General features: G+C 42.0%; 3 protein-coding genes across 7 annotated transcripts in view; 2 read left to right on the forward strand and 1 right to left on the reverse strand.

Moving 5' to 3' along the window:
- Window positions 1–22,939: 22,939 nt before the first annotated feature.
- gripap1 (GRIP1 associated protein 1) lies at window positions 22,940–69,098 on the reverse strand. Of its 4 annotated transcripts, XR_015126574.1 has the most exons (30): window positions 68,943–69,098; window positions 65,650–65,716; window positions 64,233–64,294; window positions 64,032–64,058; window positions 63,212–63,319; window positions 62,957–63,122; window positions 61,598–61,764; window positions 61,231–61,270; window positions 59,312–59,478; window positions 56,493–56,540; window positions 56,326–56,357; window positions 55,942–55,989; window positions 55,692–55,791; window positions 54,514–54,591; window positions 53,667–53,759; window positions 48,624–48,758; window positions 48,405–48,500; window positions 48,193–48,303; window positions 47,830–47,931; window positions 47,578–47,691; window positions 47,261–47,338; window positions 41,345–41,440; window positions 38,424–38,480; window positions 38,104–38,203; window positions 34,497–34,627; window positions 31,502–31,618; window positions 31,001–31,094; window positions 27,956–28,128; window positions 24,521–24,741; window positions 22,940–24,424 (listed from the first exon to the last, which is right to left on the reverse strand). XR_015126574.1 is itself a non-coding variant. In XM_086276560.1 (29 exons), the coding sequence occupies exons 1-29, from the start codon at window positions 68,988–68,990 to the stop codon at window positions 24,661–24,663; spliced, it is 2,640 nt and encodes an 879-aa protein (XP_086132686.1). In that variant the 5' UTR covers window positions 68,991–69,098; the 3' UTR covers window positions 22,940–24,660. The 4 variants fall into 4 exon arrangements, 3 of the variants coding, with proteins under 3 accessions (XP_086132686.1, XP_086132684.1, XP_086132685.1); XM_086276560.1 differs by having other exon boundaries at window positions 22,940–24,741; window positions 59,312–59,382; XM_086276558.1 differs by having other exon boundaries at window positions 22,940–24,741.
- Window positions 69,099–70,248: 1,150 nt separating this feature from the next.
- On the forward strand, window positions 70,249–107,356 carry ptpn18 (protein tyrosine phosphatase non-receptor type 18). 2 transcript variants are annotated; one of them, XM_086277888.1, is made up of 16 exons: window positions 70,249–70,673; window positions 83,204–83,312; window positions 83,765–83,841; window positions 84,099–84,194; window positions 85,556–85,594; window positions 85,943–86,011; window positions 86,182–86,241; window positions 86,937–87,079; window positions 87,450–87,516; window positions 87,938–88,015; window positions 89,903–89,992; window positions 92,896–92,933; window positions 99,845–99,970; window positions 100,549–100,733; window positions 101,467–101,556; window positions 106,857–107,356. In XM_086277888.1, the coding sequence occupies exons 1-16, from the start codon at window positions 70,602–70,604 to the stop codon at window positions 106,928–106,930; spliced, it is 1,413 nt and encodes a 470-aa protein (XP_086134014.1). In that variant the 5' UTR covers window positions 70,249–70,601; the 3' UTR covers window positions 106,931–107,356. The 2 variants fall into 2 exon arrangements, with proteins under 2 accessions (XP_086134014.1, XP_086134012.1); XM_086277886.1 differs by having other exon boundaries at window positions 70,250–70,673; window positions 86,179–86,241.
- A 19,797-nt stretch (window positions 107,357–127,153) lies between these two features.
- The window catches only part of plxna3 (plexin A3), a 140,956-nt gene continuing 123,930 nt past the window's right edge, over window positions 127,154–144,179 (forward strand). Inside the window, exon 1 of the mRNA XM_086276859.1 lies at window positions 127,154–127,409. The gene's annotated coding sequence lies outside the window, so the exon portion shown is untranslated. The remainder of the gene's footprint in view (window positions 127,410–144,179) is intronic.

Here is a 144,179-nt window from a genome sequence, read left to right on the forward strand (position 1 = left end):
TTGGTCTTTTATGTGGAATTCCAATAAAATTGATTCATGTTTGTGGCTGTAATGTGACAAAATGTGGAAAAGTTCAAGGGGGTCGAATACTTTTGCACTGTATGCCTTCTGTGCTTCTGTGGAACCTGTGACAGTCTTGACACTTGGCCAATATCTTGATATCGTCTACTGGCAGTGATGTAGACACCTATTCTAAAGTTTCTATGTAAATCAACGGTGAAGATTTCTCTGGTCAGCAGACAAATCAAATCTAGTTAAAAAAGCTTTTAAAAAAAGTTTGTTGACTTTGCCCAAGATGAAGTTAAAAAACATTTTTCTTAAACAAGTTATACTTCTACTGTATGTGCACAAAGTAACACAGATTGTCTGGTTCCACCCAGTTGAAAAAAATCGCTGCATTTTGAGTTACGGATACAGAAAGCCAAGACAAAGTCAAATATCTAGTGTTTAAAATCTCTACGGTTTAAATTTCTCCTGCACTGTGTTGTCTAACAGATCCTCCCATAGATTTCTGTTGATTGCTCTGATTTTATCCAAGGCCCAAAGAGGCTTACAGACTAGTTAGTGGCCCCCGAGCAACCACAGGTTGCTAGGGAAAACTATGCATACCCTGACTGGTTGGTGACTGGTTGCTGGAGGTTGCTAGCTGTTGCTGTGGAACTGGTTGCAAGGTTACCAGTCATAGGGGCCTAAAGACTAGTAGCCACTGGTCGCTAGAGAACGTGTGCATTTCCCAACGACTTGTTAAGTGGTTGCTGTAGGCTGCTGTTGATAGTCACAAAGAGAAGTTAGATGCAAATTTCACCTGGTGACAAAGCATTCACAAGCAATCCTTTCAGCAAATCTCTTTGCTAGTATGAGCCGCGGCTTTTGAAATGTATTGATTGAAACTTTTATCTTGAGGACAAACATCTCCAAGTATCACTTGGAAAGTAGTTGGTGAGTGTTTGCAGACAAGCAGGGTACCTAGGGGTCTTCCAGGCAGCAACAGAAGTCTGTTGGTGACCAAAACAAATGCAAAGAGGTTTCTGGTGTAGCTCTTTTGTGACTGATTTCACCTGAAACCCAAGAAACTTCAGCAATCACTGGCTGGGGAACACACCGGATCACAGTGACCTGGTGTGTTCAAAGAGGTCAAAGAGTCTTTTAACGCTCTGATAACATCTTAGAGACTTGGTGCAGAAACTATTTTTTATGTGCCAAGGGAGAGCAGCAAGGTCTTTTTTAGGATGATTCAGATCCCCTAAAATGATACAGAATCCCATTCCATTACAGACGAGGAGCAAGAGCCCAGTATAATGTTTGAGTGCAAGGTAGATGGAGAATGGACAACACCAGCAAGTACCCCGATAACATCGAGGCCTGATATCCATCTACTGTTTACTCTCTCTCTCTGCTAGTTTATGTCTCTCTCAGAGTCAAGGGGATGTCAGCAGAGGGCGGAGCAGTGACCCACAGTTTATAATTTAACACTCATGAAAGATAGATGAGCCACTCACACAGAACGAGCCAAATTCAGACACAAAGTCCTGCATTTAAAGGCTGAAAGACGGAAGAGCAGAGGGAGGGGGTAAAAAGATTTGGACAGAGAGAGAGAGAATATCTACAGCAAAGGAGAATAAGAGAAGAAATGCAGGCACAAATATAGTTGCACACTATGTGTGCAACTATATTTGTGGGTTTAAACAATAGAGAGAGAGAAAAGAAGACTGTTAGGAGGATGAACAGAGAAAGATGAGACAAAGTGACCTCAACAAGAAGAGGAAAAGATGGATAAATGATCTGGTTTGATAGAAAGATCAAAAGGGGGGACTAACGATTAAAGACATCAATTAAAAAGAGGTGAGAAAAATGAGCAGAAAACAACAGGAAAGCAAAGAGTAAAACAAGGAGAATGACAGAATGATAGAAGATACTCTTCTGAGGGTCACACTGCATGAGGAAGCAAATCTACTAAAATTAAGCTGTGCAAAGTCTCAGCAAACATACCGTGGGAGTGACATATGCATAGGCTGTGTATAAAATAGACAACAAGCAATTAAAGAAAGAGGTGTCAGCATGCAGGTTTCCAGAGGACAGTTTGGTTTATGGGGACCGGTGTCAATGAGAGAGCGGAGAGGTGGGTTGATCCAGGTAAGGAGTCCAGAGGAATGTTTCAGAGTATTGTGTATGAGTCGAGTACGATTTCTCATTTGTGAGAAGCACAGAAGGATTCTTAGATGGGGACCAATGGTTTGATTGAGTCCAGTGAACAGAGTCGTAGTTGGACGGGCAGGTGAGCTGATGTGGTGAGATCGCCGATAAAGAAGGACCAGCTCAGCAGGAACAGGTAGGTTATGCTGGAGGAAAGAGTCAGCGTCTCTGAAATCACCGTGTTGAGTGTTTTTTGTACAGTAGAGACCATCTTTGTATGAGATCAGCTAATGTTAGCAAGCTTGGTTAGCAAGCCATCTCTATAAACTACATTGGAACAGATATAAAGACATGCTAATCAGTACCAGTCATACTAATGCCATTACTGGAGTATATGATTTTGGGTGGGCTGCTTCTGCAGTCATCAGGTCCTGTTCTATGACTGGATAGATGAGCGATAAAGAACAAAATTAACATCCATATAGATATTATGAAGTACCAGAGTAATAAAATGCTAGAACTGAAGCACATGTTGGTCTACCCCACATAATGGAGATAGAATTAAAAAGGTGAGTTATTTAAGTTCACCCACTGCAGAGTAATTACAAGGGAGAAATATTCATGGGGTCAAAACTGTTTTGTTTTAGTTTTTGTATTAAGCTGTGAACATAATTAATTTCTGCTATGAGCTCGGCCGTTTTAAAATAGGAGTCTATGGGACTGACTTTCTTGCTCAAGTCAGCCTCAAGTGGCTACAAGAGGTACTGCAGATTTTAGAGTCAGAGCTTGCCTATGTGATGCTTACATATGCTCATGTAAGCATCACAGGCTTTTTAGACGTGTTTCTACTGCCACCATCTAACAGTCTCATGGCAGTGGGCAAAATGAATGTTAATTCATGTTTCTTGAAACAAAATTTCCCATGATAATAATACAATCAGACAGTATATTTTACTCCAAGGTGTGCTTGTCTACTGTGTGACCCCTTCCACAGCAGGCATTACAGAATAACTCTGTGTTAATAGTCTGACCCTGGGGATGATTACACTCATGCAGCCAAAATTCATGCACTTTCAACACACTGTGAGCATCTGTTGTCATTGTAGAGAATCCCAGTCTTGGTCGTTTGTGGTGGTGTTCCCTCAGGGCAGACATTTGCAGACATCCATCCCTGAAGGAATAATTCACAGTACAAAGCACCAAGTGTCATGGTCCTGCGGCCATGACTCAGTGACTTTGTGTTTGTGTTCTTTATTGTTATTATTCTCTTTATTATTCATGGCTGTTTTGGGATGGTTTGTGTTTTGGGATTTTAGATACTGGGTTCTGGGTTTGTGCTCCCTCTATTGGTCCCTGGTGTCAGTGTTCCCCTGTCTCGTCGGGTTAACCAGGTCCAGCTGTGTCTCCCACCTGCGTGTGATTTCCCTGCTGTTCTCCCTTCATGTTCAGGTTTGCTACTCCTTTGTGTAGTTTCTCCCAGTTTAGTTCGTCCTTAGTTCAGTTTTGCCATCTCCACTTTATGTTTGGTATTGTTAATAAATTACCCTCACGTCTGAATAAGTGCTGCATTTGAGTCCTCCTTCCACTCTTCACACAGCCGCTGCCACCAAGAATGTCAAAACATCTGACTTTGCTACTCTTTTTCTAAGACATGCTTCTTTTCTTAGTCTTTGGGGCGATCGTGGCTCAAGAGTTGGGAGTTCGCCTTGTAATCGGAAGGTTGCCGGTTCGAGCCCCGGCTTGGACAGTCTTGGTCGTTGTGTCCTTGGGCAAAACACTTCACCCGTTGCCTACTGGTGGTGGTCAGAGGGCCCGGTGGCGCCAGTGTCCGGCAGCCTCGCCTCTGTCAGTGCGCCCCAGGGTGGCTGTGGCTACAATGTAGCTGCCATCACCAGTGTGTGAATGAGTGGATAACTGGTTATGTAAAGCGCTTTGGGGTCCTTATGGATGAGTAAAGCGCTATAGAAATACAGACCATTTCCCTTTAAAGACAAAAAAGTCTTTATGGTGCACACACAACTATAAACACAAACTTTATTATAACCTTGACCTTACAACCAAGTCAGAATCCTCAACACGCAACAATCTAAAGACTAAATGTCTCAGTGTGGAGGTCGAAAGCTGCAGATGTTACACTGCACGACAGTGTTTTTGCACACGATCAGGCAACCAGAGGCCAACAGATGCAGATCCTGACACGCAAACTATATGCTTGAACACACACACACACACACACACACACACACACTGGAAGGTCAGTGAGTGGTCGATTTACATTTACAGAGAAAGCAAAGAAGCACTTCCTTCTCACGCAATCCTCTCTACCTCTCTCTGTCTCTGTCTCTCACACACACAGAGTCATTCACACACTGTCTCTAAATCTCATTCATATTCATTCATATTAACTCATTCATGCACTGAAACAAACTGGGAGACTTAATTCCCATCCTGTTTTGCATCATGGACTCTTTTCATTATGGATGGACTGGGAGGCAATCCCAGGGCTCCTGGCACAAACAATGTGTCAACCCCCCCACGTAACAACCAACCCCCCAAGACCTCCACTCTGAACGAGATAAGAAGACGACCACAAACCAAAGAAGTGTCGTTCATCTTTATATCCCTTTGTACCTCCAGCTGTGTGTCCTACAGATGTGCTGTGTCATTCAGTGTCTATTTGGAGTTCTGATTGTCATTATCTTGCTTCTGTCTTTGGACATTGTTTTTCCCTCTAGTTTATTTATCTGTCTTTCTTTCTTCTTTTGTAAAAATCAGGGTCTCACTGACCATTTTGAGTTAGGGTCAGGGTAACGAGGGTTAAAAGCAAAGCCTATTGTGATGCTTTTAATTGAAAATTAATTAATTAATTTGATTGTTTAAATTCTGATTTAATGAAGGAAATTCAGAAGATCAGTGTCTAAATGTTTTGGTTTATTAGCCGATAGTGATCTGAGGCCACAGAGCTGCATTTTAGGCACTGTGTCAGGACAAAATCAGATTCTCCTAAAAACTCAGATGAGAGTAAATAATTCACGGTGCAGGAAGACCCAGACATTTATTTTTAGCACTCTAGGCTACTGTACTCGTGCCTTGAAGGTCGTTTTGGAAAGCCGAGCAGACAGCTGCGACCCACGTCACTCTGCACTGTCTGGTCCACGGTGACAAAACTGTCATTTGTTTAGAAAGAAATTCAATATCAAATCAAATCTATAGTTAACACCCACACGCGCTCTGAGCCAGCCCTCACTCTGAGGCTGGTATCATCTTCTTGACATGCTTGTTCTATAATTAAACTGTCGTCCTCAACATCAGACTCCAGCTGCACGAGATACACAATACCATCCTTCCTGCCACAGTTTCACAAAAATACACACGTGGATGGATTACTCAACATGTTCACCGGGCCCGAGCCCTCCAAAACGCCAAGGGCTTGTTGGGCCCGAGCATCTGCGGTGAAATGTTCAGACTTCTTGCTGGAAACTCAATAAAAAAGATTTCAGAGCGGTGCAGAACAAACACCACACATGTCAGCGCAACACATGATATAAAACATTTAAAAAGACACAAAGTAACAAAAACATGTGCGACCTGTATTGTGTGTCTGAGAATCTCAGAGCTGTGGTGCAGCTGAGAAATTACAATAAATGTCTTCATGTGTGTTTATGTGTCCTGCAGGGATTCAAGCATACGTCAAAGAAAAAAAGGCAAGTTTCACTGCCTGATGCAAAAATATGCATTTAAAGGTTAAAACCGCCAAAGGCATGCAGAGAATACATCCTCTGCTAAAGACAAGACACCGGTACCTTATCGTACTCTAGGAAAGTGATCTGTATTCACACCAGTGTGTAGGATTTCTGTTTTGCTTTTGCTCAGCCCGACCCAGTTGAAATTCAGCTCTGCACTAATTGCACAAGCTTACATAAAGAGTACATGAACAGTTAAGTTGGAGCATTTATTAGTGTACTAATATTTAAGCTTTCCAACTGTGTTTTATAATAAACTGTTTGTCAGAAGCAACAAATTAACCGAGCTATGATTCGGTTAATGCTTAAAAGGAGCCCATCAGGCTGCTCTGGAAAAGTTGTTCTACATTTACGGACGTTAATATGTATATAAAAGATTGACATAGCCGCTGTGATGTCAACCGTGAGTCTGAATGTCAAGACTAGCGTCAAAGATGTCTCCATGGTGGTTTTTTGTTTGGAAGTGATCAAATATGGATGAAAGCAGCATCCATAAACTCCGCAAGTGCAACACACTGAGTAAACATCCTTTAAAAGACTCACACACAACAGAGGCAGTCAGGCGGTTGGTGTAGTCGGTGTAGTCCATGACCAGAGATGGGCAGTAACACATTAAAAGTAACGTGTTACTGTAATCTGATTACCTTTTCAAGTAACGAGTAAAGTAATGGATTGCTATTGTCCAAAAAGTAATCAGATTACTGTTACTTTCCCGTAAGCACGCTGCGTTTCTAAACCGTGTTCTTGTTTGTGAGAGTGTCACATGACATTAACGTAGGAGCGTGCAACGTGGAGCTGCAGTTATGTTCATTTAATTATTCAGCTGCAGCCTAACAAGCAGAGCTACTGAAAGGAAAGCAGGTGAAGACCTGAGATCATGAAAAACCGTGTGAAGCAGCCTTTATCACAGCCTGGCACCAGGAAGTAACAACGACAAGACACCAAATGATTTCATATTGTATCACAACACAAGATAACGCTTTTTAATGTACCATTAAATGCCATAAACAACATCCTAACCCTACATCAGATTAGCCATTTACTGTAATGAGGCTGTGATTGATCAGTAACAGTTAAAAGCTGATTTCAGTCACATTTGTTTGAAGTGGACTGAAATGAGAGGAGTAAAGAGAGAGCTGCATGGTGGTCTCAGCTGAGCCAAAATTAATGAGAGTTCAGAGAAGCTGGGAGAGAGTGCAGGCGGGTGGATAATGGGGTGTTTCACAGAATTGGACTGTAGAAGAAAAAGAACATGAAGAAGTAATTATTGGTGTTTAATGATCTACCCACTGATACAAGGAGGAGGAGCAGGTCAAGAGTGAGAGGATGGAGTAGATACATGAGAAATAAGGAAGTGACGGTTGGAGGAGGAGCGCAAGAAAGCTTCTAATGGTTTCTCTCTCTGGCTTATGTGTCACGGTCTGGGGGGCAGACCGTGGGGGATGTTGGAGAAAGGACCCAAACGCTGGACTTAATGAAATGAACAGTGGGTTTATTTACAGTGAGGTAAATGTACACCACACATTGAATCTCCAAAAGTGCTCCCTCGACTCCCGTGACGTGTCTTCTCCCAAGTGCTGGTATCCCGTGCTCTCTGCCCCTGTGCCTTCACACACCCCGTGTGTCTTGCAGTCCTGTGTTCCACTCTCCTGAGGAAAAAACACAGACACAGCCGTTATGGCACCAACTCCAGCAGGCATACACTGACCAGCACTACAAACACTAACATGGAGTCTAACTCAACGATCCTGCGCCGGAGGAAGCTCCATCGCTCTGTTAAGTAGCTCCCCCGACGATCCTGATCAGAAGCAGGTGTGTGGTAAGCTAGGCGTGACCAGCAGCTGGCAGGGCCACACCCATCAGGCCTGCAGGTGGCTGTCCTTCATCCTCCAGCCTCACACACATACACACACCAGCATTGAACACAAGAACACAGTGCAGCAAACATACATCCAATACACTAATAACAATAAAGGTCCACACTGTTCACGAACCCCGAGTCCCCGGAACCGGGTCCGTGACATTATGTAGCCGCACAAAGGCAGCTTTACACACAGCAGGCAGGAAACCAAAGACGGAGAAGAAGATGAAAAGAGAAATTTGCATTCAAAACATAAACTAGCTCAAATCAATATATCAAAAAAATACATTAATTTAAAATGCGTTTTGCTGCAGGCTGACAGCTCTGACCAATCACAAGCGCCGTTGCTGCCCCAGGCGATGACATTATCTTCGGGAAATCCAATTAGATAATGGGACATGACAAGATTTTACCAAGTCTGTGCTGCTTTAATGTTAATACAGAGAAACCAATCAAATCAGGTCAGTGAACTTTACCAGGAAAACTGTGGCGTTTTTATTTTTAGAGTCAAAAGAGCTCAAGTGCAGTTTGACAGAAGCGGCTGTCCTTGGTTTAAACTGCGAGTGTGTCCACCGTACTCAATGTGAGAAAAAAGACGGCAGTTTGCTGCCACGACACGATCTACACCATGTTTATGAAATATTGCAAAAAACTATATTTTAATGTCACATGAATAATATCACTCAGCTGGAAGCTTCAATTTCAGAAACTGTTGATTCCCACTAATGGAAACAAATGGTGCCGTTTTTGTGCCACATAAATCCATCTTCTCCCTCAGCTGTCGCACAAACAGCAGCTGCAATGAGACTGAGACGTATTTTTATCTTGCAGTGACGACTGCAGAGACGATCTGACTCTCAGTGTTAATGAGGTTCCATCTGTACATGAAACTTATTTTTCATAAGTTTGTCTATCGCCTGAATATGTGACAATGTATTTTTCCTTTAATTTGATGTGTATATTTAATAATCTGCCATCGTTAAAAAATAGACACTGTAAAAAGCAAAAGAAACCTTCTGAGAGCAGTCCACCTGACCCACTCACTGGGCTGTATTTCAAGGAGTGATGCAAACTTACTGTCAAATGCATGCACTCGTTTCATTACACCTTGCTTGTGCTGGGATCGGCCAGGTTTGCCTCTGAACTGCACAGATTAAAGATTTGAATGCTGGAAACGTCCCTCGCAGATCTTCGTCCATGTTAACATGACATCATCACACAGTCGCTGCAGATTTGTCAGCTGCACATCCATGATGCGACTGTGGTGTTCCACAATAACCCAAAGGTGCTTTATTGGACTGAGATCTGGTGACTGTGGAGGCTGTTTAAGCACAGGGATTCATTGTGATGTTCAGGAAACCAGTTTGAGATGTTCTTTTGTGACAGGATGTGGTATCCTGCTGGAAGCAGCACTGTGATCATAAAATAATGTCAGCAAGGACATCCTGGCAGGCTGCGATTTTTAAACAATGCTCACTGAGGCTCACTAAAGGGCCCAAAGTGTGCCATGAAACCTAAACCATTAACACAAGCTGGGATGGATGTTGTTTATGGCGAATTCTGGCCCTACCATCCAATGTTACAGCACAAACAGACTCATCAGACCAGGCAACGTTTTTCCAATCTTCTCCAAATCTGGTGAGCCTGTGTTAATTGTAGCCAGTTTCTCTAACAGGAGTGACACCCAGTGTGGTCTTCTGCTTCCAGGTTTGACGTGTTGTGTATCCAGAGATGTTGCCTTCCCATCAGCTCAGAGAAGTCTGGCCATTATCCTCTGACCTCTGACATCAACAAGGCATTGTCACCCACAAAACTTCCACTCACTGGATATTTTCTCTTCTTCAGACCGTTCTCTATAAACCTTAAAGATGATTGTGTGAGAAAATCCAGACAGTTCATCAGTTTTTAAATACTAACACCAGCCTGTCAGGCACAAACTAACATGCTGTGTTAAAAGGATGTTCTGATGCTGAGTCTGAGATTCAATAGATCATGTCTACACACCCAAATGCACTGAGCTGCCTGATTTCATATTTGTTTTACCAAACAAATAACTTGGTCTATCGAATCAAGTGTAGGTGGGGATCAAATTGGGGACCATTTATTTTCGTTTTAAGTTATTTTGCCATATTTTACAGCATTTCTAAGCGCTCATAGCCTCCAGAGTACAAGAGCTCCATAATAAGTCCTAGATTCCAAAATATACACTGTACTCATTGCAACGCTCTACAGTAAAATAACAAATGACAAAGTTTTACAGTTACATGTCAGTGGTCAATATTTCACCTCTGTAATATTCCTGGTATTTATAATTGATCTATTGTAATATATCGTATTATTTAATTAGTTTAGTCTGTTACTGTTACTGTTACGGTCTTGGAGCAGCTGTAACCCCCATCATGTCCTTAGGGATTATTAAAGTATTCTTTTTTTCTCTCTAGTCTAACTCTTAGGCATTAAAATATTGCAGATTCTAACAATACTCAGAAAATATTACTCAGACTCACCTAAACAAACAAGGTTTTGTCTTTAATTTGGAGTGGGTGTGCCAATAAATTTGATTGGGGAACTTAAAGCTCAGCTGTGAAAAATCAATATTTCTATTTCCTGTTGGGTTTAAAACCCCACTGACCAGCACCTATGTATTTCTAGTGTCTTCCACTCTGTGATCTGTGAACCAGATCAGAGTGACAGAAAGGCCCAAAACCTGCAGCTTCATGGAGTATTTTATGAAGTATTTATGATTCAGCCTGTCAAGACTGAACAGCAGCATTTTATTGAAAACATTTTAATTAGTGACCTCACTGATTTTTCACACTTTGCAACAACATCCAGTCAGCTGATTCAGGCACCGCCCACCACATATTTGAAACTCCTGCTGTGGGAGGTGTCTGTCAGTCTGCAGTTGAGTGTTTGTGGAAACTTTGAGGGACGAAGGAAACCCGATGCTCTGTGTGGTTCTGCCTGTCTGGTCCCCAGATCCTGGTCTTTGTGTCCAGCTGTAGTGTCACACACCACAGGAACAGGATCAGTTGTGACTCTTACCTGTCATTTCACCTGTCCATCCATCCTCCCTGCACAGTCTTACCTGTTCAGACCCGTTTGTCTCTCATATGTAACACGATGCTTTCTGTCTGCAGCCGTCCCTCTCAATCTGTCTGCTGCCCAACGGTGCAGCTAACAGAAAACCTCTTTAAAATACATGCAAGTTGTGTAACAATGTAACTACTGTATTTACATGGGGGGAAAGAAAAAATAAAAACAATCTAAAAGTAACCACGTATGTTATGAAACATGAACCCTGGACTGAAATCTGCAGCAGGCATGAGGGTGGACGTGTAACTATGAGGTGGGAAAAAAAGGTTATAAATCCATCAAGTGTTCATCAGGTTTGGTTCGCGCAAAACAGTAAAATCTATTTTTTCCATTTCATGAAACATATTAGTTTGTTTTCAGTGTTTGTAGTTGTGGAAGAATTTGGACTTCAACTTTCCATTAAATAAAATGGTTTCGTTTATCTGTTTGTGCATCCTTCCTGCACTCACAGCAGAACCATGACTGTCACGGGACTCATTGTTCTGCTGTGATCATAAATGCATAGAACAATTACATAATATGTGATGTGTTGGCACAAAAGAAGTGAAGCACAAACTTGTTCCATGTGGAATCTAAATAATTGCATCTGTGCATTCATGCTCATGTTTAGATACATGGAATTTAAAGAAATGCAGTATTGTCCAGTGATTCAGCCGAATGGAACAAAATATCCTACATCCCGTTTATCACATAGCTCAACACTAAGACTTCACAATAGAGTTAAATGACACAGAAAATGTCCCTAAAGCATTTTTAAAGGTTTCATATTGATTCTTAATAAAAAGCTTCACAAAAACTTTAAATCTGACTTCTGTGTTTTGTGCAGTTTTGTGTATGTGGGTTGGAAATCCTGTTAATGTAACATGTACACATCATCCATCGTAGACTTACGTCTCATTGACTTAGACATGAACATTAATTCCTACACATGTTTAATCATCTCTTAAACAGATGCAAAGAGAAACTGTATACTACAAATTACTTAAACTTGTGAAATTAACTATTAACTAATTAACTAACTAATAAACTAATTTTCAAAAACAATCTTTGGCCACATTTTTCCAGGGTTTTCCAGACCAGCCGAGAGATATAATCTCTCCAGCGTGTCCTGAGTCTGCGCAGGGGCCTCCTCTCTGTGGGACATGCCTGGAACACCTCACCCAGGAGGCGTGTCCTCCTTGTCAGATGCCTGAACCACCTCAGCTGGCTCCTTTCGATGTGGAGGAGCAGCGGCTCTACTCTGAGCCCCTCCCACTTCTCACCCTGTCTCTAAGGGAGAGGCCAGCCACCCTTTTCCGCTGCTTCTAGCCGCGATCTCGTTCTTTCGGTCACTACGCACAGCTCGTGACCATAGGTGGCAGAATAGTTAAGTCTGAATAACATTATTTAGGTTATTCAGTTTTCACAAACAGCTGTTGGACGCGATGTCCCAAAACTGTGCTCACCCTTCATTAATACATGAGTAGAAAGTACGTTCATGATGCGCACTGTTCGGTGCTCATAGTCAGCCTGTGTTCACCATCTGCTTGCTGCCATGCCACCACTTACTGTGAAGTGGATCATGGAGAAAACGATAAAGGAAAAAAGTAAAGAGAAAAAAATCACCTGGTCTGTCAGCCTAAGATGAGAAGCGTCTAAAATCCTGAAAGTCTGAGAGATGGATCCAGCAAAGCTGCCACAGTGAACGAGCTAAGCGGTTACACCTGAGGTATGATCACATGTGGGTGGGGTTGCTGGTGAAAGGGCTGAGAACAGGTTATAAAAATAGGGCTGGCACTTCAGGCTGCACCTGTTCGGTCAATATTTAATTCTATGAGCGTGAATACATAATGACCAAAACCAACGTTATCATTTTATTACAGTTGTTCACAAAGTACAAACTCACACGAGAAAATGTTGAGTCCCACAGCATCTGAATGAGAGATTACTGAATTAACCCATGAACCCATGAAAAAATGATATTTTTTACTATAATTTTATCATAAAAATGTCCGGCCCTGTGTCCTATGCTCATCTGCTCTGATGTCTTTTTTCACTTTTCTGCAGCAGATCAGTCTGCGAGGCGTTCAGGTGTTCAGGGTCAGGATTTCTCTCAGCCTGACGGCTTCATTATGTTCAGCGTGTGTCCATCAGCCTACCTGTCGTCCTTATCTACCTGTGGATCAGTCAGTGACGCGCTGAGTTGACACTCTGTCTGTGCGCTGCAAAGCTTTGTCTTCGACCCCAGATTCAGTTTGTGTTCGGCTGTCAGAGGTGGCGACGGGTCGTCCTGTCTGCCAGCTGGGACACTCGTAGTGTTTTGTTTTACTAAACACTCACTTGGCATCAGGGCTGGGCTGGTGTGGGGTGGAGGCAGGATAAACTTCTATGTGCAGTGGAGACAAAAAGAGATGCTAATAATATTGCCTGTAGTAGAAATGATCAGTAAGCAGGACAAACTAAAACAAGAACGTACAAATTGAAATAAATGTTCATTAATTCGCTGAGGAAACATTTAAAATAACTTTCCCAATGAACAGGAAGCATCCAGTGGGGGAAAGATCTCCAAAGCATGCTTCCACCTCCGTGCTTGACCGTAAGGATGTGCTCCTTGGGTCAAACTCAGGTGTGGGCATTTATGAGACTGCAGGTGTGGTGCACAGAGTCCACCTCTTCTGTGGAATCAAACCACACAGGTCGGTTTTAGCTTCAGCGAGCCTGTCACAGCCTGTGGTAGATATGATTCACTTCATTTTTTGCAGTTTCTCTGGGCATTGCCGGTCTGACCTTGGGGTGAATTTGCTGGGATGTCGACTCCTGGGAAGATTTAAACTGCCTTGTGAATAATCTAGAATCATGGTCGTATGTATGACCCTTTTCAAACTAACTTGCAGCAACAGTTTCTTTTCTAAACCTGCTGCTGAAGCCTTTCCTCCTTAGCATTGTGCTAAGGAAACGCCAGGACTTTTGCTTTTACAGGTGCTGATGACGATTTGATCGAGTGCATTTGACTGGCAGCACCTGGCTACTACTTTTTTCCACATGACTGTAAATAGTCTGGTTATATATATTTTTTTTTGTTGTTGTTGTTAAGTGCAAAAAAATGTTATGCTGGGGAAAAAAAGCAAACTAAGCAGCTTCACTGTAAAGTTGTCAGGAGTCGTCCTGCAGCAGCTCTGGGGAACCTGATCCTGCTGCACCAATGAAACCTCATTAAGTCCAATCAGGTCACATAGCAAAGACAAGAGGGGGCGGGGGGTGAGGCAGACAGACAGTAGGGTCATGTGACCTGGTAGTTAGGTCAGTCTGGTTTGATGTCTGAACTACACACACACAACACACACCTGCACCAACAACAAATACTGAGTGAGCACGCAGCAGGCTTCACTCGTTAATCTTTCAAATGAACCAGCTGATACATAATAATTATAGAAACAGAATAATTATTTAACCTGCAGCCAAGTCACTGGGAAAATACAGAGTATGACAGTCCCGAAGGCTCGGGGGTTAAAACAGTCAGAGGTTTAAAATACTGTAACTAAGCATGCAGAGAATAAATGAATGAAATCAGATTTCGATCTATAGCAGGACATACATCCTATGTGTGTGACCCAGAGATGAACCTCAGATTTTATTATTCATCACGTCTGATTCATACATGCAGCTGGGTTCATGATCCTGTGCTCAGATCTGATGTATGGAATTATTCACTGATGTTTAAGACTTCATGAATTATGTGCAGCTCGGGTCACTTTCGGGGTCGATGCAGCTCTCTGGGTTATCATTTATTTACATATCTGTCTCTGCACACTTATATTGTTCTTACTTTAAATGAGGATCATAATGAGGTGAAAATAGTAGCTTGATCATCATCCTTTCTGAATTTAAAAAATGAAGTTTTTTCACTACAGCCCTACAACAGATTGCCAACCTGTGCACAGTGTACCCCTCATTTTACATGTCCGCTGTGCGTGGGAAGAAAACTTCTTTTTACAGCGAAAAAAACCCCTAAACCTCCAAGCAAGCACCGAGTGCGCAACAACGTAATGGGAAACTCACAGAGAAACTCGCGGATTCTTCAACTGACCGCGGCACACCTGCACCAGGGTAAACCTCCGCCTACCCCACTCCTGCTTTACAGGTGAAAACAGAGCAACAGGACCGCTGAGTCTTTGACTTTATTTATTTTCTGCTGTGTTTTACTTGCATCTATTTGAAAGACTGAGTGTAAACACAAAAAATATTTTATGTGCTGGAATTTGCAGAAAATAGGTTTAAATGTTAAACAAATTTCTTCCAGTCAGAGAATGTTGCATATAATTACATTTTTGCTTGATGCATAAAGTTAAAAGATTAAAACTAATAAAACAAGTTTTAAAAAGAGACTTTTCCATTTGATTACATTTTGTATGATGGATTATGCAGAAAAAGTAGAATTGGGCTGAAAGATCTATCGCTTTATCACCTATACAGGTTGTAAATCGGGTTTTTAAAAAGTAACTAAGTAACTAAGTAATTAATTACTTTTAAAAATAAGTAATCAGTAAAGTAACGGGATTACTTTTTGGGGGAAGTAATCAGTAATTAGTTACTGATTACTTTTTTCAAGTAACTTGACCAACACTGGTGGTCATTGTCACAGCAATGCTTCTAAGCAACTGTGCCGAGTCAGTCTGGGTACTAATGGAAATGGGGCTTTTCTGTTACGTAACGATCTCCAGTGAGGATGAGAAGTGACCAGGGTGCACCATCTGTGTAGTCATTCAAAAATAGCTACTGTATTGACAAATGCAACTTGAGACACAGCAGCTGTGATATTACACAGGAGGCTAATTTTGGCTAGTAAAGATCAAACAGCTAACTCCTTAGAAAGACTTTCAGTAAAACCAAGCACACCTGCCTGTCACTCAATGAGGCCACACCCTTAATGAAGCATAGCTTTGATATTGTTAAGCAATGCATGTGTCGTTAAAACTGTAAAGTGAAACCAAAACTGCAGTTTTGAGCACGTCTGAGGTTGCTTCCTATTCAGCCCTCTGAAGGTGCCGCTTGGCAGAGACCAAAACCTGAGCTAAAAGTTACTACAAAGAATTTTCCAACACATTCAACTTTTCCCTTTGAAGGTAACCAAACACACTCACAAAGGTTCACCTCGGTTAAAAAGTCAAAATAAAGGAAATGTCAGAGAATCCCAAACGTATCTGAACTTCATGCTCAGGGGTAGAATGGATGAAATTTCATGGAAATCCACTTAGAGTTTATCCAGGTATTGGTTTGGAGGCTTAAAGGAGACCGGACAACAAATCAAAGAGAAACAAAGTGAATAGAAGATAAATTACATGAAGAAAGAAAGAAGTGAGGAAAGTGGAGAGCGGTGGTGTAATCAGACCTCAGGCTGTTTCCTCTCAATTACAGCCTCCCACACAGCTCACAGTGAGTCTATATAAAGACATGTACATCTCTGATACTGCATGTGTGTGTGTGTGTGTGTGTGTGTGTGTGTGTGTGTGTGTGTGTCTTGCCGCAGTGCCACATCTCTCTCCTCCCACTCTGAAGCTAAAAACAAACGCAGCGGCTTTCATTACACACGCTAAGAGTCCAATCAATACTCAGAGGCCTCTGAGGCCACAGTGCACTCTGAGTGTGTGTGTGTGTGTGTGTGTGTGTAGTTAAGTCCGTTTAACGCAGCAAGTCTGAAGCTGATGTGAGTTCAGGTTGTTGTTGTTTGTCCTGCACTGCTTATTAAAGATGGATGTGGCCATGGCAGTGAGGCCTCAGACGTGATGACTGAGGGGTGCACGCCGATGTCTTAGCAACTTGCCAATCACAAGGTAGCCCCGCCTTAAAGCTGTGTTTGTCATCCTTCCGGAGACTAATGTGGACGTTTATTCACAAAACAAACATCGTGTTGCTTTCAGCAGAATGTAAAGCTTGTTACAGAGACCATGAACTCATCAGAAAAGTCTTTAGTGAAATCAAACATCAAGCGAGCAGTAAGGTCGTTTTCCTGTTGAGTTCAATCGGATTTCTATACAACCACAGAAATCGCCCCCTGCTGGCCATAAGAAAGAATGAAGAAGAATCATGTGTTAAACAAGACGTCATAGTTTAGTCCCGCCCACTAACAGGTGCCATGATGAAGAAATAATACGCGTCATTCACTGTCGGTGGTCTTTATTTACGCCTGATCGGTGTATTTGTGTTGCGTCTGAGTTTTCCCGTCAGGGTGGTGTAGTGGAAGACCACAGTGCCTTCGGACTTCACAACTATGGACTCTCCCACTGTCCACTTTTTCAGTAACTTTCCGCTCCGATGCTTCTGCACACCTCTGAGGTGAATCACAGAACACACAGGTGTAAAGATGCAGCTGGAAGCTGAACATCTCTGAGAAGATGACTGAATCTGAAATCAGCAGATTAGCAGATTATGGTTCAGTTCATTCATGGTTTATTTGTTTGAATTTGCCAATGATGCCTTCAATGTCCTCCACTGTGATGCAGCTAGCGTCTACTGTGGAGGACTACTGCGTGTGTGTGCAGCTGATGCATTTACTTCTTTCCTCCTTATCTCTGATGATGACCTTAGTTTCATTTTCTTTTCCTTTCTCTCATATTTGACTTTATTGCTCTCCCTCGTGATGCCGATTTTCTGCTGATGCATTCATCAGCACGCAGTTCCTTCTTACGTCATGTTTGCAGTCTGTTGGTTGTGTCTGTGTTTCCTCTCATGATCATATGGTGATGTGTTCACAGACTTGTTGGTCTCTTGGCTGTGTGCTGTGGTGATGCGTTTACTGTTCATCCTCATGATGTCCACTGACTATTTATGGTGCATCATTTACCAACATCCTGTGATGCATTTAAGACCTCTCTGTTGTGGAGACGGATTCTGTATCGCGCACACACACACACACACACACACACACACACACACACACACACACACACACACACACACACACACACACACACAGTCTATATTTAGCAGTCTGCTGCAGGAGAGAACTCGTGAATTTTTTAAACTCTGTAAACCAACTTCCTCCTCCCTCTCCGTGTAACTGTCGCACCCTCATTCAGATATGAGGGGATCTCCACGGCAAGCCCCTGGTTTCCCGGGGCAAAAAGAGAGTCCAGTTACATAATCACCCCGACCTCACACACGTCTCTGCATCTGGATTTGTGAGGACGTTCCCCGACACCCTCAAACCAAAAGGAAACACGACAGCTTGTCTTTTCACCTGAGGAGCTTCAGCCTGTCCGCTTCCATCTCATCAAGTCTTCAGTCTGACTACTTATCAAACATCCACTAATAAGTTGATCCCACAGTCTGCAAATCTTTGTTCTGTGGCATTGTTATGAATGAAAGTCTGACTTTGGAAATGCCGGTGTGGACGACGTTTTACTCAGGAAACAGCAGTGATCTGAAAAAATAAAGGCAGTGCTCGAAAAACTGAAGTTCCCCAAATGGCCACTTGAGGCTGGCATCACTAGTTGAAATGTTCAACTTTAGAGCAGAATTAAAAGGTTTGCAGTCTGCTACAAGAATAGCTTTTGGTCTTCATAATTAATATTACTTTTCATAATAAAAGTGCAGTCATAACTCACCCGTGTGTCCGGAAAGAAAAAGGTCTTTGTGTCACAGCTGGGAGTAAAGACAAGCAGCCTGGATAAACGGGAAGCTTGAGTAAGGAGGCCGGTTTGTTGTGAAATCTCCACCAAATCCAGAATTAAAGTAAATCCATCTCCTGGTGACCCGTTGGGGAAAATGGTTTGAATTAAGTAAGCATCTAAGTAAGACGTCTGTGTGAGTAATAATTAAGTGCATTATTAGAGGCGTGGCCACTTTCCATTAGGTCTCATCTCTGCTATTCAGCTTTGTGTGTGGTCAGTTCGACAAATGTCTCTTCCACACTTGGTGAATGAAGTTCTAGTGTTTTAGTACTAAAATATTACCACTAATCAGCAGGTATCTGTATCTGAGTCTGTGAGACTTCCACCTTGCTAACCAAGATGAAACCCTCCATATTACACTCTTAAATATGGTCTCTTCTGTCTCCAACTCCAAACACTCAAATTGAGGCTTCAAACTTTATGATGTCACAGTGGCTACATCCAACTTTTGTGTAACGCATGAGCATGTCGAGGTTAAACGGTAGATTAACCCTGGCAGTGCACCTGGTTCATGTCTGTGAAGCAGTCTGCATGACTCCCACTCGCACTTTTACTCTGCATGGGGTCTTTTATTTTGAAATCTGAGCACATTCTTTATTCTGTTCCTCTGTCGGACTTCATGCCCTTGTCATCCGCTCTGTGCAGCCCTTCAATAAAAAATAAACCCAGCACTATATTATTTTTTCAGTGAGTAGCTGGGCACCGTTGGCGCTTGGTGCTGTGACGCATCTGATGAGATTGAGACCGTAACGTTGACGTGTATTTCTAAAGTGAACCTCAAAGAAAGAAAATAAGAAGAGTGAGTTTGCACTTTTTACCCACATACTCAAGTCCTCAAATCTCTACAATGGAGACGGAGAGTGTAAAGTTCATGTAACCCATAGCAACAAAACAGACAGTTTATAGGACCCTTTTAAGGTTCTTTGAGCATCTTTATGAACAGAAATGAGTGAATTTGAGATTTTAATGCAAACGATCACCAGAAGATAACCTTCCTCTCCTCATCTCTCTGCTACTGTTTCACCTCCTCATCTTATCTCCTCCCCTCATCACTGTCATCTTCATCTCATCTCTTCTTTCACTTCCTGCCCTTTCATCCTTTTTCTCTCCTCCACTCATCTCCTCCTGTCATTTCTATTTTTTATTCCATCCTCTCTTCTTTCATTTCCCAGTGTCTCCTGCCTTTTTTGCAGTTTGTCCTTCTTTTGAAAAACATTTAGTTACAGTGATAATTACTGCGAGGAAGAGTTTAGGAAACGTTACTAATAATGAGGCAGTGATTCACAAGATTAGGGAGCAAAGCATCAATAACACTGTTGGATCCAAATATAGGCCTAAATTTGACAACTGAACAAAATCTGAATATGATTAATATGTGAGAAAAGAAGGAAGCCAGAGTATCGGAGAGAACCCGTGAAAACTCAGAACCTTCTTGCTGTGAGGCAACAAAACCACAGCGTCACCGTGCTGCCTCTATAAAGTTAGAAATTCATGAAAATTTGAAGATTAAAGTCACAAAGTTAGTAGAAAACAAGTGTTTCTTATTGAAAAACTGCAGGTTCAGATCAGTGTCATCAAAAAACGAATAGTTAAAAAGTTTGAGAGTAAAGCTGGTGACGAATCAGAGAAATACAGCTCTCGGGCTGTCGGCCTCCCTCTGAGGTTTCCTTTTAATTAAAACTCATCACTTTCTCCCCTTCAATTAACCCACAGCCTGGCCAATCAGGCGCTATCTCGTTAAGGTGGACCCCGTCTGCAGTGAGCGGTCACCTCTTTAATCCGCCTCTCTCTGTGGGACAGGAAGCGCCCGAGAGCTAATTAGTGCTGAGCCAGGCGGCATCTCCCTGCAGAGAGCCGCGAAGCTCGACCTCCATCTCCAAACTTTACTGGGAACACAAAGAGTTGGATTCTGAAAAAAAGGAAACAGCGAGGATTGTGGGATGGCAGAGAGGGCGGAGTCTGCCCTCCTGTACGTTTGTCTGAAGAGTGAAACTTCAGAAGAAACCGAACTTCATTCAACTTTTAGAAGATTTTTAGGAGCTGATCCTCAAACACGTGGTGCCAGAACTCAGACTCCTTCCTAATCCAGGACTTAGACAGAGCCCTAAATCATTTCAAAATAATAATTCTTCAGTTATTTTGATCAGGACTGTCCAGCTAAAGAAAAAAAACTAACACTTCAACTTCATGCCGTGCCACTGATTAAAGTAGCAGAAATGTTTAAGAACTAAAACTCTGAAAAACACCTGTGTGTGATTTCCTACAGCGTCCTTCAAAGCCCGACTGCTCCCTTTCTCCTCTTCACTCCTCTGTTTCTTATTTTTCTGTCCATTTATCTTAATTTCAGGGCCTCCCAAACTGGTCAGACACTGCTGCTAAATTATGGGAGACTCCAAAATTAGGATTTTATTCAACATGATGATTCATATTATTCATAACAAGCGTCGGGCACTTTAAACTTTAAAAATATATGGATTTCATTGAATTTAAAAATTATTTCAAAAGGCAAACAGATAAAATATAAAGTCTGGGGTAACAGGGGAGACAGGGTTGTACTGGGGGTGATGATCATGGTAAACGAACCAGTCTTTCGTCACACACACACACACACACACACACACTCCGATGTATATCAGGGGCAAATTGAGATTCAGCATCTTGCACAAGGATACTTTGACACATGCACAGGAGGACGGGATCCGTCCACTCCCTTCTGATTGAAGTTTGGTAAACGACCTGGTCGACCACCTGAGCCGCCCGATGTCTGTGAGACAGATACCAATCCAGCACAGCGAGCTGCAGCCAACAACCAACCTTTGTCTCGCAGACGGGCAAAAACAACTGAGAAACAGACGGCTGCAGGCAACCAGATCATCCTCCACAGATTAACCTACAATATTTTACAATGTTTACTGTTTGCAACATCTCACTTTTAGGTGGTAACAGCTGGTGACCCCTCGATGACCCCACAGAGAGTTTTTGTGCTGTTGTACAGTCTTTAAACTTCAGTCTGGTAGGACTTCTCAACACTGGATGAATTTAATAATATTAGAAAGGTTTAGTCTGGACTGACACAAAGAGCTGAAACTAAAGAGAAATAAGCCTTTGGTTTCTTTTTGAGCTGCTTTATCAAATGCCACCACTGAGCCCTGTTAGAAATGGGGCGCGCCTGATAAGATCCGCTTTCATATTCATTGGCAGGCAAAGTCGTAACTGAAACTAAAATCTGATAAAATGTCCAGGCCTAATCAGCACCACCATTCGTCCTGCATATTTGACGGCATGAAGGAGAATTCTGCGTTCAGATCCCCAAAATCAAGCTTTGATTTAAAGGCAGTAAAATGTTGGAAAAATTGAGCCGAAAAAACCCGAACACGTGAACATCATGTTCAGACAGTATTTTTTTTTTTAAATCACATTTCGTCATAGTTACAATAATTAGCGTCATGATCATTATCAGCTTCATAAATAGATCAGTTGATTTTTCATACAGTTAGAAGTCATATCGCAGCGTTTATGTACAGATTTAAACATTGCAAACAAAAAGCTCCAGCCGAGTCCCTGTCCAGCACATAGACCAATCCCAGTGGATCAGGTTAGTGCCATCTTTGAAGCAAAAGTGGAAAAAAAAAAAAGATCTGATTGTGGTGCAGCTCAACTGCTAAGTGATCATTTTGGGGGAATTTTCAGTTGCTTAACGTTTGGTTTAAACACCCTTGAGCTTAAGATTTGAAAATCCTTAAAGCTGCACCAGAAACAGCTCGAGTTTTCCTCCCACATGTTGACATTTTAAACTCCTAACATCAGACGGTGCTGGATATGTGCTGCAGTGTACCCAAAAAAAACAAAAAAAAGCAGTGATATACAGGCAGTTATAACATAAAACACAAAATCTGTTACAAGCATAATGTCCAGGATATAATCACAGCCCAGTTAGATGGAGCTAGCCTGGGGCAGAGTATAATCCAGGGCATAGTCAGGGCCCAGGGCCAGAGTCCAGAAGAAACAAAGGCAAAGCAAAAGGGAAGTGTCTGTCACTTCCTGTCAGATTTCACGAAACAGAAATAAATGCAACGATACAGTCAAAGTCAGTGAACATTATAGAGCAGGAAATAGACCCACCCTGCAGAAAAGCAAAAAAAACCCTGAAAACTGTCTTTGTTGTGTGCCATTTGGTGACTCCGGTAAAGAGGGAAGTATTCACAAACTGATAATAGTGCAAGAAATGTTAGAGCTCTTTTCATCCAGGATATAGACACAGACCACACCAAGGCAGTCATTGAGCTTTTGTTGAACCATTGTGGATCCCAGGCTGCGTCACGCTAATTAAAGCTGTGCAGATTTTTCCTTGTCCAGCTATTACTGATTGCTGTTTGTCATCAATGATGTTTTTAAACCAGGTTTTATCCAGAGTAACCCGACTAAAACAAAGGGAAACATAATCACAAAATCTGGTGTTTTAATATTTTAGCATTTCAGTTTTTATTTCTCGGAGATGTTATTTTGAATAAAAGCCATCGAAACACAGAAACACGGTCACACTAGGTTCGACAAAAGAAACTGTGTCTGAAAATCCAGCTAATAGTCTAAGCCTGGATCCCTTTGCCATCCCTGATGAATTTTAATGACTGTTCTGGTGGCAGGCGCTGAAACACACGGGAGACCATTTTGCATCCTAAAGTGTATAAAAAGCAATAAATAAAGGCCGGGACGCAAAATAGCTGCACAGAGAACCTGTGACGCCTAAGACATTTCACACTGTGAACTCCTGGACGTAGCCACAGCCCAACACAGACAGATAAAGCAACTCTTAATTAATCTAAGGACACAATCAGTTAACGTGTGACACCAGCTGACAGATTAACAGGAAGTTTAACGTGAACATTTGTAGGTAGTCTTTAAGGTACAGGCATTTATTTTTTCTGGTGGTTATGTTAAATCTGTTAAAGCAAACAAGCTTTCCTATGGAATGAAGTTCTTTTAGAAAAACACTTAATAAGAAGTGTTTTTTTTTTTTTAGTGTCATCACAGTTTCACTATAACGTGTAAAACTTGAGTTTCACCAAAGAAAAGGTGATTAAAGCTGCAACAGCTGGTGGATTATCGCTCATTCTCTGGTTGAAACTGCTTAAAAAGTCCAAAGTAAGTATTTTATTTTGAAAGCTCAGTTGCTGACAAACAGCTAGCCTCGTACTACTTTCCTGGCCTAGTTTCTGTGGTGTCTTTGACGTCATTCACCTCAGAGTCTACGGTCTGCTCTGGAGGTCTGTTGGTGGTTAGATGGTCGTAGCCACTGATATAAAAGTCAGAAGTGAACACATCTGGACGAGAGTTTGAACGACATAGAGGACACCACAACAGAGACCTGACCACCATGCAGGCAGGAAAGACAAGGCAGTGGCGAACTGAACTTTCAGAATAAAATATGCAAATACTGCATCTTTTAATTTGGGGGGGGTGGGGGGGGGGGGGGGGGTACTCAGGTGTCATGATGACCTCATAAAAATCTTACATTTGGTTCCCTAAGAAGATCAAAAAGGTCAGCTGACAGCATAGACATAGCCCACATACTCAGTAATGTGCGATTCGTTAGCAGACGGGACATAATCAGATCACAACAGAGTTACTGCATACAGGAACCAATGTCAGTCATTTAGGATAAGCGTCCTTCAGGATATAGCCAGGCCCTGACAGACAGACAGAGTGTTAAGACATAAAGTAGAAACCAGTGAAAGCAAAGATTTACAGACAACAGAAAGCACGAGTCTGTTATAATGTGACCACTGCAGGTCGTAGCCAGGACTCAGAGCAAACTGAGCAGTGCGCTCTAATGACAGTACATTCAACATAGACGTACATGAGTTGAGGCCAGCTTTTAATATCCTCAGTGTTTCCATTCAGTGTCTTCTTCTACGCCTTTAAAAAGTACTGCTTCCTCCAGGCTGAAAAGCATGACATGGACATTATTTCAGCATTTAGTCACAACCCAGGCTGAAATGGTGAAAACATAACAGCTTCAGGCAGTAGTCAGAGCCTACAGCAGGTCTTAGCGCAGAGATGGGGTAAGGAAGAAAACCTGGTTCCAGGTGTTAGCCTGAGTCTGGCTGACACCTTCCAGCTGAGGTGAATGGTAGTGGTGAGATGGAAGTGACTGCATGGATTAATCCAGGTGATAGCCTCATCCTGACCCAGCAGCACTGCTACCGGGACTGCTCTCTTTACTGAGACGAACTAATTCCTGGGACAACAGCTCCAGGTCCTGCAGAAAACAGAAAGAAAATGTTTATATATCAACAGCTTTACAGCCCATCTCTGAAACAGCAGCACCCGTTTTTGGATAAAATCTTACTCTGAACATGAAGACCAGGAGATACGATGTAATCTTTTATCATTTAATTCATCTGCAGCTAAAAGAAAATAACAGCAGAGCCCAGACTATAGTCTGTATCACAAAAGTGAATTATTACAAACCTATAAGCTATAAATTTGTGAACTCAGTAATTGAAATGATTTCAAGCAAGTGCCTCAAGTAAAACATCATTTTGTAATTTACAACATCTGTTACTAACAGCTGCAGTACGCTCAGTGTGAAAAACACAAGTACTTAATAAGACACATTTCATGGAAAAAGGTTGTTCCATGATTAAAGCCACTGATCTGTGCTTGAAGGCTCTGAAAACTGAATTTTCTCTCAGCTGATTGATCAGATATGTAGCCATTTTATTTTGAATGGGATGTGGCTGCACTGGTCAGCAGAAAACGATTTTTCAAAATAAAATGTTGACAAATGGGACATTTAAAGTCAATTCTTTGAATTTCTCCCCCTAAACCAGTGGTTCCCAAACTTTTCTTTCGCTAGGCCCCTCTTTGTTTTACAAGAAAAATGCCCCTGTGGGATCCTGTTTGTCTGTGATTTGAACCGGGGGAACAAATTACGGCAGGATCAGCCTGATGTTATTTGTATCCCGCTGTAACTTTACTGTATAAAGAGCAAACATCTCTAAACTGTCAGGAGTAGGGATGGGTACCGGTGCCCGAAGAGGAGAGTCCTGGCCCCTAGCCCTGCCAGTATAGCAGAAATGATGAGGATGATGATGCAGCAGCAGCCGTTCTTCTCTGCGTGAGTAGCTTAATGTTCGTGTGTAATTTACGTTGAGTAGGCTAACCACGTTATTACATTAATGCATGTAAGGTGAACTAGCAAACATCATCATAGCTACATGCGGCTGTCTTCTTGTTTGATGGCAGATACTCCCTTCACCCTGGCCAAAAAGGCTAAAATGACCAAAGAAAAAGTGGAAAACAGCTAAACATGAGAGGTTTTTGGACAAAGTTTGTGTTTTTTCCATTGTTTAAGCACTGCTTCCAGCCAAGAGTGATACCATATATGCCCCATAGCTGCAGAAAAGGCTAACATTGTTATCTTTTTACAAAAAACAGCTGAACATGAGAGGTTTTTGGACCAATTTTGTGTTCTCCATTCTTTAAGCACCGGTTTGAGCACCGGCACCGTTTCAAAAGTACCGGTTTGGCACCGGTATCGGATAAAACCTAAACGATACCCATCCCTAGTCCGGAGCAGTTAGTCATTACAACAAGTGTTTGTGAACTAAAAGCCAAGAATGTGGGATCCTGTTTGTCCGTGATTTGAAGAGCCCAGCGCTGCTCCCGATGAAGGGAAAACCAATTCTGCAGGGAGACCTACTTTGGCACTTGTGCAGGTGAAACCAAAGGGAAGATGCTTCACCATATTTTCTAGTCTTTGTCTTGGAAGGAAGCTGGTTTGGAAACATATTCAGCGATGCTTCATCTCCTGCTTTGCGTTCGTGTGGAGCCCCGTCAAAAACCTGTCCATTACGCTAGCAGTGTCCAAGGGTTTTTGTTTTTTTTCCCCTTTTCATGCCACGCCCCCCTTGCAATGGCTCTGCGCCCCCCCTAGGGGGCGGGCCCCACACTTTGGGAAGCTCTGCCCTAAACCAACTCGCTCTCTAAAAACTGATCTTAGATGCAGCAGACTTGTGGGGGGTTGGGCTTCACCTGGCCGAATTTTTCGATTACTTTTTGAAGTCGTCCTTGGCTGTGCATCTTTCTCCTGTTTGTGCTCTCGTTTCTAATCCAACACACAACATCTGCTTCCTCCGTTTTTGTCGGAACTGTAAGCTGGCAAACAGCTGGCAGATAGATTACAGCCACCTTGTGGTGGTAGTGGTACACTACATGCACAAGACAGATCGGACAGATGTCCGTAAAAACGTAAATTTTTTTTATATTTTATGACAAACTTGTTTTTGCGTAAGGTTAAGCTTTGTAAGCTATTTTATTTTTATTCAAAAACCATGAACATCCCCATTTATGGCTGATTTAGACTTCTGAGCGAATCTTTGTACAACTTCACCTTCGCCGTGTGTGTGTGTGTGTGTGTGTGTGTGTGTGTGTGTGTGTGTGTGTTCCAGCCACGATAGAAAAAAATAATATGTCAGGACTTTTCCCCCCATTTTTTCTTGTAGTGTGTTTTTTGTTTCTTTTTCAAAGTCAAACGTGTTTGTCCCTGAAGTGTTTCCACATCTTTGGACTTTACCTCACGCCTGATGCTTTCAACGATCTCCCTCTAGGAAGATCTGACACTTGAAAGAGCGATGATTATTCCTTATGCTGAGACAATGATTGATATTCTCTCAGTGATTCATTCAAACCTGCGGTGAAATGCTATATGAGGAAAAAGCATAGGAGGAATCAATGTTACGGAACAGGCCAATCACAGCAGTTGCGTTGACGTGGCGTGCTGTTAGATTTTCATCAAAGCGCCCGTATGCACAGCACAGATTGCTACACTTGCTGTTACTGCGTGTGTGTAATTGTTTGTGTGAGATAAAAGCGAGTGGTAGACCATGGACATTCGCTGTTTTGGCGATGACCTCGCACTGGGGCAAAGTGGTTTGGATGAGAACCATCAACTCCAAGTCTGAGCTGATGGTTCTTAGCTGGAAAAGGGTGGAGTGACCACATAAAGAAACCCACAAGGCTGATGGTCTCCGTGTGTGTACATTACCTTAATGAAACTGTACATACATTGTTTACGTGTTTCATCTTCAGTCTTTTATTAAGTGTTTATTGATGTTTCTATCAGATTTCTTTCAGCTGTATTAATTAATCATTCTCAGTAATGAGATCAATGAAGATTTCCTGGACAAAGATGAATGCAGCAAACTGATGGATTAGCAGATTAAAAATTAATAATAAGACCTGTGGAAACACTTCAATCAGTCTCAGCCAATCTGAAAAAACATTGTTTAGCCACCTGTGAAACTTCCAGGCTGTTCTTTCTGCTGTTATTGGTCTAAACAGTCAAGTCGGTGAAGATGAAAATCATCCACCCTGTGTGTGTTTGAATCGGTAATTTAAAGGATATTTTATAGAACTAAACCCTCACCCCGTGGAAACTGTCCATGTAGCATGTTGGTGTGGACCGTTACCTTCTGCAGGTGCATGTTCTTGGTGAGCTGCTCCTCCAACATGTGCTGCAGCTTCTTGTTCATCTCCCTCAGATTCTCGTCTCCTGGTTTCACCAGCTCTCTTAGGACCGAACCCAGACCTCCCCGGTCTCCCTGAGAGCCTCCGTGACCTCCGACTGTGCTCCCCGACACATCTGAGCAGAAAAGCAAAGACGCGAGATTCAACAGAGATTCGTTTTAAAAGAAACATGCTGGTCAAACGGCCCGAAGAAAACACCAGAAGCAGTCACAACAGGGAAATAAGGAGATAAGAACAAGGAGATGAAGAGGAGGGTGAGGAGTGGAAACAGGAGGTTTGTTTGTTTTGGTGTTTTCCTTTATTTCTAACCAAACGTTGCACACAAAAACACAGAGGTGAAGCTCGCCACCAATCATGGAAACAGACATTAAAAACTGACTCTAACGGTAAGAAAACACAGCGTGGCTAACATTAGCAGTGCTAATAGTACCAGCAGGCTCACCTGCTTGGTTACACACCGCTTGAATAGTTACGTCTGTATTTACTCGAGCACAGCAGACACACAGCCATTTATGTTCTACATCAAAAATCTTCCCACGCTGCTAGTTTGCAACACAGATCATGGACATTATCTACGAGGTCTGTGGTGCAGGACACTCTGGGTAGTTACAGGTGGCTTTGAACATTTCGTTTTTGGTAGCCGAGTCAGCTAACCCCGTCATCAATCATCGGCAGCTCATCTATTCGATGTGTTTCCTATCATCACAATAAATCGTTTATACGGTTTACTGGGGTGACTCTGTCATCCCTCCAAAGCTGTTTCACCCAGATTCTGGCGATCACAATATCAGTGAGTCATCATCTCGCCAGGAGCTGCCGAGAAGCCCTCAAGCAAGGCACCGCCCACTCAACTGCTCCTCGTATCATGCTGGAAACTCTGCAGCTGGTTAAACGGACTGCAGCGCGCTCAGTCAGCTTTTCAAGACAAGTTTTAAACAAATGTAAATGAACACTGAATGTAAAGCATATAACTGTGTGTGCGAGTGCTTTTCTAACGAGTGCAGTTTGAAATATTCACACACACACAGACAGTCCAGCCTTTAGAGAAGCAGCTCCGCTCTCAGTTTTACTGCCCATTAGATTTACCATCATTACTGCGTTAATGGGAGTGGAATGGAGAGACAGAGGAGGGCTGAAGCAGTCAAACATGAAATTGAAAACAGCAGGAGAGAAAGGACAGCGTGAGGCAGCGGGACGAGGGGGGGAGGGATGGAGGAAAGGTAACTATTTATACAGCACATTTCCCACAGAGTCGTTCAAAGAGTTTTACACTGAGGGGAGCGAGAGGATTAACATGAGAAGCTGCTTTTTGTTTACTTCTGTTTAAAATCCAAACCTGCCACGTTTCAGTCCATCTGCAGTTCACACTCAGACTGCACGATTGTTCAGATTGTTCTATTTTACGGCTTTAATTTGATTTTTTTACCACAGAAATCAAAGCCACAAAAATAAGGCACACAATATCTATCATATCCTTCTGCAGCAGCGACCAACTTTCTAATTCATTCTAAAGAGCCACATTTATTACAACACAAGCTGAAATCAGTCGCTTGAAGTGGACCTCTGCACCTCTTACACCTGTGCGGTGAACACTGGTGCTCCTCAGGTGAGTCAAAATCTGGCAAATGGTCCAGGTGTGACCAAACAAAGTGTATGTGAGGCCAGGAATGATGACCTTGAACATAACTTCAGCCAGACGAGGAGGACGATACTTAATTGAAAAATAAGTCTGCTGATAGCTGAACAAGTTATTAAAAACACTTCACACACGGCAGCGTCACCTTTTGAAGACGGACGAGCGGATAAATATAGCAGCGGTGAAACATCAGAGACGTACAAATGTATTTACAGAGACGTGGGAAAGTGAAAATCACTCAGACCAACGAGTTTCTCCGTCCTGACATCCGTCCAGCACGAACTTCTCTCCGTCGTGTTGCAGTGGAAACGGCTCGGCACGAGCGGCACATGAAAGTGTTAAGCACGCCTGTTTTTTCCACCGCTTGTTCCTGTTTTCTCCAAACACAAAGAGTCCATGTAAACCTGAGCGCAGGTAAGTGAAGCGGCAGATTAAAGTGGTTCTAATTAAGTGTCACTGTCAGATAAACGACGTGCTGAGCTGGCTAACTTTCTGCTGACTGACGCACTTTAAGTACCTCAGAGTTTGGATTAGCACTTTGCACCAGCGACTCTTCTCTCAGTTTTACCACTGAGACGAGGATTATTTCAAAGACATATTAAATAACCGTTTTGTACCTCGGTCTGTTAAATGTTCCAAAACACTAAAAATGAAGATAATCAGCATTTTAAAGAAAATCTTTTTCTTTTTTTCTTTGAACTACATCACACTCCTACCTGGTGCTTACTTTACAGATCATAAAGCAGAAAAAGAGCCCGGAGTCGTTTAGCAATGGTGATGTCATAAAGTTTGTGAGGACAGCATTTCCAGCTCCGGTGTTTACAAAACTGTAGCAGCAAACAGAGTATCGATAGATATCATATCCATTTCCAGCTCCATGTTTTTAGTCTTAGGCTCAACTAAAGTAGCTTTTCGTGACTCACAGTTAAAGATGAGATGACCATGTTAACGCTCAGCTCTCAGTGACAATATACAGACCCAAAATCACCACACCTCACACCTGTGAGCATCGAGCACGGCTCCACAGAAGAAAAAAGCTGAACTGTAGCTAGCTAGGTCAGGAGCTAACTATTATTAATAATGCTGAGTCACAGAGTGGATGTCCACAGCAGTCCTGACATGACATTCATGGCTGTTTCCCATGAATTGGGACTCGACACCACATCTCCACTTTCTGACCACTCCTGCCTGCACACACGTTCATGACGCCAACTTTGACATGTCTTTGCCTTTTTTGCTAAAAGAAATGTTCCTGGTCTGTGGTTGAAACAAAAACTGAATCACAGATGCTCCATAACTAACTACAGTTAAGTTCCAGATGTTTCTGTGAGGAGATGAAACGATTTCTCACCTCTGCGGCTGTCCATCACGTACGTCTCTATGATGGCGCTCTTTCTGCAGATGTCTTCAGCCATCGATGAACAGCTCACCTCCAGATGTTTCACCTGAAACAGACAAAAAACACAATGTGTTTATGTAACAACAAACTAAGTCCTTTCTTTAGCATCATTAAACCTGAAACAACTTATTAATATTTAAGTGATTAATAAAGTTCTGCTGAATTATCCACTGGCCTCACAGTGCTACTATACAAACTACCTAAATATTAAACAGACATTAATAATGCATCTAAAAATACAAACCTGCATCTAAAAACAGGACAGACGTTTTACTGTTGACTCGAATAACAAAGAGAAGCATTAAAGCCTCTAAAAGGCACAAGTGAGGCGTTAAATCAGGACGTGGAGAATGTTCTGCTTTCTCTGTTAGTTTTCCACTCCTGTGTCATGTGCTTAGGACTTCAGGAACAGGACATATAGTTTGCTTTCTGGTTTAGCCAAAGACTCCTCACCTTCTCCTCCAGCATCCATTTCTCCTGCTGAACCTCAGCGAGCCGCTGGAACAGCTCTCCGACCTCATCATCGGATAATTCGGCGGGGCGCTGAGACTGAGGGCTGCCTCCTCCGGACTGACAGACACACACAGAGGCTTCAGTTAATGTGAAAGCTCTGCTGCCTTGCTTTATAGCACTTCAGAGCTCATTCAAACCCAGAAGCTCATTATGCAACCAAGAGGGAATTCGTCACATTATTGGACACGTCACAGGGAAGAGTCCTAAAGAATCGGATGAGGTTGAGGCTGCCTTATCGTTAACAGTTTATTTGTAAAGAAAAAGTACTGAAGCTGTGTCTGATGTACTGCACATGTGTGGAACGCCAGGACTGAAATAACAACACTTTTATAACCACTCTTTTAAGTTGGGTTAAACACACTGGCCAGAATCATCAGGAAAACAGACACAATAATGTTTGGTAATAGACTCGTCGCTGTAACTGCTTTTTCTGTGTTTAATCAAACTCAAAAGCTGATCATTCGCTGTATCTCAGAGGTTACAGTGTCTGATGTGCAGCTTCCTGCTGGTACAGTCAGGTGCTAATGGCAGGACAGTGAAGCCAAACTACAGACGTCTTAAAAAAAAAAACAACTTATGGTGCCACATGAGGAGACTCTCAAATGCAACTGTGAGAGTGTCGTATTTCCACCTGAGAAAAGGTTTCTAAGACAGAACTTCTCCTCTTCCATTATGGAGGCATGTGAGCTATTTGATAAGAGAGCTTATTAGCAGATTTACACGTTGGTCAATCAATAAAGTTGTTCCTCTTCTCTTAAGTGTTCCTGGAGTTCCTGCATTGTGAATCGTTTCATCCTCTCTATGCATCTTGGAAGCAGGTGAAGTTGTGCCAGAAGCTTTTGCTGCCTTTCACAGGCTTGCTAACATGAACATTACCTCAGTTGTGTGCGAGAGGATCAAACTGCTGCCACAGTCTGTTCTGCTTTTACACTTCGGTACAGCAGCTGCTATCACAGTTTGGGTTCAAGATAATAAGCAGACTTTGTAGTCTCGCGTGTTAAACTCTGCTGAGCCGAACTTTAAAGTCGGATGGAAACAAGCGAAAAAAGTCATCATCATCAGCCCACTGAGATCTATATGTCTGAATGCACACAAAAGCATTCAGTTTGTAGTTTCTCATTAAAATTTAAAGTGTGGACCAAAACGGGACCTTTGAAGCACGCTGAGGCTTTAATCATCACAGAGGTGTCTGATGGGAAACGTTGCAGCAGCAGGACATCATCAAACCCTCTTTTCTCTCATGTGATGCTGTTGCTAATAACAACCGCATCACCACAGTAAACTGAAGTGATGGAGGACTCTGCAGTGTCATGTTTTGACAGAAACACTCATCGACATACAGAGAGTCTGTCAGCTCTATTTACAGTGTTTCTATCAATAGAAACACACACACACACACACACACACACACACACACACACACACACACACACACACACACACACACACACACCACTGACAGAGATAAATATGGCACCAGGAACTTTAAAGATAAATCAGTTGTAAAACGTAATAAAAGAACAAAAGAGAGGATGACGGGATGTTACAGTTAAATCTGTCTTTCAATACAACCTGGAGGTCAGAGGTCGTGATTTGACCTGACACAGAGCTAAGAGGTCAGGAGCAGAAGCTTGTTTAGCTTTCACTGAATACACTAAAAACACTAATTAATCCACTTTTAACATGACAGTTTTTATCTGTCGAGGTTTCAAACTGTGACTTTTTCTTACATTTAGTTTTAACACAGCTTTAATAAATACCACTGTTTACATTTTAATGTGATGAAAGCGCACAGCCGGTCAGAGCTATTCTCCATTATTCTGCCAAATTAATTTTCTGCTTCACTTTCCTAAAGCCTGAAGTATTCAAACAAAAAGGCAAAAGTTATCAGAAGGTTCTGAGAGCAGCTCCATAAAAACCTGTTTAAAATCCTACTCTTGGGCATATTCACACAGCTTCCAGCATGGCTGAAATTTTACATCACATTAACTGAACTTTGAGTTGAACCTGGGTCTTTGCAGGAAATGGTCCAGAGGTGAACAAGAAGATGGCCTTGAATGTGAACATATTTTAATCACACATTTTAGTCAGTTTATTATTGTAGAAGGTTAAAAAAAAACCCTCAGATGTTAACCTTTTATAGCTGTTGCTATGAAAACAATGTGTCCTTCCAACAGCATTAGTTTGTAGCTGCAGACACAAAGTAGCACTTCAATTAAACCTTCATCTGAAATTGAGATTTCGTCAACTTGCCTGAGGTTTTGTGTAAGCACTCAATGTGTGCTCCAGTAGCTGAACAGCAGAGAAGTCGTATCCAGTAAAGCCTTTAATGATGCGTAAATCTGTCACAAAGTAACATCAGCAAACTGCAGCTGGAGCATTAAAAGGCCCATCAGAAAATTTTCCTTTCACTGTTTCCTCAATCAGTCGATCTGTGATCTCGCTCACGGCTGAATCCAGAGCTGGCCGGAATCTCCACATCCTGAAGACGATCCAGCTGCTGTTGCTGGTCATGTATGAAGTACTGATGGAACGTTTTCAGCATTTTCAGGCGTTCAGCCAGAACGCCATTCTGGCTTAAGCAGCTGCTGACTCCAGGCTGACAGGACATATTCTCAGATGTTCATGTTTGTGTTTGGATTTTGAGATTCATGATGTTGATCACATTTCAGCCATAAACCACCATCAGTACAATGAAAAATAAATAAATGATAACGTGAGATATTGAACCAGACGAGGTCCAAACACCAGTCAACAGAGAGAACAGATGAGTGCATGGCAGCCATTCAAAAGCACCATGATCAGGCAAACTGAAAAACACTGCCTGCTCTGTAAGTTGGAGCTGAGTGTGCTGGCTGGGATAATGTCCACACCAAAGCCTGAAGTGTCACAGACATCAAGCTCTGTGTTTAAGGTGGCGAGGAGCTCCACCCACCTTATTCTGATTGGTCGACTGAGACTCCTTCATCATGTCTTTGTAGGAGAAGGAGGACACGGAGGACGAGTCTCCGGTCTGCTGAGTTCGACTGGGACTGTTGATCTCTGACAGAACTAGCTCCTCCAAACCTGAAAGAACAACAATTTCACTCTAAGCATCAGGACATATTCACCTCTTTAAAGCTGCAGTCCACCCCAGACAAACTCTAAATCCCCCAGCTGTTTGACAAAGACTTTTACTTCAACTGCCTTTAATACGTAGCCTTTTACTTTGAGTCTGTTCAGTCCTGTGAGAAATTAAGAACACTCCATGTTTCAGTAGCTCGTAGAAACACTTTTAGCAGCATCTATATGACTTCATCAGTCTCTCACATCACTGGGGAAGAATTTTGGCCCACTCAACCTTGCTTCAGTTCATTGAGGTTTGTGGGCGTTCATGTTCGCACAACTGTCTTAAGGTCCTGACAGAGCATTATAATCCGGCTGAGGTCTGGACATGGACTGGAGCATTGCAACATCTTGATTCTTTTCTTCTTCAGTGTGCTTAAAGCAGGACACTGTTCAAAGCACAGCAGTAACATAAGGTCTATTTATGGCAATAAATGATCCCTTTAAGCAGTGGATTGGTGAATATACCTTTTAAGAGAGCATACGTTCTTTGAAAGCAGAAAGCCGTCTCTTTAGAATTGCAAACATCCCTTAAAGGCAGTAAGTTGTCTATTAAAACGTACACTGCCCCTTTAAGACTGTTGTTTGAAAGTGGCAAGTTGCCGTTTATGGCAGAAAACTGTCTTTAAAAACACCACAGTGTTCCTGTAAGATACTGGACCACCATGTTAAGCATGTGGACAGTCCATTTAAAGACCAAGACTATTCCTTTTAGTATATGAACATCATTTTAAAGCCTCCTGTTCATATAAGACCTATTTATGGCAATAAAGGCTGTTATTGCTTTCAGAAAGCAAACTGCTCTGTTAAGCTGCTGGACTGTCAAACAATCTTTTTAAAAAAATGTGGACATCCTTTTAAAGCAGCAAGCCGTTTCTGTAGGAATGCAAACAGCCCTTTAAGGCAGTAAGCTGCCCATTTAAATGTGGGCTGTTCCTGTAAGAGTGTGATTGTTGCTTTGAGGTAGTAAGCTGTCTGTTTACGGCAGTGAAACTGTGTTTTTAAAGCAGCAAGTTGTCCAAGTAAGACAGCAGTGAGAGAACTGTCCCTTTAAAGGACAAAGTCACTCCTTTAAGGATGTCCTTTTAAGGCAACTGGCCGACCCTTCAGGCTGTCCCTTTATTGTCCAAGGCAATGAACTGTCTCTATAAGACATCCCACTTTACCATTAAGACCGTGGACTGTCACTTTTAAAGCAGCACGCTGTCCTGTTAAAACGACAAACTGCCCCTTTAAGGCACTGGGACGTCCCTATAAGGCAGGTACTGGGAGAGATGGATAAGTAGCTACTTTAAAATGTCTGATTCTCAGGTTTGTGCAGAAGAGGCTTTTAAACATTCAGCACTGCTCATAGATTATACATGAAGCTCAGAACTACCCTGCACCGCTCCAACTGAGAGTGTGTGTGTGTTTGTGTGTGACAACAGAGAGTCTGCTAAATAAGCACCAGAGAATAAGAAAATATGCAATAAAAGAATAACATTTAAATAATATTAAGTGGAAAAAGTTAAAACTTTCAAAATTCCATTTGATGCAGGTGTGGGCAAGAAGTGTTTTGGTTGTGTGTGTATTTGCTTGTGTTTTGCCAGCAGACGCCAGTGTGTCCAGCTCAGCTCTGGGAACCAGAGCGCTCCATTAAATATTAAGCAGGAGGTTCCGGACTGAGCCAGAACCTCCTGACGCAGGGCTAGCATGCCGCTTATTATCGGACTGGTCACGTTACAATCACATCTTGGCCACACACACACACACACACACACACACACACACACACACACACACACACACCCAAAACTGCTGTCTCTCCTTCCTGGAGTATTTAAATGGGAGCACCATCCTGTTCGGGGATTTACGTCCTCTACCTCTAAGTTTCAGAGTCCCGTCAGGTTCAGCTTTATGGAGCTCTAAGTGTGCAGCAATCGATAACCTGCAGAAACATGCAGTGCTAATGTCTACAGATTACTCGAGAGAGGAACAGAGTTTCCCATCCAGAGCACATCACACCAGGTGTTTTACAGGACATGAAACTGGTTTTAAAATGCCCAGCTCTTCCAGGATAAGTGGGTCGCCTGCTTTAGACACCGACTGATTGCCATCCAGGGCTCCAGCCTCCAGCACAGATGCTGATGATCATGGATGAACTTGTGCTGCATGAGCACAAGGCTCTTGGCTCATTGGTTGGAGGCATGATTGTGACAAGTGTATCATCGAGCAAAAGCTTGGACCACTGTTACTGAAACGACACCTAATAACTGTGACATGACTTCAGGTATGGTGTCAACATGTTTCATGCTTCTCATATACCCTGTGTTTGTGAATGTTTCGTCAGCAGCAGACGTCAGCATAATCTTGTACATTGTATCCTGAGGCATCTCTGTGATGACTTTTAGTTTTTTTACTGGAACGTTTTTAACAATTACAGGCATAAATCAGGACAAACCTACGTAGACTCATTTTTAAAAAGCTATTATTAGAATTTATCAAATCGTCATCAAAAACCTTATTTACACCAAGGGGGCAGTTTTTTCCTTTCAAAACATCCTGAGCCTGGAGGCATACAATAATGTTGAAGTCTCCATGTAATGTACATGTGTTACTCCACAGAAGACTCACCTTTTAAAACTACGGGCTGCTTACTTAACATCTGTTCTGTGAAAAAGGGCGATTCTGAGCATAATGTGCACATGAAAGAGAATCGGTAACGATAGACAGCAGTGCTATGAACAAAAAAAAATGTACGCACATATCAAGCTCCATAGTTTCCTTTTAAAGTGTACTACAAGGCAGCACAGGAGCACAGTGGTTAGCACGGTCACCTCCCTGTCAGCGAGATGCTCCTGGACTCAAATCCACAGCCACCTTCGGTCTTTCTGTGTGGAGCTTGCACTCTCTCCCTTGCATGGTTGCAAGTGGACTGGCTCTTGTACAGCACATTTATACTAGGCACAAAGCTTTATACAACATGTCTCATTCACCCATTCACACACACATTCACATATCATTTTTCTATATCCAAGGCCTTTCTATTTAACTTCCACACTCCAACAAATGCATCAGGAGCAACTCAGCAACTACAGTATCTTTGGCACGCAGATCAGAGCAGCCATGGAGAGAACCACCAACCTTACGATTAACAGATGACCTGTTCTACTTCCTGAGCCACAGCCTCCCCGTCACACTGTTTAAGCCTCTAATTGGTTGCCCTGCTAACAGCAACTACCAGAGCAAATAGGTGGGGCTTCTTTCTGGTTTTGTAAATCCTGATGGGAAAATTGACCATTTCACCGAATGAGAGGAAACAGATTAAAGGTTTTCAGACTCTGAAGCTGATGTTGCGTCAGTGGGACTGAAGAATGAACAGACAATACCAGCATTTAACTAAACGTAGGGGCATGCAGACGTGAGGACAGCATCACAGTTCGGGGTGCGTACAGTACCTGTCCTGGTTTTGCTGTTGGTCAGAATCTCCTGGAGCCTCTCCTGCAGTTTGTCTGCTCGCTTCCTCTCCAGCTGCAGCTGCCGCTTCAAATCCTTCAGCTACACACACACACACACACACACACACACAGGTTTATTTTCTAATTATTATTTTCCATGCACCACTGCTCTCAAATTACTCTGCTAAATATTTTTCCTTTCTCATTGCTATTCAGATTCTCGTCTTGCAGTATCGGTTCATCAGTCTGCGTCTGTCACTCACACAGTCCATCCGTCTCTTTGTCTCTGGCAGCATCAGTCAGATAAACAGTAAACTTACCGCTGCGCTTCCCTTCTTCTCAAGAATCCTCTGACCGTCCACAGTGTCCTTTATCTCCTAAACAAAGAAAGCAGGTCAGAGACATCACTGTCAGTTACTCTGATCGTTCTAGTTCATTTCCAAAGTAAAAACGCCAGAAACATTTCCTGAACTGAGAATTTACTGCTTCTGTTTGTCAGACATTATATTTTCTGACTTTTTCAGGGCATTTTATACTATTAAAAAAAATGCACAATACCAAACATGAACACCTGGGTCCATACTGTAAACGTGCCAGATCTAGCTTAAAATGGACATTTTCATCTGCAGTCACGATTGATGAAATTATTAAACACGAAAAAAACCCCAAACCAGCAAAAACACAGACACCAGCCAGAACCATGTCAAAGTGAAAGCAAGCCTGTAGCTGATTTTAAATCTGCTCAGCAAATTATTTTGGTTCCTTAACATTTTGGCCCACAAATTCTGTGCTGTGATCTGCAGAGCATCGTGCAAACACCAAGCTAAACAGACGCTCGCACCTCCACACAGCATAAAGGGAGGGTGACGCTAAAGGCAGACACTAAAACACATAAGCTGGGTGAATAAACAAAGAGAAGAGTAAACAGATTTTGGTGCTTTTTAAACAGGTCCACAGTTCCTGGGTTCAAAGTGACACATTTGTAAAGGTTAAAAACCTCGGCCTCAAAGGGACCGTCTCCTTTTATCTCTAGCGTGGGCCGCTGCATCAACCATGTAAAGACCTTTCAGAGGACCTGCTCAAAGCTTTGCTGCAGTGCTGCAGACCACTTCAGCTCTGCTGGGAGAAATCCTAGTAAAGGTGATCGGCTTTTTCCATTAGGACTCCTAAACTGTGGAACCGTCTGCCCGTTGTGTCTCCTCATTATTGTTTCTTTTTATCATGTTCTTTGCTTTGTTCTTGTAGAAGTGTTTCACCCTTTATCATCCAAGTATCATACAGTGATAGACTTGTTTTAGAATTCTGAATTTTCTCTCTAGCTCAAAAAAGATGAGCAGCAGCGCTAACGTTAAGCGTACCTACTCAAGTCTCGGCAGAACGGATTTTCCTGCCCGTGTTCAGACAGCAGTGCGTTGTGAATGCTTTGTGATCCCTGAAAAGCTCACCTTGGAATTTTGTCTGTAGCACAAAGGTTACCGGAGTTACAATGATTTAAAGAGCATTCGAAAGGCTAGAAATAAATAAGTAAATGTATTTGTGTATTATTAATTTCTTATTGTAAAATTCTTTGTCATTTATTAAGAAGTGTATGTAAGAAGGGGGAGGGGCGGGGCAGAGACTCATGATTGACAGCTTCTGTGTAGGGGTGGGTGTTGATTATCGATTTATCGATTAAAATCGATTCTAGCTTGGATAACGTGATATCGATTCATTAAAATCTTGAATCGATTTTTAAATATACATTTATTTTGCCCTCAGGTTAAACCTCACAAAATTTAAACAACCATCAAACAGCTAAAACAGTAACTGAGAGCAGGAACACAGATTCTGCACAAAGACGTAAACACAAAGCTCGACCCGCTGACCGATCAGAATCAGCGAGATGTCGCCTTTCTCACCGACACGTCGGGGCTGAAAGCCGACAGCGCGCTGATTCTGATGTTTCGGTGGGTCGAGCTTTGTGTTCACGCCCTTTTTGCTCTAGATTCAAAAGCTGCAGGTTTTATCTCTCTCCAAACAATATTGACTGAACCGGCAGCAAAAGAAGATCCAAACTGCGCTTCACATAAACATCGTCATGAATTCACTCTGACTTTTGCTGTTTTGCTTCCACCAGGATAAAATCACACTTCATGCACAGCTCTCTGTCTCTCAGTACTTCAAGAAGTTTCCCGTCTAAAAGTCTGTTTTCTGCATTATTCACTTGCTTGTTACGCACAAGTTGTTTACAGCCTGTCGGCCCCTGGTTTGTTTTTTTTTCTTTTACTTACTTCCAAAAAGAAAACCTAATTTCTGCCGTTCAACAGGCTGCTGAACAAATGTAAACTTTTTACATTTATGCAAAATTGCAAAACTCTCAGCTGTGTCTGTAATCAAACCTCTGTAACTTTGCTCTGCTTCACTTCAGCAGCATCAGGTCACGTTCATATGTTGATTAATGGTTTTCCTCCGTTTTTGATCGACTGCAGAATATTTGTATAAAATCTCAGGCCAGGAAAATCTCCTTCATGTTTTTCTGTTTCATCCTCAGCTACTTTGACACAAAGGCCTCTGCTGTGATGCTCACACCTTTGATGAAGTCTCACAAGTCTCAGCTTTCTTTTTATAAATATAAAAATATGGAAATGTACTGATGCATGATCAGAATTATAATATTTCTGACTGTCTGAGGCAAAATTTCCCCGATTCAAATCTAATTGAATGGGCCGTTTAGAACCACCACTTCATCTAACCCCACTAACTGCATGTCTTTGGACTGCGAGAGGAAGCTGGAGAACCCAAAGGGACCAGTGCTAATCACCATCCCACCGTGCTACCTGCTTCTGACAAATTAAAAAACAAATTAATCAATTTAAATTTACGAGTATTAATTTCTGTTATGTTTGTTTCTCATAGCATTTTACTTGCATATGAAACAGCAGGTATTTGTGTCTGTTTATGTCCATCTTGTACATACAGTGTATGGTCTCAGCCCGCTGGTTCATACTGTAAACATCAACCTTTATTTACAAAAAAAACGAAAAATCACAAATGTAGTTCCATTTTTATAAAGCTCCTAAAAGCTGCTCTCTGTTCTATCATTATAAACAGTAGGAAAAGGACTATAAGGGACTATTTACAGCGGCGTATTAAACCACATTTGGTCTCGTAGACAGAACCGTGTGAGTGGGTCTGAATTAAAGTTTGCAGTCTTTGGACACTGGAGGAACGAGATATATCAGCTCTGATACAAAGCTATTACCTGTTTGAGTTTCCCGATGGTGTCCCCGTGCTCCTCCCTCTGCTTCTCCACCTCCACCAGCTGCTGCTTCAGTTTCTCCATCTCTGACTGCTTCTCCTGCAGGACACAAAGCGACACATCAGGATTTCGTTCAGCAGCTCAAACATCTGGAGGAGAAATGCGGCGAAAAACATTTAAACAAGCTACATTTGCACCTCCAGCGATGCCCCCATGCTCTTAATCCATCTGACACAGAGATTAATTTGAAAAAGGAAACTGCTTTTAATTCCCTTCTAATCTTCTGCCGCTAATTAATTAGACTAAAATCTACATTAAAAACATCTGCAGGCTGTAGCCGCTCACCTGACAGAGGGAGGGGGAAATGTCATTCTGGAGGAAAACAAGAGTCTGTTAATTCCCTGTAACGTCTTACACCTCTATCAACAGCTCACCACGTGGTGGGAGAGAAGCTCTGAGACTTTACTGAGATGTATGACATTATTTATTTAAAAAAAAAAATCACAAATAATAATAAAAACTCTAAACTGCAGGTTTTAAACTCATTTTGTAAGAAAACTTGTTTATTCTTTGCTTTCTTACAGGATGTTACTGTAAATAAAAATATGCCATTGATGACCTGCCAGCTGTTCCCTCTTCATTGCAGCACACAGATGTTTTAGACATAAGGGCACTGACACAGTTTTTCATACTCGATTTAATTGCATTAGTTATTTTGGAAGATTGGAAACAGTTTCTCAAATACAGAAATTTACAAGAAGTACAGCATGTGGACAAAAACCCTGAGCCACCTACACATTACACCTGCAGGAGCTGCTCGACCACAGAGACCCTTGGCATGAAGCTCCCGGTGCAAAGCTTTTGTGCTGATGTTAAAGCCAGAGGAGGCTTGGAGCTCTGCAGCTACTGAGTCAGCAGAGCGCTGGAGACTCTTCATCATTTTGGTTGATGGCTCCCCTTGGTAGCTTTCTGTGGTCGGCCACTTTTGAAATAACACCACTGACAGCTGATCGTGGAACATCTGGGACTGAAGAAACTTCACAAACTGTTTTGCAACAGTGGCATCCTGTTACGGTACCACTCCTAACTTCAGCAGGATCTTAAGAGTGACCCATTCTTTTACAAAAGAAAGCAGACTTCATGGCTAAGTGTTTGATTTTACACATCTGTAGCAATGGGAATTAAAACACCTGAATTCCAGGATTAAGCCTTGTGGAATAAGAGATAAGACTTGCATTTAAATACCTGCTTCTCCAGCCTCTATAATTTTGACTTAATTTCTTCCAAACTATCATTTTTTTTATTATAACTGTGTGCATCAGGTGAACATATTACAAGATATAATTTATAACATCGGAAAAAATGTATTTTCATGCAGATGATTAGATATGGTGAACAGCGTTTACAAACAGAATGCTTCGAGCAGTTTGAGTGATTTAAATTTGTAAAATCAGGCTGCAGGACTCGTGTGCTTTAAGGTTTATGAACAATCAGCTATTTTTTTCAGCATGTTCTGATGTAACTGGAGAGAACAGGGTGAACTGATTATTTTTAATTTGCCATTTAACGTTCGGTTTAACAAACCTTAGCATTGATGTTCAGGAACGAAGACAGGAAACGACATGTGACGGCTGAAACTCAAACCCCCGACACGTGGAGCACCTGCCCGGGACCTGACCTGCCCTCTAATTAGACTTCTTCCATCATTAATTAACTTTTCCTATTAAGTTTCCTCACTCTGGTTTCAGTACCAGGCTGTTATCCAGCAGATAAAACACACACGCACACGCAGACAAACTAATCAGTGCAGCAGGTCTCTGAGGAGAGACTTTCTCACAGACGTATACACGATCACCGTGGTCATCTAATCTGCTGAAAGGGCTCGTTACTGATAACCAATAATTACGCTCATCAGTAATGAGAATTATTATTGGTTATGAGACTCGAATGGTAACCACATATGGAGCTTGTCGCGAAATCAATCAATGTAGAGCAGTGAGACAAACCACGGAAGCCCCAGAGAAGTGCAATCAAACGATGAGTTTATTAACAGCCTGGAGAAAACATCAGCATATGTCTTCTGACCAAAATACATGTTGTGGACACTTATAAAGCAGTGGGGTACATGCCCCCCCATGGCGTCAATGATAGATTAAAATAGGTTCCAGACATTAGTCACAGTTAATGGTACATCTTTAATGCCTATAAACAGACATAGAACTTCTCTTTTCTATAACACCTTCCATACAAGGTAATAAACTTCAAGCCCTCAGGGTCTCTGGGGCTAATTATTGACTCTGATCGTCTGTTACCAAGTAGAATAAAATATATTAAGACACCAAATGAGTTAAGGCCTCAGGCTGGACACATTCCTAGATTATATGTGTTATATGTACTGTGAGCATGCATTGCAGTTATCCTTCTATGTTCTAGTTTCCCTCAGCATGTATCACCTGGAGAGTCACGCCAGTGAAGCTTAAGACCCTCAATGAACCGAACATCAACTCGAAATAAGCACAAATATGCAATGTGTATAAAATACTTCTAACCGTACTTGTAATAAAAGTTAACATAATGGAAGGATCCTCAAATGAACATCTTCAATAAACAACTGTAATGCAGTATCAATACTGTGAGAAATATTATTAGATGAAATAATGCTGTAAAGAATGTTATTAATGCAATTATAATGATGCAGATTATATGGCAGCATTTCTGTATCTCCACAAGCTGTAGCCACAATCAGACTGTGTTAATATTTGGGTCTTTACTCCTTTCAGTTAGTCTTTGTGGAGTTCTGTACACTAAGTGTGTTTATATCCACTGCAGGAATCAGAGCAGGTGGCAAGCGCTCTCCTTTCAGTCTTTGTTTTAGCTGCAAATTACATTTAGTGTTTATGTTTGGATTATTTGAACTTGTACGCAGCCTGGCGGCCCATCACATCACCTTACATCAATAACAACAAACATCTGCAACGTTTAAAAATCTCAGCATCTTTTGTCTGTTTAGTGGAGCCATTTCATTTACAAAACTCTTCTAGAAACAGTGTTGACAGAGCTAATCCAGTGCTTCTTAATACTGACAGTGTGTCACAGTGACCAATTACAGCAGCGCGGTCCAAAAAGCGCCCTCCATCCATCCTCGTTTCACAACAGAGATGTCTGTAAACACTGCAAACAAAATCAATCAGCTTCAAGACTGGAAACAAACACCACCGCGTCGAGCGGTATCCACTCGTCGCACGCTGTAAACAAAGCCTCGTCTTTGTGCTGTGAGTGCACGACGACGACGGGTCAGTGTGGAAACGAGAATCACGGCGCTGAACAACAAGCTGAACTCCGTCCTGCTGACAGATGGCGTGAAGCGTTCAGGGTGTCTGCAGCAGACTGTCAGCGTTCACATGAGCCGCCTCCACTCTGATCGGCTGTTAACACAGCTTAACCTCTCCAAGTTACCATGGAGACAACTACGCTTTAATTAGAAACGTTTTCAATTAGAGCGCACACACAAACGTACATGCCTACACGCACTGTGTGCCTGTCTACACACACGCACACAAGTGTTGATATTTATAGAGGCGCCTTCTGAAACGTCTTGTTCTGGACGCGGATGCTCCGTCTTCACCTGAGCTGCAGTTTAACATTCAGAAATGATTTCAAGCCTCCGTAGAAGCTTCAAAAGTGCAACTGTTAAGAGGTCACAATTACTGAAAAAATTGTCTATGCATTTGATTTTTCTAGGCTGAAATACTACAATTCTTATCAGCAGGCCGTTCTAAAGCTCCCTGAAAGATTTCAGTTGATCAGAAAGGCCACAGTCTGAGTACTGACAGGAACCAGAAAGAGAGATCATATTTCTCCTGCATTAGCTCATCTTTATTGGCTTCCTGTTAGATCCAGAATTTAATTTACAATACTTCTTCTCACATACAAAGGCATGAATGATCAAGCGCCACCATCTCACATCACATCGCTCTCAGACTGCAGCCTTGCCTGTGCTCTGTGGATGGAGGCAGAGCCTTCAGTTGTTCCTGTACATTTGGGAGACGAGATTCTCTCAACTTTTCAGAAACAGGCGTCAAACTTTCCTTTTTGATAAAACTTTTAGGTAGGGCTGGATCAGCTGACCCTCAACCATCCCTTAGTCCTGCTCATGGCCCAAGAAACACTTAGCACTTTTCTCCACATCCACTCTCCATGGATATTATATCCCACTACTGCAAGCCCTCATCTTGTGCCTTTTCTCTCCTGTAGTTTATATTTTGTTCTCAGCTTTCTATCCCTTTTGTTCCTGTTTTCCCCCTCACCGCTTGACTGATCATAGTACATGGCTGCCCAGCCCTGAGCCTGGTTCTGCTGGGGGTTGCTCATAGAGGTTGGTCTGACTGATGGGGTCTTCGCTCCTATATTGGAGTTCAGGCTTCTTAATCTAACTAAAGCACCTTGACATGACTGCTGTTGTGAATTGGAGCTTTACTATATAAATAAGACTGAACTAAAGTGAATTACTATTAAACCAGCTACAGATTCTGTATCATTTCATCTCATTCTGCACAGAAATGTAACCGATTCTCTGACAAATTAAATGTGTGCTGATTAGCACGAGTCATTAATTAAACTGCATATGTCTCACCAGATTATCAATGTTTCATGCAGTCATGGGGACCAAAAAAAAATCACAGAGGAAAGCATCACTTGTGGAAACACTACAGAGCACACTAACACATGAAAAATTATGATAAATCCTCTGTCCCAGTGCATGCTGGGAAGCAATCACACAAATCATTGCACGGTTCTCTGATGCACCACTGCTGTGTGTCTCAGAGAGCAGGTTTAGCTGAGCCCGGCTCTGCAGTTATATCTGCATTTCAAACCTCTGAAGCCCGTCAGATCTCCGTAACTGAACAGCAGGTTTGCGACATCGCTGTGAAGTGATTGAAGCGACTGTCTTACTACAGGCTGTGCACTAATGCAGGAGGCCAATCACTGCACGTATGCACACAGGAATCCAGTTTAAAACCGTTGCATACATGGTGTGTGTATTCTGGGTCCATGAGACCAACACGCTGGGATAAATAGCACAATATCTCCTAGAAGAAAATATCCATAATAACTACTAAGATGGGAAATTGTATTTTTATAGTTCACAGGTGTGCAGCAGGCAGTTTGGGTTTGATATCATCTCATCCACATTACTGCTCAGCAGTTTAGTCGAGGAGTTCAACTGATTAGATAAAATAAATGCAAATGGAGCAAAATGTTAAACACAGCTCACTGTATTCATTACTTTTCTTGTTACAAATCCTCCATTTGGAGTTTAGAGAGACATGATTATTCTACCAGACAGGCTACAGGAGGAAACGTAATGTTATGCAAAGGAACGGTTATGCAGTGGGTTATGATAAAACACAGTTTACTGATGATAAACAGAAAAACTGACACAGTGCCTGAAAATTGACCTAACGCCTGTCAAAGGTGTGACGGTTGGATATAAGGAGCTTTTCTTGTCCGTCATTTCAATCGAGTGACTTTTATACATGTTTGTAACTCCACCCCAAGATGATCTTCCTCAACTGTGCTGAACATAAAGAAGCGACATCTATAAAATGTTGAGTGAAGACAGTCTCGGCATCTTTTCAGCATCTTTTTCCTGAGGCGAAGTAGAGACGGAGGTGAAACTGTCAGAGCTGATTACTGCTGCTGAGTTTAAGTCACTTCTACAGGATCTGTTAATCAATGTTTCTGTGCTCGCTTTAATGTGTGTAATCTCATCAAGTGTGACAGTCATCGTCTGTTGTCTGTTTTTGTTCTTATAACACCGGCTTTCATTCTGTGCTCACAGAAAACACATTACTCTTCTCAGTGACACCTTTACCTGATTAAATAAAACAAAATGAAAGTGTGTGTGTGTGTGTGTACCTCCAGCTGAAGTTTGTGTTCTTTCCACAGCTGCTTGATTTCCTCCTGATGTTGCAGATTGTTCTTCTCTATATTCTCCTGCTCGCATCAGCAGACAGATAAAGTACAGTCAGTCACAGAGGAACACTTGGAATCAAAGGAACTCAGAATCTGCTCAGCCGAGAAGCTAAAAACTGTAAATGTTGGCATTTTCACTTTAAAATAATGATGCAAATGTGCAAACTCGACCTTTAAACTACGGAGGATTTGGAGGACGAATTGGCGGAAAAGTACCGCTGGTTTATAGGGTGACCAGCCAGCACTCAGCAGATACTGACCTCAGCCTCTTTGAGCCGTCTCTCGAACCATCCTTTGGCTCCCTCCATGGACTGGACCTGACTCAGCAGCTCCTCCACTCGGGGCTGTAAACCCTCCAGCTCCTTCGTCCGAGCCTGAAAACTCACAAAGCGTATCGTGAACTTGTGCGATAACGACTCTGCTGCTCGTGTTATACGAGACATCTGGAAGACACACATCAGGAGTTTTCTTTTGTCTCCTTAGCCACTTTCACCTCCTGCGTGCCTCTTTACCTTTTCATCTCTAAGCTGCTGTCGGATTTCTTCCTCAGAGCGATTCTTGTCTTCATGAAGTCCTCTGAGCTCCTTCTCGTATCGAGCCCTCACTGCAAGAACCTGAAAGAGAGGAGGAGACAGAAGAAGAAAATGAGTCAGGGAATACAGAGAAGAGACAAAAGCAAAAAGAATTCACTAAATCTGATGAAAATTTGTGGCTTTTCTTTATTTTTGCACATTTTAAAAACTAAAAACCACACAAACAAAAACAGATCAGCGATAATTCAAAGCAAAGAAACTATATAGAGAAACCAAACAAAGAAGACATGAAAACTGTGATGGATAAAAGCCATTAAAAGCAGCAGATCCATGGCCACTCGCCTCTTTCTCGTGCTGCAGTTTGAGGTCTGACAGCGCCTCCTTGTGGTCAGACTTTTCCTGGTTCAGCTGCATGGCCATCTCATCCAGCATGGCCTTCCTCTTCTCTGCTGTCTGCTCACACACAAACAGGTGTAAGTGTGTTTACTGGTTCAGCTGGTTTGTGTACAGACACCATGTGGCACTCTGTGTGTTGTTGTTGTTTATGTGTGTACCTTCTTAGCCTCGTCCAGCTCTCTCAGCAGTCTATCCTTCTCTTGTCCTTCTTCGGTTAACTGCTCCAACAACTTCCTGTTGGCAAAACTCGACTCCTGAAGGACGTAAAGTGAGAGAAGCAGAAAGCCACGTGTAAACAAACAGCTGGAGAGTCGTTTATATTGGCAGAACGAGCTGAGATAAAACCCAAAGGTTAAACAAACCACTGTTTAATCTACCTGCAGCTGGGAGTTGAGGTCATCCCTCTGAGCCAGCAGATTCTCCTGTTCAGTTCGTCTCTGCTGCAGTTCGCCCGTCAGCGCCTCCTGCTGCTCTCGCAACAGGTTCATTTCCTGCGTCTTCACCGTTTGGATCTACAAACACATTTCAAACACTTTATTTCTCTTTACAGTGTTCACTTTAATTCCTGAACGACTCTTTGCAGTACCTGTCCAACTTAAACACGTACATGTACAAGAATGTCCTGGACAGATAACAACTGCCAGAAAATATTAGATAGAAAAGAATGATGACGACAGATGATTAAGATGAAGCAGAGAACAGTAAATGACCACAGGTTAAATAAGATGTAAGTTGTAGCATTAAATCATTTGGCCTTTTAGGTATAACAATGGCATGAACCCCCACACACAGATCATTTATCTACATATAGATCCATGTCAGAGGTCCATCTCTATAGGTCACCCACATCAGCTGACCCTCTTTTATATCCCTTCAGGCTGTAGGATTACACCCTTTGGAGCCACCACGGTGATGGCTGTCTAAGCAGACTCTAGAGTTTGTGCCACTGCACACTTCTGATTGGTAGCAGCCTAGCTGCAATTTTCAGCTACTAATTCTGATTAAACTGGTGGTGATTTCCAAAAATCCGTTTGCTTACTGTAAGGTATTTCAAAACATTAATTTCAGTTTTTTAAACATAACATTGTCCAGTTCAGAGAGCGAACTAGCCGGCATTAGTAAGACCCAAAGCAGTGAATCTGATAAATACATTTTAATTTCCAGTTTCTTTGACAGCAGTCATGCTCTCATGTTCTAAAGCAGCACAGCTCCACACGGCCAGGTTTGGTGTGAACATCAGTGTGTGTGTGTGTGTGTGTGTGTGTGTGTGTGTGTGTGTGTGTGTGTGTGTGTGTGTGTGTGTGTGTGTGTGTGTGTGTAGGTCTCAGAGGAAACACAAAAAACATTTTACTACCATCACAAAGTTCCTGGGAGAAAAATGTTTTTGTGTTATTTTGATTTCTAGTCAGAATATTCACGTGTACAGCACAGTGACTTTAAGTGAGAAGAGTGTAAATGTATACTTTGGCTTTACAAACCACACAAAGATTTGTGTAAGTCAGCACATGGATTGTTTCGTCTGAGAACAGAGGATGAAGCATTTGGAGCGTCTCCTGAGTCCAGGTTTCTAAGTTTAAGAACGTATTTAATCCTACAGTGCGTTTTGTATCGGACTTAATGATTTCACCGGCTTAACTGTTCTTTGCAATTTTCCGTTCTAAATCAATCTTCCAGTTTGAGGCTAACGTGGAACATCAGAGCACTTTAACTGTTGCTGGCTCATGAAACCATGCTCGTCAGTGTTCAGGACTGTCGTCAGCGACAGTGTTTGTTCACTGACGGTACGGACATCATAAATCCCGCCCCTTCTTATTTTTTTTAGTTAAAGTGGTGACACTGAGGAGTGCAGCGATTTTTTAAAGCTCAACTATTTTCAACTTGTTACTCGTTTATGAACAACAAGTGCACCAACTCAGTCCTGCAGTTTCTTATGGACGTGACGAAAAGTGCCAACGTAAACACCAATGATGATCATGAGACCTTTTCTTTAGTTTATGACGACACAAACAAGAGTCACAGGACACAAATTATACTTAAGTAAAAATTTTGTATTTGTATGAATAATCCGGTGAGGTCTATGTCATGGACAATGGCAAAAGGCCTAATCTTTACCTCTGAGGCCCAACAGTATGCCATCAGAATATGCAACTTTTACTTTGAAAAAGTATTTCTCCAAGTCTTGGGATTTGGGTGGAAAAAGTCTGACTGAAAAATCAAACACTATTTAGAGTTTTTCTTTCTAAAAAGCATTTAAGACATCAAAAGGTGAAGATGTTGCCCTCCAAGTAACCTGAAAACCTAACATATAACACAGTTGGTTCCTGATTTATTCTCCAAAATAAAGTGTTTCAGAATGACGACAAAGAACAACACGAACAGATCTAATCAGGCCAAAGGTCGTACATTTCATCAAATATATATCTTGCTAGACACAAACAAAGAAAGCAACATGGACCATGGATGTGAACCCTAATGAGCTACAGCTGAGGTTACTGACCTCCTCCAGCATCAACATTTTCATTACATAAATCAGAATTAAAGCAGGAACCTGCTGGAAAGCAGGAAAAACTGATCATCGTGATTACTTTGAGGAGCTCCAACCAACTAATCTCAGTCACTGTAACCAGTCACTCTACTTAGGCTTCTGGTTCAGGACATCAACACATTCTACTCAGCATACACAGTCATGTTATTTTATTTTTAAGGGGATCAATCTTTAAAAAAAGCCTCTAGAAAAGATTCTAGGAATCAAAGTTCATTTCAGGACCTCAATCTAATGCTAAACTCTACATGAGGAGTCAGGAAATAATTACCTGTTCAAGAGCGCACAGATTAGTCCTCAGAGCACTGTTCTCCTGCAACACGTGTTCCACACTGACATTAAAGACAGCTGCTACAATAAACAAACAGGTTCTAGATACTCTCTCTAAAAAAGCTATTCTAGATTAACTCCACCTACCATCATTAGTTGGGCAGCCCTCACAGATCTATCATCTAGTTTCCTGCAAGCGCTTTGAATTTTACACTTGCACAAAAGATTTAATGTAAGCCTCTCTAAAGTGTTCTGTTGTTAGCACTCGGTGCAGCAGTATGTAGTTTAGTTTTCAAGAGTCACATTAGTCCAGAAAAACAAGCTACGGTTAGGGTCCTAGATGAGGGCTCTACTCTAGGGTCAAGCGTGCACAGATCAGTCCCCAGAGCACTGTTCTCCTACAAGGTGAGTTACAGTTTGATAGTGTGTGAGTAAAGTGTTCTGGATGATCCTGTTCAGGGTCAGATTTACAAAACCTCACGTGAAATGACATCAATTACAAAAAACAGTAAGTGGTTCAAACCAGCGTTTTGAGGTCAGAATTATATAAAACATTAAACTTCTTTCTGATTGGGCTGTCTGTCTTTAACCTGTAACCAGTAAATGAAGCTATTAAACAGCTGAAGCTGAATGCGCGGAGCATGACACGCTTTTCTTTGCATTAACACAGCCTGATCCAGTGTTCCATATTATACATATACACATATACACTGAACAAAAATATAAACGCAACACTTTTGTTTTTGCTCCCATTCCCCATGGGATGGACGTAGAGACCTAAAATTCATTCCAGATACACAATATAACCATCCCTCCCAAACAGTGGTCACAAATCAGTCCAAATGTGTGGTAGTGGGCACATCTGCTATATTGAGATAATCCATCCCACCTCACAGGTGTGCCACATCAGGATGCTGATCTGACATCATGAGTAGTGCACAGGTGTACCTCAGACTGCCCACAACAAAAGGCCACCCTGGAATGTGCAGTTTTGTCTCACAGCAAAATGCCACAGATGCCACAAGCAATGAGGGAGCGTGCAATTGGCATGCTGACAGCAGGAATGTCAACCAGATCTGTCGCCCGTGCATTGAATGTTCATTTCTCAACCATAAGCCGTCTCCACAGGCGTTTCAGAGAATATGGCAGCACATCCAACCGGCCTCACAACCGCAGACCTCGTGTAACCACACCAGCCCAGGACCTCCACATCCAACAGGTTCACCTCCAAGATCGTCTGAGACCAGCCACCCAGACAGCTGCTGGAACAATTGGTTTGCACAACCAAACAATTTCTGCACAAACTGTCAGAAACCGTCTCAGGGACGCTCAACTGCATGCCCGTCGTCCTCATCGGGGTCTTGACCTGACTCCAGCTCGTCGCCGTAACAGACTTGTGTGGGCAAATGCTCACATTCGATGGCGTCTGGCACGTTGGAGAGGTGTGCGCTTCACGGATGAATCATGGTTCACATTGTTCAGGGCAGATGGCAGCTGAGAATGTCCCAGTTCTTGCATGGCCAGCATACTCACCGGACATGTCACCCATTGAGCATGTTCGGGATGTGCTTGACCGGCGTATACGACAGCGTGTACCAGTTCCCACGAATATCCAACAACCTCGCACAGCCATTGAAGTGGAGCGGACCAACATTCCACAGGCCACAATTGACAATCTGATAGACTCCATGCGACGATGTGTTGCACTGCATGAGGCAAATGGTGGTCACACCAGATACTGACCGGTTCTGGGTCCCCAGACCCCCAATAGCGCAAAAAACTGCACATTCCAGGGTGGCCTTTTGTTGTGGGCAGTCTGAGGTACACCTGTGCACTACTCATGATGTCAGATCAGCATCCTGATGTGGCACACCTGTGAGGTGGGATGGATTATCTCAATATAGCAGATGTGCCCACTACCACACATTTGGACTGATTTGTGACCACTGTTTGGGAGGGATGGTTATATTGTGTATCTGGAATGAATTTTAGGTCTCTACGTCCATCCCATGGGGAATGGGAGCAGTAACAAAGGTGTTGCGTTTATATTTTTGTTCAGTGTATATATGGAACAAGTCGATTACAAGTAATTCTTGTAACAGCAGTTCATTCTAATAAGCAAAATTTCCTCTTTTTTGTAAGATGCTAATATTTTGTAGATTTTTCTTAACCTTTAAAAAGCTTCAGCTGCTTGGTTCGCACGGCTCTGATCTTTAACTACTTGCTTTGTGTTAGCATGGTCCAAGTCCAGGTGCTGCAGACAATCACAGTAATGTGAATTTATTTTTCCACTTGACACATTTTTGTCATTTCTTTCTAAAGCAACAACTGGGATCAGGTAACTGTTGTGTGATTAGCAGCAGCGTGATGGTCTTTCAGGTATTAATGACTTTTTCCTCATTGGTCAGTGTAACGTTCTTGTCAGTTTCTCTAGTACACAGAGATGATGTACTGTCAGGGTTATGGTACTGTTCATCAGTTTTATTACATGTTAAAAGTAGCTGGGTTAGTGCTCAGAGATGACGTCATGCTTATGAGGGGTTCTCCGGGTTTCATGGCCACTAAGTTAGTGCCGTTAACTCTCTCCATGCTGTGTAACGTTTATTACCTGTTCTAGAGCAGCTAGGTTTGTCCTCAGAGCATCGTTCTCCTGCAGGATGTTGTCCACCTGTTCCTGACTGACTGCACTCTGACTGGCTACCTGCAGTTGCACCAAACCACCAGCAGGGGGCGTCAGAGGGGAAAAGATAAGATGGGAAAGAAACCAGTAAAGAGCAAATAAAGAAAGCGAGAAAAACAAAGGCAATATAGGAGGTAAACAAAACAAAAAGAACACACACAAACGTAAGAGTGTACAGGTAAAGAAATTTTAAATGACAAAGATGACAGAAAGAACAGAGTCGAGGATTAGAGAAGGATAAAGCAGTTCAGAAACACACAGAAGTACCAGTTCCACTACCAGAGTGATATTCCAAAACATATTTGTACTTTATTAAGAAAAAATCATCTGTATTAAGGAGCTTTCTCCATCCCACCATCTCTCATTTCATTTCCTTCATTTTAAAAACCTGTTTTTGGTGAAAACGGATTCTTTTTAAACATTTATATCACTTTGGCAGAGAAGCAGCTTCACAGAGAAGTGAAAGAACCGAAAACAGTCAGCTTTAATCAAACTCCTACAACCTTCACACTGTTTCCTCCCTTGTCCCCTTTTCCCTCAACCTTATCCTCTTCAATTTAAAAAAAAGAAAAAGAAAACTATTCTAATATGTGTGTGCAGAATTTGGATGTGGACAAATATCTAAATAAGAGTGCCGTCACGTCTTTATATGTGTGTGTTTTACTGCACTCCTGCTGCGCCTGAGACATGGAAATATGTTCAGAAGTCTGCCTGTCTGTGGCAGGATTCACGATCTCTGACTCAGAGTGTGTGTGTGCGTGCACGCATGCATTACCTCGTCCTTCAGTGTGTGCAGAGCCACCTCATGTTCCTTCTCTTTGCTCTGTAGCTGCTCTCTCAGCTCTGACACCGTCTGAACAAGAAAACGCACAAACACAAATGATTAGTTTATAAAGTAAAAAGTCAAAGTTCATAACGAGGGTGAAATGATCGTTACAGAGGAGAAAACCGAACAGAAAGTGACTCTTTCACTATGTTCACAATGACATGTGAAGTGTGCAAACTTTGGAATTCAAAGTTTTTTTGTTTTTGGACTCGTACAGAAAATGTGACGTCACGTTTAAATGAAAAACAGCATGAATGTTTTATTAATGCATGTTTTAATTATTCAGTGTGTCCAATGGATTCAGTCTGATTCAGATTCTCCAATAACACCCAAAGGTGTTCAACAGACGTCAGCCACAGACATGAACTACTTTTCATGATACAAAGTCTGATTTTTAAGAGTTTCTGTCAATTAAAAAAAACAAAGTCCAAACAATGAAGACATGGTGTGTTCTTAAACAAGTCCAAACTTTCATCACTGTGTAATTATCTCAGCAGCTCACTGATTCTTTTCTTTGTTAGATAAGACCCAAAAGTATTGTTCTGCTTTCACTTCAGACATAACTGAAGAAAACTAAACAGCAGCAATATCTGTGGTGTCATTAACGCTGGGCTAGTTGGTATCTAGCTACAGAGCTATAGCTAGGACAATATAAACACATTAACACAGCCAAGATGGAGGATGAACATTAAAGTTTCCCCCTCAATAAAAGCTATTGTGGTGGTCCCAGATGGACAGAGACAAATGAAATCATAAGACAGGAAAAAAGCACTAAAAGAGGACCCAACTTCAGTCAAGAGAACATCTGTGATGATCCATCCACAACACCAGGTTAGTCAATAATATGCTGCTGCGTGGTTTGGATTACTCGTTATGAACAATCTGCACATAAAAAATTCATTTCAGATAGAAAGTGCTTTGTTTGTTTTCAGTGGTTAAACTTACACCACACAACATCGAGCAAGACTTCCTGTGTTTAGTTTTTTGTAAACTTTTATCGTACATAAATAATTCCAACATGGTTACTTTTCCTTGTAGGACATTACCCTGACTGGGGAAAGAATCATAGAGGAGCTGGGGGAATGTACATAGTAATGGACTGGTGCGATTTCTTAGCGAGATCGAACCTGATTGGCTGCCATGAGGTCCGTCTGTAGTTTCTGGACACGGATATTCATGGCCTTCAGCTCTTCTTCTTTTCTTTGGTTGATCTCATCGATCTTTGTCCTGCAGAGAATCAAAACCACAAAAGGTCAACATTTCCACAACAAGCAGCACATTTAAAGGGGAAAAAAAAGCAGACACCCTGAACCGTGGACATTAGAGCCGTCAATACACTAGTGGGAGTAAGAGCAGCGGGGTGCCGGCAGTCCTGACCTGCTGTCGTTGTACAGAGCCTCCTTTTCTGTCTGCAGACGCTGGAAACTGCAGGAGAACAAAAACATAAGCTTTCGTTTAGTTGCCCAGAACAGATTAACATGATGGTGAATCTGTTTCCAGACCGGGATATATATTCTTTAAATCTTCACCTCTACTCAAGTAGCTTTGATTCACAGTTTAAGACGATCCTTATTCATTTCTTACTTGGCTGGGGTTCTCTCTCTCTAGTACTGCAGGGTGTTCTACCTACAATATCCAGCTGCTGTGAAGGTTAAGTGAACTGAGCCACGCCTGAAGCAGTTTATACAGCACTGCTGCTACATTACTGGCCGATAACTGTGTCAAAAAGCTGTGAATGTGACTGCGGTTAGGTCATCTCACCTCTCCTGCTTCTTCTTTAGCTTGTCAGACAGCTGCAGGACAAAGAGACGGAAACAGCATTAAAAAGCTGCACCTTTAATAGCCAATATCAGTTCACTGGCATAGTTACTGCAAAATAAATCTCTATTACACAGTGGTTGTGTGTTGTCAGCCCTGAGAAGATTTACCTTTGTTATTTCTTCCTGCAGTTTGGTGATTTCAGCCTGTTTGGACGCCTGGAGGCAGACAGAAAGCAAACGTTCAGTCAACTGAGGAGAGAGACACTTACACTTACAGCATGCTCAGTGCTCACTTTATAGATCCCCCCCACTTTATTAAGTACACCGATGCAGGCTAATGTCCAAAGAGTCTAAAAAGTATTGCTCTGAATTACATTTCCTTAACTTTTATTAATCAAAGTGAACTTATTGCTCCTCTGAATGGATGTCTCGTCTGTTCCTAGACCAACGACGGTAACTGCAGTCAGAGTTTTGGTTCTTGGAAGTCCGAACACAAAGAAACTCAGTTTGCAGCATCACGATAAGTTTTTCCAAAAATCTTTGAGCCTTTTAGGATTACGTGCAGCTCTTTCAGATTCATTTGCTCCCATTAACAATTTTACCATCAAGGTGATATGAAAATAAGGCCCAGGTTTAAAACTTTAATAACTCTGGTTAAACAGATAATCCTGCAGCAAATATTCACAAATGACTTTCCAAAAGAAATACAGTTCACATATTAAAGTAATCTTAAATCGCATTTGGGTGATGAAAGTGGATTTTGACAGGTGTCATGTGACCAACAGATCCTTCTGTTATCAAAACCTTTAAGCTGAATATAAACCGTGAGAATCTGGAATCATGAAAGGTCTGTGGTGATATAATGTGTGAAAAATCAGGAGTGTGTCAGAGATTAAATCAGAGCATCTCATAACGCACTTCTACCACGATGCGCTACGACTGAACAACCAATAGGAAAGCAGCATGACGATGACATGCTGATGAACTCGACACCAACACTTTTGGAAAAAGGAAAAAAAAAAAAAAAAGAGCAAAACAAGTCAAACAGTTCAAACAAAGCTACATGTTTGGAAATCCAACAAAAAAGAAAATCTAGCTGAGCTGTGGCAGCAGAAACGTGTTTATATGATGTGGAAACAAAGGCTATGAGAAGTGCAGCCTTCTGTCCAAGCTCAGGGTTCACGTATCAATCACACAGTCATCATCCACCAAACAAAAATCATTTCTAGTGTGGGTGACCCTGACAGAGCTAGCAGCAGTTTTCAAAATCAAAAAGTAAAAACAGAAACCTAATTTAATGACACGTTAACAGCAGACTTGTGACTTTGGCTCAAATTGTCAGCTGTGCCTGCTGGCTCATTTGAAATGCACACTGTAGCTCTTCTGTTTAAATACTTTCAAGCATTCAAATTCAAAGCTGGACTCAAACAGGGGCAGCACACAGCGTTTTAGCTGTTTTGGTTTACAGCACGAACACTCTTGATCGTGGCTCAAGAGTTGGGCGTTCGTCTTGTAATCGGAAGGTTGCCGGTTCGAGCCCCGGCTCCAACAGTCTCGGTCGTTGTGTCCTTGGGCGAGACACTTCACCTGTTGCCTACTGGTGGTGGTCAGAGGGCCCGGTGGCGCCAGTGTCCGGCAGCCTCGCCTCTGTCAGTGCGCCCCAGGGTGGCTGTGGCTACACATCACCAATGTGTGGATGATTGTGTAAAGCGCTTTGGGTCCTTAGGACCAAGTAAAAGCGCTTTACAAATACAGACCATTTACCACTCGAGATGTTTTGTCCCCTCCTCCTTAGTACTCATTTGTCAAACCTGTAATGTTCAACCAATTTAAAGGTCAAGAAATCACAATCATCTTCAGGCATGTTTCCCATAAAAAGCCTCAGTGTTTCCATCAGCGGGTGAACGCTGAGGAAAGGACACAGTCGTCCGTTAGTCACGCTGACATTTCACCGCTGCTCTCCATCTGCCGTTTATGTTCCTGTCATGAATTAATTAGTTTCCTCTCTCACTCACGACATACAACTGTTTCATCTGCCAACATTTAGACTTTTTTTATTCTTTGGGCTTTTTGGATAAGTGGAAGTTAATTACACAACAGATCGAGCAACATTACACCACAAAGAAGTAGTATGAAAAAGAAGAAGTAGATGTTACTGTAATATTCTATAATGTTGTCTAATATTTAAACGTTATTCCTGTTCATATGCCGTTTACTGCAGAATGGAATCAATTTTAAAATTTGATCCGATGATCTGCTGTGATCGGCCTGGAAATACGATATGTTCCATACAATACGTCAATACGTTCATCTGTGAATATTCTCATTTGAGATTGCAGAACCAGAGAAAATACTGAACCAGTCCACACGTGGAGCTTATGGAGTCCAGCAGCAGACGTCCACAGACTGAGACGTCATATTTTTGTGTTGTTTCAAAGCCAAAAACTCAGGAGGAGAAATTTTAGGAGTTCACTCTCAGCTAAATCCATCAAAAACATGTTTGTTTGGCTCAGTGTGGGATGCTACCTAAAATTAGCTTGCTAAGGTATTATCGAACAATAATTATTGATTGTTACTTCAAAGTTATTTCTGGTAAACATGATCCAGTGTACTAATCGAGCCCGCAGTGTTGGAGCAGCCTCCTTGTGTAAGCATCCATGTACTTCTCAGAAGAAACACAAGTGAAGGTGAACTAACGCTGAGTTACACTTCTGCACATGTCCTACACAAACATTGGACAATAAAACAGGAAATTATGACCTGACTTTGGTTTGCTCATTTAGATTTTACAGAGTAAAACAGTTCATTTTAAGTAGTTTTAGTTGGAATTTTTTTTCTTGGGAATTTGAAAGCATTACTCTGGGGAAAGTTTTTTATCGCTTTAGACTTTTAGTGAAGTAAATATATAAAGGAAGTACTCGAGTAGAACTTACTCTGATATATGTGAGTGCAAATGTGTTTTTTGTGTTTGTTGTGTGCATGTGTACCTCCAGGGTGTGGATCTGCTCCTTCAGCAGCCTCTTCTCCTCCTGCTCGGTGTTCAGGGCCATCTCCAGCTCTGGTCCAAAGCAGTGAGTTATTGGACAGAGAGCAGCCGACCAGCCTAGCGCTGCCTGCTTAGCTACAATCTTCTCTACGCTCTTCTCTGACAGGCCTAAAGGGGGCGCCGCACACAGCAGGGGCAGTCCGTTAGGCCAGACACACACTACACCAGCTCCTCACTTTACACGCCGTCTGAGAGGTTGGGCTTTTCTTTTGTTTTGTTTTTAATCTCTGGAGGAGGCAGACAGAGTCGGAGCCCAGGATTTTCCGGGTGAGCTGCAAAGTCAAACATCAACTGCTGCATCTTGTGAGTTTGCGTTCACTGACAGCATGCTTATATGAACTCTGCAGGTTTTCACTTTCAGGTCCATTTGTTTGTAGAGAGGCGGTGTCATCCAACATTGATCAAAACAGAGAACAGCAGCGCAACATTTCTTCACTTCACTTATATGTTACCAGAAAAATAACCAGTGGTAACTTTGACTCACAGGCTGCTGCAAAATACAGCTATTTTTTACCATTTTCAGTATGATTGTCTCACACTAATTATGTATTGAAATTAATAATCACTTGTTCATATTACAAGAAATTCTCTGAGCGTCTCCATAAAGTGCAGAGACTGCAGGAGTGACTGCCAAAAACAAAGATTTTATTTATAACAGGTGGAAATGAGTTTGGCTCTGCAGCTCTAACAGGGAATACCTGCTCAAGCAGCCTCAGCTGTTATATCCACATTAAAGCCTAATTAATCTGCGGCTTCCTAACAGATTTCGTTGTTTTTCCCTGCTTCAGCTTGTAGTGTGTGTCTGCCCTGAGCCAGCTAGCTGCTCTGCACCTATAAAGCCAGCTGTGGGTTCACCTTACAGAAGCCAAAAATTCAAACTAAAAGACGGCTGTTAAAACACAGCGTGCGTTTGTAAGCTTGACAGATTAAAGCTTTTCTTCAGACCAGCGTGGCGATCAGGTTTTAGACTGTTTTCCTTTCAGCTGCTGGCTTCAGGTGTAAATCGGTTTATAAAGCTCGCTGCACGAAGATGACCTTATTGAAGTCTGAGCTGTCAGATCCATTCACACACAAAATAAAACCATTTTGATCATCTTCGTGCAGCATGTTGATACAGTTAGTTTGCATGTAATGTGGTAATGAGCACATAAATAAAAATAGCTCAAATGCTAAAGCCCACATGTTACACCTAAAATCTTGTGATATTCAGCATTATTCTTCTTGTCAACAAACCCCCTGTGCAGATAGAAAATAAATCTATCAACTCAGAGCTCACTGCTGCTTCAAAGACACATCAGTGAATCACACTGCTGTTCAGGCACCTTCATTACTACCAAGACAGGGAAAAAACACTCAAGTGTTTTTAGAGCCAGTGTGCTCAAAGCTGAGAGGCTCCAACAATTAGAACGTTCAGTAAAACAGATTAAGGTCCTGTTGCACAGGGGCTGCCAACTGCAAGAAAAACCCTGAATACCATCAGAAAATTCTCTCTGTAACTCAAAACTCCATTTGACATCAAAATCCAGTGTTTATGTTTCGAGGTTTATGTTAAGTGGAGGCAGAAAGCAAAGCTCAGTGTAACCCACTGTGGAGGATAAATCCTGTCTCTGCATGTGAAGCTCATACGGTTCATTGAGCTTCCTGTCTTCTATAAGTACGTCATGGTCATTTTTTCAGGGTAATAAAAGTACTTACAGTGAGACAGACACCATTTCAATACTTTAGTCTTTAATTATGTAATAAACAGCATATATTTTAAATGCTATTCTTCAGGAAGTTACTAATTACCACATGAAAGAACAGGAGTTATTCCTCTGAGTGGAAACACCGTGTGAGCAAAAGAGCGAACTGTAAACTCACCGTGTAGCTGTTTCTCCGTCTGCCGCAGCTCAGGCTCCGCCTGAAAAACAGACAAGGGAAAAAAAAAAACATACTTATTACAGTATAGTGTGCTATAACATGAGCACACGTGACGGGACAAAATATTAGAAGCACTCAGTAAACTCTAGTCCAGCAGCACTACATCAGGTGACTCGCACTAAAGTTGAAACAAGATTTCAACTTAAAAAGATTAAAGCACCTTCTTCATCATATCTAAACTGTAAACTTAATATTTGAGGATTTTGGATTTTTGGTCAAAGAATATATTTAATCTGAACGCATCATCTTCGATGGCTGAAAATATCACAAACATGCTGCATCGGCTGTGTCTTTGACTTCCAATCACCTGTTCCAGTCTCTCATTGGATCCTCCTGGCAATGACTCCTCCCCTGTCCCTGTGACATCAGAGACTCCATTGGTACCTGCTGATCCGTCAGTCTCTGTGGTCGCACTCTGGGTGCCCTGAACGGACGCCTGTCTCTGCAGCTCCTTGTCGAAGCACTCCTGCAGGGCTGGAGGAGAATTGCAGCTCACATCATTCATTCATTCAGTCATTCATTTCATGAAGGACTAACAGGAATCACAAGGTTTCCACAGCTGTACTACAAGCCCAGCGGTCACTGCACCCAGGTTAGCTTCATAACTTTTTACATGAAAATGTATTAAAACCTTCAAAAAGGGAAATAAATAACCAGGCACAAGTTATAACTCTAAACCAACTTTACTTGTTCATCTGTCCACTTGTCACAAATTATTTGTCACTGTATGTGAACGAGGTCAACCGTGAATGCCTGATGTTGCAAACATGCTGTGATCAACCAGATCAGTAAATGATGTCTGTCTGGCCAATAGGAGCTTCTACCTAAACTTCAATCTAAAGAGCATCTAAAAATCACACCCACGTACCGACAACGTTCCCCAACACACACAAGTTAACTCTCACAGTGAGAACATTAAGAATTCATGAGTATGATGACAATGTTTTTGTCCATACCTTCAGTCATCAGTACACAATACACCCAGCTAATTACACACTGCTAACACATGTGCCGTTTCTCCATCCGTACAGATTTATACAAGCTCGTCTCATCAGTCTAGTTTCTAGCATCCTTCTCTGAGTCCTGTTTGGGGTTTTGTTTCATACAACACTTCTCCTTTCAAAATTACCTAATTTCCTCAAAAATTACTGGTCAGTTAAAACTGAGGGCAGCAGACGAAAATGACTAATGTTTGCATATGTCAGCAAATGTTTAATGATAAAGGCCTTCTGTGGACGAAGAGTTGAGTTTATATTGTAATGTGTCAGGAAGGTTTATGATTACATTTTTTTAAATGATGAATTCTAAACCTGTGAAAATTAATACTTATATGCCGAAAAACAACAGTAGCCTCTGTCTGTCTCCTGAACTGCACAGAATACGACGCTGTGGGGAGTTAAAGGAGCTCTATCCACCCCCAACACTGCTTACTGCGTGTCAAAGTCTTTAAATACACTGCTGCTGATGCAGGAAGAGAGAGAGAGAACACAGGTGGGCGAATATCAGCTCGACACCTGAAGATAAACTATCAGATCGTGATATTTTTCCTTTACTTGTCTTTGGCTCTACACACCTTCAGGACGATTTTTATGTGAAAAAAATATTAAAATATGAGCCTCTAAAACTGCAGAGATGATAGATCTACACCTTTTAAATGTCACCTCACCCTTCATTTTCTTCTGGAGGGTGGAGTTTTCTGCTTGGAGGCGGAGCAGTTCTCCATCCACGGGGCTGGATGCAGGGTTAGGTGGGGGGCTGGATGCAGAGGCTGCTCCTCCTTCCTTCTTCAGGCACTGATTCTCCTGCTCCAGCTGCTCGATCTGTGTACACAGCTGGAAAAATAAATGTTATAATGTTAAGATCACAATAATGATATGAAGCTTCTACAGTGCCTGAACTACACACAAACACTCAGACTCACCTTGGAGAGTTCAGCCATCAGTGTGCTGTTCTGTAGTCTGAAATCTTCCTCCTGACTGTGGAGTTTCCCCTGAAGCATCTCATTCTCACTCAGCAAAGCATCCACCTCCTACACACAGAGAAATAACACACAAAATAATACATTCAGAATAAAAAGCTGACTGCAGGTTACAGAAACTCCAACTGAGATCACTCACACAGACAGACTGACCAAACTTTCATGATGTAGTATTTTGACATATTGTTATATCTCTGTCATTTCTTTGCAACTAAACCATCCAAACAGTGGCGGGTGATTGGGTGTCTGTGCCAAACAATGCGACAGAAAGCTAGTGGAACATGTTGCAGTCAGAGTGAATTAACATTTTCGGTGAAAACACTACAGTGCCAAAAATAGAGAAGACGTCAGCACCAGGTGAGAATAAACACAAACTTTAAAACCACAGTTCAGTCGTACTTCAGGTTTTCTTCAGAACAGAGAAATGACACACGGCCAAAAACTAAACTCTTATTTTTCTGATGCACTTCCAGTTCACCTATTGCCTGAATGACCTTTAAACATTACAGCTTTCACCAGAGAAGCAGAGCTTAAACAGCTCCTGGGATGTGACGGTACAAGAAGACGCGATGTTTGCACTGCGGTTTGTCTCAGTTACAGAAATAACCTCCAATAAGCAGATTATTGGTGATTGTGTTAGCATAATAAGGAAGCCATAAAGCATTAACAATGACAAAATAAGGAACAATTAAAAGGACATAATTGAAAAATGTTTACTCTAGAAATTCACTGAGGTAACAATTATCATCAAACAACAGCTTACCTGAGCTTTCTTACTCTTAGTCAAGGCCTGAAAAGAAGAAAAGCGGAAAAACATTTAATGTAAATCAACAACATGAAGAGATGAGGAAAACTCTTCGCTCAGCTTTGTTAGAAAAGAAACCCCGAAATTCAGGTCAGCAGGTTATTTTTTTCCAATTACTCATCTACAAAAACAACTACATAGTAATAAAGTGTTCGTTACCTTCTGTGTTTTGACAAAATCTCTTTCCAAAACCACATTCTTCTGACGGACGGCATTCAGCTCTGAAATGCACCAGGACGACATTTAATTATAGAAAACACACGTTTCCTCTTCATTAAAGTTTTACTGCTAACATGGGCCAATCAAATATTTATCCGATGAATGATTTCATGTTCGTTAGCTGAAGTGGAGTCTGTACATCGACTGCATTTAAAGCCTGCTTGTATCGGTGAATGTCAGGGGGCTGGGGGCAGATTCCCTCCTGTAGGCTTGCGTTTTCGTAGACCGTCTCATGTTGTGTTATTTTATTCTAGTGAAGGACCCTGCTTGCTTTCATGCAGGCTATGCTGTGATATGTACACACTTATCTGTGTGCAATTTATTTTGTGTGAATATGTACATTTTAAAAAGTGGGACAGAAATAAAAATACCATCACTATGACTATTGGACCATTCCACTTAAAATGCTTCCCACCTGAGCCCCTCCGTGTATTTAACAAAGCCATGGAAATTTTACCTTCATACCATGACTATATTACAGAATGATTACGACCTAGAAGGAATTGTGGCTAGAGATGAGCCTGATATCAAAATGTAGGTAGAAAGAAGACCTTTCTGTTTATCTATTTATGCTGTCTTCTTTTTTTGTCCAGCCATGTAAATGTGTCTTTTAACTCTGAAATTTGTGGATATCCTTGTACTCATGGACCTATGAGGGCTTAAAAGTTTTTGACCCAGATCTGTGCACTCTTGAGGGCCTGTTACTCAAGGCACGGATTCATTTTACACAGGACGGCTCCAAGTTAACTACACCAAAATCCTCCTCTGGCCTTACAGTGTTTCCAACTACACATGTTTATTTTATGACTTTTTAAAATCCAGCTAATCCCAGCCCTTTCTACACAAACAAAGATTCATCTATCCGGTCCTGTTTTCCTGGAATAATATGCAGACGGACCTGAAACGGTCGTAAACAACCCCACAGTTAACGGTTTGCATCAGTCACTTGTAAACCCTGAGACAAAAGCTTCTCGGTCAGTGTGGTTTCTCTGAAACTTGCAACAAAATGAGTTTGAAGTCATTTTGACCTTGACCTTTTATTTTGTATTTCATATAATCTCAATGTTGTGTTCTCTCTCATGCACTGTGTGACATTTGCACTTGTCCTCTAATGTCTCTTATAATGTCTGCTGCCCCGTTGGCAAGGTCGCTCTCGAAAAAGAAATTTAATAAAACTTTCACCTGGACAAAAACTGCTCAGGTGGAGCAGGAAAACTGGTTTTATGCTGTGGGTCTTCTAATCAGTGTTTTTAAAAAATCTGTTGCTTTAAAGAGCCTCTCGTGTGCTTGTGGTCATTTCAAGTGTTGATGAGATGAAACAGCAGGAACAAGAAGGACAAAGAGTGAAAGGTTTTACCTGCCGTGTTCTTCCTGAGATCATCAGACAGCTGGTAGTTCTGCGTCCGCAGCTCCAACAGCTGGGCCTGCACAAGGATACACACACACACACACACACACACACACACACACACACACCAGTATTAATTTATGACCGGCTTTACTTAGAAACTGCATGAATCATGTTGTGTTTTTGATTGGCCAGTAGGTCAACTGAAGATGAGCTTATTCATCTTTTTAAAAACAAATCTAACATGTAAATAAACTGATTACTGTAACAAGCAGCAGCATGGTGACCAGAGATCAATGAATGTCAGCAAGAGGCACAGGTGGTCCCACCCCTCCCCAAAGAGTTAAATACCTGGGACCCCCTATCAGGTTTCAGAGCTGAAGATGCCCCTGAGATCAGAGATAAAATGTCTTCATGAACCAAGAAGTCCAGCTGCCTTCAACTGAAGCACTTAACACAAGTGGATTCATAGTCGGATCCATCCCAGATATCCAGTTTCAAGAGGGCGACATTAAACACCCTGATCTTGAAGCTTTGTAGCAGGACTTCGCAAACCAACGGGTGACATCATGGCAGCTACACCCACCCAAAATGCTGTTTATGCTCATTATAGAGCACTCTATTCACTTGCCTAAATACACTCACTGCTGACACCAAAAAACACAACAATGACAGTTATAAAAGTCCAAAACCAGCTGCTGACACCAGTGGCTACCTCCATCTTTTAGAAAGATCTTTCTTCCTAAATATTTCATAAACAGCATGACGTTCTGAGGGGACCCACCTTACTGCCCCAGAGGGGCCTTACAGCTGCATTTAAAGAAATTAAAAAATGCGTTTACTACAGTATAACAGCTGTATTAACGGCTTTTTTGTGGTAAATATATTTGAACTCTTCCCTACTGCTGTTTACCATGTGTGAAGACCAGTGTTGGGACTAACGCGTTATTAAGTAACGCGTTACAGTAACTACGTTATTATTGTGGTAACGAGCACGGTAACTAGTTATTATGCCAAAACTAGGAACGCGTTACTCGTTACTGGGATTTAGATAGGGTCGTTACTCGTTACTTCGTGTGGTGGCATCGCGGAGCTTCCACAGATTCAGTAACATTAGCAAGTGGTGGAGGCCAGCAGGTGGATGAAGGAAAAGGGAGGCAGAAGGAAAAGAGACCCGAGGCGGCCGCCGGTCCAAGTGTGAACTGAACTTCAGGTAAGAAGTTATGACCTGCAGTCTCTCTGGGTCAGATATAAACCAAGTTTAGGTGGAGTTTATTTTCGTTATTCTGACTTTTTCCGTACTGCGTGCTAGCTAGCATGACGGAGTTTCTATACAGCTGGGTGGTGCTATGAAGTTAATGATGTTGAACTTTATTTTGTTCATAAGTTATTAGAGTTGCCAACTGTCCCGTCTGGTATTCAGAGAAAATATTACGCGTTTCTTATTGAGGTGAAAGGGAACAGTTTGTCCCGGACTTCAGCTACAATGAAAAAGGCACAAAGCTGGAGTTACTCTGTGTTTACGCTGCACAGCTGCCTCTCATTCTCTCCCCCTCCCTCTCCCGTTTCTACTTCAATCATGAAACTGATCAATGATCAGCTGATCGGCTTTTCTCTCTTGTTTGTTTATCGCTCACTTTGCGCCAGAAACAGGAAACCAGCGGATGTCGCGCTAAACAACAGCAGCACGTTTAAGCTTGATCAGCTATCGTTAGAATTTATTTAATATTAATTTCTAGTATCAGCTGATGTTTGCTGGAGCCACAGCTGCAAAAAAGCTGCTGGTCATGATATGGTTTGGTTATCTGGTGAGAGGGAAACATGAAGATGAAACCAGGAGATGTCCTTACTGGATCATCAGAGCTGAACAGGTGATGGAGAAACAGGTTTACCTTTTAGGTGACATGAATGAGTTGAAGGGAAGTTATGAACTGTTTCTGAGAGACAAATAACACCAGGATCCTTTTCTATGTAGCTGACAGCTGGTAACTGTGCAGGGGCGGATCTAGCAAAGTGTTGCCAGGGGGGCCAGGTAGGGCATTAACAGGGAAAGGGGGGCACAAAGAAATACTTTTCTTTCTTATTCTCATTTAAAATGTCTAGCTTTTAAAAAATAATTATCTGAATCTTACAACAAACGATTGATAGATTGATGCATATATACCATCAAAACAGTGCACATTACTGTCACAACAGTGTTTGTTTTCATTCAAAGGCTTTATGATTTTTCCTATAATGGTGGGCCAGTCTCTAGTCAAAATGCCCAGGACGATTTTTTTGTCCCAGTCCAGCTCTGTATGCAGCTCATCTGCAGTCTGGTGTTACCTACATCTTCTTATTCAGAAGGCAGAATTTCCGAGTTCTGAGTACAATCGAAAGCACCACGACTGCAGTTTTTGTGTTGGATGTAAAAGGCGCACATGACGCTGTGACGTAGGCTAGAATCATGGCAGCAGTCAATGACGGTCCAGGCGTGGGATTTCTCTCGTGGAAATATGCACATTATCTTTTCCTTTCTATTTGTCGGTGGCACAGTGCACTTGTGGCAAGTAAGCAAGCTAGAAGACTGGCAAAGTTATGGAAGCAACACATTAACAAGAAAATTCTGAGTAAAACCAAAGTTACTTTCCCTAGTAACTAGTTACTTTGAAAGTAACGAGTAACTTGAAGTAACTGAGTTACTTTTGAGAGAAGTAACTAGTAATGTAACTAAGTTACTATTTTAAAGTAACTTACCCAACACTGGTGAAGACAGTCAAGATTCCTGTTCTTACACTTCGTGCAACAACAGAGAACAACAGTCCTATTAAAGTAGTCGGGGAGGTCAGTGGTTAGTATGTTAACAGGTGTTTGCGCTTCCCGGCCCTGTCTCCGATACAGAAGAGCCCACGGCAGCTTGCCTAGGACCCCGTGACTCTCAGCAGGGCGAGAGTCCCGTGAATGCTAACATGTTAGCCCGCTGTCAGATAGAAATAACGGTTAGCTACGCTGTGCTTTTCTTTACAGGGGGGGTGTAAGCTAGGCTAAGTGTTGAACTGAGCTCTCTCTCATTGTGTCTGCTTCCTCCCCTTCTTAAGTATATCGCCCGGAGGCATGTCAAAGCTCTGGCTGCCCGTTACCTTCCTGCCAACGTTAAATGAATAATGTCAGCCGAGCTAGCCGTTCTAACCGCTCCCACCTAGCAACGGCTCACGATTAGCAGACTGGGCAAACGCCCCTGGCAGTGATGCTGCACCGCACAGGTGTTTTTCACCACACTGACACCTACACACCAAAAGAACAATCGCCGTAGTTTTTCTCACCTGCATCCGATGGAACTCCTCCTCGGACAGAGCCTGCGACATAGCCATGTTTACCTTCCCTGCTGCTGCGAGCTAGCAGGCTAAGCTAGCGGAGGAGGAGACGCAGCAGCTGACACAGAGGAAGAGACAGGATGGAGGTTTCACTCTGACGCAGTTTCTGAGAACCGAGCAGCTGACAGAGTAGCCGCCATGACAGAGCGCTCACTCTGATGCTGTTTCCGAGAACCTAAGAGAAACCTCGATCACTCAAATCACATTTACTCAAGACCTGCGAATATTAAGAGGTCAGATTTAAATATATGGCGATATGTCCATATAAATGTCATGAAAGATAACGAAATACGAACTTTTGTTTAACATTCAAAGGCCAAATGAGTGATGCTTTTACAAAATAATTCCAGTAAATAAATTTAAAAACCTTTCGCTCCCAGCTTCTCACATGTGAGGACGTGCTGTCCTTTTCTTTCTGAGGTTCTTCATTATAGATTAACTCTGGGTTTCCTTAAGGCTGTTGTTTGAATACTGAGCAAAACAAGCACTGTTGAGGTGTCATTTTAGGTTCTGGACAGCTGTAATAGATGTGCAATGGTGAGCCAGGGTCATTTCATTACTGAATTAATAAATGAATAAAGAAAATATCACATCCAGAGTAATGGGAATTAGTTGTGTATGTGGCTTTTAATGTATCCATATTTAATTATGTTAATATGGACAAAAATTGTTGAGGAGTGTTTCCAGCACTCACTGAAGAAGGTAAAAGGGAGTCAAACCTGTTTCTTGCAAGGTGTCTGAGTGTATTTGATGGTTTTTGCCTCTAGTGTTTTTAGGGGCTGTAGCTCAGGAGGTAGCGCAGGCCATAAGGTTGGTGGTTTGAGCCCTGGCATGCCAAATATCCTTGTTAGATAGAAAGCACTTAAGGACAGGAAAAGAAAAATGCTTATATGAGTGTGTGTGAATGAGGTGTGTTCAGGTAGAACAGAAAAGAGCTAGATAAGATTTCCTCCAATTTATGTGAGAGTGGTTATTCAACTTTTGAACTACATAAGATCTCTATCTAGTAACCTTTCCACGCCTGGTCGGCAAAAAGCAGAATTAATCACGTGTCCATCACAGTTCAGTGTTTTTAAACACGTGCCTATATCTTTCAGCTTCAGACAAGGCAGTTGTTTTAAATTCCACGTCTGTCAACACTTCTATATCAAGATTATCTATCTCTGCACGCTGTCTGGTGAACACACAGGTGAAACAGGTTGCCTGATTGCATACATGGGTATGCAGCCTGTACCAGATTACTCACTAGCTGTGTGCTTCAGGAAGGAAATATATTTCTGTAACACACGCTTTAAAATTCAGTGAAGTAACCAGTCATAAAGTTTTTGTATTTCCTTCAAACTGTCCACATACTTCCTTGTTCTTCAGACAGGGAGAGAGAGAGAGCAAGAGAGAGAGAGGCTCAATTAGCTGGTGTTAAATTATTAACTGACAGACAGAGGCAGAACTGAGACACAGAGAGGGAAAGAGACAACTAAGAGGTAGAGAGAGAGAGAGAGAGAGAGGCTTATTTCAATTTCAGTTTTGGCTGATCAGCCTGCAGCCAGGAGAGGAGAGTCAGTGAGGCGCACGAGCTCGGCTCAGGTGTTGGATGTTACTTGACTCGACATGGAGCTGCTGCCCTCGCTGCTGTCCAGACTGAAGACAGTCGATTCCAGGACTGTGGATCAGGAGTACAGTGTGAGTGTTTGTTTTCATTCCTCAGTTTATGGAAAAGCCGGCTTGAGAGCTTTCACATCCTCAACAATCTAGTCCAACGTCTTATTTGTCAGAAAAGTATTTATAGAAATAAAAGTGCAGTAATAACGCACTGTGAAGTTCAGATAACGATTGAGAACAGCTTGAGTAACTCTGAGGTCGTGCTTGACGTTAGGTTTTCTCCTATACGCCACATTTATACGCAATGCACAAACTTCTGTATGTTGTGGACCTTTCGCTGCTTTTCATCTCTGTCAATGACTTCTTTTATGTGCTTTCCTGGAAAAACCTGCCCCTAGTTTCAACTCTGACCCATCTAATTAAATGAGCTGCAGCCAATAATCAGATAAACTCAGTCACGTGAGGCTGGTGTGTGTAAAACATGCAAAGCTAAATAGGTCGAGTCTAACATGCACACCATGTTAGGTTGTTTTCAGACTGGAGATATTCTTATTTTCATGAACCCCCATCAGCACTATACCCTGTTTTTAGTATTAAGCATTAACATTAAGACATTAAGAGGGTCCTGAATTCTCTCAGAGCTCCAGCTTTTCCTCCACCTATTCAAAAACCTGCTCTGTTAATCCTACCTGTCTTCATTCAACACAAAGATTCCTGCTTTCACTTCAGTTAAGTCTCAATGACCTCAAACCAGATTTTGACAGGTTGCACGGGTGTTCCTCAGGGGTCCAATCTCGGTCCATTTCTCTTCAAAGTTTATTTTTAGAATAAACACCTGCGGTCCAGACCAGTTCTTTACAAACCTCACACAGGTCCAATAGTCCTCTTCATTGTCAGAAAGGTTATGACTCGGTCCATCATACGTCAAACTCCTCTGTGTCACTTTCAATTACACGATACTCTTCGGCATGCCATTTAAAATGCAAAGGGTTAAGACTGTGAACATGCTTATCTGAACCCAAAATAAGGCCTTTTTCTAATCTGAACCGAGTCACACTGGTACCTTACCCGAACAGTGAGTGAAAACAAAAATAATGTCTCTTTTTAATTTTAGTATGTTATTAAGTGTATGTTCAGCCTCAGAGGTCAAACTCAGGCCAAGAAAATACTAAAAATAATTTCCACTGGATCACAAAAGCCACAGCAACTGTGAGCTATCGGAACATGACAAAGAGACGAGACTCACTTCTGTAGGCGTTTCCAGGTTGATGTTTTACCATGATCATACAAACAGACACACTTATGGTAATTTACCAGCAAAGCTGTAGATGGTCCAAATCATCATGTGCCAGATAGACACTGACAGAATATCCACTCGTGCTCCTGAAAAAGCTGCAGGAACTAGATTTATATGCAGGTAGCCAGTTTGCATAAAAATTCAATCATCAGCGTCTCCTGTGGAAGTCACTCCTGTTTCTGTGTCGTTACCCTTTCTCTCTCCCCGGTCACGTCCCCATGTCTGTCTGGTCTCCCAGAGTTGTGTCTCCATCATTGTCTGTTTTCCCTGTTTGTTCCATCAACTTTGTATAGCCTCTTTTCCATCACTACCTACTTGGATCAACTCGCCAGGGCGAGCTGGACTGACCAGTTTTCCATTGCAATCAAGTGCCACCTAATGCTCGTGGTCATTGTCACAGTAATGTGATGGTATGCAACACGAACGCTACAACAAAGGTGGATGTCAAGGTGTCGATATACGTGCTGGTGAGTCTTTGGCTTTTTGTCAGACTCGGGGATCAAGGCGTTGTTTTTTTGGGGGGGGGGGGGGGGGGGGGTGTAGTAAATTCCCTCGTTTGTGGCTTTCAGAAATTTTAACTTGTCCTCCATCTGTATCTTCTGGGTCCACTTTGTGCTCTGTTCATGAATGAACCCGACCCCACTGCACAGTGTCCTTTATCCTGTTGTCTTTCCAAAATGGCTGCTTGGATAAGAGACTCTTTAAAAACGTTGTGTAATGAAGCTTCAAAGTCACATACAATTTATGTCCAGAAACAAATCCAGTGTAATTATATATTTAAATATCAGGTAACTAATTTTCCATTTTACTGTTGAATCAAACAAGGAAGCCTGTTTTTGCTAAAACAAACTGTTGACATTGTCCAACTATCATCTTATTTCTCTGTGAAACTAAAATTACATCCTTATTTTATAACATAAAACAAGAAGGAAATGCATTTTATTTGAGAGGACTGGCTAATTTATTTTACAGCAGCAGGACGTACAATAACTCGGACTATAAATGCTTTAATGCTGTGGTCAGTCTGAAAGTCATGTATGTCGCGTGAGCGCTGACCTTAAACTGCTCAAACTGTTTTCCATTATTTAACATGTCAAACCCAACGTCCCTCTGTGGAGGAACAGCAGACGAGTGTCTGAAATATCAATGCTGAGAGATTTCCACCTTTGCTTTGTCTGCAGTGCAGCGCGGTACTCGCTAATTAAGATGAAATGTTCCTGACATCAAACTGATGCTGTCCTCTGCTCTCAGGCTCACTGGTCAGAGAAACATCCAAACAATCCTTTCAGGACGGTGTTGTCCTCTAAATGTGTTATTTATCTTCATACATTTAAGTACACATTACAACTCTTAGTCGAAACGATGAAGCATGGTGACATTGTGCAGCTGTTGCTGCTGAGCTGCAAGGAAACTGCAGCTTTCTGCAAATTTTCTTTAATTTTATTGATGTTAGGTTAATCTGTGTGCAGCATATTTCATAATCCAATATTTAAAATGGTCACCCTGCTATTGTTTTCCTGTCTCTTTATATCAGAGTACAGTTCACACCTTTTAGGGCCTTTTTTCTGCTACTTTTTAATCGGTGTGTGGCTGAGTCACATGGCCTGATCGGGCATTACATCCTATGTAATTGGATCGAGTGAATAGTGATGTGAACTCGCATGGCGCTGCTAAATTAATTATTTTGGGGCACAAAACGTATTTGTGTTCAGGCCTGTCACTTTGCCGCTGCTGCTCTGCTCACATATTTCTGAGAGAAGATGAATTTAAACTCACGGTGAGGTTAGAAATGAGCAGAAACAACCTGCGGAGTTACTAAAAGCAGAGTTTAGTGTCAACATTACACTGAAACCATTCACCACAAAACATACGCACACAAGCTGCTGTTTTTTCTTCAGGGGCCATGACGCTAACTCATGGACTACAATAAAAATCAATCACATTTTATTCAAACCAAACATGTGAAAATGAAAACTTAAATTAAGTTTAGGCGTTTTCTGTTGTTTCTGCCTTTGTAGCTCTATATTAGCGATGAAGTGCCAGTAATTAAATCTAAACACTGGTTCAAATTTATTTTGTCTTCCTTCTATTTTAGAACTTGGTTTCATTTTAGGTCAATATTCTTAAAATATCCAACATGAGCTGAGACTTACTTTGTGACATAAATTTAGCTTAACCCACAGGCCTAGGTTTCTGTTTTTGTAGCTTTTGTAGGTAAAGCTGTTATTTGTCTCAAATTTGTGTGGTTTTATTTTGGATAATGACATTTAATGATGCTATTTTTGTCTTTCGTGTAATTAAATGACAGCAGCAGAAAACATGGAGCTACAATTTACACACGTCTATACAGACTACAATCTTTTTATGAAAAAAAAAGTGTTCTTCATGTAATATAGCATTAAATGAGGTGAGCATGCTCTCAATGACAATTAAAATCATTTAAGATTAAATCTGCTTCCCTCTAGTAACCAAGACTGCTGTGTTTGAGTGACACGTTAAATGATCAAGGCTGAGTGATTCTTACAAAGCCATTTTCCAAGTATGTGAGCAAGGCTCAAAGGGTGAATATAAGAGCAGTTCCGCAGCTGAGTCTCCAAAGCAGCATCCTCCGTGCCTCGTTATAATCTTAACATGTTGGAAAAACTATTTTGATTCTAAGAAATGTTGATTCATTTCTTCTGATTTTTCTTTCACCTAAAAAAAAACAACTTTTCATAGAACAGTGTGTAATACTCACCCACAGAACACCAGAAATAATCTTTACCCCAAAGAGAAGGAAGTGGGATGCACCGAGTGCTCCAGCGAGCATGACGACACATTCAACTAGACAAATGTGTTGGTTCTTTAATCAGAACAGAGCAGTGCAAACATCATCATCAACACGTCTACTCCAGTCTGGGATCAGGCCTGTCTGTCTGCAGAGGGCTCCGCTGCCAGATGGAGGCGCTGTACAAAGTCTGTACAACCGCTCACTCTTGCTTGTGCTGCAAACAAAGAAGCTGAAGTGAAAACTGGTGTTTTAAAAACAATGAAAAGTGTCCACTGAAGCTACTGTCTGTGCTTTTTGCACGTTCTCGGTGAACTTCTGTTGCTCTACGCCCTATTCTGGACTACGTGTTAACCAATCAGCATTCGGCAGACGCATACATCATCTGTTTCTAGCAACACGCAGTCAAGATCTTGAAGGACTGCACAGGAGTGCAACTCTGGTGTGTGAAACCCCCTCTCGGAACCGAAACATGTATGCAGATGGATATATGCTGGCCTATAAATTCCACTTCAGACACAGAAGCTCCACCCACCTGTAGTTCACAACTTCTGTTGAGAGGGGCAACCAACCAGAAGAAGGCTGACTCACAGGAGTTCAAACTGCTCATTTGAGACATGTTTCCAGACTTGTGACATCTGGTTTCAAAACACTAAGAAAGGTACAGTCTCATCGTGGTTGCCATGGTGACACTGTCCATCTTTTATATACAGTCTATGTGCATAACCATGTGGCTTTAAAACATCATCACTTCAATATCTTTTTATTATTATGTCTCCTTGAGCTGTTCAGGAAACATCACGTTAATAAGACCTGGTTTTCCCAAACTTCCTGTGATTTGGAGCGACTCCCAAACACTATGATTGAAAACATCGCCAAGATTTCTCTGGAAAAAGGAGAGAACTTGTTGTTTATTTGAAGGGAGCTAATGAGATCGAAACGGAGAGGAAATGTCCTGAGTTTCAGTTTGGCTACGGCAGCAGCCTTTTTTGGTTTCAGCATCTAACTGAAAACAACCTGCTTCTAAAATAAAACCACCTTCACGTGACAAAAAGCCTCGAGCTCATTTGAAATGCTGAGTAGCCTACTATTTTTCACGCATTACAAGATTTTAATTTCCTGCTCTAAAAACCTGTCGGAGCATATGAAACCCTGAGGGACTTTCTAATTCGACAGAGACACACCCTTGTTTTAGCCGTGCACACAGAGGCTGCTTTGCATTTCTTGAGCTTTTTTCTGGCTGTCTGTTTTAAGGTGAGCTGCTAGGTTGGTTTTTTGTTCCTGTGTGGCAGCAGAAGTTGGTTAGTCAATAATCCTGCTTCCTCATTCTGTCCCTCAGGTTGGTTTATGATTAACCCACCACAGCAGCTTCCTTGTTGTTGTTCCTGAAATGACTCATCCAGTGAAAGTGCTGAGGGACACACCACTGTTCCTCACACTGGTCTCAGCTTTAGATTGCAGTAAGTGTGTGGTGTTTGCTTACTGGTGCAGGACATGTCGATGCAAGGTTTAATAAGGCAACAAGTGAGATTTGGAACGAGGGGAACAGGGACCTGTTTGTGGTGCCTTTGCACTTCTGTTTCACTGCAGTTCAACATAACTACATGATTATTATGGTTTAATTATTTATATAGCACATTTAATTACAACAGGAGCGTTGACCAAAGTGCTGTACAAGAATACAACATACCTAATAAAATAACAAATAACTCTGTATTAAAAGCCAGTAAATAAAAATGTTTTAAGATAAGATTTGAAGAGACCGACAGTAGGAGCCTGTCTGACATATAGGGGCAAATTATTCCACAGCTTAGGCGCTACGACTGCAAATGCTCGATCGCCTCTATGAACCAGCCTCGACCTTGGTACGGCTGAAATGACTGAAAGATTAATTGGCTCTGTTTTGAGTTTTGTTCAAAAAAGAATGACTTCATATAGGGAAAAATATATATCACATATGCAAAGTCGGGGCTGTATCAAGACACGAGGACTAAACCCCAATTCAACCAGACCCAGAACTGATCCGGAATTAAAACAGGACTACAAGAGTTCAAAATCAGGACTACTGAGGACTTAACCAAGACAGAACCAGAATCAGAACTAGATGATAGCAGCACTAAAAATCATCATAGCCCTGCACTACACTTATTTTTTAATTCTACCAAAGTCCACTATTTAGATTGAGAAAAGTTTATATAATTATTTATCCTTGTTGTGCAAACAAGCTGCATAACTTAATAAATGTAGAATTTGAAAAATAACAAACCTAAAAAGAAACACTAGGTACGAGATACATGAGGACCTATGATACTTTTGGTAAACAACAATTTGACTAACATGTGTGTCTCACCTGCTCTTGTTCATCTCTGTTCTGTCCTCATTCTCCATCTCCCTCTCTGTCCCTCTTTGTGCTGACAATCATCAAATATACAGATATTTACAAACTCTTCAGATCAAAACACTTTTTTAATTGTAACATCAAATCAGACTAAATGTTGTTTTTTTTAGATTGATAAATATATTATTTATCAATAACATATTTGTTAACTTTAAGAGTAAAGAGAGAAACTATCTGTATTTCTTAATTTTAAATGGCACCAAATTGTATTCAAAACTGAGCCACACTTATGGAGCTCCACAGTTCTGGGGCCCGTTCTTCGTACGTCGCTCACTACATCCAAGACCAAACCATCGCGCTAACCGTGAGCTCGCTAATCCGGTTCCCCGAACACACCTGTTGTTGACGATTAGTACAGCTGGACGCAGTAATGTGACATCACTGGGTGTCGTAAAAGGGGCTACGCATCGATAGTAGAAACATTGATCGGCAACCCGCTGATTGGTCGGCGAAAATGTCGAAGGGGCGCGCTCGGTATTTTCCGGCAGCAGAGCAAGAACTCTTGAGTGAGGGATTTCAGGAGTTTCAGAGTTTAATTAAAACGCAAGGGAACACTGCAAAGGCTGCAAAAGCAAGGAGAGAGGGGCTGGCAGAAAGTTGCTGACAAATCAAACTCGTAAGTAATTCAATAATAACAATAATAATGGAGTGGGTTTATATAGCGCTTTTCAAGGCACCCAAAGCGCTTTACGATACCACTATTCAGTCACTTTGTTATTTATTTATAGATTTATTATATTACACTATATTATCCAATATTATATTACATTATATTATATTGTTATATTATATCCCCTTTCACATTAGAGCCACAACAGGACCCACTAGAACATGGGAACAAGTAAAAGTGGAATATAAGAATATGCTACAGAATGGTAATATTTATCACTTATATTGCTTTTCGTCTCTTGGAAAGAGACCCTGGAATAATCTGTTTGTTTGTTCATAACAGCAACCAAGAAAAGGGCAGAGCAAAAAAAAAGACAGGTGGTGGTCCTGCACCCCCTCGTCAACAAGTTGGTTAAGTAAATAATACCCTCACGGGAATATCGATATCTCTCTATGAGCACACTGTCGCACTGAGCTAAAGGATCCTGTCTGTCCCGCAATATACGCTGAATTCTGAGGACTCTCCTTATCAATCTTGCACCTTCCTCAATGGGTGGCTCGCGTAAACGGACAGGACATGGCTGCGACAGGCTTCCCAAATCCACCTTCGCTTTTATAGCCGTGGTCTCTCATCTTGATTACACGAAGTGATTTACAATTACTACTCTGAAATATGAATTACATCTGTAATAATCACATACATGTAATAGAATGTTAATAGTACATTTCCCTTTTTTAGGAAATGACCTGTATGTATCTGTGTGACATCAATAAAAGGATCAAGTGCTGCATTATCTTTAGTTACATTGATGTTATTTATTTATGGTGAAACAGTGGTAAAATATCGCTGTTGCTTTCGTATAAATGAAGCGGACATACCTGCGTGGCCGCGATCTAATCCTGTTTACATAAAGTAAACCTGCTCCCGAGCAGGTTTACGCTTACGGCTCTGTTGCTATGACACCAAGTCCCGGATGAGCTTCGGGGAACCGAACGATCCAAGATCACGCGAAATCGTCAACAATCTAATCCAGCTAACTTACTTAGCGAGGTACGAAGAACAGGCCCCTGTTCCTGGTGTTTTGGTTGACATCTCCTGATGTTCCCATGTCACAGAAACAGGCTCTGTGTTTTGCCTTATATGCATCCACAGCTGTGCCACCAGTTTACTCACATGGACTCTACTAACCTATCAGAAGCTTCTTCAGCTCAGAATGGAATCGTCTGGAGTTTCTTATTAATTAACAATAAACTTAGTGTACATGTACTCTTAAATTTGATGAAAGTGATAAAAAAATAGACAGCTGTCTCTCTTTATTCTGACATTTAACTAATTCAAAATATATTTCAATATTTATTTAACCAAAACAAACAAGTTTACTCTAAATTGATGTTGTACAGTAAAAAAATGTTCTTGTGTTTTCCATAAAGTGTATGTAAATATCTGGTTTCAACTGTGAATATCCTGCTGTGTATTGAAGTTCCTCTTGTTTTGCATAGAAATATACTGAACAACATACAAAGCATAATATATAAAATACTACCAGAGTTTTTTCTTTGAAAGAAGCCCCTTATGTCCATTCTTGTATATCAGTACATAACTGAAACCGATTTATTTAGCCATGGAGGGAAACAACTGAAAATATGAAATAAACACATGTAAGCTAAGACTCTAAAAAAACAGCATTGTTGTTGTTCGGCTTTTCATTTCGCCATTTGTTGATTCACTTGAAGAGCAAGTAACGTAATATGGGTCAAGCGATCAGTTTGATATCAATCTTTCGTGATTCACCGTCATATTTACATTATTTGTACGGTACGAATGATTTGCTTTGGTACCTGGTCAAACTTAAGCTCTCTCCTTAGTATGGCTGGCTCCGTTTCTCCAACAGCGCACTCACAGGCAGCAGCTGCCCCGCCCCCTCGCTCAGTCGCTTAGTGCCTGAGCTCGGATCATACCAATATCAGGGGGGATTCACGCACAGTCGTAAATTCCCACAGTGTGCACTATGTGCTTCGAATATTGTGTGTACTTTTGTTGTCAGCCAGACATCTAACTATGAAAAAATTACACTCCAAAAGACCCCGGGCTTCTGACAAAACAACCCGGGCTTAAGCCCAGTAAGCCACCCCCACGCTCCGCCCCTGCATGCATGCATACATGCATACATACAATAAGTGCAACACAGACATGACAGCATCGTGCAGAAGACGCACACATCACAATAATAATAATAATAATAATAATGTAACTACAGGGGTCCAACAAACAATGGCCACGCATCAAATTTATTTTTCTCTCTCTCACTCTTGTCTTCAAACACCGTGAAAACTGAAGAAACACAAAGTTTACATTTATGTTTACAACATAAATGTCCTCTTATTACCAGTGTAGAACACGTATGCAACATTATGCAAACAATATACATGAAAGCATACCGTGTGCGCCTCTTGGACCACATGCAGAATGACATTAACGTTGAGGCTGTAGATGCATCTGTAGCCATGTATCCATGCTAGCTCCACCGTGCCATGGTTGTGCTCTCAACCAAACCTGGTCATGTGACCATTACAAACATTACAGCACTTTACATATTTAACAAACCCATATTTTGTAATCACATATTTTAGACATGTTTTTTAATCAGTGTTACACTTTTATCATCGTATCTTATAAATAAATGAACTAAATTAAGCATGAATCTATTACAGCAACATGAAATAAACAACTTTATTTTAACTGTCTCAGGGACAGTTACTACTACTACTACTACTAATAATAATAATAATAATCCACACTGCTCACAGACACCGGGTCCGTGACCTGTATATAAAAGGCTGAAGCAACTGTGACATCACTGTTTGATGTCCTTATTATTTAAAGATAGGAAGCCATAAACGATAAACATGCAGAAACACCTACAATAAAGCAATACATTATATAAACTGTGCAAAATGACATGTGAAAAATAATTTTCACAATACATAAGCTATCATTAGTCTTTCATATCGCTGTGGGGAACCTGAGACCTGTTTATGCACAGGTGTCTGAAGGTCCCACCACAGCCTTTCACTCATGTCGGGGTCTGGACGTAGAGATTTGCAGCTGACCTCAGGATCATTGTCCGAGCACAGCTAAGTAAGTAAGTAAGTAAGTAAGTAAGTAAAATTTTATTTATATAGCACATTTCTAGATAGAGATCACAAAGTGCTTTACAAGATATAACAGATTAAAAAGACAAAATACAAACAAAGTTAGCAAAAGGCAGTAACCCAAAGTTTTAGCAATTAGACAAACGTCCTCACTTTTATCAATGAAATTATCCGAAACAGAGTTCAAGGTCGATGACTGCAGGGTGCCGAGAAGCCTGTGGCTGCCAAACTAAACCAAATCACCCTGTGGTTAACAGCTGGTCCGAGGTGTTTGTGCCGATACGCTGTGTTTGGTTTTCTCCACTTGTGGCATTTTGCATGACAGCCAGAAAACTCCACTTTGGTCTCGTCTGTCCACAGGACATTCTACCAGAAGACTTGTGGTTTGTTGAGATGTTACTTTGCAAACCTAATCCATCACGTAGATTTCTGTAGCAAATGAGTAACTTACAACATAATCAGAAACCCCTTTTTCATCTTACGCCACAACCTTTCACATAATCTGATGTCATTGTGCGTCAGGTGGACGCAGCCCGCAAAGACGGAGGGGAAAGTTGCGGTCTAGGGTTGAAAGGTTTCTGGGTGAACTGTAAGTTTGGAACTAGATTTCCTGCAGAAGTCTAAATCAAGCTTAAACTTTACTGCCATGTTCTTTTTAGAGATAAGAGGCATTGTGCTAGCAACCCTCCTTTGTTCAGTCTTTTTCTGATTAGCGTCATCGTGTCATTAACACAGCTGAACGCTCCGGACCAGCAAACTGCCAAAGCGTCTGCTTTGCAGAGGTGCTGACATGCTGAACCTTGCTGCTACTGAGCCTCTTATTTTCCATTGAGGCAGTGAGGCTTGATTTCTCACAGGACAGTTAAAGATGTGGTCACTTGAGGTAAAACGCCTGCAGTCAGATTGGTCCATGTCTGCTTCAGAATTTAAATGGATTTAAATGAATGCTTGTTTGTCCCACCGGTGTAGGTTATACTAATGAAACTAATTAAAACATGTTTACAATTTAGTTTGACTGTGAAACTGACATGTACCCCAAGAAGGACTTTATTTAAATGGTAAATAAAATTCCAATGATTCAATCTGAGGCTGCTTTTCCAAACATTTAAGATTCAAAGTGTTTATTGTCATGTGTGCAAAGAAAAAGTATTTCTCTGTATAATGAAATTCTTTCTCTGCTGTCCACACACAGATGCCAGTTAATATGTACAATAAAAAATACAATACAAATAGCATGAATAAATAAATGGAGACAAAAAATTGAAGTATTAAATAGATTTATGTGCAAAAGATCAATGAGCTTAATATGCTGGTTTGATATGTGAGATTACCTGATGTGCAAAAATTATTATTACTGTTAAAATAGGTCAGCTGTTCAAGCGTCTGATAGCAGTGGGGAAGAAGGAGTTGTTGAGTCGAGATGTTCTGGGTTTCACACTCCTGAACCTTCGTCCGCGAACTTCAGTATGCTGTTATCACTGTTGGAGGCGACACAGTCGTGGGTGTACAGGGTGTAGATGGGACTGAGGACGCAACCCTGTGGAACGCCAGTGTTAGTGATAATGCTGGCTGAGGTCCTGTTGCTGATCCTGACGGACTGAGGCCTGCCAGTCAAAAAGTCCTGCAGTCACAGAGGGTGGGGGTGCAGGCCGAGTGTTGCCAGCTTGTGTGGGATGACGGTACTGAAGGCGGAGCTGTAATCAACAAAAAAGTACCCTGATGTATGAGTCTTTGGTCTCATCAAACATGCAACAGAAAACTGATACTGAGTAATTTAACACTTTAAGTCTGCTTCACTCCTTTCGTTCACCTCGTGATATTTTCCAGGTCAAAGAAAAATTATGGGAATAAGAGGAGGGAACTTTGTGGACTATTAGACTGGACTCAATTTACAAACCTTTTTTGTAACCATTTCAAACACTGAGAATAGTTTTCAACATTTTTTTTCAAATGCTATAATGTGTGTGTGTGTGTGTGTGTGTGTGTGTGTGTGTGTGTGTGTGTGTGTGTGTGTGAGCGTGCGTGCGCGCGCACATAATTTATTTTATGTTATTTTTTTAACAGCACCGTGTAATAAGTTTACAAAATGTTCAGTTCATGATGTGAACACAGTCCTGACTCACTGCTGACACCTGTCTCTTATACATGAATGTGCTGCACTGCATTCATACATAAGGAGTAAATTCTCACATCACATTTACACAATTACAACATGCACGTGCGAATAGACCTCTAACTACATACTCTGGAGCAAAAAGGATCAACTTTGTCCCTGAAATAAACATGAATGAATTGAAAAAGTTCATTTCTTTGTGACTTGGACTTGGTGTGCATTAGACCTGCACACACACTAACCTGTGTGTTGTTGTTGTTGTGTCTTGTGACAGATGGTGCGTTCACGGTCTTTGGGGTATAAGAAAGAGCTGGGCTTGACCTCTGAGGCTGGAGCTCTGAAGGAAAACATCAAGAAGAACAGATATAAAGACATCCTGCCATGTATGTCCTCACTCTTCTCAGCCTTTCTCTCATTCATACCTCCATCCTCTTTCCTTTGTTTCCCTCTCCTGTAAGGATTAGCTTATTTTCAAGTTGCAAACAAGCTGAACAGCGAAGGAGGAAAACATTTTATCAAGAGACACAAAGCTTTGTTTTGCATCTCTGGAAACTTTCATGAAATCTTTCAATTGCCGTGCATTTTTTTCTGGTTGTTGTGGGTCCCTGTGGCTGTTCTGTAGCTCGACTGCTTGTAGTGAACACGGATCCTAACAAAGCTTTACGAAATCAGTTTGGGCTCAGCAGAGACTGATTGAATATTTATGAAGAACAGTTATAGTGAAACCTGCTTTAATGGTCTCAAATACGTGTCCTTTAAGTAAGTGTGTGTGTGTGTGTGTGTGTGTGTCTGTCTGTCTGTCTGTCTGTCTGTCTGTCTGTCTGTCTGTCTGTAGATGACCAGTCTCGGGTGGAGCTCTCTCTGCCGACCACAGACTCCAACTCTGATTACATCAACGCCAGCTTCATCAAGGTAAACGCTGTCTGCCTTCACACAAATCATTCAAAGCTGTTCCTCTAAATGTGAAAACATCACCTGGTTCACACGTGCAGCACGGTTTGAGGCCCCTTACATGTTTCTGTATTCTATTAGGCATGCTCTTTAGATCATTTTAACTCCACACCTGTCAAACAATCAGATTTATGTCACACTGCGTTCAGTTTGCTGTGTTTAACGATTCGTGCTTGGCTGTTTCTGATGGGGTTGTAATGCTGCCGTCTGTCCTGCAGGGGGCGACAGGAGACTGCAAATACATTGGCTGTCAGGGGCCCCTCAGCTCCACTGTGACTGATTTCTGGAGGATGATCTGGCAGTACAACGTCAAGGTCAAACGCACAACGCAAACCATTAGCATTCAGTTAATATCCACGAATTAGTCTGAGCTACAAATGGTGTTTATAAACTTTAGTTTAATCATTAAAGCGGACTCTTCTTTTTCTTGTTATTCTTCCTGAAACTTAGGCTTCAGGTTTTGGTATGACGTCACAAAGAGCAGGTCTTATACTGTTCAGCCCTGCTGCTTACGGGGGGCAGCCAATCAGAGCAAAAGCTGGCTTAAAAGGAAGCTGCTCCAAGATGCATGATGAGACAAACAAGGCTTGTACTGAAATGTAAATCAACCAAAGCCACTCTGGCAGAAACACTAGATTTTTATTTTATCTTATTTTTTTAGGGCTTCCACTCTGTTGCATTTAAAGGGAAAATTTTTAAGTGTTTTCTGTGCTCAGATTTTTGGATTCCAAACAGATGAAGCATGATGTTTTGGCTCACGCTAAACTTCACATTAGTAAGCAGCGCTGTAACAGTCTGCCAGTTCTTTCAGATCCAGCATCCCAAATGTGTCGCGATGTGATTGGCTGCTTCTAATCCAACCAGACGGTGCAATAAAATGCTGCCTACACACGAATGGACGACTAGTAACCAGTTAAACTCTCTCCGTCTTATTTAATGTTCTTCTGATGGTGGCTGATGGTGGCTGAATATGTGACTGCAAGCATCCAAAATATGGATCCAGAAAGGCCCAAAGAAATGTATTTCTGATGATAACAAATACAGTGACTGAAAGTAGGGTCTGCTAGTTTAAACTAAGGATTGTCTGGACCATGTGAGCTGTGTGTAGAAGTCTAGACTTGAAAATGGGAAATCAGAAGCTGTCTTTGTTGTTCATACCCTGAAGGTAGCCTGGATTTCCAGGTTTAGCACACAAAGCATAAATTTACACCTTTTTGTTTGCATGCCTCTACATTTCTAAGTAAATAATTATTGTAGCTGCATTTCTTTTTCTTTGTTGTCCTGTTCATCATATTTGCTGAAATCTGGAGAACTTGAGATTTGCAGTGTCCTGAAATTTGCCACCTGAACTCAGCCCACGATTACAGCCTTCCCTGTTTTTCACAGGCGCTGAATAAAAGCCAGATTTTAGAAATGTGTCCCAAAATGTGTAGCAGGGGAACAAAGCGTACACACACACACACACACACACACACGCACGCACGCACGCACGCACGCACGCACGCACGCACGCACGCACGCACACAGCTGTGCTCTTTTCAGCTTCTGAGGTTGTTCATGTCAGACGCACTGTTAAGCTGAAGTCGGTGATCGCTGAGGCACAGGGACGTTTTCTTCATCAGATCAGCAGCTTCTCCTCAGGAGGCTCTGACTAATATCTGACTCTGTGTTTCAGGTGATAGTCATGGCCTGCAGAGAGATAGAGATGGGAAAGGTAAACTCCTTTTTGCCCTTTGATCTCTTTCTTGGCTCAGACCTTTGACTTCAGATTTTAAAAACTCTTCTCTTTTACTTTATTTTCTTTAACCTCTCGAACCTCAAAGCTTTTTCAAGTTTACTCAAATAGAGCAAATATGCAAATCTATAACTACCAAAATATCATTGCATTAGTGAGTGAAGTATGGCATAGTCTTACCTGAATAATGAAAGGGAATCTCACACTTCATATGCATGTATTTCATCACTGATTGTACATGTGGAACAGCTGCGTGCAACCAGAAATAATAAAAACAGAATTAAAGGTTCGTGTTCTTAACTAACAAGTCTGTATTTTCCTTTGCAGAGAAAGTGTGAGTGTTACTGGGCTGCAGCTCAGCAGTCGGCTTCATTTGGACCGTTTACTGTCAGCAACGTAAGAACAAACAGGCTGCTAATAAATCTGATTAACACAGAACATACAGCACAGTTCACCTCCTCATTAACGATGTTAACTGTTCAGACTGTATTGAGTCCTTTTATTTAATACAAATCCAGAATAATCTGGAGTGATTCTGACGTGTTGTTCCTGTGTGTCTCCAGCAGGAGGAGACACATCCCAATGAAGATATAGTGGTGAGAAATCTGACCGTCACATTCCAGCAGGTAGGAAGTTTTCACATGAGTGAGTGGTTTCAAAAAGCTTAACAAGAAGTTTGGACCTTACAAAGCAGAATGCTTTCATTGGCTATAGTTCAAAGACATCGTTTTTCATCACGCCTTCTTTTGTGTGTTTGGAAACTGTTCTTTAAAATCCAAACTTCTCCTTTCTGTTTCATAATCTGTGCTTTCAATGGGCGGGATATCTGGAAAGGCCACTTAAGCTCCCAAATTTTTCAATACAGAGCCATCCTGTTGGAATAAACCAGTTTAGACGCACAGCCTCCAGAGGACACAGTGGCAGCGATTTCTAGGAGACGTTTTCCTTTTGACGAGATGTTTCTGCTTTAGTCTTAATTAGGAGGCAGCAGTGTTTCGAGTTTATGGGTTAATGCACTCAAAACTTTCTTCTCCTTTTAGTTTTACAAACATTTTACAGGATTTTCTGGGCCATCAAAACCTTTTTTGAAAGAACTGCTGGCATCACATCCAACAATGATCTCAATTTCAGTTTTTTTTTTCAGTTTGTACCATTTTCAGTTAAACGGAGAATGATTTCATTTTCGTTGCATTTTGTTTTTAATTCTGAAGTTTCTTTGGAAACGGACCTTTTGAATAACTTAAAGCATCATTATGAATGCTAATATTAATGACTTGACCTTTTCAGTTTTAAAATAATTTGTTTTCTCCTCCTCCTCCAGGCCAGCCGGTCAGTGATTCATTATCAGTTCCTTTCATGGCCGGATCATGACGTTCCCTACGAGACTGCTGGAGTCCTGGACATGCTGGAGAGAGCCAGGAGCAGCCGTGGAGCCAACGTCTCACCTCTGGTGATACATTGCAGGTACACACACACACACACACACACACACACACACACACACACACACACACACACACACGGCTGGTAATGCCTCATCATTACTGCAGCTTGTTTGTGAAATTGGTGCAGATCGCAGGTCAGATGGTCATTAACATTCAGCAGGATAGATCACACATATGGCAGCTTATCTCACACACACACACGTGCACAAACAGACACGCACTCACACACACACATGCAAACACATGCCCACACATCGAAAGCAGGAGGCTGTGAATATGCAGCAGGTAACACCTGCTAACGATGGCACAGTTAACATGCATGCTGCATCTGTTGCTGAGTGTGTGTGTGTGTGTGTGTGTGTGTATGTTTGTGTGTGTGTGTGTTACAGCGCAGGCTGTGGGAGGACAGGAGTCATCTGTGCACTAGACTACATCCATGACCTGCTGGTTACCAAGGTAACACATGATAACACATCACATGGCCTCAGTGCTGGTCCGCCGTGTGGCTGCTGAATGTCTGAATCTGACGTGTCCTGAATCTTTGTTCTCTTTTCATGTTTTCACTTTTTTAAATACACATTTCACCCTTTTTAAAGATTTTAAATGGTTTTCTTTTAGTGACCTAAGAGTAATAAATGGAGTTTGATCAGAAGATACAAACGTCTCAGATTGAGAAGCCTGAGTTGAGCTAATATCAGTGTGTTTAAAAGCTTCCTAATGTGACGAGTAAACCTTTTAATGAAACCAGAAGATGAGGCCGGATAAAAGCACGTAGTCTGTTTTCCAGGAGATCAGGCATGTCAGATGTAACGTGTGAATGTTGCAGCCTCTCTGTGTTTTGGGGCGGCTCTTCAGTGTTTGTTTGCTCGCTCTGCAGAAGATCACACCAGAGTTCAGCATCCTGAACATCGTCCTGGAGCTCAGGAGGCAGAGACCCTCAACAGTGCAAACTAAAGTAAGTGCTTCATCGAGCAAGTGTGAGAGTTTAGGAGTTATTTAATCCCCAGGAACAGCACTTAAAGAACATCAGCTGCTTTTTAACAGCAAGGGAGTCAATTTCACATTATAATGGTATTCGGTTAAAATGTTGTGAAATCACTTTATCTCATAACGCAACAGCAGCCATGACACACAACATCTTTCTCTTTGTAACTCTTTAGCTTAAAAAGTAAAAGTTTAAAATTTTTATTCTTTTTCAGTTCATGAATTCGTTCTCTCCGGGTGCTCCAGCTTCCCCCCACAGTCCAAAGACAGGTGCTTAGTGGGGTTGGGTTAATTGGGGATTCTAAATTGTGGATAGGTGTGAATGTTTCTGGTGTCCTTGTGTTAGCCCTGTGTGGCGACCTGTCCAGGCTTTACCTCGCCTTCCGCCCAATGGTAGCTGGGATAGGAATGCATGGATGGATGTACATTGATCAGGCATAGCATCATGCCATAATGCCCCCCTGAAGCATAGACTCCTGAAGGTTTGCTGTGGTGTCCACACAAAAATGTTAGCAACACAGCCTTTAAGTCCTGTACGCTGGGATGTGGATCTTTGTCCAGCACATCATACAGATGCTTGATTGGATTTGGTCTGTGGAATTTGGAGACAAGTCACCATCACAATCTTGTAGCTGTGCTCCTCAAACCATTCCTCAACCATTTTTACCCTTCACCCGTAAAAGGCTGATGGGGTATTGTCAGCGGCATGCAGCATGGTCATCTTAGTTTGCGAACCTCAAGGTCGGCTTCAGGTTCTCTGAAAACCTCGTGAATGCAACAACTTGAAAACAAAGCAATGGTTTTTGAAATTGATACCATAATTGTATCTGCTGACAGGCTGAGGGGCAGCACTGCGACAGGGCACACTGTCCTGCTGAAAGAGGCCACAGCCATCAGCGAGCACGGTTTCTGCAACAATGCTTGGGTAGTTGGTACATGTCAAAGTAACATCCACGTGGATGGCAGGACCCAAGGTTTCCCAGCAGAACACCGTCCAAACCAACACACTGCTTCCACCAGCTGGCTGCCTCCCAGATAAGCGATGTAGGCAGCCAGCCATCCACCAGGATGTGAAAGCATGTTCATCAGACCGGGCCGCCTTCTTCCATTGCTCCATGGTCTACTTCTGATGTTCATGTTCCCATTCTTGAACACGGGTCAGCGCGGGCACCCTGACGGGTCTCTTGCTATACAGAACCAGCATTAGCTTCTTTAGCAGTCTGAGCTACAGTAGCTCATCTGTCAGATCAAACCACACGGGCCAGCCTTCGTTACCCACGTGCATCAGTGAGCCTTGGCCGTCCACGACCCTGTCACCGGTTCAACACTGTTCCTTCCTTGGACCACTTTGGATTGACCACTGCAGCCCGGGAACACCCCACGAGAGCTGCATTTTTGGAGATGTTCTGACCCAGTCGTCTAACCATCACACCGTCTTACACTGGCCCATCTTTCCTCCTCCTAACATGTCAACTTTGAGGATAAAATGTTAGGTTGAGTCCGCCCAGTAACAGGTGCCATGATGAAGAGATAATCAGTGTTATTCCCTTCACCTGTCAGTGGTCAGAATGTTACGTCTGGTTGGTGTATATTTATGGAGAAAGTTTGTCTCTTTTCCTCGTACTTTAGATTTCTGTAATGGAAACATTTCATTCCCTACTTTGTGACTTTTAGATTAAAATGTATTGTGTTGCACAGCGTCAGAATAACAGTGGCTTTCTTTCTTTCTTTTTCTTTTTTTTTTGTTAGTGGCTTTATTTCTGCATTTATGACTCGTCTTGTTTTCCGACCCCAGCGCGGTCAGCTTCCATCAGTCTTCCACGCTGAGAGGAAACTTTTCTTCCTTTGTTCTTCGCAGGATCAGTTCCAGTTCATCTACACAGCTGCCATCTCTATGTTTGAACAATTCCTGCAGACATCTAAGGAGCAGGTCTACAGCACCCTACAGGTAAAACACGAATATCTATTTGTGTTACAGTAACAACAAAATGAGTATGCTGGAGTCAGAGGAAGTAGACTGAGAGCAGCTGCAGAAAGAGGAAATGTTCTTTAACTCCGAGTTCCTCTTTGCAAATCCTCTGCTGCACGCAGTTTGACAGCAGAGTGCTCGGAGCACAGAGGCGGAAGGTAGGTCCACTCCAACAAACATGGCTTATTTTTGTTGTGCTTTTCTTCTGTGCTACATCAGTTTTGTAGAGTTTTCTGAGGTGATCTGAGTTTAACCTTGTTGTTTATGTCACTGCTTCAGTGGTATCTCTGCTTTCACCTCGCGAGCTGAGAGCCATGGCTCGCTTTTCTATTGCTGAACAAAAAAGGGAATTGGTGATATTTAGAAACACTGGCACGTTCCTTCTTTTATTTTTATCTTGGACTTGAATTTAAACTGAGAGCCGCCTTTTAAGTTAGAATTGTACTTTATTTGTGCAAGAATGGTTTTTAATGTATTTGTGTTTAAGCTGACATAATAAAAATGAGTACAAATGGAACAAAAATCCAGCAGTGGGTCACACAATAGAGAGAAACTCTGATAGGAAGTAGCACACAGATGGTTCTGTTTATAGTAGCATAAATACAATTATTAATAATTGACATTTAATTTTATTAAATGTAAATGTAGTTCCAAATTTTCTCAAATGCCTTTATTTATTTATTTATTTATTTATTTATTTATTTCTACGTTTAAGGCTGATGGGGTGATTTCCAGTGGATCATATTGGCATTAATAAAGTAAATATTTTTCTTTACCTGGTACTACAGCTTCATTCTCGAAGCTCTTCTGGGCATCAAACTTTTGTCGACATTGCCACAAAATAGCATTCATGATCTTTATCCTTTTATTTCACCACCTTCAGCTACAAATGTGCGCCGTTTTGTGACGTTACAGATTCATTAACCTTCGATCCAGAGCGCCGACATGAACAGCAGCTCTCATAAATACTGTGAGAGTTCACTTTAAGGACACAGGACCCCGAGGAAAAATGACAGCTGTACACTTATCTGTGTCTTTACTGTGATAAGTAAAGTAATATATGTACACAGTATTTGCATTAAAGAAATTTAACTGGCTTCTCTTCCAAAAGCTCGCTTTCTGGAAGCCTGTCCGGGGACAGGACCCAGTATTAGTGCTGCGTGAGCGTGTAAAGAAATTCAGTGCAGTTCTAACTTGTAACGTATGCAAACCAAACGTACAACCAGCTTTTGCCTCATGTTACTTTTTCTTACAGAAAATTTGCCACATTAAAACTGTGTATTGTGTTAGTGTAAGTAAATAAATTTAAGAGTTTATGTAGTATATTTAAATGACTAACACGTTTGTTGTTTTTAGTTCATTTTATATAACCTCTTAAAAACTCTGATGTAAACTTTTGAATACAGCAGTAAGTTTTTAAACAGACCAGAATGAGCGTTTCTGAACCATTTTCTGAATTTTAGGTTAAAATATTTTTTTATTTCTGCGCAAAGACTGTAGATAAATGATGGACAGATGCAGGGGTTAGAGCACTCAGTTGTGAAGGTTGTGTTTTCACTGTTGCAACAGCACAAACAGGCCACACAGGTCACAGAGCCACGCCGGGCTGTTTCCCATCGACTTCTAAACAATCGGGTCTTTTTCAGGACAAAGAAGCTTCGCCCATCAGTGGGTTTGTGGACGTTTACAATCGAAAAACCTATATTGAGTTTTAAATTTAAAACCACACGAATAGAGTAACAAAACATATTTTAGACTGTTACATATAAATTAGCTTCTCAACATCACTATTAGATGCAAATAAATCCTATTTTATCACATACGAGTGCTCTGCAGTGTGCTGTTTAGGTGTGTAGTTACCCTCCAAGTCCAACTGATTGAAGGCTAACGTGTTGTTAGCTTTAGTAATATAGCTCAGTCATGTTGTGTTATTTCTATTTATGTTTTATCAAACCTCTTGAGACGGGGGAAGCTGCAGGTTTGTGATCCGTGTATTAAAATAGCCGAACAGCACGATAAACACAGTCAGAGGTTTGTTGGGCCGTCCTTATTATGTTGTACCTGTGACTGGATTAAGGATCTGATGAAGGACTTGCTGAATTATACTGGACAACATAACATCATGATCATCAGATAAATGACAACTTCATGCACCTTTTAACCATTGCATCAAAGCACATGAAGCGGCACGTCCTGTTTCCTTACAAAGACGGCAAATGGGGGGGAAAAAACGCACAAAAAAGCCCATAAACAACCTCTTAAATCAGTGTTCCTTCCCCAGTTTGAGCTGCTGTCTGCAGACACACAATGGCTATTCTAGATCTAAACACACACAACAGACATCAGAGTTTTAAAAGCAGCCTCTCCAGTGTTGTGGTTTGAATTATTCTGATCTACACATGAACCACTTACAGTGCTCGACGCAAACAAAGCTGACGAGCATCTTCTCTCACTTGCAGCAGTCTCTGCTAAAGCTGCAACATGCAAATCCCAGCCTGCGAAGCCGACACGTTTTCAAGTCAGACTCGGAGGTGATCTTCATCTCCCGTGACCTCATTTCTGTGGATTTAGGTCCGAAATAAATAAAAGGAAAGCGCTTAAGTTCAGAAATGAGACGTATCGATGTGCATATTGTCAACACGGGTGATCTGAAAAAACTGAATTGAATTTCTGCTGCTGCATTTACTCTGTGAGGGGTAACGTTGGGACACACCCCATAAATATGAAAGTGATGATTGGCTCCACAGTTGGAGGCCTGTGTGCTACATACGTTTACTCAGTCATCTTTGTCTCACTCTGCCCAGAAGCCCTTTTCCATCTGCTGTACAGAAATCCTTCATTTCTTCTTCAAGATGAACTGAACTGTTCTTTTCTATTTTCAGACAAAGAAAACCACAACAGCTGCATCTTCCAGCAACAGGTGCGTGCATGTTATCTACAGAGAGGCACCATACATATATTAAAAAAAACACACAATCTGCTTTTACACATGAATCTGTCTCATTCCCGCCAATTTTGGTAATGCGGTTTTGCCAAAGCTGCTGGTGTGTTTGATTTCTACAAAATGTGTCTTTCGGTATCCGTGCCTAATGCTGTCATTGGTGAGAGGTGTCTGTCAGTAATGTGAACCCAAAGCACTTTAACCACGTAGTTCATGGTGTCAAAACCTTTCCAGTGAGTAAAGCTGAAAGTAAAGTGTAATTGGAAAAGTCCCAAAACACAAAAGGTTTCCTGCACGTGCCCCTGCCAACCCTCCGACCTCCTCACGTGGACCTCTTTGGTCTCTACAATGTTTAGGAAATGCTCCGTTGGGTTTAGTGAGGGTGCTGCTCGGATAGAACATGGAGGAGCCAGTGAGCGTGACAAACACTCACTAGCTGTGAATGCTCCAGACTATTAAGCTAGAGCCCCTCCTCATCCTTTTCTTCTTCTTTGGTGCAGCCCTATAGGTTTGGGGTATCCCTTTGGCCTCTCCCCAGTCATTTATTTTCCAAAAACTAATTATATCTTTATCCACCCTGATGTTTCTGATTGTGTGTTTTAGTTTGTTATTGTCGTCATTACACCTGTCTTTACTAGATGCTGTGAATATGTGATGCGTGTGTGTGTAGGCACTGTTAGTACGTCTTGCTAGCTTGGAAGTTGTAGTGAGGTGAGCTAACTCTCGACCCAACTGTTTATTTTTGGTTATAGGAGTTGGAGCAGGCAAGTTGTTTACTCGGAGGTCTTTCTTTTAACCTTTCATTGTCAGACACAACGCAGGCACACACCAGTTTCACTCACACACACATCGTAATGGGGAGCCAGTAGATTAAAGGCCATTTAATGCTGAATTTGAGTCATTTGCTTTGTTGCGTGCCCTGCAGGTAACGTGTGGAAAAGTTGTAGAGGAAGCTGTAGAGCCATCAGGTGCTACCAGAAAAGAGTCAGTTATATTTACCATGATGGTCTCAGAACAGCAGACTGTGGCCTGTACCATCTTAGGCACATGTGTCAGGTTCAGTAGGTGAATGGATGGTTCTTATAGCGCTTTTCTACTCTGAGCACTCAAAGCTATTTATACAACATGCCCCGTTCATCTATTCTTACAACCACTTTTTTCTATGCTTAAGTGCTTCTAACATTCACACATTAATACTCCAGTGAAGGCATCAGAGAGAAACTTGGGATTCGTTTCTAGAACAAGGATATTTTGCAGAATAGTAGCTGACCTGCTCTCTTTGTTTTGGCCCAACCAGCATAGCTGTGGTCTGAAAGGTTTTCACTGAGGTGGGAGACTGAAAACTTTACTGGGTGTAAACGGAGGCCCGTGTAGCCGCCTTGTCTTCAAAGAGCATAATTTGCGTTCTTGTTTTGATTTTCGAATCCACACACCAGCAGAGAGACGGAGTCACAGGGAGAGAACAGGCGCTCCGGAGAGTCACTGAGCTGAAAAGAGGCATGCAGCTACAGCAGAATGTTACTTCAAGGCAAATCTCAAAGGGACGAAGCGCCAAAGGCTGGTTTAAGTTTTATGTGCAGCCAGCTTCATGGTATAATGCTGGACTGTTTGTTACCAGTGATCTATGCCATCAGGGAGCTTTCATGTTCAGGCCTGCGAATCAGGCTGAGAGACATTTGCATGCACATTTGCAAGAACAAATGTAAGGGTCCATTATTTTGATTTAGCGTCAGGATATATTTGGTGTTAGCGAGTGCTCCATAGAACCAGCAGCTGTCAGATTCAGCTCTATGAGCTGAATAGAAATGTAATCAGTTGTTCTGGAAGCAGAACTGAGGGTTTTATATGCACCAAAATGTACAAGGAAATGATTTATGGCACGTGCGCTATTGACTAAATTAAAGCTTGTCGATAAACTGCGTGACGGGCCCTCATGTGATTTGTATTTCCCAGAGGAGTAGAATTGGTCTGAGATCGAGTTATGGCATTAGATTGACATCGTTTTCAGTGAGCACTCATGTCCTATGAATGGAGACGTTGTCATTGCAGAGAAGGGCACATCCATCAGATTGGAAATGTTTCACTAAAACAGCTTTTCATTGATTTGTATTGACCTTTTGCCCTGAGGAGACAAGAGCACCCAAACCATGTCAGCAAAACGACCCCCGCGGCAGCAGAGTCACCTCATCCCCTCACTCAGGGGCAAAGATTTTAGTCCCGCATACACGTTTATAATGCATGCATTCATCCTGCTGCAGTAAAAGCATTAAGGAGGCAGAATAGTTACAAGATTATTCACAATGTTCTTTCGGCTGGTATCAGTCGGTATTTTTGAGTCTCATGGAAACTCCCAGTGTGTTTGTGATAAGTGGTCATCCCAGCTGCATTGCACACATTCAGAGCTGCGATCACAAATGTGGAGAAGCCAGAAGGAAAATCAGGAGGCCTAATATCAGTCAGGCTTTAAACCAAGTCTTTAGATAATCCTGTCATCTTTGTTTTCAGTCAGCTTCGGTGACAAAGCTGCGATCTAAAGCGCAGCGATAAGAGATCTGTGACTGTGCAGCACGTTTTAATTAAAACCTACCTGAGCTATTAGAATCCAGGGATCAAAAATCAATTACACAGATTTAAGATATCACAGAGGGAGACAGGTGCCACACGCGCATTAAAGCAGGTTTCTTTCCCAAACAAAAGACGCACACGCAGCTTCATATGAGACAACGGGCAAAAAACCAGAAGAGTAAATCACGCCTGCATGTGTGTGAGGGGCAATAATAAATGAGAACGTCGAGGAGAATTAGGCTTTCTAAGAGTCTTTTTGTGTGTTTTCTTTTTGCAAAGACATTTTCACCATAAATTCATGCACAAGATTGTAAATTGGTGCATAAAAATTCACCACACAGGAAAATGTCCTCGTTTTAGGGGGTCGAGAGTTCAGCCCCTTTCTTTAATTTGACACCCATCTGTGTAGGCAGAGAGACCGATATAGACAGCATGCTTCACCCCGAGGTGTTAAATTAGCACCTTCCCACCCTCCATTCCCATATGCTATCATGTTTCCGTGGAGACAGAGTGAGCGGGTAAAGAAGGGGAGGAAACGGGGTGAGGAAGTAGATGTAGGAGGTGAGAATTGGAGGACAGGGATGCTGAAGGAATGACATAAAAAGAAGAGGGGAAGGAAAAAAAGGAGAACTGAAGGGAAATGTGAGAGGGAGAAAATGATGAAAGCGCAGAGGAAACATGAGGAAGTAAGGAAGCAGCTGAGCAAGGAGGTTAGAGTAGGAGCAAATGATGAAACTCAGATCAAAGCTCAATCAATTAAACAGTCTTTACTTCCTTCCGGGACCACAGTTGGTGCACAGTGTTTGCAATCATTGTAACCACGACGACCGTGATCACGAGGCTGCAGCAGGAAGTAGAGTTGTGATTTCCTGCAGAGATGCAAATTTTAACCGACGGCAGCAGTGCTACAGTGACAGCATGAGCCACAATATAAAGATATCAGATCGACGGTGTTAATGTGAACGCTCGGTTCTGCAATGCATCATGGGGCTTGTAGTTTACAACGATACATTTTTATAGTTCCACAGTGCTGTGCTGTAAAAACTCACTTCATGTTTTGTCCACTGTGTGAAGTTCAGCGAGTGGCTGAAGTCTAGAACCTGTGGACATCACCAGTGAGATAAGATAAGATAAGATAACCTTTATTAGTCCCACACGTGGGAAATTTGTTTTGTCACAGCAGGAAGTGGACAGTGCAAAAGTTATGAGGCAAAAATTAGAATACAATAAGAATAAATACAGTACACAACTGTACAGAATAGAATAAAATACTATATACAGTAGAATAAAATAAAATAAATATACAATAAGATAAAAATAGAATACAAATACAAATACTATATACAACTGAGTAAAAATACAACGATGACAGAAAGGATTATTGCACTTAGTATTATTGCATATGTATGGATGTGTGTGCTTGATCAGTTAAAGTCTTTGTTGTGGAGTCTGACAGCAGTGGGGAGGAAAGACCTGCGAAATCTCTCCGTCCCACACCGTGGGTGCCGCAGTCTCCCACTGAAGGAGCTGCTCAGTGCTGTCACAGTCTGCTGCATGGGGTGGGAGATGTTGTCCAACAGGGATGACAGCTTAGCCGCCGTTCTCCTGTCACTCACCACCTCCACTGGGTCCAGAGGGCATCCTAGAACAGAGCTGGCCCTTCGGATCACCCTGTTCAGTCTCTTCCTGTCCCCAGCAGAGATGCTGCCGCCCCAGCAGACCACACCATAAAAGATAGCAGAAGCCACAACAGAGTCATAGAAGGTCTTCAGGAGTGGGCCCTCCACCCCAAACGACCTGAGTCTCCGCAGCAGGTACAGCCTGCTCTGCCCTTTCCTGTAGAGGGCGTCTGAGTTATGAGTCCAGTCCAGTCTATTGTTCAGATGAACACCAAGGTACCTGTAGCTGTCCACAGCCTCAATGTCCATACCTTGGATGTTCAGTGGTTGCAGTGGAGAATGCTTGTGCCTGCGGAAGTCTACCACCAGTTCCTTGGTTTTACTGGTGTTGATCTGGAGGTAGTTCAGCTGGCACCAGTCCACAAAGTCTTGGGTCAGACCTCTGTACTCCTTGTCGTCCCCATCAGTGATGAGGCCGACTATTGCAGAGTCATCAGAGAACTTCTGCAGGAAGCACTGGGGGGAATTGTGGGAGAAGTCTGCAGTGTAGATGGTGAAGAGATGCTCTGCTAGTTACATAAAATGACAACTCGGATATCAGCACTTTCCAAAAGCTCGACCAAGAAGGAAGTGTTTAATTATCTTTGATTTAAAGTGGGTCACAGCTGATGCTTGTCTGAGGTCACATGGATCATTCCCACAGTCCAAAAGGCCCTTTTGAGGTGAACTTTGAGCACAGGATGACGGACGTCTGGAGGGAGTGTTAAGGCTTTAATTAAAGCAGCACCACAGGGATCCCATGCAAAGGTGCTAACATTGAGTAATCTGAGTCCAAGTGATTAATCTGGGCTGACTGCAAATGAGGAAGTGAAACTGACTAACCTGAGTAAATGTAACCATGCGTAACCTTTTCCACAATCTGATGGGTTTTCAAAAAAGCTTCTAGTCTGTAGGTTTTAGAGCCGGAAGAAACTGTTCATGTACATGACTCGTTTGTCACATTTGAGTCGAAGCTTATTTTAAAGTTTTAATAATAGGAGTTAAAAGGTCACGCCATCCTTAAACCTTTCAGTTAACAGTAGAGGATCAAATGATACACCCACTGCTTTGAACTCATTTAAGTATTAGAAACTGTGTTCATATCCAAGACGCACTCATCAGCTTTCATAAATGCAAACATACGTGTTAGCATTTAGCTGCTGTACTGAGTTTGACCACATTGTTTCTTCATCCCAGCTCTTAGACGGCTTTCTTGTCATTTTGTAGTTAGATGTTATGGTGGAGCAAAATCTGACTGACGCTACTTTGAGTTCATTTTTAGCAAATGGTTCATCGGTCAGTGTTAAATGGCGTTTAAAAAAAACAAACCCCAAAAATGAACCACTCATGTGAAAATGCTCAGTAATAAGTTTGCATTGACGTTGGGTGAGACAGCAGCCACAAAACCTTCGGAAAGCCCGGACAAAGACTGACACAAGACTTTTGCACAGTACTGTATATTACTTACATTTCTCAAAATAAAAATGAAAAGCTGTTGACGAGTGGGATGGTATGCTGTTGCATGTGGTGTTGAGTAGCACATTGGCAGCACTCCCCATCTGCTCAGTTTTGCAGCTCATCACATATGAAACCACACTGCTGCTGTTGAGTTCTTACTTTTAATTGCAATATTTAATTCTTTTTTTTTTTTTGAGTTGGGGGCAGGGGAGTTCTCTTTTCTTTTTTTTCTTTTTTTTTTTTTAGTTTTGCCTGTGAAACTCAAGCTTCCTCTCCTCTGATCGCACCAGTCTAACAGTTTCTTCGCACTTCTGGTGTGCCTCTGGCACTTTTCAAATTGTGTCTACTTCAACATTTTTATTTCTTCTGTTAATCAACAGTCATATTGTTGGTGGGAGAAGAGTGAAAGCATGTCACGCCTTAAACAGTCATTTTCAGGTTAGTTTAGGAAGCTAACGTCATGCTTTTGTGTTTGCTACTGTCAGGAAGTGGTCACCTATCTCTGTCCAAAACTAGAAACATACCTACTATTAATAAACAACGTGGTGCATCTTTGTTCTGAAGTCAGAATATAAAGATGTTTCTGTGAAAACCAAACTGGATACAAAGAATCCAAACTGGAAACAAGCTGACGTAAATAGGAAGATGTGATGCAGGGGTTTTGTGGATTCTATATCTGGTCTTCTGAAACTAAATGTGGCCACATTTGACAGGTGCTCTCAGGAGCTAATTCTGGTGCGCCGTACAGGTGCAATGTACACAAATAAACACGCACTTACTAATTAACATATTGAAATGCTGGGATTTAATACCCCAAAACTGGAAAATAAACTTTGTGGACAAGCTGTGGAATTTTCTGACATGTTATTTGGTGCGTTGTTAAAATCAGTCCAAAAGGCAACAACAGCACAAACATGGTCCAGTTTAGAGACTTGGCTGGGGTGAGCAGCAGCTACAGCTTCCTGTGTTAGCGTTCGTCGGTTACGTGTCATTCCCCTAAAAAGAAGTGTTGCAAAGGGGGAAACTAGCTGCAGAAACCAAAGCTGTTTTTAGTCACAGGCTGTGGAGTTGTTGCTGCTGTAAACTTGGACGTTTTACTGTAATTTTTACCACCGCTTGGTCCTGATCATCACTGAGCTGCACACGATTGAAAATGTGGCCTCATACAGCAGCTCAGATGTACTTGTCCTTCTCTCTGTCTGCATGCAGATTATCACAGCAGGTTGTCATGAATGATACGTACGCTGTGGTCAACAAGCCCAAACACGCCCATCCACCCCCATCGGCTCCCACCTACTCAGCTGTACCCCTGTCCAGATCCAATCCTGGAAGCAGGTAAAGAAACTAAAGTGTGCTTTATGCAGACATTTTAGGATTTTGTGATGCACAAACATGTAAAAAGAATAAATGGTTATTGTTTATGAAAAGTCTCATTCCACACCCTAAATCCTCGCCGTCTTCTACTTCACCACAGCAGTTCGTCTGCTGTCGTCTCAGCATATCGCTTGCATCCTGTGTGGACAGATCTTCTGTCACACTAACCCTGTGCTGGTCCTCCTTCACTACATGATCCTTCTCCGTGGTCGTGGCTGCTCAATCTTCAGCTCCTTTGTCCAGTGTATCCGCTCTCCTTCCTCTGGACATGTCCAACCAATCGCAGCCTTGCCTCTCTAACTTTGTCTTATCCTCGCCATTCTGCCTGCAGTCTATTCCCGACCTTTCTTTGTTGCTTTGGCTGATTGACCCCTTCACTCCCTCTTGCCTCTTTACACCTCCACCCTAAAGGCGTGGCATGCTTGCTGGACGCCCTTCCTGACACAACCGCAAAGGGATTTGTCCCAGGATCTTTCACTTGTTACACTATAGAGCCACAAGACCTCCACTCACTGATCATGGCTGTTTTGTCCTTTCAGGACAATGCCCACCTCCCATCACTATGACAACGACCCCAAGAGTGTGTCAGCTGCTCCCATCTACAGCACCGTCAAACCCCGAGCTAAACAGCAGAGCCTGCCACCCTCAGTGACACCCATCTATGACATAGCATCACCGACCGGTCAAAAGCCTGGGGAGGGCTCAGACTATCAGCTGGTTGCAGGTAAGAAGAGGGTGGTGAAGGAGGGGCGGGCGAGTGCTGTTTGGGATTTAAGGGGACGTGAAGACTCGAAATGTAAGGCAAGGCAAGTTTATTTGTATAGCACAATTCAACAACAAGGTGATTCAAAGTGCTTTACAGAGACATTAAAAACAACAATAAAAAGCATGATTTAAAATTGATTAAAAAAATCAGTAGATAAAATCAGTAGTTAAAATATAAGTTTTGAAATTTAAGCTTAAAAGTGTGGATTTGGTGCAGCTGAGAACAGGTGAGTCTTCAACCTGGATTTAAATAAACTGAGTGTTTCAGCTGATCTGAGGCTTTCTGGGAGTTTGTTCCAGATATAAGGAGCATAAAAGCTGAATGCAGCTTCTCCGTGTCTGGTTCTGACTCTGGGAACTGATAAAAGACCGGATCCAGATGACCTGAGGGATCGGGAAGGTTCATACTGGGTCAGGAGGTCACTGATGTATTTTGGTCCTAAACCATTCAGAGCTTTATAGGCCAGCATCAGGACTTTAAAGTCTATCCTCTGACGGACAGGCAGCCAGTGTAAAGACCTCAGAGCTGGACTGATGTGGTCCACTTTTTTGGTCTTAGTGAGGACTCGAGCAGCAGAGCTCTGAATGAGCTGTAGTTGTCTGACTGATTTTTTTTTTAGGTAGACCTGTAAAGATGCTGTTACAGTAATCAAGCCTACTAAAGAAGTAAATTCACTCTTTTCTTCCTGCAGCTGAGAAATCTTCAATGGACTGTAACGATTATGAAGATTTTTCCTCTTCAGTCTCAGATGTGACCAGCTTCTGTTCGCCTGGTAGCATCGGTCAGTACACCTGTTCTCACAGTTAATGTAATAGTACCTCATTTTGTTGTTCATGTTGTCACACCTCACAGACTCATAATTTCAGGTCTTTCCCTCTCAACTTTTTGTATATAGACACTTGTAAAGTTATGCTTGGCCAGTGTTGGGACTAGAGATGGCACGATACCACTTTTTTATGTCCGATACCGATACTGATATCATAAATTTGGATAACTGCCGATACCGATATGAATCCGATATAGTGTTTTTTAATCAACAAAACTGTTTTTTAAATATCTTGCTGCATTTTGTATAAGTTCATACTCAAGTTTAAAACAACAACTACACTAAAGCTATTCTGTTATACCTGTATGCAAAAAAAAATATTTCATAGTTCAGCAATACTGATCAATCTAATAAACTTAAACCTACACCATCCTCCCTATTCTGGTATTTTAAAGAGTACTTAGCATAAATATTAAGCAACCTAACTAATAGGGTTCCAACTCCCAGCAACAACAAAAATAAATAAATAAAAAATAGGGAACCACCCCTCACGCGCCACCTCATGATGCTTAATCGACGTAATCAACCTTAATTTGATGCAGTGTGGAAAAAAAATACACAGAAATCAATTATTTTTCAAGAAATATTAAATAGATTCAACATCTTTCTTCAACAAAATTGCAGACTGCACAGATAGTACCTTCCCAAAGTAAAAAGTACTATAGCTTACTAGGGTATATTAGACTTAACAGTTACTATATACAATAATGGACTTCTATACATTTTACATCAGATTAAAACTTTGGGTGTAAGATTCAGATAAATATTAAATAATTAAAAGCTAGACATTTTAAATGAGAATAAGAAAGAAAAGTATGTCTCTGTGCCCCCTTTTCCCTGTTCATGCCCTATCGGCCCCCCTGGCTAAACTTTGCTAGATCCGCCCCTGCACAGTTACCAGCGTCAGCTACGTAGAAAAAGATCCTGGTGTAGAAAGTAATATTAAATAAATTCTAACAACAGCTTATCAAGCTTAAACGTGCTGCTGTTGTTCAGCCGCTGGTTTCCTCTGTCTGGTGCAAAGTGGGCCAAAAGCAAACAAGAGACACGGACTCGCGACAGAAAAGCCGATCAGCTGATCATTAAGCAGTTTCATGATTGAAGTAGCAGCCGGAGAGCGAGAGGCAGTCGCTCGTTAAGCTTAACGTGGGAATGCTTTACAAACATTCAGAGATGGACTTACACACTTGCTTTACTTCTCTCGGGGATGACTTTGTCGGAGACGAAATGCGGGGTTGCTAGCGAAGCTCCACATGCTATCCAGACCACCGACAGGTCCCGCATGCCACAGCCGCTCTATCACGTGATGCATACTGCTCCGACGTGCTAATGTTCTGAGGTGAGTTACGGCGTGTTGCAAGTTTTGTGAGGTGCTTTCGTGATATTTAATGGATCGGATTACATTTTTTATTTTTCTCCGATATCCGATCCAGTAATTTAGGTCAGTATCGGACCGATACCGATACGTAATATCGGATCGGTCCATCTCTAGTTGGGACTAACGCGTTATTAAGTAACGCGTTACAGTAACTACGTTATTATTGTGGTAACGAGCACAGTAACTAGTTATTATGCCAAAACCAGGAACGCGTTAGTCGTTACTGGGATTTAGATAGGCTCGTTATTCGTTACTTCGTGTGGTGGCTATCGCGGAGCTTCCACAGATTCAGTAACATTAGCAAGTGGTGGAGGCCAGCAGGTGGATGAGGGAAAGGGGAGGCAGGAGGAGGAGAGACCCGAAGCGGCCGCCGGTCCGAGTGTCAGGTGAACTGAACTTCAGGTAAGAAGTTATGACCTGCAGTCTATCTGGGTCAGATATAAACCAAGTTTAGGTGGAGTTTATTTTCGTTATGCTGACTTTTCTTTACTAGCTAGCATGACAGAGTTTCTATACAGCTGGGTGGGTGCTATGTTACTGATGTTAAACTTTATTTTGTTCATAAGGTTAATTATTAGAGTTGCCAACCGTCCCATAAAAAAACGGAATCGTTCCGTATTCAGAGAAAATATTACGCGTTTCGTATTGAGGTGAAAAGGAACACAGTTTGTCCCGGACTTCAGCTAGAATGAAAAAGACACAAAGCTGGAGTTATTCTGTGTTTACGCTGCACAGCTGCCTCTTCTTCTCTCATCCTCTCCCCTCCCTCTCCCGTTTCTACTTCAATCATGAAACTGATCAATGATCAGCTGATCGGCTTTTCTCTCTTGTTTGTTTATCGCCCACTTTGGGCCAGAAAGAGGAAACCAGCGGATATCGCGTTAAACAACAGCAGCACGTTTAAGCTTGATCAGCTGTTGTTAGAATTTATTTAATATTAATTTCTAGTATCAGCTGATGTTTGCTGGAGCCACAGCTGTAAAGCTGCTGGTCATGATGTTGGTTTGGATATGTGGTGAGAGGGAAACATGAAGATGAAACCAGGAGATGTCCTTACTGAATCATCAGAGCTGAACAGGTGATGGAGAAACAGGTTTACCTTTTAGGTGACATGAATGAGTTGAAGGGAAGTTATGAACTGTTTCTGAGAGACAAATAACACCAGGATCCTTTTTTAGGTAGCTGACAGCTGGTAACTGTGCAGGGGCGGCTCTAGCAAAGTGTTGCCAGGGGGCAGGTAGGACATTAACAGGGAGAGGGGGGCACAAAGAAATACTTTTCTTACTTATTCTCATTTAAAATGTTTCGCTTTTAATAAATAATTATCTGAATCTTACAACAAATGATTGATAGATTGATGCATATATACCATCAGAACAGTGTACATCACTGTCACAACAGCGTTTGTTTTCATTCAAAGGCTTTATGATTTTTCCTATAATGGCGGCCGGTCTCTAGTCAAAATGCCCGGGCCGATTTATTTATTTTTTTGTCCCAGTCCAGCCCTGTATGCAGCTCATCTGCAGTCTGGTGTTACCTACATCTTCCTATTCAGACGGCAGAATTTCCGAGTTCTGAGTACAATCAAAGCACCACGACTGCAGTCTTTGTGTTGGATGTAAAAAGCGCACATGACGCTGTGACGTAGGCTAGAATCATGGCGGCGGTCAAAGTTACTTTGCCTAGTAACTAGTTACTTTGAAAGTAACGAGTAACTTGAAGTAACTGCGTTACTTTTGATAGAAGTAACTAGTAATGTAACTAAATTACTATTTTAAAGTAACTTACCCAACACTGCGCTTGACACATTTGAACACACTCAGTAAGCATCATCTTTCTACACGGAGAAGGGGCATCGTTTAACCCAGTCCAACTCATTCCTAACCTAATCAAATACTCTGTGGATTCTGTAACTAACCAGCTAACACACAAGAAAAAATAGAGCAAAAAAAGAAAACAAACACAAGATCCTGAATGGGAGATTCCACACTCTCGGTGCCGGGCTCGGACTACACAATATGTGTGTTGTAGTGCTCACTGTGTCACATTAGGCCAATTAGAGAGTCGGTGTGTCTAAAAAGCATGTGTGTAAATATAGGTTGAGTAATAGCAACTAAGAAATGTCATTTTAATGTGTATGTAATGATATAGTGGTTGCATGTTAGTGTTTTAAGGGCATGTATTGTGCTCATTCTAGCTTCATATATTATTTTTTTTTATCCAAGGACTCAATGGGTAGTTGGCAGGACTTGCAGTTCAAAATAATTATGTCTTTTACTGGTGCTGTTCATCCTCAATCAAACTCAAGCCACTTTTAAGCTAACATACTTCTGACTGGCTGCTGCTCATAGGCAGAAAGTCTTTAAGCTAAGCATAAGAGTGACAAGAACGACAAGAAATACTCAGACTGAGATTTCGGTGTGGACATTAAGCTTTGGGTCAGGACTTTTTTATAGAGAGTAATGTGAACCATGTCTGACCTCTGTGTAGATGGATCGTCTCAGACGTTGTCTGGGCTCAAGTTTGGTCGGTTTTCAGTTTCTTCTTCCCGCCTGATTAATGTGTTACACTCTGCCCATCAGGGACCTTAAAAATGAACTTTCTTTAAGAACAATTTAACCCTCGTTCAGCATAGACACAGCTGTGCTAATGTGTTTTTAACCAGTCTAACCATAGCTAGTCACCAGGTATCACATCTTTGTTTGTCAGCCATTCAAACTATACTAACTCTCCAAACTGTTATTTAGTTTCCATCTTAGTTTGTGTCCAAAGTTTAAAACATGTTCTTACTGATGTATTTAATCTTTAGATGGAAACAAACTAGCTAAACTGCTAGCTTCTAGCTAAACTGCTAAACGTCTAGCTAAACATCTAGCTAAACTTTGTAAATCCTCTCTTTCATGGATGAAAGAGGATTAAGCAATATTATAAAACCTGTGACTAGTTACACTGATCATTTAAACTCTGTTGCCCAACCCTGGAGACCTGTCAGTCTAGTTAAAAATGTTTGTTTGTTTGTTTGTTTTTTTTGTCACACTGTCACTTTGCTGCTCTTGTTTGCACATTTGCACGTGCATTTTGTTGTCTGCTGTCTGTTAACAAAAAAAAAAGAAAAAAAAAGTCATCCTTAGATAGTTAGTTAGTTTTTGTTAATTTATGTTGTAATTCATGTTAGGTCAGTCTGTCTTGTCTCTGCTAGCCAGCTAACTACGCCTCTTAGTTAGCTAGTTTAGTGTTTTCTGTTTATTTATGTTGTAAATTTATGTTGCATGTAGCACCTTGGTCCTGGAGGAACGTTGTTTCGCTTCACTGTGTATTAACTGTGGTTGAAGTGACAATAAAGTTGACTTGACTTGACTTATTTGCTGACTGGGAACCACTTGCTGACCAGCTGGGGAAAACGCATTTTCCCAAGTGACTGAGGATTATCAGGGGGTTGCGATCTGGTCAGTAGTCCTGCGAAGAGAGAAAGAGTTTGGACTGTTTAACTCTCTGGTCTCTGTTTTTCAGAACTGAAGGAAGATTTTGCTCCAAAAATGAGTAAAGATGTCAAATAGGTGCTCTTGGAAACCTTTTGGGTGTTCCATTGGAGCTTTTCTAGCTGCTCAGAAATAAGGATTGTTTTATGTTTATTACTATTATCTGACAGCTACACTGTGGTGTGCTACTAACTATTTTAAATTTTGCTTATGAATACTGAACATGGTGTAGGTGGTATGGGGGAGGTGATGGTGATAAAAAATGTGCTAGTTGGCAGTGGTGATGACAGAAGAGAAGACGGTTTACTCACAGTTGGACTGCTCTCTTATTGCTGCATTTGTGTGTCACATAGTGAAGTTATACTTTCTCTGATTTTCTTTATTTTGTTATTTTTCAGGGTTTAACTGTCGGATTCAGAAGCCCAGAGGACCCAGAGATCCTCCAGCTGAGTGGACTCGGGTGGAGAGATGAACTGGTTTAACTGGTTTATCAGAGACTGTTGGACTGGACTGGACTGAATTAGACTTGAATCTGACTGTTTGTGTGATTTGATTTGCTAAACTGGTGTCACTGTGATCATCTGACCGGGTTCAGAAAGCTGCCTGTAAATATTTATCGAAATCATGCTTGACGTGTCTGTATTTTATGTATTTAAAGGTTCAATTTACCTTTTTGGTGGGAATAATTTAATATGTTAATTATTTCGAATAGACGTTTACAGACTTTGACCACAATCTTAAATCATATTTGACCTCCTGACCAGGGGCTTTATCTTATTTTAGATGTTGAATCTTCACTGTCACTATCATTTGAAGACACAAAAGCTCAGTATCACTAACATTTGATTTTGTAACGTGAGTGTTAATGACAAATTGTAAAAATAAAAATGGAACATCACATCTGCTGAGCATAATTAATTTTTTTACTAATAAAGGATTTCTGTTAACTATAAGGTTTCATGGGGGAAAAGGATTAATTTGGCTCAACACACCTTAAGTTTTTATATTTGAAGGTTTTGTGCTTTGTACATTTTAAACAAATGCTACAAGAAGCTGATCCACGCAGGATTGCTTTTCACAAAATGGTGAAAAGTAAAAGATAAAACCTGGTTCTTTGGTTTGTGAAGTACCTAAAAAAAGGAAATTATATCAACAAGTGAAGTACTCTCAAACACACCAAAGCAGAAGTCCTCGAAGTCCTCAGAGCTAATCTCAGTACAGTCAGTCACTATGGAATAATATTCCTGGTTGGTTGCCTACATTTCCCATCATACACCTGATGGGATTTTTCATTAGCTCCTGCCTGCAGCCAGGTTGTCCAAACGCCACACCTCATATTGGCCTTCCTCATGTGCTAGATTGCACATCCCTGACTCCTCTTGTCACTCTAAGGATGAGCCAAGGAAACTGGGATTTAACAAAATAAAACCACCTTGCTTTGCAGCCTCATTTTAAAGCAATTAAATGAAATCAATTAAATATATTTGAGCCAACTGCATCATAAATAGTTTTGTTCGAGCCCTGCAGCTGTATTTTATCATCTCATTTTAGTGCTCCTGACTTTTTAAAATATATTTAGGGTTAAATTCACAACAACATGAACACATTTGTTTTTAAAACACAAACACATGGTGAAGAACAAAGTCTGAGCATGAAGCTGAAACAGCTGCTGAATACAAAGGCCTGGCTGTTTGTAGAGGAGTCCTTCCTCCTGAGGAGTACCGCCCCTCTTTAATACACGGGGGCAAAGAACACATGGGATGCAGAGGCAGCCTCTTCACTTTGTAATGCAGACTTTCAAGTAACCCGTTCCAAAGCAACCTTGATGACATTACACATGTTCCCTATGAAACTCACTTGTTGTGTATGTTTGTTGAACCTGGTGTCTAAAACACAGTGTCCCAGATGACCACCAGGAGGCAGCAGAGCAACACCAACCAACAGCAGGAAGGCCTGGAGCCTGTTGGTGTGTGAAAGCAATAAAGGGAAGAAGAAGAACAGAGGCTCCCGAAGCAGTGTGAATGAACAGAAAGAACACACTGAGGGAGGGAAAAAGGTGGTTTCAATTAAACTTTTGGCTTCACTGGACTGTGGTCACTGTGTGTGTGTGTGTGTGTGTGTGTGTGTGTGTGTGTGTGTGTGTGTGTGTGTGTGTGTGTGTGTGTGTGCACGTGTGTGGGGCTGTCTTTGTGAGAACCACTGTCAGTTTAAGACCTTGTGAGGACATTTGCTGACTTTGGCACAGAGCTTCAAAGAGCCATGTGAGGGTTCAGACCTGGTTTCAGGGTTCAGGTTTGGGTTATTTGCCACAGCGACATGTGGACACACTTGTATTACTCGTGTTGTGGGAACATAAATGTGTTCACACAACCACATTGTGGGAACGCAACTCTTTTAATTGGATAAAAAGAAGTCCCCATAAAGCAAATCATCAACTTTTAGTGTGATGCTGGAAATGAGTCAAAGTGATGTCCTCTGAAGTGATGGAAACACAAAAGTGTGTGTGTGAGAGAGAGACTGACATCATCAGATCTGAATCAGGTTCAAAAAAAGAGGAGATGATTCAGCACACACACACACACACACACACACACACACACTGTACAACAAAGTGTGTGTCAGTGTGCATTTTTGTGTCTTTTGTCTTTTGCAACCACAGGGCTGAGCTCTCTATCATGCCTTGTCTACCAAGTCTACCAACACACGCACGCATCCATGCACATGCATATGCACACACACACATGCACACACACACACACACTTGTCTGTCCCTCGGTTTGAGTCTAAAAAACCACTAAATGCAACTCTCGTGCTGCCAGCTGCGCTGCCAGTTTGCCGCAAAGCACACTCCATTTATTACAGGCATTTTACACGTGCGCGCGCACACACACACACACACACACACACACACACACACACACACACACACAGGTCATGGGTGTTGGCTTCTTCAGTGGAGGAGAGACCACAGGCATCCATAGATGGAGAAAGAGGGAGGGAGAAAGGGAAAAGGAGAGCGATGAAATCGAGTGATAGACTGCGATATTGGAAATTAAAGGAGGATTTTTTTTTAAACCCATCACTCACATGTCCACATATCTACGCCTGTGTGTATGTGTGAGCTGTACACTTCCCGGGCACTTTATTAGGAACACCTGTGCAGTATAATGCAATCCAATCCAACAGCACTGCTATAAATTCTTCCTCCACAAAGTTTTATACATTTCCAGTTCTTCCTGGTAATTTCAGGAAAGAGGTAGGGGGTTTTGGTGGACTGTGGGGGGCTCACTCTACAGTTGGAAGCACAGTTTGTCTTTGCATAGTGAGTTATTGTTACCTTAATTAACAGAAGTCAATGCATTTTTTAAACAAAAATGTGTTTTACATAAAACTTTTAACATTTGTAGTTATTTTGGGGGAAGGTCAAATAATATTAGTCTGTGTTTGTGTGTTTGTGTGTGTGTAGTTTTTTATTAGTGTAGTGTGATGAAAAGAAAATGGTGGAATAGTTCCAACTCTAATCGTTTGGTTAATCAGCTTCTGACTGAACTTGTGTCACAGTACTGATCGTGTGCTGTGCAGTTGGTGTAACGAATTTGTCAGTCACATGATCAAGCATAACCTTGGGAGCAGTAATTTTTTTAAAATCATGTTTTATTCATTAGGACTTGAAACTAGACACCACACACTGATAATGAAAGTGCGTGCTGAGCTCACAGATCAAGGGAAAAGTTGAGCCGTTTACCCAGGGACTTCTTTTTACAGCCACAGGAGGCGCCCCCTGCTGGACATGCAGTCTCTTCTGCATTAGCTTCCCTTTCCAGATCCCACATTCGTGCCTTAAATCTATCCCTGTTTTTATTTTTTTTATCCATAATTAAATTATAAAAAAATAAATGTTCATCACATATTTTCCATTACATGATGCTGACAGAGAGTGAGAGAGGGAAAAATGGGGGGGCCGAGGGAAAGAGCAACTTTAGATGAATGAGGAGACGAGGGGCTGAAACTCAAAGAGAGAGACTGAGAGAGAGAGGGAAACAGAAGCCTAGCAATGGAGTGATAAAATAGTGAGAGAAGAGATAAAGCCTGTGAGGGCTGAAGGAGAGACGGAGACAGATGGAAGCAGACCTACAGAGTGATGAAAAAGACAGATAGTGGTTTAGCAGAAAGAGAGAGTGATGAAACAGAGGGATAGATAGGGAGAGAGAGAGAGAGCGCAGTCCTGCCGCTGAGCCTTGTTGCTAGGCAACTGAGCAGCTCCTCTTTGAAGTTTTCCCTCATTGTTTTGGTTTTTTTTTTTGTTTTTTTTCTTTTTCTTTTTGAACAATCAGGTCAGAGCGAGGCTTAGTGGCAACCATAGCAACCACCTCAGCACCACGCCTGGTGGCCATCCCATCCCTGAAGAGAAAGAGAAACTCTGGGCCGGGGGAAACTCTGAGGTTGAAGTTAAACCACAATCAGATGGCACGGTGTCAGCAGAGACGACTTTACCAGTGTCTGTAGACACAAACAAGACATTCACCAAATGTTTGGAGTTGAAAACGATCTTAAAAACCTTGAAAACAACATATTGTGTCTCCTTCAGTTAGAGGTGGTGCTCCTGTGTAGGAGAGCTGGGGGCAGACACATTACAACGGAGACATCGGGTACTCAGAGGACACTAAATATAAATCTGTGTGATGGCAAAGATGGCAGTTGGCCTCCGCCTCCTGTCAAAGAGAGCCAATCCACAGCTGACCCAGGAAGCAAATGTACCAATCGTATTGTTGTGCTGGCACATGCTCAGTAGAGTTTTACTAGTTTTAACTGTGTGGTGGAAATCTTATCCATAAGTTATCATAGTCACAGGGCAAACTTTTGAACACACACTCATCATGGGCATAGTGTCAGGGCAATTTTCTTCTTTTAATTATTTCTTTGAGCTTTTCTTTTTCCTACATTTTCAATGACTTTTAAAAACTCAAGAATTAGGTGAACAAGTTTGAATTTATTTTTGGATTTTCTGTAATCCATTCAGGGTCAAACGCTTACAGAACCCCCCACTAATATTTGGTCATAGCGAGCTGTACCTTGACCATATCCTTTTGGTAGCCATCACCAAACTCCTGATCCAAGTTTCAACCATCTAACTGTTGATCTGAGGTGAAGATGAAGAAGTTGGAAGTAGACCCTATTATTGTAGGATCTTTACCTTTAATAATAAAGGTCCTCGAGGCTACTGTTGTTGTGATTTGGTGCTATATAAATAAAACTGAATTGAACTGAATAGTTCCTCTCCTTCCTTCTTCCAGAGGATGATGCTACCCCCACCATGCCTGACAGTTGGTATCGTGGTCTTGGGTTTAAAAACCTCACCTTTACTCCTCCTAACATACCTTTTATTGTTTTGGTCAATTAGGTCTGACCATAAAACTTTTCTGGAAAAGATATTTGCCTTCTCCATGTGAGTGCTTTTAAATTTCAGCTGGTTTTGAATGTTTTGAATTTGGAGAAAGACCTTCCTTCGTTGGTCCTCTTAGTTCCTGGCAGTGAAACTAGAGGCTGACAAAGTGGTTACACATTCAAATAACATGCGTACAACTGTTTCAGTTTTCCTTCTATTATCTTTACTGAGTCTCTTGGAGTTTCTCATTGTTTGGAACATTGGCCACTCCGATGAAGAGTGTTAAACAAAACCTTTGTATGCTGGCAGAGTGAAACTACCAGTTGTAGTCAATCATGGTCACTAATGGGAAGCTAATAGGTTTTGGCCTTGTCAAATTAAAAGACTCTGCAGAACCTTCAGCACCACTCATTAAAATAAGTGAGTGCATGTATGTATTTCTGTGTATGTCTTCAAATTTGGGCAACCAGTTTATGTTTTTTTAAACTCGTGCTGTACAATCATTCCAGCCCGGGGAAAAGAACAGTCCAAAAATATTATTAAAAGTCCAAAATTACTGTGACCACCATGCCCATGATGTGTGTAAACTTCTGACAAGCAACTTCTGCGGAGACCTCCTCAAACAACTTAATTCATAATCCATCCTATGCATCGGTAAATAACAATGACTCTGTCTCTGTTGTTAACAACAGAGTGTCTGTCTTCACCCTGGCAGCTTAGACTTCCTTCAGGCTGACTCTGTCACTAAGAAGCTTGATGATCAGCTCGGTGACGCGTTAACCTCAAATAATGCAAGCACCCACTTTTTTACAAAAAAACCAAACCAAAAGTAGACAAAGAACATGAATCTGATCCTTCAGCACCTCTTTTAATAACCTCGGGCTGTTCACTTACGATTTTGTCTTAGAATTAGAAGTTTATCTCGAAGCTTTATTCTTTTTCTGGAAGACACATCTATTCAGTATAACATCCTCTTTAGTCAGAGCTAATCATAGCTCAGCTCTGACACCTGTTCAGCACAGTATTTCATCTTATTCCTCGTATGTGCTGCATACTTCTAAGGTTTAAAGAAAACCTCACGGCATGAGTTCATGGCGTTCGTTGTCACGATTTCTTCACCTTTGCGAGCCGCAGTCTACGAGTTCTTCTTTGTTGTCATTAGCTTTGGCTAATGACAATGCTGCTAGCTAAGTTAGCACTTACCTTAAATCGCTGCTTGGTTTTCCCTGAACAACTTGTCAGAAATCACTGTCACAAAGCCAAGAAGAATAGATTGCATCCAAATATTTGAAGAACCAAGTGTTTCAGCTGTAGTTGCCTAATGTTGCAGCAGCCATGCAAAGGTGGTTTCACTTGGCTGTTGCAACATGAGGAAATCATGACCTCTACTCTTATCCGGGTCAGTTTGTGGTTCCTTCCTTCCTTCCCTTAAGTGGATAACTATTTTTAATCTTCGTAGGTGCTTTCTGTTACGGTGCGTTCACACCAAATATGAAATGTAGGCTTTCGTCCTGTTACTGTTATGGTGTCTTTGGTTTGGGGCCATTGGTTTTGCGGTTAGTTCATTATTCCTTTTGGGTTTTGAGAAGTGATTTATGTTCACATTCTACAGTTTTCTGCTTATTAGTGTGGTTTTGTGTTTCCTTGCACTATAGTGAGCTTTATTATCTTCTGATGACTATTTATTCTTTATTGTTTTGTTATAAAAGACAGATGGTGGTTTAGCAGAAACCACTTGAGGGTTCCCTTTCTGTTCTGAGCTCATCTTTGTGTTAACCTTTTTGTCCTTCTTCTTCCCCTTTTTAGTTGACCATGTTTTCCCTTTCCTCTTCCCGTTTATAGTTTAGTTGCTCTCTGTCTTGTGTTGAATTTTGCTTCTCGTCTGATTTGGTTAGTTGTCCTGCTTCCATTTCAGTCTTTGTCTTTTGTATATATTGCCTAGTCTCCCTTTGTCCTTTGTCAAGTCCTCCTCTGCGTGTGTCTCTTAGTTCAGTATTTGTATGTTTAACTTTTGGAAACCTTGGATTCCCAGACTTGCTTTAGTTTATTCTCCTGTTTTCTGGACTTTGTAGCGATTGTTTGACATTAAAAGCTCTGCTCTGTGTTTAAGCTCCTGATTCTCACCTCCTGCATTTGAGTCAGCAACATTAATAACACACCGCAGTATGACAGCTACATACATAAACTAAAGTTGTATCTGATATCCCAGTTTTGCTGTTGTCCTTGCATCATCATTATAATGTCGGCCCAGGATCAGCATTGCTACTGACTGATCATGTGGTGATGTCAAAGCTTTGGAATATGGAGGGAAAAGAAAGAAACATGTCTTTGTTTATATAAAACTCTCTAAGCATTTAAAGTGTTTCCTTTATTAATTTATGCAATAAAAAAATATATATTATTAAAGTAGTTTTGCTGCTAGCCAAATTTAACTTGTTCATGGTTGTTTTTAATTGCATTAACTAACTTTTTCACTAACGCTAACTGAACTGCCAGACAACAGGATTGGTTAGTTGCAATGTTGATCCTGGACCACGCTAAAGGCAGGAAGCCGCAAATGTTCACCTGTAACGACCCACAGGACGAGGAGGAATGTTGGATGGACCAAAGTTACAGTAACACATTTCCAGAACTTAAGGGGGTCCAGACAAGAAACGATTTACTCATCGCACATCAGTTTGTTGATGATGGTCGACCGCTAGCAGGCATTCCAGGCTCTGGTTGCCTTGGTAACCCTCCCCACCCTCTGACATGTCAATAAAAGATATGCTGCACTTTCATTGACTGATGTCTCAATTATTTGCTTTGAAGTTGAGACATTTAAATCACTTCCTGTGATATCAAAGCAAAGCTGGACCATTCAGTTCCAGGTGCTGTAAAACAGGGTCAATGAGTCTGTCCTTTGTTTCTATTCAGGAAATCCCTCTGTGGGAGAATCTCAGCTGACAGGCAAATCTGTGTGATGCTAACATGTTATTATGGACCACAATCTCTGTTTCCTTGTAGAACTGTGCCACAAACAATAAGTGCAGGGCCAAAGACAAAAAGGTGTCTTTAGTAATGTGTCTTATTTAGTCCAATAAGCAGCTAATTTCACAACTCGTGTACAGGGATGAGTATCAAAACCCGGTTCTTGTTGAGAACCGGTTCCCACTGTTTCAATTCCTTGGAATTGTTTGACATTTTTGCAAACGATTCCCTTATTCCCAACGAGTAGTTGGCTCTCAGCGGTCGCACTTTTTCTCCTCTCCTCCTCTCCCTTAGCTTCCCTGCTTAGCCTCTTATGTCCTTGTCTAGTCTCGTGGGTTTTTTTGTATTACGTTTCCCTGGAACACTCTCTCACAGTCTGTTCTCTAAAACCTAAAGGAGGAATTATGGATTTGGATTTGATCAACTGGTCTCTGAATGCAATTGACACCCCTTCTCAACGAGAAGTCTGGGCTCGGGTGAGCCTGAGTGCTGAAGATATCTACCTATTCGGAACCATGGTAACAGGGTTCTGATCGGAGCTGGCTCGGCCCTGACTTATCGAAGAATTAAGGAAGCGGAACCGGCTGTTCAAACCCCACAAGGCTGCCCGCTGGGATTGAAATCATGGGATGAGGCGTGAGTTTCTAAACATGGGCTCATTGAGTGCAGCACGGAGAAGATCTTGGAGAGGCTGATGGCTGCCGTGAATACTCAGAATAAGACCTCTGAGTGAAAAACTGGATTACATCTGGAGGGGCTAGCTCGAACAACACCTTTGAGCGCAAATTCAATCACATCTTGGGGAAGTGCACTGCGGTCGTGAGTTCTCAGAACCTGCTCTTTGAGCAAAAAGAACGACAACATCACGGAACGTAAGTTTGGATAACATCATAGAAAGCTCACGGCTCTCCAAAGGGAGATTGAGAGACCAGTGTTGGACTGTTAGAACAGCTTTGAAATTCATATGAGTTGTTCGCACTAAAGTAAAAACTATCATCACTTCATGCGGAGACCCCTTCGGCGCCAGCTGCGGCCTCAAGGCAGGAGCTGAACAAAATACCCTGATAACGACTGTGTTTAGTCTGTTTCTTCCCATTCCATGCAAGGCCACCTGGGTTGGCTGGAAGACTGTTTACTTAGCCTGGCGGGGCGAAGGACACTGTCTCAGCTGAACTCTGGACACACACACACACACATACACTGATATGCACACACTGATCCCCCCTCCCTTTCCAAACGCCTTCGATGCTTGTGCCCTACCGGGGAAGATGGCAGTCGACTGGACCAGCGCAGACATGCTGCAGGACCGGATGCGCTGTCTACACCGGCTCTCTCTTACCCTTTACCCGCCCCTGTTGCTTGTCTTGTGTTTCTATGCTGTATTGATAGTCATGTGCTTTTGTGCTGAGGTGTTTTTTCTGTTATCAAACTGTTCTCCCATTAGGAGCTCAGTCTGAGTGGAGTTTTTTTTCTCCTTCTCTTACCTAATGTTATGTATTTTCGTTGTTTTTTTCCTATCAGCCTACCTTTCTGACATGTCTCCCCAATGTGATGTTTGTGTAAAGTTGGTCAGAAGGTTCCTTTGTAAGTGTGCATTCGCCATTAGCGTGCTGCCTGCTGTAACCCTAATTTCTTTCGGGATTAATAAAGTATTCTGATTCTGATTCTGATTCTGATTTATCGATTCCAGTCGCCCCGAATGACGTCACCACGTTGCGGCGCGTCATTTACCTGGCAGGAAACATGGCGGCTCAGACGCTCTACCAGTATCTACCAGTAGTGTCTCCTTTCAGGCCAGGATAGACGAATGTCACCGAGCAGTGACTCAGTTTGTGGTAAAAGGCTTGCACCCATTTGCCGCAGCAGATGCCCCGATTTTCAGTAAATGTTTAATTGTAGGCAGGGACATTACTGGATATTCTTGTGTAATTGCTACAGAATAATTTATGTTATACTTTGTTATTGCTACAGAAGAATATTTATTTTATTATTTTACATTTACAATTTTTTTTCCTGGGGACCCTGTGACCCATTGAAGAGCCGTAGGCTGGATCTCTTAAGATCTCACTGTTGGGTTTGTAAGGCCATGTTACTCCTAAATTTCTATCTTGTTCAAAGAGAAGATATAAAACAAAGTTCTGAGCTAATCGACCTTAGTGTTCTCCTTTTTTAAAAATAAGAATCGAAAACAGAATCGAAAATGGAATCAGAATCGTAAAAATCATATCAATATCCATCCCTACTCGTGTATTGATTGATTGATTTAACAAACATGTAATGCTACTGCAGTGCTTATGGGCAATGGATGATCTGGTTAGGCTGATGAGTCCTAGTAAAGGAGTCCTGATGTTTTAGCTCAGTTTTTGGCCTCCACCAGTGCCTGAGGGAAAGTAGCTGGTGAATGATTCACTGGTTGCTCACGAGCTCGTCTCTAACTGTGTCATTCTGCTGTTTGCTCATGGGCAGGTCAGAGTCAGAGGTTTTTACAGCTCCTAAACTGAAAACAGACGCCGCCAGAAACAAATCTACGAGGGCAGGGCGCACGTCAAGCTTAGAGCTGCAAACTGTGCTCCCTGTTCTAAGTGTGTTTGGGTTCTGGATTACACACACACACACACACACACACACACACACACACACACACACACACACACACAAACAAACAAGCAGATGTGTTGGATATCAGGCAAACCTCAAGAGAAGTAAAAATAAATAAAGACAGAGACACAGAGAATTTGTTCTGCTCTGCGGCTTCAACCTCGTAAACTCCACTCAGGATTAAACTAACAGCTACACACACACACACACACACACACACACACACACACACACACACACACACACACACACACAAACACGTGTTTTCCATCACTTCAGAGGACTTTACGCCGTTTTCCATTCATTTCCTGACGACTTACTCCTTCAGTCTTCACACCAAAAATGAATAAATAACTTTGTTTATTTTCTTAAAGGAAATCAAGTCCCCACAATGCGATGTGTAATCTGGATTTTGCCCTCACAACATGGCTGATAGACTTGAGAGGACATTATGTTAACTTTGATTCTTTTTCCAAAGATTTATTCTAACCAAAAACTGTGTTTACATGCATAAATCTAATTTACACAGCGGGGCTGAGTCCCTGTAATGGAGGAGAGTTCCCACAACACAAGTAATTTGAGTACACGCACACATGCAGGGTCCAGATGTGCAGTAATAGTAGCAGCGATGTAAAAAAGGAAGCATACAGTAGGCCCTGAAACCACAATGTGCGCGCGCACACACACACACACACACACACAGAGCCATTGTCATTTACGCACATAGACTCACAGAGAGGACCATTGTCATGCATGCTGCTGGCTGTTTCACGGCAACTTAAAAAGATTAACGGGTGATCAGCATCAATTTACACTGAAGAATGGGAGTTTTAGGGGAGATGGGGGTCGGACGGGGGAGGGGGAGAAGAAAATGATTGAGAGAACGAAAACAAGCCTGGTGGAGAAATAAAAAGACAAATGCAGGAGACGAGAGTTTATCTTCTTTTTTTTTAATTCACAAAGTTTTGGTTCAACTGACATAAAAAAAAGGAAATGAGCATTAATTTAAACATTTATCGTCACTTTTTTTCCCAAGTTTTATTTTCATTTTTAAATTAGAAAACAAACAAAAACGACAAAACAAAAACATTTATCATTACTTTATTTTGACCCTTATACTCTCCTCCTCTTTCTCACCCCGAGTTACTATTGAAAGGAAAGGAAAGGAAAGGAAAGGAAAGGAAAGGAAAGGAAAGAAAAGGGAAGGAAAGGAAAGGAAAGGAAGAGCAGAAAAGTAAACAAAGCAAGACTGAAGAAACATAGAAAGGAGAAAGTGAATGATAGGAAAGGAATGCACTTAAGAATCAAAATAATAGGAAAAGAAAGAAAATGAAACCAAGTCAGGGGAGAGAAGATAAATAAAGACAAAGAAATATTGAAAGGAAACCAAATAGGAGACCAAATAAAGGAAAGGACAGAGGAAGCAGGATGCAGGCAACATAGAAGGGAAAAAAAGGAGGATGAACTGAGCGCTCGACCCCTCAAGTGGCTTCAATTAAGAAAATTACAGAGAGATCGAAGGCGAAACCAGAGCTGTCAGCTGATTACAGGGCCAACCCTGTGCTGCAGACCCAGAAGTAACCCCAGCCTAAACCTGAACCCGGACCAGCCCGAGTCCCCCCTCTCGTTATTTTAGGCTCAGCATGCTCGGTGTGGAAACACTGAGTCTGCTGCTAACAGACCACATCCAACTCTCTCCGACTTCACTCATTTCTGCTGCTTTTATTTCAGTTTTATTTGCCCTAAATCATCCTCACGACGCCCTGAATGACACAGATCGCGTAGCCTCAGCTGGAGTTAGCTTCTATTAGCTTCTGATAGCTGACTTTAGATGGTTGATTTTAGTGTCTGATAGAAAAATTATTGTTTTTACTGTTTTGATGCTTAACTTGATTATATGTCATTATAATAACCATTACAGTTTTTTACAGACGCTAGGACACATGTCTCAATACTTAGGTCCCGTTTGCAAAACTCCTCACACAGTGAGCACAACAGAAGTCTATGTGGGCTAAACTGAGGACCAGTTATCATTGTTTTGGCACAAAATGCATTCAATGACTACATCTCTCAAATTTCATGAATTATTTTCTCACTCAGACACAACAACTGCCAAAAATCTTTGTACGGACAGGACATTTTGCATGTGCTTACATACTGTTTTCAAAACTGTTAAACTCATGGCCAAAACAATAACACAATGCAAAACTTGAAAAGACAGCAAAATGCAACGGCAATATTTTAGTGAAACATATTTTAAATCTAACAATGCAGTTTAACCAGCCACAGCTGATTCTCATTGTAGATGAACATCTACACAGGTGTTACTCCTTCAATTTTTCAACTCCTTCAATTCTGGCAGCCAGAAGATTCTTTCCTAGGTGTGTTACCCTAGATGACATAAGATGTGATGTGGATGAGAACCTGTGGCCAAATAGGGAAGACCGAGTAGATTAGCATTACTATTGTATGTGTATCAGTGGATGGTGTGTATACAAATTCTTGTATTTTGGGATTACTTAGTGCAAAAAAATAAAAATACATAAACATAAATACATGATGTCTGATTCATTCCAGTAACATATATTGAAATTATAAACAGAGATGTGTCCTTGTTTTACACAGGAAAACACTGTAATGCTACATGTTGTTAGTGTTTTTTAGGTCATTGTTTTGTGGGTGACAAAGTGTGTTTGTCGGCTGTCAACCTTTGCTAGTGTTCTGGAGGAATGTGTTCATTTGAGACCTGAATGAAGTGTTTTGGTAGTTGTAGTGCATTTTGAATGTGAAATGAACTGCTTTGCCAGGCTGAGGGTCAGTTAGGAGAAATGTGTGAAGAGTTTTGCAAAAGTGACCTAAGTATTGGGAAATGTGTCCTAGCGTCTGTAAAAAACTGTAATCAATGAGGGGTTTAAATGTGTGTCTGCTTTTAGGAGGGCGGCTGTGGCTCAAGTGGAGCGAGTCGTCTACCAAGTGGAAAGTCAGGGGGTTGATCCCCGAAGTTTGTATCTTTGGGCGAGATATTGAACCCCTGAAGCATCCAGTCTGTGTGTGTGTGTGTGTGTGTGTGTGTGTGTGTGTGTGTGTGTGTGTGTGTGAGATTGGGTGAATGAGAAGCGCTTTGGGTGCTCAGCTGAGTAGGAAGATGATATATAAGTAACAGTCCATTCATCATTTTTCGTAGACAGTCGTCCAGTTGTGTCAAACCCAGAACGTCCACAGAAGAGCGCAGAGCAGCGGCGAGGTCATCCTTAGACTGTGAAGTGAACAGAAACCATCAGAGAGATGACTAATCAGAGAAAAGAACACTGTGGTGTGCTCGGCACGATAAAGGAGTCCTGGAAGAATGACCCTGAAGACAATCACAAGGTCTTTTCTTCAGAATTATGTGAAGAGCCCTCTCCAGGAAGTAGACAGATCTTTGTCCATGTCTTTTATGAAGGGAAGTCTCCACCTAATAAAGTACAAAGGTGAAAACTACTGACAAAATAAAACAAAAAGTTAAATAACTACATTTTCATGTTTGGGCCAGGCTGGCCGGTTCTTTCCCTCCTCTCCCTCTGGGTGGCTCTGGGAGGGATCATTTCAGGCTCTGCCTTTGGGCAGGTCTCATTCAGAGGCTGCTATGATCCCGCTATGGTGATGGATCTCTGCTTGATCGTTACCTCCACTCTGGGGAGCTTTGTAGCCAGAAAACTCTTACCTGTGGAGGAGTTTCCAGTCACCGGTCAAGTCCAGCCCTTCATCCAGCACCACAAACTTTCCTTTCACCTGTAGACTCTGCCCGCCCTCTTGCAAGTACCATGATCATCGTCTGTCTTTGGACATCAAACCTGCTCGGACGTCCGGCGCTCTCTTTTGTTCCTGGCCACCCGGCTCACTCATATTTACATCGCTTGTTGTAAATAAACTCCATAAATCTGCCTAAAGCCGTCTGGGTTTACTTCCTAGGTTCAGTTAAAAAAGAAAAAGAAAAAGAAAAGCGTCATGACACAAATAATTGAATAAATCTGTGGTGCTTACATCTCACCTTTAAAAAGCTAAGATGCCCAGATCAGCCGCTCAGGCTTCTCTGAACCAACAACAGCTGATAACCTGAAACATACATGAGGCAGGGCGATGCGTGAGAACATGCGGCGTCTACTCGGCCTCGCTTTACTGTTGATTACTGATTCTGTTTTTTAATGTGTCCAGAATGAATTCAGAAGTGCTCAGAGTTATGTTCTGCTCACATTCAGCCAAATGCAGCCAAGCTGACTGCACTCCACACTAATGACCCCAAAGTACTGTCGAGTTTTTGTAGGTAAAGGAAAAGGTAAAATTAAAATATTGACCAATGACAAAGAGATTTACCGGATCTCCAGCCAATCAAACTGTTTTTCATTCAGTGAAGACAAAACTAAAAGTAGAAAACAACAACAAAAACAGGAGAGAGCTGCAATAAAAGCACCACAAAGGAGGAAACACCATCTGTGGGGATGTCGGTGCCGTCCAGACATCAGACAAAGAAATCTCAACACAATGAAAATTTCATATCAGAAGATCCTGTTAGCTACTGGAAGCTACTGGAAGCTACTATAATCCTCAGTGGGTGTCCGATAGTTTTGTTCAAGCCCTGAAGTTAAAGCTGCAAGCCTGCACTTAAACCCCACATACATCAGATAACTGTGACTGAATTAAAAGTTTAAAAAAAAAGAAAAGCATTAATGTCCAAATATGTACGGACCTTCTTCTTTTTGTCTTATGGTGGAACCAAGTTCCTCAAAAGGTTTCTGTTTCTCGAGGAAAAGTCCCGCAGTGGAAACACACCTATTGTCTGGTTGTCGACTGACTCATCAGTCAGTCAGGATGTGACTAATCTGTAATCACGCACTTCTGCTTTATTACAGGGAGTGTGTTTTTCTGTTGTTGTTAGATTCTCCTTCAGCTGCATTTCAAGAGGCAGCGATGAAATGTGCTTAAAATTTTACACAAGCATCTACATTTTGTCTTAATTATACCTGTGACGTCCAAGTGTGTGCGAAAAAGTGTGTCTGACTGCTTTAGTTACCCTTTACTAATGGTGATAAACATATGAGTGGGTCTGTACGTACATTCAGTAATAATCCATATTATTCTAAACTGAGCAACGTTTTTACCACAACTGTATTTTAAATATCTTTGCACATTTATGTCAAATAAAAAGACTTTTACTCGTTACAAAAGTAGACACGTCTGTGTTATTGTACACGGATGTGCAAGACAAAGTCAGTATAACTCTATACAAGTACATATGGATATACATTAGACATAAAGTGACCACAAATAAATGAAAAAGAAAGCGGTAAAAAAATACATAAAGGAATATAAAAGAATTACAAAGCAATTTAGAATATTTAAAAAGGATTTTAAGACACAAAATGATGTAAAAGATTACAGAGACACATTAAAAAATTATAAAAGATAAGAGCAAAGACACAGAAAACAACTCAAGGCAACTTGAAACAAGTAAAAATGACACACAACTGCAAAAAGGATTTAAACATCACAAAAAGCCTCCAAAAGACAGACGAGTCTTACCAACACTTACCAGGAGGAATAAAACGTTACAAAGCAACTTAAAATATATATGAATAGTTTTAAAACTCTAAAAGACCAGAAAAACAATTTTAAAATGATGAGAAGAGACATAAAAAACCAACAAAGCTATGAAATATATAAACGGACATCTAAAACTACACAATGATGTAAAAGATTACAAAATGTCTTAAAATGACAGCAAAGAGACAGAAAACAACTATAAAGCAAATTAAAAATAAACAGACAAAATAAAAAAACATGTAAAAGATTAAAAAATGATGACAGTTAAAAAATTAACAGACATGAAAACGGTTACAAAACAGAAGATTTAGAACCACAAAATGATTGAAAACATTACAAAGAGCCTTTAAATGATGACAGAGTCTTAAGATGACATCATAAAGACATAAAGCAACTAAAAAGAGACTTAACTACAAAAGACACGAAAGCATCAAGAAATGGGAGACACAAATTAGAAAGACCCCTGAAATTACGACAGAGAGACTTAAAACAACTAAAAGCACGTTTATAAGAAAAGCTGCTGGTTTGATTCCTGTTGCATGCATGAAGGCCATGCAGCGTAACGCTCAGGCGCTGCCAGCTGTGGCGACGCCTGTGGTAAGGCAGCAGCTGAAAGTAGCTTACTTTAAAAGACTTAAAATATCTATAAAGAGACAGAAATCAGCAGAAGCAACTTAAAACAGCTAAACAGAGACTTTAATTAACGCTCTTGATTTAATTCTGTCTCCTCTGTGAGACTCTGGGGGGTCCTTTTCACACCTGTGCTCAGAGGCTTCATGATCATGTGTGATAGAGAAAAAGAAATCACACTAAGAGCTTAAAATACTAGGGGTGCAACGATACACAAAATTCACGGTTCGGTTCGGTTCGATACTTTGGTGTCACGGTTCGATATTTTTTCGATACAAAAAAAATGTTCATGCCTTTTTAATTTGTCATTTATTAAAATTATAAATATATATTTTAACTCAAAAGTACAGTTTTTAAATTTAACCCTAACCCTTGTGCGTGTTTTTTATTTTGACAGCGAATGCGCACCTGCGGACCACTTATGTGCAGCCCTGGTTATTTAGCTCGTCATATTGCAGCCACAGAAATTCTTTTGTCCATGAAACCATAAAGCTGCACTTTCTTTTTGCCTTATAGTCTGATTTGTCATAACTTCTCCGTTTTGTGGTAAGTTTTTCTTTGGCTGTCACTTCTTCACCCTGACCTGTCTTATTTGGCTCAGCAGAACTGAAATGCTTTTACACACTCACTCACATAAGCTCAGCGATTCTCTGCGCGATCAACCTCTCACATGTTTAAGCTGCGGGAGATTTCACTTGTCATGTTTGCATAGTAAGCTAACGATTAATAAGACGATGTCAGAGGAATTGGTGCACAAATTATCATCACTCACAGATCAGTGCTGTTGCTCTCTATACACAGTTCGCACGATTGCAAAGTGAAAGCAAAAAAACAAGCGCAAATTCAAACGCGACTTCAATATGTCACATATTGACAGTGGCTCACCGATGCCAATGACATAATTACCCAGCTACATTTCTGAAAGAATGCAAAAGCATTGACATATATTTTTCCTACAATAGCCCGACGGGCAGGGCAGAGATAGATTTTGGTAGCCCGACTGAAAAAATCGCTAGCTCCGGGACGTCGGGCTAGCGATATTGCAAGCCCTGTATCTGATTGAGGAATCACTCATCTTTGGAAAAGAGAGTTTATTACAGAGAAATGTCTCTTTCCAAAATAAAAGCTATACTATCCGCTTCTTCTGGGCTGTATTCTCAGCAGCATAAGGAGAATCATGTGCTAACAGCTGTCTAAATGACTCGGCTAAAGTTAGTAGCATGCTTGTTGTTTTTGTCTTTGCACTAGGATGATGTTGGCGTAAATGTGCAGTCATATTCGTTGTGTTCCCACTAGTGCTTTCAGGTTAATCTCGTTGAAATGACCTTAACGCCACAACACGGCAAATCTCCGTTAACGAGCTACCGCCGATCGCCCCGTGCATGGGGCTAGACGGCCAACACGTTAACGAGCTAACTGCGCTAACACACTAGTTCCCACCCATGTAATTGAGCATTGCATGGCACATCCAACATACTGTTTTACTTTAGTCCATGACTCGCTTACCTTCAGGGTCATACGTCACATGAAAACCAAAATAATTCCAAACGCCAGATCTGAATGAGGGTGGGGGAGGTCCATGTTGCTGAGAGCTTAACTTCTGTCTCGCTAGCTTGCCCTGTGCTCTTCCTTCTGACTATGCTGTCTGTGTGGAGCGCTCAGTGGATTCTCGCTCGACAGTGCAGCCTAGGCGGAGTAGTCGAACACAGATTCACTGAGCGCTCAACACAGACAGCATAGTCAGAAGGAAAGTTGATAAAATAAATTACAAATGTTGTATTGTTCGATACATATGCGTACCGAACCGAAAGCACTGTATCGAACGGTTCAATATCGATACGAATATCGTTGCACCCCTATAAAATACCATCTTATTTCTTTTCTCGCGAGTGTTTTTTTTGATTTGCCAAAGATTTTACACCCTTCCTGACTCTACCTTCCTTATTTATCCGGCCTCGGGAGGAAACTGGCTTGTGGGTGACGATCCACGAGCAGCAGTGTGACTTCATGCTGAGAAAAAGCTCTACAGATGTGATGTTTGCTTTGAGGGTGTGTTGATGGAGTGTAGAGCTGGTCAGAAGGAGCTTTACTGTGTCTTTGTGGATTGAGAGAAAGATATGATATTGGTACCAAGAGAGGAAGTGTGGTGTTGCGTGAGGAAATCAGGACGTGTATGAGGACAGGGAGACTGTGGTGAGCTGTGAGAGGTAGGAGTGGCACATGGGCTCAAGGTGGGGGTGGGATTACATCAGGGATGGGCTTTGAGCCCCTTCTTGTTTGGGGTGGTGATGGACAGGATGACAGATGATATCAGGAAGGAGTCTCTGTGGACGATCGTGTTTGCAGATGACTCTGTGATCTGTGGTGAGAATATGGAGCAGGTGGAGGAGAGGCTGGAGATGTGGAGGCATGAACTGAAGAGAAGAGCAGAAGCAACACAGATACATGTGTTTACATATCCGGGAGTGCCCATCCAAAGCTGGGGGGGTGAGAAAGCAGGCAGGGTGGAGATGAGTGTCAGGGGTGATTTTGACACAAGAGTGAAAGCGTAGTGAGACCTGGTTGGGAGAACAGAATTGGAAAAGAAAGAATCTGAGGGACAGGTCAGACAAAGACAGGTTGGACATGTGTGAGGAGGGAAGACCGATGTGCTGGACAAAGTTCGTTGAAGGCAGGAAGGAAAAGGAAGACCACAGAGACGATTCCTGGTGGTGAAGGAGGACAGGCAGAGGTTGGTGTGGCAGACGTGAGCTGGAGGCAGGTGATCTGCTGTGCCGGGCTTTACAGGGTTAAACTTTTTTATTGTTATTTTTCAGTATCTCTCGATGACTCAACACCTGTTGGGAGACGCAGCAGCAATTTTATCATCAGGCACAATGAAATCTCCTGAATGTGTTGCTCAGTTTGTGCGTCTCTCTCTCCATCAGATCGCTCTGCTTCGGTTTCTTCTCACTGCTCTGCTTCTTCCCTCCCTCATTCACACGTCTCAGTTTCTCATTTGTGTTTCTTTATCCCTCTCGTCTCCATGTGTCTTTACACCATCTCTCTTCACTCCCCCATCCCCCCTTTTATTTTGATATGCATCTCCTCACCCCCTCTTTCTCTCTCTTATACATTTGCAGGCTATACATTTCCACCGCACCTCTCTATAGGGCTCTCTCTCACACACAGCACTTATATGTCTCTCTCTCAGTTTCTCTCTCCACATCTGGTTTTGGGAGGAGAAAAACAGCAGATTAAGGAGTTGGACTGAACCATGAGAGGCTTTTCGGAGGGGGTACAACAGCTGGTTTTCAATTAAAAAGACAGCGCGCTCACTGTCCCATTCCTCTCAACGATGCTCGTTTCCTCTCCGCGTTAGCTAACGTCCTCAGAGGAGCACCGAGCCTTTGATAAGCAGATTAATCTATTGATAATTGGTTTAAATGACCGCTTCTAACTGGCCGTATCCCCTCCCAGCTCAGCGCAGAGTGGTACGCTCCAGCTGGGGGGCTGTCTGTGGTGGAGTAGGGGCAGACCGAGCCGAGCCAAGCCGAGGCAGGCTGTGTGTGAATGGGAGACCTCGCCGCGCTCCTGCGCTCTGTGATCTCTGCTCTCTGGATTATTCCTCACTTTTTAAAAACCCGCAGGATTTTGTGGTGACCTGTGCGGGCTCCTCTTGCTGCCTCCAGCTGAGCTTACCTCACTCAGGTTTTATGTGAGGAGAAGAAGAAGAAAGGCAGCAGAAGCGCGTGGGACTGTGTGGATTTAAATAACTGATCGGACTTTTCTGCGCGTCCCTGTGCAGGTAGGTCTGAGGGGTTCCGGAGGGAGTAGGTGGTGTTTGGAGGTGGAGAGGCCGGTGATGTTCTCCGGGTCCGGGCGGCAGATATGGGGGTATCGGGGTGGTGGCGGTTGTGGAGAGGGGTGTATGAGTGTGTGGATGTTTCAGGGGGAAAACGCCTCGCTTGCCCTCCGCATCACCGCTCATCAGCTGCTCCTGCTGCCTGCTTTTCCCCCCTTTCTTTATTTTTTACGCGTGGAAATTTCCTCCTTCTCAATGCTGCGAGTGGGGATGAAGGAGTGGGACTTGGGGGTTGGTTGATACCACAGGTAGGGGCTGCTTTCGCCCTCGGGGTTCGGCCTGTGTTACGGCACCAAGCGGACCGCTTCCCTCTGCGTTTTTCCTCCATTTTAAAGTGCGGAGTTCGGTGCGTAAAAGAGGCGATTTTGAGCTGCAAGTGTGTGTTTTTCTGTGCGTGGTGAAGGGGAGAGTGGTGGGGGAGGCTGAGGAGGAGGAGGAGGGGGTCTGGGAGGTAGCACAGCTCCAGACGCCGATCCATTAAGGAAGAACAAAGGGGGGGAAGGCGGCAGAAAAACGTTCAAAACCGCAGCCGAAACCCCGGAAACGCGTCCGATGATCGCCCCGAACTCTGCGGACGAACCGCCGGCTGCTGCCGAGATCCACGCACCAAATTCGGATTTGTGTTTTTCTGAATCCGCCTTCATCCGACTGCCCATGTGCCGAAGAGCAGCCTCGATCTTCTGGATCAGCCCCCAGCTCTGCTCACGGAACCGAGACCGGCACATTTCTGATCCCGGTTCGGCGAGTTCAGGGTCGGGATTTATTTCAGAGCCGCGATCGTGATGATCTCATTGTGATCGATGTTCTTCCTGACACACTCAAGTCCCACCAGGCTGAAGGTTATCAATCAGAATCCCGACCGAACAGACCGCGCTGATCCTCAAGTAACGTTTGGATCACAGTCCCGGTAAAGGATTGCTGATGTGTTTACAAGTCGATCAATGATGTGATCAGTTTAACAACAAACAGTCCAAATCAGGTTTTCAGGACCAAACGGCCCCAAATAGCGAAAAAATGAGTCGATAACAAAAAGAATGAGTTATTAAAAACGGATTAAAACATAAATTTGCTGCAGAAGAAGAAGAGGAGAAATCAACCTGCACATCAATAATCACACGATCAATAAGTGATGTGATGGGCTGTATGATAATGACTGATTGAATGTAAATGGTGCCAGGAGTAGCAGCAAGTCTCCCCCACATGTGTCCTTACCAAACAGATGTTCAGCTAAACACTGATCCTGTGATCAATAATCTGATCGATGGCACGGGTCAGATTCAGATCAATAATAAAGGAGACAAATTTGAGATTAAATAATGACTCCAAACCTACGTGAAGAAAAGTGCAAAAGCTGATCAGAGATGACGGTGGATTGAGCGCTTTGATCATCAGTTAATCGCATCGATTGATCATTTTAAGCAAACAAACACAAAGAGCTTCTGTTTGAACCGTCGTTCAAGAAGTCGTCTCAGGAGTTTCTTCAGTTTTATGGTGTGTTTTTTCTAACATGTTCCCCATTTCACCAGGACAACAACCAGTTGATTAACCAATATCCCAGATAAACGCATTATCTGCAAAGAGTGAGCTTCAGAAACTTTTCCAGAGAGACATGGATCAGATAACGGCAGCGCACAGAAAATCAAATGGAGATCTCAAATGAATCGTATAAAAAAGTTAAGTTTGAATCAAATATAAAAAGTAACGAGAAAAAAAACAGCTTTAAAGTCCAAACAGCAGATGAATAAAAGCCAAGAAGGTGATGATGACCGCAGCGTGTCCCAGAGTTGAAGATTTTCCATAAATCTGGTCAGAGCTGTAACGACTAGTCCATAAATTTTTAAGGTGATTGGAAAAGAAATGAATCTCCGGTTGTTTTGGTAACAGATTTGACATTTTAAGTTTAACAAAAGTCACGGTTCCATTTGCAGTTTGACTCAAATTAGTGTATTAGTCCTGCCAGGGCTTCAGTCTGCTGGTCCCTCATTATTCCTTCATTACTCTAGACTTAATATGTTTTCCAATGGAGATCTGCATTGACTTTTTCTATGATTTGGAATCTGGCACTTTGGTCTAGAACCTGACCAAGATGAGATGTTTGGTATCAGAACCAATTTTTGTGAGTTAAAAAAATATATTTGATTTCAATATTTCATCTGATTGTGTACACGGGTCACATTTATCTGCTTTTCCATTCACACTATTTGGAATTTTAAGGAATGGAACTGTTTCACTTCACACTGTTTGTCTACATTGTGTGAAACAGCTGTGTTGCCAGTGGCTTTGCAGCAACATGTTCCCCTCCAGTCCAGCAGGTGGCAGTAATCAGGATTGGATTGCTTTTTGCAGATGAGCTCATTGAGCCAATGCTGGAAAATAGACCCTGTGCACGAGAAAATGCTAACTTCCTGGTTTGAGACCGGATGTGGGGTTGTACATTTCCCGTAGCTTTACTTTGCGGTCAATCGCTACTGCGATGATATACTCAAAAACGGAAAGATCGCGTTAAGTTACAAAGAGCAGAAGGTGGGAACGCTCACCGCTGCTGTGTCATAAAAAAATCTAATGATCAATTTTGACGTTTAAAGCGTTTAGATCGATCAGTTGTTTACATCACTCAACACAAGCAGAACTGCCTCACTGCATGCAGAAGACACATCGTCCACATTCAGAAGCACATCTCTGTATAGTGACTGGTCTTATGATCTAAACAGGCCAATGTTCAGCATTCAAACTACAGGTGAAGAATAGTCAAACCAGATGTTTCCCCATTATGTCGAGATCAGCTAGTCCAGTACACACACACACAGCATGTTAACAAACCGTGAAAAAAGCCACACAAAAAAATGAATGACTGCTGGTAAGGGTTTCTATACCTTAGTATTTACGAAGGTATGTTGTGACTTACCTTCAAAATTATAGTCATCCCTCACTATAACGCGGTTCACCTTTCACCTCGATGTTTCACAGATTTTTTAGCTCAAGTTTGCATGCTTATTTTTACGTCACATTGTGTCCTGCGCCCTGATCGTTGCAGACGATCTCCTCCGTTACGTCTCTTCTGTACAGCATAGAATCGCTGCATCGATCGCTCGCAGTGTGACTCTGAAGTGCAGTACTGTATGTCCACGATGTCCATGAAACGTTTTGCACCATCAAAAAATAAAATTGGCTACTTGATTTCACCTCTCGCTGGTTATTTTTAGAACCTAACACCCGTGATAAACGAGGGACCGCTGAGAAATATAACATTTGAATCCAGTTTCTCTTTTGCTCTGAGGCGCGGGGAAAAAATATCGACAAGTCGATGAACATCATTTACAGATATATTGGGCAAATGCCCAAGACATCTATAGAAATGTAAATCACCGCTTGATTCATTCATTTGCTTAACTTGTTTTGGGCCATAAACAAGGCGCGAATAGGACACCGGAAACAAAGCTCCCCACAGGAGTTTCCGCGCCGGAAGTAGCATATGCTAACGTGCATATAGTCTATAGACTAGCAGTGACAGAAAAGCGGATTCCCGACTGCTCTGAACATCGTACTCGTTGATTTTTCGTTACATGCACATGAAGAACGGGTGCAGCCCCTCAGCTGGCTTTTGGAAGTTGACCAATCAGAAGAAACTGGGCTTTTAGAATGGAGGGGAGGTTAAAAAGACAGGAATTAAACTGGCTGGCTATCTTGCTGCTGCTCCGATCTCAATCTCACTGTCTGAGTAGTTTCTGTAAAGTATTTTTCAGTTGTTTTCAAAAATGGTCCTCTGAGAAACATCACTCAGCTGATCTCCATCATCACGCTCTATTCAGCAAATGCTCACAGCTGCCCAACCCAACGAAGGACCTCAATAAGAACTGATGATGAATTTTAAGTACTGGAGTAATCACTAAGTTAAAGCACTTGTTAGCATGTTACTGTGGCCAGAAGCAGCAATGATGAATCTAGAAGCGAGGAGGAAGCTGCAAAGGTAAAAGAAGAACGCACAGCTTAGCTCAGAGAGTAGATATGACCGTGCAAACCGCAGGAACACGCAAAGAAGTTCTAAAACATAAACGTGGATCAGATCCATGTGCCTATCGCACTTCACTTAGTTCAGCAGAACTAATGACATTCCCATCAGCCTCAGCTCCACTTTATGTTTAGCGCCATTTTACAGATGTCCTCCATTTTTTTTTAATCTATATGCAGCCTGTAGTTTTACTCGCCATCCAAATAACTCCAAACTCTTGCTCTCTATCAAACGGTGACTCACTGCAGCGCTGGACAAACGTCTACGTCTACTTGTGAAAGACGTTCATGTCGAGGCAGGTGGGGATTTTAATGATTCCTGCAGCTGCTTTCACTCACAGAGGGGCGGGAAACATGCCTCTTTGGAGCAAAACAAATGACTTTAAAACGAGGCAAAGACACCACGGAGTAAATCAGACTGTTATAACTCGCTATTGCAGCTCATTAATTCTTGTTCTCAGCCTTTTTGAGATGAAACACTTTTTAAAATAAACACTGGGCTGGAACAGCTCGAATTATTTGATTAGATTCTTTAGCTCGTCACTAAAATCAGCTTTTATTGTGCTTAAAGCAGGTTCTGTGTAACAAATAAAACTTTTTTTTAGCTGAGTTATTTGGTGTAAAATGAGAAAACATGGGACAACATCCTGGTGTTTAAGGTGATGGTCCAGTATCAACATGAAGCTTAACAAAAAACAAGCCAACAACTAATTGTTGTGGCATGTTTTGTGCAAAAAGACTTAATTGTGTATTCATTTAGTAAAAATCACTCTAAATGCCACTCTGCTCTTAATAATACAGCCCAGTACTGTGAGCTGAGTCATAGTTTTGGGATGGTAATGGTATAAAATGTCCGAAAGGCACCAAATGTTTGTTTTTCCTGAATCATTCACACAAAACACAAAACTGCTGGCTAAGGGTAAACGTAAATTCAGTAAAATCATAATTCACGTCGGCAGTAATGACACCCGGTTACGCCAATCGGAGGTCACTAAAATCAATATTGAATCGGTGTGCAACTTTGCCAAAACAATGTCGGACTCTGTAGTTTTCTCTGGTCCCCTCCCCAATCAGACCAGGAGTGACATGTTTAGCCGCATGTTCTCCTTAAATTGCTGGCTGTCTGAGTGGTGTCCCAGAAACGATGTGGGCTTCATAGATAATTGGCAAACCTTCTGGAGGAAACCTGGTCTTGTTAGGAGAGACGGCATCCATCCCACTTTGGATGGAGCAGCTCTCATTTCTAGAAATATGGACAAATTTATTAAACCCCCCAAAATATGACTATCCAGAGTTGGGACCAGGAAGCAGAGTTGCAGTCTTACACGCTTCTCTGCAGCTTCTCTCCTCCTGCTACCCCCCCAAAAACCCATCTCCATAGAGACTGTGTCAGCTTCCAAAAAGACAAAAAACAAACTAAAAACCAGCAACAAACAACTTAAACATAAACAATCACAAAGAAAGAACAATACAGTATCCACATCTGAACCAAAGAGTAAAACAGTGAAATGTGGATTATTAAATATTAGGTCTCTCTCCTCCAAGTCTCTGTTAGTACATGACTTAATAATTGATCAACAAATTGATTTACTCTGCCTTACAGAAACCTGGTTGCAGCAGGATGATTATGTTAGTTTAAATGAATCAACACCCCCGAGCCATTCTAACTACCAGAAATCTCGAAGCACAGGCCGAGGGGGCGGTGTGGCAGCAATTTTTCACACCAGCCTATTAATTAATGAAAGACCAAGACAGACTTTTAATTCATTTGAAAGCCTGATGCTTAACATTGTCCACCCCTGCTGTGAAACTCAGAAACCAGTCTTACTTGTTATCATCTATCGTCCACCTGGGCCTTACACAGAGTTTCTGTCTGATTTCTCAGACTTTATATCTAATTTAGTTCTGAGCTCAGATAAAATAATTATTGTGGGTGATTTTAACATCCATGTAGATGCTAAAAATGACAGCCTCAACATGGCATTTAATCTGTTATTAGACTCAATTGGTTTCTCTCGAAATGTAAAAGAACCCACCCACCACTTTAATCACACTCTAGATCTTGTTTTAACATATGGCATCGAACCTGAACATTTAACAGTGTTTCCTGAAAACCCTCTCCTGTCTGATCATTTCCTGATAACATTTACTTTTACAATAATTGATTACACAGCGGTGAAGAGTAGACTTTATCAAAGTAGATGTCTTTCTGAAAGCACTGTAACTAAGTTTAAGAATATAATCCACCCACTGTTATCATCTCCAATGCCCTGTACCAACACAGAGCAAAGCAGCTATCTGAACGCTACCCCAACAGAGGTCGATTATCTTGTTAATAATTTCACCTCCTCACTACGTACGACTCTGGATACTGTAGCTCCTGTGAAAACTAAGGCCTCAAATCAGAAGTACCTGACTCCGTGGTATAATTCTGAAACACGTACCCTAAAGCAGATGACTCGTAATCTGGAGAGGAAATGGCGTGTCACAAATCTAGAGGATCATCATTTAGCCTGGAGAAATAGTTTGCTGCTTTATAAGAAAGCCCTCCGCAAAGCCAGAACATCTTACTATTCATCACTGATTGAAGAAAATAAGAACAACCCCAGGTTTCTCTTCAGCACTGTAGCCAGGCTGACAAAAAGTCAGAGCTCTTTTGAGCCAACCATCCCTTTAACGTTAACTAGTAATGACTTCATGAACTTCTTCACAAATAAAATTGTTATCATTAGAGAAAAAATTACCAATAATCATCCCACAGATGTAATATTATCTACAGCTACTCTTAGTACCATTGATATTAAGTTAGACTCTTTTTCTCCAATTGATCTTTCTGAGTTAACTTCAATAATTACTTCCTCCAAACCCTCAACGTGTCTTTTAGACCCCATTCCTACAAAACTGCTCAAAGAAGTCCTGCCATTAATTAATTCTTCGATCTTAAATATGATCAACCTATCTCTAATAATCGGCTATGTACCACAGGCCTTCAAGCTGGCTGTAGTTAAACCTTTACTCAAAAAGCCATCTCTAGACCCAGCAGTCTTGGCTAATTATAGGCCAATCTCCAACCTTCCTTTCATATCAAAAATCCTTGAAAGAGTAGTTGTCAAACAGCTAACAGATCATCTGCAGAGGAATGGTTTATTTGAAGAGTTTCAGTCAGGTTTCAGAGCTCAGCACAGCACAGAAACAGCTTTAGTGAAGGTTACAAATGATCTTCTTATGGCCTCTGACAGTGGACTCATCTCTGTGCTTGTCCTGCTAGACCTCAGTGCAGCGTTCGATACTGTTGATCATAATATCCTATTAGAGCGATTAGAACATGCTGTAGGTATTACAAGTACTGCACTGCAGTGGTTTGTATCATATCTATCTAATAGACTCCAATTCGTGCATGTAAATGGAGAGTCCTCTTCACACACTGAGGTTAATTATGGAGTTCCACAGGGTTCAGTGCTAGGACCAATTCTGTTTACATTATACATGCTTCCCTTAGGCAGTATCATTAGAAGACATAGCATACATTTTCACTGCTATGCAGATGACACCCAGCTCTATCTGTCCATGAAGCCAGATAACACACACCAATTAGTTAAACTGCAGGAATGTCTTAAAGACATAAAGACCTGGATGGCCGCTAACTTTCTGCTTCTTAATTCAGATAAAACTGAGGTTATTGTACTCGGCCCTGAAAATCTTAGAAATATGGTATCTAATCAGATTCTTACTCTGGATGGCATTACCTTGGCCTCCAGTAACGCGGTGAGGAACCTTGGAGTCATTTTTGACCAGGACATGTCCTTCAATGCACATATTAAACAAATATGTAAGACTGCTTTCTTCCATTTGCGCAACATCTCTAAAATTAGAAATATCCTGTCTCAGAGTGAGGCTGAAAAACTAGTTCATGCATTTATTACTTCCAGGCTGGACTACTGTAATTCATTATTATCAGGATGTCCAAAAAACTCACTGAAAAGCCTTCAGCTAATCCAAAATGCTGCAGCAAGAGTCCTGACAGGGACTAGAAAGAGAGAGCATATTTCTCCTGTTTTGGCTTCCCTTCATTGGCTTCCTGTTAAATCCAGAATTGAATTCAAAATCCTGCTCCTCACATACAAGGTCTTAAATAATCAGGCCCCATCTTATCTTAATGACCTTGTAGTACCATATCACCCTATTAGAGCGCTCCGCTCTCGCTCTGCAGGCCTACTTGTTGTTCCTAGAGTATTTAAAAGTAGAATGGGAGGGAGAGCCTTCAGTTTTCAGGCCCCTCTTCTGTGGAACCAGCTTCCAGTTTGGATTCGGGAGACAGACACTATCTCTACTTTTAAGATTAGGCTTAAAACTTTCCTTTTTTCTAAAGCATATAGTTAGGGCTGGACCAGGTGACCCTGAATCCTCCCTTTGTTATGCTGCAATAGATGTAGGCTGCCGGGGGATTCCCATGATGCATTGAGTTTTTCCTTTCCAGTCACCTTTCTCACTCACTATGTATTAATAGACCTCTCTGCATTGAATCATATCTGTTATTAACCTCTGTCTCTCTTCCACAGCATGTCTTTATCCTGTCTTCCTTCTCTCACCCCAACCGGTCGCAGCAGATGGCCGCCCCTCCCTGAGCCTGGTTCTGCCGGAGGTTTCTTCCTGTTAAAAGGGAGTTTTTCCTTCCCACTGTCGCCAAAGTGCTTGCTCATAGGGGGTCATATGATTGTTGGGTTTTTCTCTGTATCTATGAAGCGCCTTGAGGCGACTTTTGTTGTGATTTGGCGCTATATAAATAAAATTGAATTGAATTGAATTGAAAATGCGGAAGCAGAAACATTGGAAGTAAAACTTTAATGTTCCTTACAGGTGCGTGTAGATGAAGCACAGCTGGATGCAGCTGCACGAATGCCAAACGACTCCAGATCCTCTGGAGGAAACGTGCTTTTCACATTTCGCTCGGCCTCTCTGTTACTGTAACGTCCTCTTTGTGATTGTAATACATCTCGTAAAGTTGCAGTTTTCCTGCTGTGAAGCTGCAACATGTTTCCAGACCGAGCTTCACTTTCCTGCCTGCTGCTTTATCTCGGCATCACTTTTTCCATTTGTGTGTGTGTGTGTCCAGTCAGCAGGCACCTCTGGAGCTAATCTACCTTCGCTTTGGGATACAGTTCAGCTCCAGAGGGAGTTGAACTACCAACCCTGGAGCCTATAAGACACGCACAGAGTGCAGTACAAATGTGTGTGCGCTTTTGAAAGTCCATAGCAGGTTTCATTTTCAAGTTGGCGTCTCAGGAATGCAATAGGAGATGATATGTTGGACTTGTTGCAATTTTTATCTGTTTAGTTAACATCATGTTCATTTTTTTCCACTGAGATAATATTTTAATGCAAAAAATAAGGTTTCGATGTTCACTCACGAGGAGGTCTGCTGCCCTAACTGCTCTGAAATGATTACATGTTGTTCCATGCTGTAACATGCCAGCTGTACCCGGATCAGTTTGCACTGGAGATAATTTTTGTTCATTTATTTAAAGGTTTGTTTTTGTAATTCCTCTCAGTCAGGTTTAGACAAAAACGTCCAACACCAGGGGGCGGTGTTTTCAGACGTACGCTGATCTTTTTAACGTTTCTTTATTATTTTTTTACTCTAATTTCCTCATCAGGTTTGTCTTTTGGGGGCTCCAGTTAGGGCTGGGCGATATGGCCTAAAAGTCATATCGCGATATAATTTGAAGCATGTGCGGTAACGATATATATCGCGATATATTCTTTTCTTCTGTATAACGTATTTCCCACACTATAAGCACACTTAAAATCCTTTAATTTTCTGAAAAATCGAGAGTGTGCCCTTATGTATGAATTCTGGTTGTGCTTACTGACCGCGAACTGATTTGGGCAGAAATCTGTTAAAAAATGTTTTAGTACAACTTTGGTAAGCCGCACTGCTCGATGGATTGTCAGAGCATTACGGCTGCCGTAGTGAGGAGCTTCACGGAGTAATCTGGGTCCAAAACTCCGTCCGCTTCAGGTCCCAAAGTCAAACGAACACTGAGAGTTAAAAACGGTCTAAATTCTTTCATCTTTAATTAAATCATCAGCATTGCTGCTTTATCAGGTGTAACAATTAAGTTTAACATCCAGGCATCCATGAAAACAGAAGTTATTAAATTTAACAGAGTTAGAAGTTAACAGGAAGTTAGCTCGCTAGTTTCCACCTAAACATGACATACCATGTTCTGACTGAGAGATTTTTGAAACTAATTCAAACGTACAGCTCTGCTACCACTTCCAATATAAATGAAGACCAAAAACTAAACAGCAGTGGCATTTGTAGGGTTACTGAAGTTGGACTACCTGGTATATAATGTTGTGCTACGTGATTGCTAGCGACACAGCTATGTTAGCATAACATTAGCACAGTGAAGCTGGAGGATGAAGCTAACTTTTTTCCACTCAATAAAAGTTAACATGAGGGATTCTGGTGGTCAGGGACAAATGCAATCACATAGCAGGATGCTGTACACGGGCCAAACTTCAGTCAGGAGAACAACTGAGAGCATTCATCCACAATACGAGGTTAGTTATTAATATACTGCAACAACATGGGACTAGAACAGCTGCGAGAGAATTCAACATTAATGAATCAATGTTACGGAAGTGGAGGAAGCACAGTTTTTGGCTTTCCCCATATTTCAAAAGTGCTTCATCTCTTTGCTATGACTGTCGCCCGGAATAATTTGCAGATGATAATGGTTTTAGCCGCTGCGAAACAGGTGCAGCTTAATGACATCATCAACATGCACTGTCGCGATAGAGTGGTATAGTCAAAATCTCTATCGCTGGCCAAATTTATATAGTTTCTATCGTATATCGTTTATATTGCCCACACCTAGCTCCAGTTATAAGTAAGAAAGTGCTGTTAATGACTTGCTGGGCTGACCTGTGCCACCTTATGGTAGAAACCGGTATTACACAAAAGTACAGCCAGGCCCAAGTTCAACTTTAGCTGATAGCGCTTCATCACCACACACAGATGTCATCGTTTCTTCACATAGTGATTACACCGTTAGTTACATTTGGAAGGTTTTACACTATTTTCAAACACGGCGCTACCACTCTTGACTGGCATCTAATCTCATCATGCCAGTCATGCTTTACTGGACAGATGTTTTCAGTTTTTAATGTTTTATGACTGTCAAACAGCTTCTAGGTGTGTTATTGGCAGAGTTATGGTTTTGCATCTTACCTGGAAAGATGCATCCTTCAAAAACAGAAACAGTTACAAAATTTATGATTGAATGACAACTTGAACATCTGAAAATCATTCCTAAAAAGCAAATGCAGTTACTTCCTAAAGGGATTATTTAAGTAAACTACTCATGACTTTATCTTCTGCAAATATTTTATTTACAAAGTCATAAAGCATAAAGCTGGGTCTTCACAGAGACTCTTATCCCGTGGTTCGAAGGACTCCAACTCCACCCTTTTGGACTGCAGCCACTGATCATGGTCTTTGTCCTGCTTGCACAGTTCTCCACCTGCTGAGGGTTCTCCTTGGAGTGGAGCTCCAGCTCACAGCGGAAGGAGCGGAAGGAGGACTTCTCCCATCAGCTGCAGTAGAAAGGGTGGAGCTGGAGTCCATGGAGGATTGCTACAACAGTGAACTAAGCAGTGACCAAGTCATCTACTGATAAATTAATCAGAGGTGGCGATTCGCTGCAAACATAGTAAACTGGTAAAAGTCTCAGTCTGAGGGGCTGGTTTGACTCGTTTCGTGGATAAACTGCATAATTTCTGTTATTCTAACATTTTTAAGGCAAAACATTTAATTGATTAACTGAAGAAATAACTTGCCATCTTAGTGATGTTGATTCTGGCTGCTGGCCTAAAATCACTGTTCAAGTGAAGAGGTCAGAGGTCACAGCTGTCTGCCTCCGCAGGAGGACTGCTTTTGGTCTGGCTCGTTCACGCAGTATTTAGTCATGATTAAATCTGTTTGAAAGGACGTCACAGACACGGCTGCCTTTGAACGCGTTTGCGGCGAGTCGTATTTTGCATCGGTCGTCTCACGTTCTTTGTGGAAACATTTGCGTCTGTCTGTTTGGTTGAGCTCCCAGTTACTGGCTGCAATCTGCAGTGATTTGTTGTCCAGTGTTTGAGTGCTGCCATAGCCGTGGAGTGGAATGAAGACGGACGCCGAGTCGGCACTTCATTAAAAAAGCGTAAATATTTGGATCGTTACTTGACGCGCAGCTGTAGTCCTTCAGGTGAAGGGCTGTTTTTATCCTGCTATTGGAAATCCATCAGTGTGTCTTATTATGGAGCATTGATTTGATATGAGTGTGTCTGTGTGTGTGTATTTGACCTCTTGTGCGTTCTTAATTATCCTTTTGTCGAAATCAGGTCACAGTGTCACCTGCAGCGGCGTGTTTTTGTGTGTGTTAGACATCAGAGCGGGCAGACGTGTGGAAATTAATCCAGAGCGCTTTGTCTCCCTGTAACACACGCCATTGTTTGTTAATGTACAATTTGAGTCTAAAAACTCGCACTCTGTCACATTGAGTCATTGGCAGAGTCAGCGCTGAGAGAACGCTGAGTCAGCAGAGCGAGACGGACCCTGATATGATATTTCTGCCGGCAGCGTTTCACCTCTGACTCTGTCTGTGAAGACGTTTTACAGCCAGACCAGCCGGTCCTGCTGCTGCGATGATGTCATCTTTCTGTGCACCAGCGTGTACTTCAAACTGATTCTATCTGAAACCTCAGTTTCAGATCCTCCCCAGTACCCGTCCTAATGAGATAAACATATCAAAGTTAGTCGGCCTCTTATGTTCCAGTCGTGGATGCTCATACTAAGCATGACCAGAGTCTCAAATAAATGAGATCAGTGTACGTACGCCTAATCCCAGAATGTTCTTACTGCTGTTACCAAGAGCTTTTTTCTATTCTTGGGAATATATGATGTCATAGATAGAGGATTTCCTTATCATCGTCATCTCAGCACAGTGGCCCCGCCCACCTGCTGTTCAAACCTTCTGTTTAGGTGAAGGTTGGCTTAAAGGGACGGCAGAGCTGCTAATCTCATCGTACTGAAGCTGGTGTTAAATTGCTAAAATGTATTTTTACACCTTTTTCTTGACGAAAACTAAATAAATTTTTTTAGTTTTCACAAATATGTATGTTAACACATATAATTAAGTCCATCAAGGATTTTTAACAGTGAGGGCATGACGGTGCACTTTTAGTCCCGCCCCCTCACAGCTACAATACCGTGGGTTTGAATCCAGTGGCCTGCTGGGGCCTTTCTGTGTGCAGTGGGTACGTTCCCCCCGTGTATGTATGAACTCCAGCTTCCTCCCACAGTCCAAAGACGTACGCATCAGGTTATTTGGTGATTCTAAATTGGTTGTAGGTGTGAAACTGAGAGTGAATGGTTGTCTTTTATTCTGTCTCAGCCTTGTGGCAGACTGGCAGCCTATCAGGATGTGCCCTGCCTCTCGCCTTGTGACGGCACAGTCATAACTCTGAAGTGGAAAAGAGGTGGATGGATTTTAAACTCACTCCCACAAAGGATAACAAGAAGTCAGAAGCAAACGCACAACAGAAGCTTCCGTGTGTGTAAATAGGGAACTCGTTGAAGTGCCTATAGGATTTCTTTGTGGCTTGCTTCATGCCTTAAACCAAAATAAATGCTGTATAGGGTCCCATTCATGCTGGAGTGCCTCCTGTGGAACAGGAAGTCCACAGAATGGCAGTTCTTGAAGTAGCGGTGTTGTTTGGGGAGGGTGACTGAAAGGTAGAGAAGCTGAAATGGCTTGTTGCAGACAGAGGATGGATTCAGGAGCAGCAGAGCGGTGTAGGATGAAGAAAGGCTGCTTAGAACTGCTGCAGCAGAGTCGAAGAATAAAACACACGGAGCCTTTTTAAAGTGTCGAAGGAAAAAAAATACTTATGAAGTCGTAAAAGTCTGATGCATTACTCATGAATTTGTTAGATTATCAGTCCTGATACACTGGCAGCTTTTCATGCAGCAGGTGTATTTTAACTGCTTTATAATCAGTTAGTTAGTTTAGTCCAAGGTTTTACAGCCTCAGGGCCGGCTCAGTGTTGACTTTGGCTCCTGGAGTCGATTCACTTTTCCTCACATAGCGTTTAGCACCTCTCCGCTGAAGAGCAGCAGCTTGCTCACTGAAATCCTCTTTCCTGTCTGTTTGAACACGGACGTGAACGCAGCCACGATTTAAACAGAGCAGTTCACTTGTTTCTGGAACCGTCTCACTCCTTCGGATGGCAACGTGAAAGATTTACGACAGAAACGTTAACGTCACCTGACGACGAGCCACCGGCCATCCACGCTGCTGCCTGCGCCTGTTTTTAATGCTGATTGTCTAATATTTTGTGGTAATGTGTAGATGAGTGTAGTTAGTTCATCAGTTTCCTCCTAGAGCCACCAGCTTCATTAGAGACGGATGCTAAGAGCTTCTTTTTGTGCAGCAGTTCAGACAAATGTGCTGAGGACGAGGAGGAAGCTGCAGGCTGTGATTTCACAAACGCTGCAGACGCATTAAACACAAATTACTTGAATTGTTAGTCATCATTTAGTTTTATAGTTGTTGCTGTTTGAAAATGTTCATAAACATTTTTATCATAGTTTTTATTGACCAAAGTCGCTCAATTCCACAGCCTAACTGGAACAACAGGGATAGATTTTCTCTAATTAGTCTGCAAATAGTGCAAAGTGACCCTGTCAGTGAGCTCTGCACAAGTTTGATGGTTTGTACAATAACTTCATGAGCTATTCATGATCTCATGCTCCGTTTTGAAGGCTTGTAGTATAAACTTGTGCTCGGCCTCTTTGTGTCGTGTCAGCTTTTCAACAGCTGAGAAGAACATTTATTTGTCTTGATAAAAAGAAGCGAACCTGCAGCTGAACGGTGTTAAAATACGTGTCGGTCTCTAATCTGCTCGCGAGGAATTTAGTTTATATAAGAAGTACACACCCTGTTCTAATCAATGAATTGTAAATCTAAACTGTGTTTGAATAAAGGAGCCGTTGTCCACACCGGGCTAAATCCGATTGCCAAACATTGGAATATTTGGAGTATTTGTGTTTGTCACATCTGGTCTTTCACCATCAGGAGGGTTTCACTTCACTTCATTTCACTGCTATCAGATCTGACACAACAAGGCACGATTCATAGGCAGCCTCTTATCCGATGTGATGGCTTCACCGGTCTAAAACACATACTGGTGTCCTTGTTAGAACCCCGTGTTCCCAGACCCGCAAACATTCAACCTGAACCCGATCCTTCCCTAAACTCTGAAACCATTTAAATAGTGCCCACTTTCCACTCGTGCCCTGATGACAGGACTAAAATGGACAAGGGTCCTCACAAAGCTAGGCACACAAGTACAAACGCACACTCTCAGGATGAGCTGAGGAACAGGCAGGAAACAATCAGCTGAGGCTATTGGTTTCCTCCCTCGATGCCTCCTGACCTCTAGCAGCTGGATGTGTGCGGTCATGTGTGATTTGGCCTTAGAGAGGCCAGGGTCAAAGACATACATGTGACTTTCTGTCCGTGTGTGTGTGTGTGTTTGTAGCCGTATGTACATTTACTCATGTTCTTTACTTAAGTCCTAATGACCTTTTCGTGTTTCTCTTTCACATTTAGCTTCAGCTGCATTTGTCCGACTGCTTCTACTCTCCAAACCATCTCACACTGATGCATTTAAAACAGAGTGAAACACTCAAAACAAGCAGAAGTGAAAGTGAGAAATTAAAAGTGTTTTGAGCAGTTCTCGTGTAAAAATGTTCCACATTATGATTTCAACATCTCATGTGTTCATTTCCAGTTTTGATAAGTTTCACACAGTTGTGAAAGAGGCTCTTTGAACTCTTGGAAGCTGATTCAGGTTAAAAAAATGTACAAAAATTTTAAAGGAACAAAAACAAAACCCAGAAGAAGACAGCTGCCGTTCCTCTTGTTGTCACCCTGAACTCTCTAAAGCCAGTCTTTCTTGTAACTGTTTCAGTGTTCAGTTCTTCAGGTTTCTCGAAGGATCCCGCGCTGCTTCGATAGTTTTGAGGTCAGGGCTCTGGGGAGGCCAGTCCACACCGTGCTTTTTACTGCACCAGCAGTGCGTTTGGATCGTTACATTTCTGAAAAACGAAGCTGCTCCCAGTCAGATGTTTTGCACGTGGTGGTTCAAAATCAACTAAAAATGTTCACATTTAGATTCTTCCCTCCGTCAGACGTGTTGCTGCTTATCAAATTAACGGTTCTGCAGTTGTTGTCATCGCTACACCTGTCTGTGAAGGATGGTGTGAATTAGAAGTGAGAGTCAAATTCCTGCATTGTGTTCGAACTTTCACTGAACTGCTGCAACATCCTGCATGTTTCTGTGCATTCCTGTGAATCTTTGAATCATTGGAGTCCAAGGTTAAATACAAGTGTGTGTGCGCACGAGTGATTTCACATCCCGTGTGTGGAGGGGGGGGCATCGCTCTGCAGCTGCCGAGTCTTAGAAATGTTTTATGAACCAACAGGGACACTGTGTGTGTGTGTGTGTGTGTGTGTGTGTGTGTGTGTGTGCATTCAGGGTGGTGTCCAACAGTCAACATTACAGCTCTTTCAGGCCATTAAAGGAGCATAACACTGTTTTGCCTCCTGATTGAGCACAAATCACAGAGTTTCCACTCCTGTGATGTTT

The sequence above is a fragment of the Aulonocara sp. 'chitande type north' Nkhata Bay genome, linkage group LG20 (genome assembly GCF_057382095.1).
Source record: "Aulonocara sp. 'chitande type north' Nkhata Bay isolate Kocher_YH1m ecotype deep benthic linkage group LG20, A_spYH_male_GT1.1, whole genome shotgun sequence".
NCBI lineage: Eukaryota > Metazoa > Chordata > Actinopteri > Cichliformes > Cichlidae > Aulonocara > Aulonocara sp. 'chitande type north' Nkhata Bay.

Excerpts from the sequence above, each read along its gene's own strand:
- ptpn18 (XM_086277886.1), top strand. The coding sequence starts at position 70,602 with ATGGAGCTGCTGCCCTCGCTGCTGTCCAGACTGAAGACAGTCGATTCC. Across the intron at positions 86,012-86,178 it reads GACCGTTTACTGTCAGCAAC|CAGGAGGAGACACATCCCAA; the intron begins GTAAGAACAAAC and ends GTGTGTCTCCAG. Across the intron at positions 87,517-87,937 it reads ATGACCTGCTGGTTACCAAG|AAGATCACACCAGAGTTCAG; the intron begins GTAACACATGAT and ends CTCGCTCTGCAG.
- gripap1 (XM_086276558.1), bottom strand. The coding sequence starts at position 68,990 with ATGGCTATGTCGCAGGCTCTGTCCGAGGAGGAGTTCCATCGGATGCAG. Across the intron at positions 47,932-48,192 it reads AACTGCAGCACGAGAAAGAG|GTTCTTGCAGTGAGGGCTCG; the intron begins GCGAGTGGCCAT and ends CCTCTCTTTCAG. Across the intron at positions 31,619-34,496 it reads AGTCGACCAATCAGAATAAG|TCCGGAGGAGGCAGCCCTCA; the intron begins GTGGGTGGAGCT and ends TGTGTCTGTCAG.